Genomic DNA, 144,179 nt, shown 5'->3' with positions numbered 1-144,179 from the left:
ATTTTAGCTGGAAATCCTAATCACATGAAACCAATTGACTGTAATACCTGATCTTCAGACAAGAAAGAGATAAAATAGATTCCAGAAGCACCTTCTGCCATTTAATGATTTTTTTTCCTTTTTGACAATTTAATTGGAATTATTATCTTGTCTTTCCACATCCTGTTTAAATACAAAATGACACATATAGTTCCCCTATGTGATAAGTCATCCTCTGATATGTAAACAAAAGGGAAAATGTGTTCTGCATAATCATGGGAACACCTTTTACTTCTTTATAATTATCAGACTACCATATATAAATTTTGTGATGACACAAAAAAGTTTCAGATTAGTTCTAGCCTTACAACCTAAGCACACAGCCCCACTAGACTTGCTAGAATCTGAGTCTAGCTAAATGTGTAGGTATTGTATAGAAAGATCATCAATAGGGGCACCTGAGTGGCTCAGTCAGTTAACCCTACAACTCTTGGTTTCGGCTCAGGTGATGATTTCAGAGTTCATGGTCTGCGCTGACGGAGTGGAGCCTGCCTGGGATTCTCTCTCTGTGCACCTGCCCTGCTCATGCACACATGCACACTCTCTCTCTCAAAATGAGTAAATAAATCAAAACAAAATGAAAGATCATCAATAACAAAGGGCAGCATATGCTAAGTGGAGAAGTATGAGAGTCCAGAGGAGTTAAATAGTAGTTGGTATAATAATGAAATGTTTCAAGGAAGAAGTGGGACTTGAATTGCTTCTTAAAAGATTGATACAGCTTATTCAAAGAGGAGAGAAGCAAAAAAGAGAAAGAGAGGACTAGCAAAAAATATGGAGACCAGAATGTACATGGGATAATAAAAAAGATAATAAATTTACCAGACTGGACATCAGAATTATAAAATAAAAATAAAAATATATTTTTAATTTATCTAGTTTTTATATACCACATTATTCTAAAAAGGATTTTAGAAGCCAGCAACAAATACATATACACATATATATGTATATACATATATATAGAAAATTATATATATATATATATATATATATATATATATATATATGACTATTGAAGTGAGGAAACTATAGGAAATATATATTATATATGTGTGTGTGTGTGTGTGTGTGTGTGTGTGTACACATACTGTCAATAGTCATACACACACACACACACATATATATACAACTATGAAGTGAGGAAAGAAAACAAATGGATAAAAAATAAGATATATCAATATAAGGCAAATTTTGCTTGAGAATGGGTTAGAAATTAGCATCTGAGTTTCTTAGTAGCTGTGTAAATGTCTCTTAATAGATTAAGATGGGTTTGAACATTTCCTTTCTTTTTTCCAAGTCATCTCAAATTAATTTTTCGATTAAGCACCTTCCCTTTTGTTTCCCTTTGATCTTCCCTTTAAATCAGAAAGAGGCAGAAATTTCCTTTAGAAACAAATGTAAATCATTTGCAAACCAAAATGTTTCACTTTCCAGAGGCATAAGTTCTGCAAGGGCTTTGATAGCCAATGTTACCATGCTAACATTTTGTCTTGTTAAAACATCATCTCCAGGTGTATTAAATTAATCCGAAGCTACTGAGGTTAGAGCTCTCCTGAGCTCTCGGAACTATTGAGTGGGCCACATTGTCATGCCACCTCTCCCACCGTAACCCACCTCCTACTACCCCAGATGAGCCACACATATTCCAGCCATAGGCTGCTGATGACAAGGATGATCTTAATTATTACATGGGACAATCTGGTTATAAAATCAGGCAGACAAAGAATAAAAGGTCAGCATTATGATTAATAGAGCAGTTGGAAAACATGGCATGCATGAGTGGCAACAATGGGCACCCTAAGAGAGCGCTTGCCCATCAGGATTGCCCTGTGGGGGTAGGAGCCTTTTAGAATGTGGGCAAACACAGAGCAGAATCCTGAGTAATAGGCTCAGGAAAAGAAAAGTTGAGAACAAAGGAAACTGAGCATGATTTTATCCTTGTATTTCCTATGGATGAAAAATTCCTTGCATAGAGGAATTGCCCAACAAATATTCATGGGGTGGACACATGAGTGAATAAGTAAGTGACTACAAGTAACCACAGACCGTTGGAAAGTCAAGGATACATCCTTTGTTCCTTGAACCCTTTACCTCCTTTCTCTCTCTCTGACTAGATTATGTCCACATCAACCCACATCTAAAACATAAACATTTAATAATTCCCAGGACTAAGTTGTGAAATGAGGAAGAGAAAATTATAGTGGTTTGGTTTCAGAATGCCATGATGTAGAACAGCTAATGTTCTGGCACCCAGAAAGCAGAGAAAAAGGTAAGATACTTCAAAGGCTAATACTAAATACTGTGTTTTAATTAGGTCTTGCCAAAGAATATTGCTGTTCCTTACTGTGAACTGTCTAAGAAGCTGGATCTGCCTCCTATTCTGGTTTATGCAGATTGTGTCTTGGCAAACTGGAAGAAAAAGGATCCCAATGGGTATGTAAATTGTGATTATAGCAGAAATTAAAGAAGTACATGCTTGGGGCACTTGGGTGGCTCAGTCAGTTGAGTGTCGTGGTTGAGCAGTTCGAGCCCTACATCGGGCTCTGTGCTGACAGCTTAGAGCCTGGAGCCTGCTTCAGATTCTGTGTCTCTCTCTCTCTCTCTGCCCCACTCCTGCTTATGCTCTGTCTCTCTCTGTCTCAAAAATAAAATAAACATTATTATTATTTTTTAAAGAAGTGCATGCTATTTATGTCAATAGGGAGTTAGTCATTGGTTCAGTTTTCAGCAGCACAGCTTTCTTCTCTGTCTTGGGGGTATGTTTTCCTCTGCTGGTATATACAAGAGAGAAAGGTGTATAATTAACATACAATGAAATGTGCCATCCTGACTGTTCGGTTGGGGGATTTTGACTGTTCTACACACATGGATAGCCTGTGACGAGATACAGAATATCACCTCTATGGTTCTTTCTATTCAATTCTCTTCTCTACCTCCAGGTACACACATTCTGATTGGTCATTTTAAAAATTAATTTTTTCTGCTATTGGATTTCATATTAGTGCAATTATAGAGCAGGTATTCTTGTGTCTGGCTTTTTTTTTTACGGGTAACGTGTTTCGGAGATTCTACAACTTTAATGTTTATCTCTCCAGTTAAGAGTAAACACATTTTCGGCAGTGGAAAGGAAAATGCCCAGGCCCTCAGTGCAGCCTGTTGAGGGACTAGGCCCCTGCTATCATTTTAGCAGTGGGATTTGATACCCTAAGGGGACAAGAGACATAGGGTGTCCCAGGGCTCTGGGTGTGTTTCTGCAGAGGAGTACTGTAGACCCAGGAACCATAAAATGAAAGGATTTGATCTAGAAAAGTTTATTAGGAATGACTAGTTTTGACTAACCTTCTGTGTTCCTTGAATATTTATTTATTTTTTTTTTACTTAAAAAGTCCTAAGTATTTGCAATGCCTAGTTGATAAATATTTTTTTAAAAACATATATATTTTTCTTTTTTTTACTTATATCTTACCTTTGATAGATCAGTAGTATTACGTTGAATAATAATAACTCAAAACCACTGTTTGAGTTTTTAACTGATTTTCTTTTTCTTTTCCAACTGGCCCACTGTTTGATGGCTGCTTTCATAAGGCCCATGACTTATGAGTAAGTATTTGATCATTTTATTCTAAGGATTATTTTTTATTCAAAGTAAATATAGGTTTATCAGTATCATCCAAATGTACTTTTTAAGAGACCAGTTGAATTCAGGCAAAAAATAACTCAAGTAATTTTTTAAAGAGCAAATAATCCCAATCCTTAATTAGATCTCAGACTATCATAGGACCATGTCTGCTTGATATCATAGCTATATTTACATGCAAAAATAACACCTGCATATATAAAATGTAATTAAAAATGCACAAATACAAAATGCACATCCATCTGTGTGTCTTTGATTTAATAATCTCAGTGGCCAGAAACATAAACTTGTTCTTTTTGGCCCAATCCTTACTATTTTTGATCTATGTACTGAGCGGAGGCTGAAAGCTAGGGAAACAAAGGTAAATATCATAGGAATAAGCCTACTTTGGTGCGGAAAGTGGATACAGGCAAATTATGTAAATTGCTCCTTGATTAGGAAGAGGGCAAGAGGAGCTCTAACCAAATAAAAGGGATGAAGAAGGAATTCCTGTAGCAGGTTACTTAAGCTGAGTTCCAAAGAGTGAGTAGGAAGGAATTAGCTACAAGAAAAAATTGAGTGTTCATAGTGGAGGATACAGCAAGAGTAAGGGCCTCAAAGCGATGAAAATCTTGATGTATTACCAAACTGAAGGAAGGCTAGTGTCGTTGATGAGTAGTGACTGATGCAAGTAGTAGTGTGGTAAAGGGAGGAAGAAATAAATTTAGCCAAAAGATTATGTAGGACTTTTGGCTATGATAAGGGGTTTAAATAGTATCTTCAGATCAGTGGACAGCTATGGAAGGCTTTTACATGGGAAGATGGTATCATCAGTCCCATTTTACAGATGAGAACACTGAGGCAGAAACATAAAATATCTAGGTCAAGGTCACACAGCAAGTAAACTTGCAGAAATGGTCTGGCTTTGGAGACTATGAATTTAACCACCATGAACTTCATAGATATACAGATACTGAATCCTTGGTAGCACTAGTGTGAAACTTCACTAAAAAAGAAAATACGGTATAATCAATTATTTGAATTTCCCAATTTCTTTGTAAAGCAAGTAAACCACTGAGAAATTGAATCAGGTGCACAGATAAAAATATAGATATGAATATATTTATTTAGAGCAAAACCTGCTTAAAATTATACCTCACAGATGTCTCTATAAGCATCAAATATGTATAAATCTATAAATATGGTAATATATATGCATGTGAAAAATTAATGAGACAAAAGAAACAGAAATGGTCTTGGAATTTCTGGTTCCAAAATTCTAAAATAGAATTTAAAGTCCCAGCTTAATTTACCATTAGATCTTAGACGATGGACCTAACACTCATATTCCCAACAATGTAATATAGTAAAACCTAGCATACTTATCCCACAAGATTATTTTGAAACTAAAATAGAATAAAAATACTTGAAAACTACAAAGCACTCAAACAAATACGCCAGTATTTTTGCTAAATTCTTGACTCCCTTGACTTATTTTCTTAGGAACATGGACATTCTGTTTTCGTTTCCTGGTGGAGACTGCGGTAAAGGATTTTTCCTGGTTTCTCTGTTGGTGGAAATAGCAGCAGCTTCTGCAATCAAAGTAAGTCTATCCATACTGGCAAATTTGTATCTTGAGTTCCATAAGCAGAGCAATCATTCTATATTATGCATGAAATAACTTTATCTTGATTGAATAGAGCATTCAATTATTTAATTGGATATAAGGGATCATCTGGTAGAAAAAAGTATTTTATTTATTTTTGTGTCTCATCTAAAATACAAAGCATAGGACCCACGCATTTAGAATAAAGTTTGAAGCCTCAAAAAAAGAGATACATTTTTAATGCAAGTTGTCATTGGAACTAGATCACAGAGTGATATAAATCTAATGGTTTTGACTATTAGAATTAGAAATAACACTATATAAAACTATATAAACTTATCTCTAAATGTTAAATAAATAAAAATAAACCCAAGCTTAATTAAATACAAGGAAATTAAGTCAAACAATAAGAGGGTACTCACCAAAACAAAAGAAGTGGAAATCCCACGTTTAATTTGAGGATTAAGAATTAGAAGAAGTTTATTCTATGCCAATATTTAGTGCTAAGAAATCTTAAATGTTTACCTTTTTTTTTTTTTAAAGGTAATTCCTGATTTATTGAATGCAGTAAAATGTGAGGACCACAATACTCTGCAAAGGGCACTGCGTTACATAGCTTCTTGTCTGCAACAAGCCCAGGAAGAGTTTAAACAAATTCATGGCAAGTGTTGTATGCCAGGCAACATTCAAGGCTGGCAGTCACAAGTTTCTGATTACCTGAAACGTAGAGTTGTTAAACAAATAGAAAAAAAACTCTCACTTAAGTGGGTGTGTTTTCACTTTATCTCACTAAATTATTATAGTTTCCTGTGATAGGTTTCGTTATATTAATTTTATAGATAAAGTAATCTACTGGAGAGATAAGATAAATGGCCCAAGGTTACATATATAGTAAATTGTGAAGCTAGAATTGCAAGCCAGGTAATTATTTAACTGTCAGGAATGTCCTAGCCTCCCACTGAAAACCATGGAGACAGTTGCTTAAGGTTCAGGCTGTTTTAATTTCTGAAATACTTAGCTTCTGCTTGATAAGAACTCCCTAAGAATTCTGCTTTTTCACAAGTTAAGTAAGAAACAACAGAGAAAAGCTACTGAGCTCAAAAGTTATTACAAAATTAACAGTTAAAAAAAAGCAGCAATAACCAAAAAAAGTATATAAACAAAGGTCTACCAAAAAAAAAAAAAAATGCGCTCTGCCGGACAGCTTCAACAAATATGTCACAGTGTATCCCGAGGCTTTGAGTTACTGATGATTGGTCATTGGAAAGAAATAGACCTTCAGATAAAAAATGTTAGTAAGCTTTGGGAAGAGAGACATGGGGATGATCCACAGGGAAACAAACCCACAGGGTTCCTGGGGTTGTTGTTTCTGCTTTTCATTTTATTTAGATTTGTTTCTTTCTTTATGTAAGTAGTTTATCTCATGGCAGTAAGCATGTGAAATAGCTTTAAAGAAACATTGGCAGTTTAATTGGTCTCCCTAGGAGGAGTCTGATGTGGGCTTAAGCTCTTTGATATAAGCTGTGTGCTAGCCCTATGGTAGACCCTGTTCAGTGGACATGAGGCTCACTTGGGAGAGCTTCTCCTCAGGGACTTTTTCTGCACGGATGGACCTAATGCCTTTCCTGCAGCCTAAGCTGAAACCCGCTATCAGTTATTTACAATATCTTGATCTCCTGTGATGGTTCTGATAACTGCTTAATTTAACATACCTTATCTTTTTACAGAATATGTGGATCCAAACACATTTTTCAATGTTCTTCGCATATACTTGTCTGGGTATGTAGTCTTACACCTGAGTTTGTTTTCTCTTAAACATTTATCATAACACATCAAATTCCCACTGATGATCCCCACTATCCATCGGGTTTAGGAAATAATTCATATCTTAAAAAACATGTTGTAGAGAAAGAATAGACTATTCTCTCTGTTATTAGTTGGCCAGGCATGGACTCGACTATGCACAGGAAAGGTAGTCATTTAAAAAAGAGGAATGGAGGTGCCTGGGTGGCTTAGTCAATTGAGCTCCTGACTCTTGCTTTTTGGCTCAAGTCATGATCTCCCAGTTCATGGGATCGAGCCCCATATCAGACTCAGCACTGATAGCACGGAGCCTGCTTGGGGTTCTCTCTCTCCCTCTCTCCCTGCCCTTCCCCCACCTCTCTCTCTCTCTCAAGATAAATAAATAAACATTAAAAAGAGAGAACAGAATGATATTTTCTCCAATGCAAAGGTAAGCTTCCATTTATAGAATCCTTATGCCAAATTTTCTCAGAAACATTTTATTTAGCATTCTCAAAAATGAACATGAGTGGAGGGAAGTGTGGAAGAAGAATAATGAAATCTATGTCATGTCACTCTCCATTCACCCTCTATTATAAAATTTTATATCTGAAAATTTGGCAATTAATCTAAATAATGATATTTTTTCCTTCCTCATCTAGCTGGAAAGGCAACCCCCTGCTGCCAGAGGGTCTGAAGTATGAAGGTGTCTGGGAAACCCCAAAGAAGTTTGCAGGGGGTAGTGCAGCCCAAAGCAGCATCTTCCAGTGCTTTGATGTTCTGCTGGGCATCCAGCAGAGTTCTGGTGAAGGTGAGTGGATAATGACAAATAATAATAATCTCCTATGTTAATACAATAGTGTTTTAACATCTAAGAAGTAACTTTCCATCAGCATCTCATCTGAGCCTATCTGATACTTTTCAAAGAATCAGTAAGGCAAGATCTTGTTGTCATCACCCCCTTTCACAAACAACCAAGCAGGAACTTTTAAATTTCTTTACAGGTTAAGTGACAAACCCCTTATTAACCAGCTAGAAAGCAGTGAAGCCAGAACCAAAACCCAAGTTCATCACCCTCTCAATCTTGACATTTGAACATGTATATAAGGCCTAATTGGCTGTGATGAAGCCCATAGCACATGTCCTGAAAATGTATGATCAGATTCAGAAAGAGAAAGTCACCAGCAAATGAGATGGGACTGTGAGTTGAAGTTGGGGAAGTGGAGATGTCAGTGACAGGGGAGGCTTGACATTGCTCTTGGTCAGATTTTCCAGCAGGTCTTATTTTCCAGCAGCTCAAATTTTAAAGATGCCCCAAAGTTGAAATATGAACCACATCCATTATATTCTTTGTAGGGGTAGGAGAAGCTCCAGTAAGAACTTCTTGGTTAATAGTTCATTCATTTATTTAAAAGTTCTCCCTTAAACTCTCCTGGACTCTGTGTCATGATCTGTCAAGTATAGATTATATTCACCCTGTCTGTATCATCAGCTTTTTAGAAGGATCAAATACAGTAGGAAGTGAGAAAGGACAATGAGCAAAAAACTCTATTATGAAAGAATGAGTTCAGCTCATGGGGCTTTCAGAATTAAGGCTGTATTACAATAATTACCATTACTAGATCAAGACGAGTAGTCTTCTAACAGGGTGGTTGTGAACTCAGTGCCTCATGTTTTAGTGGTGGCTTGTGATCTCCCACCCACAATGACCTCACTCTGACCTTCTCCCCTAGATTGGGGAATGTTTTGGTTTCCCTACTAACTAATCTTTCTCTTGTTCCTTCAGAATCTTCTTTCAAATTCCTTCAGGAAATGAGAGAATATATGCCATTAGCTCACCGGAAATTTCTCCAGTCATTAGAGTCAGCCCCCTCAGTCCGTGAGTTTGTTATTTCAAAAGGTGATGCTAAACTGAAGGCAGATTATAATGAATGCGTGAAAGCTATGGCTGACCTGAGAAAATACCATTTGAAAATAGTAGCCAAGTACATCGTGATTCCTTCAAGGAACAAGCACAAGACAAACTCAACATCTGAAGAAACATCAGAACCAGAAAATAAAGGAACTGGAGGCACTAGTGTCATGACTTTCCTGAAGAGTGTTAGAAATACAACTGAGAAATTCCTGCTGAACGTTGACTAATGTAACTTGGCATTTCGTAAAGACCAAGATGTCTATATATGTCTATATTGCTCATTGTATCAGACCCACGAATTAATAATACACAAATTTTTAATAGTACTTATAAAAGATTTCAAAGTGTTTTTCCAATATCTGTTCCTTCCTTGTAAGAATAGAATTATAATAAAATTAGAATATTTTATTGTAATTAAAATGATGACATTCAATAAATATTGATATGATATAATAAAATGTCTAAAAGTTGCTTTATTCATAACTATAATTAAATACTCATCCAGATGAAACCCAGTCTACACTGCTACCCTCAACCATGGGTAATAGATTCCTTTACTCTCCCTACAGTAATATCACACTTGTTTATAATTACCTGTGCCCTTGTCTGCATTGTTACTACATGATAAGCTTCCCAATGCCAGGGACACCCTATTTTTTACTGACCCATGCATCCCCCAACCTTAGTACATACCTAGCAAATACCTGTTGAATGAATATATAAATGAATCAATTCATGAATAAATTACTGTGGGCTAACAAGGTCACCTTTGAAATATAATTTCTCTCAGGAGGCTGGGGTTATCCGACACGCACAATCTGGCATGAATTTATTTAATAACATAATCTAAGAGTGTTGGAGAGGAGCTTAAAAATTATATTAGCCAAACTCATTTTTTAAAAATGTTTATTTTTATTTTTGAGAGACAGCATGTGCACGCAAGTAAGGGATATGAAGAGGAAGGGGGACAGAAGATCTGAGGTGGGCTCTGACACTGGCAGCAGAGAGCCCAAAGAGGGGCTCAAACTCACAAACTATGAGATCATGATCTGAGCCAAGGTCAGATGCTTAACCAGCTGAGTCTCCCAGGCACCCAGACCCAAACTAATTTTAAAGATGACAAAATTGAGGCTCAGAAGGATGAAGGTGCTTACTGAGGGTCATACAGTTGGTTATAAAGGGGAGGAGAACTTTAGTTTATTGATCTTTCTCATCTTTTTCACCGGTCTCGATGTAGACCAGGTTAGAGAGAAAGGGAATTTGGGAAGAAGAGGGAGAAGAAATGAGGTGACTTGATAGAATTTCATGAGATATAGTAGTAGATGATTAGCTAGATATTGGCTATGCTATTAAAGATGAGAAGAAAAACAAGACACAATGGCTGCCTGCGTGCAGAATTTGCAAACACTTTCAATTTGTGGAAAGCCCAGGTCTGAGGAAGTGGGTTGAGTGCACACACCCAAACAGATTCAAGGAAGGAAATGTAGTCACATATTTCTAAGGTCACACCTCTAAAAACTATTTCAACATATTTAACATATTTTGAATACACCCTAACCCAGTGAAATCTCCCTGTTCATAAGCAAAATTTCATTTGATTCCAGAGAAAATACACCAAATGTCAATGGTAATAGTTTTTAGGTGCATGGGACATATTTTCTTCTTTATTTTCCTGTCAGTGTTTCTGCAATGAACATATATAAGTTTAAAATGAGAAAAGTTTGCATGCATGAATGTATGCATGCAGACCAAGTACATACCTGTGTGTGTATACGTGTATAATTTTTAAGGGTTGGAAGAAAGGTCATCATGTCTCAGGGCTTGATGTAGTTAAGAACGCACTAAATTGAGAGGTTTCAAAGGTGGGTTATTTTTGTGGGCTCCGTTTTGGACATCTATTACCTTTGTGACCTTAGGCAAGTCATTTTGTATTTGTGTACAATGAGCATAATAATGCCTGTCCTGCCTTGTTCACAAGGTTACTGTTGAATGAAATATAGTGCTCAAATCTTAGGAAACTATAAAGTACTACTAGAATATAAGTAAATACTAAGAATCATTTATTGACTCCAAGTTAAGATGTTTTTCTGTCCTGTCTGCTACATGGATCAATCTGGCTCCACAGCTACATGCCACAAGGCTACATATCAAGAGTTTCTTCTCCATAATTGGTTTTATCTAATTAGTAATCAATCATCTTGACATGCAAAACATCTTTGATGCTTTCAGCCACACTCTGTATGCACATTTTCTCTTTAAGAACATCATGTATGGCGCACCTGGGTGGCTGAGTTGATTGAGTGTCCGACTTTCGTTCAGGTCATGATCTTGCAGTTTGTAGGTTTGAGCCCCACATTGGGCTCTCTGCTGTCAACCTATTAGCTCAGAGCCTGCTTCAGATCCTCTGCCCCTGTCTCTCTGACCCTCCCTGCTTGTGCTCTCCCTCCAAAATAAGTAAATACTTAAAACAAAAACAAAAACAAAAACAAAACACAACAAAACAACAACAAAAACGGCATTGTTCCTGACATGGCGCTGTTGTTAGGTAGGTGATAGACTGAAACTGGGCTTCAAGTTCTCCACAAAGAGTGCGGACACTTGTTCGTCTGAGTGTATTCTCTTATATCTGTTCAAATAATGGAAACCATGATTCCTGGTTTTCTTCGAACTCACTCATCTCTGGACTGGAGGATGTACAGCAAAATACTGGATATGTTTTTAAAGAAGTCATGTTATTCTTGCATGCATGCCATGTGGCCTTGGCTCCACCATGGAGGAAGGGTCATTGAGTCACTGGAGGATGAAGGTGGTCTACCACCATGAGAGAAGGTTTTAACTAGATGCAGTGAATTCTTAGTAACATGGGTTTTCTTTGAATAGAATGACTGATACTTCCATCCCAGCCTATGTCATAGTAAAATCAGAAGTGTATAGTGGTATATTCCCTACATGTTGCTTTCCATAAGTGAGGAAAATATAGCTTAAAATTATGTATATTTTTCATTTCAAGTGTTCAGAAAAGTAAGTATATCTTACACCCTTCCTTCTGTACTTAACTTTTGTATGGTAAATGGTTGAGGTTCCTAACATATAATTCATATCTTATTTTTCTCACTCCAATATATTAAATGTAATATTACACATTATAGAGAATGCTACTCAATTCACAGCACTCTGGAATCCTCATACCCTTCTGTGAGACATGGTACACTGAGATATACAGTTCTTGTGGTGAGTCATGAGCTAAAGATAGGAATTTGCTTATTTCCAAAGAATTGTTTTATATACAATAAACAATTTAAAAATTAGAAGTTCAGACAGGCTAAAAATTTGACACATAAACACGAACTTGGTTGTCCTTAAGGTTCTTGCCAACTCTGAGATACAATGGCCCATACAATGCATGAATCCCTCTCCAATGCCTTTGACAATATAGAAAACTCTTATTTGGAGCTTACCTATATCAATTCACTTAATCATTTCAATAGGCTGATGAGATAAGTACTAGCTACTTTTAAGGAAACTGAGACCCAATGGAGTTCAGTAGCTTTCAAAAGCCACACAGCTAGCATATGGCACAGTAAAAAATTAAACCCAGGCAAACCACCTCCAGAATATGTCAACCCGCTACTGGGAGTACAAATTCCACTAAAGGAAAAAATGTGCGTACACGGGAATTCTTCTTCTTTTGACCTTTGCAATAGAAGAATTGGATACTTGACTGCACAGGGCTCTCCCTAAAATTTCCAACTCATGCATGATGTTTTATTGTGTTGCAGTAACAAGAAAAAAGTGGAGGTAGGGTGGTATTTCTGTTCCCATTACTGTTATTGGGTCAACCAGCCCAGGCTTTCCAAAATGGGAGCTCAGAGGCATATTTCTGATGCAGTATCCTGGAGACCTTATGGTGGCTGTGCTTTTGCCATAAGAACTGTAGCCATGGAAACTTAACCTAATGGGAACTGAGCCAAAAGGGAGCAGAGCCAGTGCCTGAAAATATGGTGTCCTACATGGGAGAGAAGAAGGGAAATATGAAAGTTAGAAATCTCTGCTTGGTAAAGGATCATTTGCTTATGTCTACAGAGCTGAGTCCATTTACACTGACTTGGAAGTTGCAGTCAACATAATAGACAAGAAAGTTGGAATGCTGTAGATAGTCCAACATAGGGTAAAATGCATTGCCAATTGGATCAGCCTTCTACTTCAGACCTTTATAACTATTTTGAAGATAGAAAGGATATGTACCTAGTATTAGAAATGTCTATAATTTTAAAAAAAGAAACAGTTGTGTAAAACAAAAACAGAATGAAAGCCTCTTCTAAAAACAAAGGTTAAAATGTCATGCACCAGATTGTTACAAGAAAGTTGTATATTCATTTTCATTATATACTACCCTAGGAACTCACCTCTTACGCAAAATGTGAACATTAAGATGCCATTATAAAAAGCACTATACATTATATGGTATTCCTAATTACATTTATCCCAGAATTGAAACTCAAAGTACACATGGGCTTGGATAATGTTTGGTCCATGAGCTGTGTGCTTTAGACATTACCTATTGGGAGGAAAGCTTTGACACTGAGATAGTCAAAAATGTATGAAATAAAGTAGGGTTGGTGGATTATAAAATGCTAACTTTTTTTTCTGAAGAAAGCAGAACTTGAGGCAGGAAACCACAGTTGGTTATCAGAAATGTACATTGTGAACCATTACAACCTTTTTAACTATTTATAGGTTAAAATCAGACTGAAAAGCAAAAATGTGGTGGTGAATGTGCTCTATTCAGAGAAGGTGTGAGCCAATTTTCTAAAGGAGTTGTTTGTATATCTAGTATTTGAAATGTGATTATTATTTACTATTCAAATGATGGAAACTATTTTCTCTTGTTGATAGAATGTACTCACCTGCTGGCAACATCAGTAGGTATGGACTGGACAATTTACCAGAAGTATTTGGAGGAAATAGGAATATACATCCAGATTTATACAGCTTATAAGATCTAAGTCTCTAAAAAGTCAATAAATAAATAAATAAATAAATACCTATTATACAAGGTAGCGTAAATGCATTTTGATAGAAAATTAGCCTTGTGTTAGTTTTGAGGTTTGGTTTTATGATGGACCAAAAATACCCCAAAGAGAAAATTTAAGTCAGATGGCTGATAAAACTGGTAAATCTTACACCTTCATCACAGAAAGTAAACAGCTTGAAAGAGGACACAAAAGATATATATGGTCCATGCCATCAAGAGTCATTACATTTGTTTAGCACTGGGATCTATAATTTGAGGGAAGGAAAATCAAACTTATGTCTACACAAAAACCTGCACATGGATGTTTAAACACCTTTATTCCTAATTGTCAAAATTTGGAAGCAACCGTGACATCCTTCAGTAGGTGAATGGATAAAGAAGCTGAGGTACACTGTAGCAATGGAATATTGTTCAGCACTTTAAAGAAACCAAGCACGGGTGCCCGGGTGGCTCAGTCAGTTAAGTGTACAACTTCAGCTCAGGTCACGATCTCACGGTGTGTGAGTTCAAGCCCCACATCGGGCTCTTTGCTGTCAGTGCAGAGCCCACCTCAGATCCTCTGTCTCCCTCTCTCTGCCCCTTCCCTACTCACCCTCTCAAAAATAAACATTAAAAAAAAGAAAGTATTTTTAAATAAATAAAGAAAGAATCAAGCACAAAAGGAGGAACCTACCATGCATATTGCTAACTAAATAAGTCAATCTGGAAAGGCTACATACTGTATGATTCTAGTTAAATGACATTCTGGAAAAGGCAAAGGCGTGGACAGTAAAAGAATCACTGATTTTCAGGGGTTAGGGAAGAGGGATAGATGAGCAAGCAAAACACAGAAGGTTTTTAATGCAGTGAAATTATTCTGTGTGATACTACAATAGTGGATACATATCATTACACATTTGCTAAAACCCATAGAATGTACACATCATGAGTGAACCTAATAAAAATTATGGACTTTGGATGATAATGATGTGTCAGTGTAGATTCATTGATTTTAACATGTGTACCACTGTGGTGTAGAAAGCTATGCTTATGGGGGCAGGAGATAAATGTAAACTCTCTGTACTCCCATTTTGCTGTGACAAACTGCTTTAAAAAAATAAACTCTATGAAAAAGAAAATTGCCATGTAGCCTTAGATATTTCAGTTAATCTCTCTGGACTATTCATACACATCTAAAAGATGAGAGATAAGTAGATCCTTCTTAAGGTGTCTTCCAACTCTTTGATTAAACCATATATGTGACCTGCAAATTCATCCATGAAAAAAAGTAAATGATAGTCTAGGTTAATCTAAAGAAATTGTATACAACATAAAGTCAACATGTGTTCAATAGTAGAAATAGCAACTATATTTCTTCTAAATCACAAAGACAATGATTTTGATGTAATAAATATTTTTATATATTTATATATACAAGTTTACAAAATGAATGCCATTGTTTTCTATCTATAACCCTGCCAACGAATCAGAATAGGAACTCTTTTTCTTATTTTGTGCTGATTTTCAAAAATGTTGGAGGCAAGATGGGTGAGGAAAGGACAATCGCAGAATAACCTGTCTTTTGAAGAGAATGTCTTTTGAAGAATGTACATACCAGACCCTCTAATTTTCCAAAGATGATCAAAACCTTGTGAACTCTGGGAAGAGAGCCAGTGATCATGCTGATACAACCACCTCCCACATATTCATTTCTGTTTGAGAACCACTATTATAGGCCATTGCCCAAACCCAGACTGAAGGATTAACTTGTAGGGGAGTTTCTTTCAACTCTATTCCCATAGATTTTAAAAACTCTCTTTTAGAACATGACACTTTTGCTCTTATATAGTTATTCTCTCCCTCTCTCCCTCCCTCCCTCCCTCTCTCTCTCTCTCTCTCTGTCTTATTTCAGCTGCTAGTTTATCAGTTGTCTATAGATAGGATCCATGACTTTTTCATTCTTACATCATAGCACTTAGCAACACATTTAAAATATTGGCTACTAAGAGAAGAAATACATAAATGCTATATTGACTCAAGCATTATTTTATTAATGGTGTTAGACCTAACCCTAAAAGCATCAAAATTTCTACCCTAATTACTCATCTATTAGATAACAATTTAATAGGCAAACGTGGTATGCTAGTCCCTAAACTAGATAGTAGAGATGGAAAGGTTAAGGAAACCAACTTTACTTGAAGCTCACTAGTGAGGAAATAGACAAATGAATTAATTCAACACAATGGGATGGAAGCTATATAAAAATAAATGGAGAGTATAAGAGCAGACAGCTATAGTCCATAACCCAGACTAGTGGACAGCAGAAGGAGAATGGGCTAAATAGGGAAAGGAGATAATTCTAAAAGGAGTTGTGGTAAGAATAAACTTTTTAAGATAAGGTAATATGTGAGATGAGTTTTATTTTTTAATTTTTTAAATTCATGTTTCATTTAAATCTAAGTTAGTTAACATATAGTGTAGTAATGATTTCAGGAATAGAATACGGTGATTGATAACCTACATGCAATGCCCAGTGCTCATCCCAACAAGTGCCCTCCCCAATGCCCATTGCCCACCTAGCCCATCCCCCTACCCAACACTCTGTCAGCAACCCTCAGTTTGTTCTCTGTATTTAAGATTCTCTTATGGTTTCTCTCCCTCTCTGTTTTTATCTTATTTTTGCTTCCCTTATTCCATGTTCATCTGTTTTGTTTCTTAAATTCCACATATGAGTGAAATCATATGATATTTGTCTTTCTTTAACTTATTTTGCTCAGCATAATACACTAGGTCCATCCACGTTGTTGCTAATGGCAAAATTCATTCTCTTTGATTGCTGAATAATATTCCATTGTATATATATACCACATCTTCTTTATCCATCCATCAGTCAATGGACATTTGGATTCTTTCCATACTTTGGCTATTGTCAATAGTTCTGCTATAAACATTGGGGTGAGATGAGTTTTAAAGGGTAACTAATATTTATGCAAATGAAAGAAAGTTTGGAAATTTCAGAAAAAGAGTACAAAGAAGAGTGTACAAAGAACGGTGACATAAGCATGGTCTATTTGAGGCAGTACATATAGTTCAATATGGCTGAAGCATAAAAAAATAAGGGTGATAGGTTGGTGAAGCTAAACTATCATCATTTTCAAAGACCATGCAATGAAGTAGTTTCGATTAATCTTGAAAACCAAGGGAAATATTTTTAGCAGAAAAATGACTTTATCATATTTGCATATTTGAATAATATTTAAGTGAAGTGATTCCCATAACAAATAAATATTTAAATGATTTAGGTAGTAGTTGGAAATAAATATTGTATCTGTAGAATATTATGGTGGGGTCATGATAAAAACAACGCAATGAATTTAGAGGTTATAAAAGTAATTCAAGTCTCAAATGATAGGAAAGTCTTATGGGATTAGATTTGAGGCAGAGAGACCATTAGAGATTATGCTATAATATTCTAATACTAAATAGTAAGGAATCAAAAACGATGGCAGCAGGATTGGTGATAAAGGGAAACATGAGAAATATTAAGGCAGTAGGACTGGCAAGACTGATGTTCTTTTGGATGTAATAGATGACTTCCAGGTCTCCAGCTGGTCAACTGCGGCCACAGAAGTACCAGGGCCAGCTTCATGTGCATTCAACCTGTGCAGTCACATAAGGTCTTGCATATAAAAAGGCTTAATGATTGGCTTAACATCTACTGTCAGCATCTTGAAATTCTGAATAATTTTGAACAATGGTCCTTACCTTTTCATCCTTCACTTGCCCCTAACATTATATGGCTGGTTCTGAGGGATACCATTCACCTAGATATGGAATAGATGAACAAGATGAGCTTTGTTCTTATTACAAGAGAATAAATTGACAAGTACAGCTTGGATCTGTCATTAGGTAGTGGGCTCTCTGCTCAAGACCTTGAGCTAGTTGCTGGAGGATTTAAAAGTCTTTTCCCCCACCTTAATGAAAGGTATCTAGGATATATTTGATGTGTTAAGATATTTCATATGAAGCTTCTATAGAACATTAAAGTGAAGACATCTAGTAGATGACAGAAGAGATCCAACTGGAAACAAAATGTTGAAAATCATCAATGTAGAGATGATACTCAAAGTCTTTGAATGGATGAAATTACCCAGAGTGGTGAGTTTATTTTATTTTATTTTATTTTATTTTATTTTATCTTACCTTATTTTATTATTTTAAAGGTTTATCTTTGAAATTTATTTTTGGAAAGAGAGCACACCAGCATGGGGAGAGGCAGAGATAGAGGAAAGAGAGAGAATTCCAAGCAGGCTCTGCACTGTTAGAGCAGAGCCTGATGCAGCACTTGATCCCACAAACCATGAGATTGTGACCTGAGCCAAAATCAAGAGTTAAATGCTTAACCAACTGAGCCAACCACACCTCCCCTATCATTTATTTATTTTTAATTTTTTTCCCTCCACCTCCCCTAGCATCAGTAACTTTAAAGTCAGGCTGTCTGTGCTCCAGCCTTGACTCTACCGTTTACAAAAAGTATGACCTTAGGCTTTTACTTAAGTTTTATAAGCTTCAGTTTGTTGAATTGAATTATGGGAATAATAGTACCAACTCACAGCGCTATTGTGAGGATTAAATGAGATAACCCATGGAAGATGCTTACCATAAGACTTGGCACACAAGAAAAATCAGTGAGTATTAACTTCTTTTCTTTCTTATTATTTTTAGGTACAATCGAACAAGAAGGAATGGACGCCATAGCAAATATCAAGGAGAGAAGAGAGTTTAAAAAAAAAAAAAAAGAAAGAGAAAAGAAGAAGAAGGAGGAGGAGGAGAAAAAGGAAGAGGAGGCAAGGAGGAGGAGGAGGAAGGGGGGGAGAGGAAGAAGGGAAAGGGGAAGAGAAAGAGGAAGAGGAAGAGGAAGAAAAGGGTGGCAAAATGTCAGATTGCTCCATTGTTCATCAGAAAGGAATGAGGGGTGCCTGGGTGGCTCAGTCAGTTAAGCAACCTACTCTTGTTTCAGCTTAGGTCACGATCTCGAACCCCACCTCAGGCTCCATACTGATGGTGCAGAGCCTGCTTAAAATTTTGTCTCCCTTCCTTTCTTCCACTCTCCTGCTAGCTCTCTCTCTCTCAAAATAAATAAATAAACATTAGAAAGGAAGAAAAAGTCCCATTGAATTTACAAAGAAGGGATTAATGAGCTTTACAGGAATAGTCTCAGTGTACCAGCACTATTTGGGTTGATTGTTTTTGACAATTCAGATTTTGGACTTTATTATTTTGAAATTGAGACTCATTATATCTGAAATTGCCACCATTAAACATATAAATTATATCTTAAAATTTTAAATTGTGAATGTTTTTCTTTCTTTTCTGAATACCCCTTGTTCCATTTCCAAAAAGCTCTAATACCCAGTCTAAGAGCAGAATCCTTGTTGCACACGACCATAATTCACAGGAAAGCTAATTACAGAACCCAGGATGTTGAAACTACAAATCTTTGTCTTAGGAGAGGAAATTCCGGGGCACAATGATGTTTCACAGACTTCCTCTTAGTAAATAAGAAAGATGCAAGGCAGATCTTACTGGGGTGTGTGGCCACTATGTTCCTTAGGGCAAAGGAAAACAGGGGTGAGGCCTGCAGTGTTGCAACAGAGACCAGTATGAACACCTACCAGGCATCGAGACCCTGGTTATAAACATGTGGGGTCTACCATGACACTCTGAGAGACCACTTGTTTAACAAACACTTCTTGAGCACCAGATACTGGACACATTCTGATAAGGGAAAATGCAGAGTTGGGTATGAATTCTTCAAGAAGCTTATAATCTAACAGAAAAGATCAGATAAATGTGTTAGTAACTATCAAACCAGGAAGAACATGAAATGGGACGTGAAAGAAATCCAAGGTGATTGTAGAACATTGCACAGCTAGAAAGGTGAGGAGCTAAGGGGTCAGGCAATGGGTATCGTTGGATGCCAGGTCAAGAAAATTTGAACTTTAATTTAAAGTAAGGAGCTCTAATAAGGTTTTATGGTAGAGCCTGAAAGGTTCACTGACCCACAAGTACCATAGGTCTAAACCCTTGGATCCAGAAAATTCAAGACTGAATATGTGTCGCGACCAGCGCTACAAACACCGAAGTCAGAGTCCTGAGGGTAGGGGAGTGCAAGAAAAAAGAGAGAAGAGAAAGTTTGGGAACAGGAGGGTCCCCTGGGCTGATGGCCCAAGTGACGGCTTTATTGTTGCTGTACACAATCTTTTATAATATAAGACTCTTATGGATCAGGTCATTCTAAGAATAATCAGGTTTCATATAATCACTGCCAACTAAAACATTTAGTTCTGTGTTTCTTGTGAATTTTCTAGATAGGTCACAACAAGACCTTGTTGATAAGATTGCTAGCAAAACACAATTCCCATGTTTGTTTCTATCTGACTCGGGGTAGAAAAAGGGAGGTAGCATTACTGCCAACACCTGCAGACCACAGGCTTCAGGAATTAACTTTCTCAGCCTTGACAGGCTTTTGTATGCCCTTGAAAGTGGGGGAATGGGAGAGGGAACCACCAGGTTGGCTAAGTCAACAGGGAACGTTGCTCGACCCGGTCTCAGCCTGGCACCAGGGCCCAGCCCCCCACATTTCCTCCTATTGTTTGTAATTGCAACATGTGCATCCTGGCTTGGTATGTGGTAAAGCCAGTAAGACCCCATCTCCAGAAACAACACAGCAAGACAAATATAACAGATATTACGGAAACAATTCCAATAAAGATCCAAAAGGAATGCTGAAGAATATTAAATGGATTAAACCCATTAAGTTGGTGCAGTATGGTTTCAGTGAGATCTCCAGGGTCAGGGAAACTGAGTGAGCTTCTTGCAACAGCATTTATCTCTTCTTGTAGCTGTAAGAGGTCTAAGCTAGTGTTAGCATCATGCCAAACCCCTTGTAAATGATGACGCACTTGTATTGGTATACTCTAAAGGGGTAACACAGATATGCTTATATGCATCATGACAAATTAAAGTCTGGTACGCAAAACAGCAAACTGATCACCAAGATACATCAATGCTTCTTGTAGTGCCTCTAATTGGGCTTCCAATTTATGGTCTATTCGTTCTTGAGTGGCAAACACCTTGGATACATTATGAGCCAATTCATTTACATGGGATGCCGTTTGGGCACTTTCATGTAAGGATATTACAGATACAGTTGCAGAGGCAATTACAGTCACTGTTGCTATGAGTCCAGCAATTAAGAGTCCAAGAAATCGTCTTGCGTAGCCGTTTACTGATTTCTAAGGCCAATTGCATCCCATAATTAGGATACCAAGGTCCTGTAACATTTACTGGCAACATCCAATAGGGAGGTTGTAAGACCAGATAAACCTTCATTTCACTTCTAGAGGGTCCATCTACTGGTAGACAATTGGTCAAAACACAAGCAGGACACATCAGCCAGTATAACTGATGACCATCTTCTTTCACTGGAGTAATGGTCCCATTTCCAACAATCAGATAGTAGGGTGGAGGAACACAGGCACGCAATTGCAGAACTGGAGAAACATAATATTCTGGAAAACTAAAGCTGTCATTAGTATATATTTTACCAAAGGTAGCATATAACTTCCAAAGATCAGAATGAATTCTTCCTTCAGGGGATTGCAAAATGGTTTGTGGGAATAATCTTGTGGTGTACCTGTACCTCGCTAGGAGGTGGACCCATGACCCTGGGATTAGGAGTCCCATGCTCTACCAACTGAGCTAGCCGGGCCTTTCGGGAATAATCTGTAATGGTATAGTTTATGTCTTTAGGAGTCATCCTCAATGAAGAGGATTGGGCACATATACCCCAAGGTGAGTCCCCAGTAAGGCCTTGACCAGCTGAGGGACATATAGGAAGATTCTGAGGGGGATCACATGGTCCAAAAAACATCCATTCTCCTAATAATTCTCTCTTTTGCCAATAAGTAACAACGGAGCGGGGTACCCATTCAGAAGGATGCTTGCCATTTTGCCACATAGTATAAGTAATAGACCGCCCTACTGGTTTTGTACCCAAACACCCATTAGCAAGTTTGTACGGCGTAGACTCCCTTTGCAGGCAGATGGGTACTCCTGCAGAGAGTGCCATCCAATTTATAGAGGCAGACACAGTGGGCAAAACCCTGCATCTTCCCCTCCCATAAAGGTGAGATTGGTGTATGCTTTGGGTGTGAGGTCTCTCCATGTTACAGGTTGTACTGTAGGAGGACCTACCATGTATGCCCAATAGAGGGCAGACTCCCCAGTTGTAGTGAAAATGCACAGGCATGCCAAGAAGACATGTGTGGCCGTTACCTCTCTACCTGAGGCCATCACTACATCAGTGGCCTGGGTCAGCAGGTTCTTTATCTGTCCCCAGGTGGGTGTACCCGCCTTATGACTCCGCCGTTGTCGCTTCTGGGGGGGCTCCGTCACTGTCAATTTGGCCATTTTTCGGCGCAACCGTAATGTCTCTGAGGAGCCGAAGCGGGACCCAGCGTGGCGCTTCTTCATCCTGTGGAAAAACACAAGCATACCCTTGCCCTTTTCGAAGGACTGGGTCTGGGCCTCGCCAAATGCCTTCCGGCATATCTTTCCATCTTGCCATCAAGAGAGGTTCTTGATTCCTTCCCCAGCGACGCTCTGCAGCACTCATCCCTGCTTCATTGACATTTAAAAAATTTAAAACATACAACACAAGAGTGAGATGTACATGTGGGGAATACTTTATCTTTCCCTTTAATATCTCCCCCTCTTTAAGTTTTTGCAGATACTGTTTTAGAGTCAGATGAGCTCGCTCAACAATAGCCTGTCCTGTGGAATTATAAGCAATGCCATTTGTATGCTCAATTCGGAGTCGGCGGCAAAATTCTGTAAAAGATTTAGAAGTATAAGCACTACCATAGTCAGTTTTTATTTTATGGGGTTTGCCCATTGCTGCAAAGGCAGAAAATAGGTGATTTTGAACATCAACAAATGCTTCCCCTGAGTGGGCTGAAGCATGTGTATAGCCTGAGCAAGTATCTACACACACATGTATATATTGCAATTTCCCAAAAGGTACATATTGGGTGACGTCCATTTGCCACAAATCATTGGGCCGAAGACCTCGGGGATTAATGGCATAGACCGGGTGTGGGAAGAATTGCGGACAGATGCCGCATTGTTTAACAATTTGTCTGGCCGCTTCACGAGATATTTTGAATTCTCACCAAAGGGCTGCCGCATTCTGACGAAAATTATCATGACTCCTTTTGGCTGTTTCCAAAGGAGTGGTAATGGGCAGAACTTGCAATAAATGGGTTGCTGCATTGGCTATCCGATTCCCAGCAACTAGGGGACCAGGCAGGTCGGTGTGAGCTCGAATGTGGGAAATATAAATTGGACTGTGCCGTAAATTAAGAAGTTTTTGTATAGCATGAAATAGATGATAAAGTTCCTCATCTGCTGTCAGTATAAAGGCAGTGGGAAGCTGCAACACGGCTTTGACAACGTATTGACTGTCAGAATAGACATTTATAGATTCCGGGTAAGTTTTTCTGGCTACCTGTACAGCATAAAGCTCGGCCCTTTGGACAGATTTAGTCGTATAATTTAAAGTGATCAAATTTTTATGTTGGGAAGTGACATAATACACTGCAATTTTACCCTCTTTACTAGCATCCACAAAAATGGAAGCAGCATCTTCAATCGGCTGACAAACAACAGGATTATAGGGCAAAATATCTATAAGACTGAAACCTTGTATTAAAGAATCAGAAGGTAAATGAAATTTAATTTGACCTGTAAAATTAGCCAAGGCAAGTTGCCATTCGATGGACTAGGCAAAAGCAGCATCCACCAGCTTCTGTGTCAGAAAGGCACATGCAATAAATTCTGGATCGTGTCCAAAGAGCTGAACAGCTCGGGATCTTCCTCTAATGATGAGAAGACAAACCATAGATAGCAAAGGATTAATGACATGCAGAGAGTGTAAGGCTAAATGTAGCCATTCAAGTGGGCCATGAGATTGCCACAGAATTGCAAAGGGGATGACCTGAGGTTTTAATATTATTAGATACAAAGGCTGAGAAGGGTCAATTCTAGTGACTTGGGCCTGCTGAATGGTCTGTTCTATATGTCTTATAGCTTCTTTAGCTTCTTGAGTGAGACTTCGCAGGGATGCTGGAGAACTATCTCCTTTTAGAATATTAAACAAAGGCAGTAATTGTTCTGTGGTGACCCCTAGTGTATTTCTAATCCAGTTTATATCTCCTAATAATTTCTGAAAATCATTTAAAGCAGTCAAATGTCCGGTTCTAATTGATACTTTCTGAGGTCGGACAGTTGATTTGGAGATGAGATACCCTAGGTATTCAAAAGGTGCTTCCCTTTGAACTTTCTCAGGGGCAACAATCAAATTATATGCTTTAAGGCATCTTTGAAGAGAAATAAAAGCCTCCTGTAATAATTCCTCAGTTTCAGCAGCCAAAAGTAAGTCATCCATATCATGGATACAATATACATGGGGAAAACTCTGTCTAAAAGGGGCAATTGCTCTGGCCACAAACTCTTGACATAAAGTCGGACTGTTAGCCATGCCTTGCGGTAAGACCTTCCACTGATACCGCTTAGCAGGTTCCTGTAAGTTAGTGGAAGGCAGGGAGAATGCAAAATGTTCTCCGTCGCCAGGGGCCAATGGAATGGTAAAAAAAAAAAAGCAATCTTTTAAGTCCAAAACTAGTAATTGATATTGTAAAGGAATGAGCGATGGGGAAGGGAGGCCGGGTTGCAAAGCCCCCATGGGCTTCATGACAGCATTAATTGCTCTCAAATCTTGCAGCAACCTCCATTTATTTGACTTTTTTCTAATCACAAAGATTGGGGTGTTCCAGGGACTGGTGGAGGGAACTAAATGACCTAATTGCAGTTGTTCCTCTATGAGGTGAGCAGCAGCCTCCCTCTTAACAGTAGGTAAGGGCCATTGGTCAACCCACACTGGAGTGGAAGTCATCCACTGGAGAGGCATGGTGTGGGAGTTTCCAATGGCCCTAGGAAAAACCCAATCCGAAATGGTCTCTTTTAGGCTCGGGGACATATGGCTCAGGATTCCCCTGCAACTCCTTCCCTAAGCCTTTCCCCTAGATATAGCCCATTTCCTTCATAAGGTGCATAGCAAGATTAGTCTGTTTTTGAATCGGGACTGCCTTAGTCTCCAGAGTCAAATTCATTGCAGTTAATATGTCCCTGCCCCAGAGATTAAGATCTATATTCAAAACAAAAGGCTGAAAAGTTCCAGTCATACCATCAGGCAGTCTCCAATGTAAATAATCAGAGCTTTGCAACGGAGCAGAGGCATAACCAACACGTTTACTTGGAATATTAGTCACTTGAGTAGGCCATGTGACAGGCCAATTTTTTTGAGCAATAACTGAGACATCTGCACCTGTATCCACTAGTCCCTCAAAAGGGACTCCTTGGATATGCAATGTAAGCATGGGCTTTTCTACAGAGATCACTTTAGCGCAATAAAGATCTGTGGAGCCGAACCCTTGATTTCCCCAATAAGGTTTAACAGCCTTATTATTGGAGGATATCCGGGGTATCAAGATCAATTGTGCTATGGGAGTCTTGGGCTCAAGCACCAAAGTTCCCATAGTTAAGCTGGCCAAAATTTTTATTTCTCCAGTGTAATCTTCATCAATAACTCCAGGATAGATCATCAATCCCTTAAGAGTCCAGCTGGATCTTCCCAATAATAACCCCCAAGTATTCCTGGGTAGAGGCCCCCATATCCCTGTGGGGATGGCTTTGGGGGGCTGACCTCCTTCTAGGTAAACGGACTGAGCTGGGGTAAGATCTAGTCCTGCACTTGTGGGGGTACAGCGGTGTAGTTGGCTAATACCTGGGAGGTCTCCAGTGTTGAATACAGTGGGTGAGAAGGTGCCTGTGGGAACATTGGCGCAATTGTTTGAGGGGCCTGCGGCTGGCCCCACTTCCAGTTTCCCTGAAGAGGTTTGCCATTACAATCAGTTTTAGAGTGGCATTCATTGACCCAGTGATACCCCCGTCTACGTCTGGGACAAATAATTGCCAGCTTATTACTAATGTTAGGGCCACTTGGCAAACCGGGGGTAGTTGGAATTATTTCTTTACTACGACATTGGGCCTTCATATGGCCCTCTTAGCCACATTTGAAACACACTATTCCACCCAACTTCCTTGGATTAGTTCTTACGTTTTTACCCTGAAGCTGGGCATGCACCTGTAAGGGGTCTATTCCCTTTAAGGCGGCTGCCAAGGTAATGCCCTGAATATAAGATGGTCCAATCTCAGCAGATAGCCTGATATATCCTCCAAGGTACCCTGATTTTTCCAAGGATGAATGGCTGCCTGACATGCAGAATTAGCATTTTCATAAGCCAGTTGTTTTACAATAATGGTACCTGCCTCCCCATCAGTAACCATACGACTGACTGCAGTCAAAAGGTGCCCAACGAAATCCTGGTACTTCTCATCTGGCCCTTGGCTAATTTTAGACAATTCCTCAGTTCTGCCCCCTGTGGAGGGGAGTTTTTTCCAAGCTGTAATGGCACAGGTATTAATTTGATTATACGCAATTTCAGGATAATTCAGCTGGAGGCCCACATCATAATATTGTCCTGTACCTGTGAGCATGTTGAAATCCACTGGTATGTTAGTTCTTTTATTATACATAGTCTGTTTTTCAGAATTCTCTGCAAATTCTGCTTTCCACAAGAGGTTATCTCCCACACTCAAACAAGCCTGAGCAATGACCTTCCAATCTCCTGGGCACAACACCTCCCTGCTCAAATTATCAAGCATAGACAGGGTAAAGGGAGCTGTTGGACCATACTGGGCTGTAGAGGATTTCAAATCTTTCAGCAATTTAAAACTTAGGGCAGAGTACACTCTCTGTCCCCCTGCTGAATAACAGGGTAAGCGTGAAAAGCAGAGGTATCTTCCCCATACTGTGTTGCTTGATTCAGAGTCCACTGCAAAGGAGTAGCTCCCTTTGCAGTAAGGTAAGGTAACCTTACCTTTGGGGTAAGGTTCAGTGGACTGTTGATTCTGAGTAATAGGGAAAGCCAGCTGAGGTAAGCCTCTATCTTGTGCCTGAAAAGAAGGTTGTTTTAAAGGTATCTTCTGGACCAGAGGGGCCAAGAAGGCAGGCGTCCTCCGGTCTTCCAAATACGGCCCATCATCCCCCTGATTCCTAAAAGGAGAGTCATCATTATTTTCTGGATCTTGCATAGATAACTGTTCTAGGAGGGGGAGAGGAGGTAAAGGTGAAGGCACCCGTGACTGTCCTGAAAGGGCATTGAAAGTAGTTTCTGGAGGGAGAGGAGCATCTGAAGTCACTAAGGGTTGGGCTGCTTCCAAGCTAAGAGAAACTATTTCAATAGAATCCTGTGGATCAAGGACCTCCTTAATACAGGTTCAAGTAGACCACAAAGTCTCTGGAACTGCAGCTCCACGAATCTTCATTTGATTTTTAAGTTCCTGACCAACTCGCTGCCAATCCTTTAAATCAACTGTATCCCAGTCTGGAAACCATGGGCAATAATCATGCACTATGTCAAAAAATTCCCTAAGGGCTGACTGAGAAACCTTAATTTCTTTCTCCTTCATAAGAGCCTGCAAGGCAGTTATAAAATATCCCTGTTCCATAGACTGTTTCTGTCCCATAGTTTTACTCCCGTCGTCTGTGCTGCTGGCACAGTTCCCCTTCCTGAATTAGACGCCGCGCGGTCCGCTTTCGCTTTCCTCCTTGTTGTCTCAGGTCCCTGTTCGGGCGCCACTTGTCACGATCAGCGTGACAAACACCGAGGTCAGGGTCCTGAGGGTAGGGGAATTCAAGAAAAAAGAGAGAAGAGAAAGTTTGGGAACAGGAGGGTCCCCTGGGCTGATGGCCCAAGTGACGGCTTTATTGTTGCTGTACACAATCTTTTATAAGACTCTTAAGGATCAGGTCATTCTAAGAATAATCAGGTTTCACATAATCGCTGCCAACCAAAACATTTAGTTCTGTGTTTCTTGTGAATTTTCTAGACAGGTCACAACAAGACCTTGTTGATAAGATTGCTAGCAAAACACAATTCCCATGTTTGTTTCTATCTGACTCGGGGTAGAAAAAGGGAGGTAGCATTACTGCCAACACCTGCAGACCACAGGCTTCAGGAATTAACTTTCTCAGCCTTGACAGGCTTTTGTATGCCCTTGAAAGTGGGGGAATGGGAGAGGGAACCACCAGGTTGGCTAAGTCAACAGGGAACGTTGCTCGACCTGGTCTCAGCCTGGCGCCGGGGCCCGGCCTCCCACAATATGCAGATTTGGGAACCTGGGCATATAGAATTGATGGTTAAGATCCGATGGAAATACATAAGCACACTGAAGTAGAGAATATGTACAAATTGTATATCAGGGCTGATATAAAAAAAAGGAGTCAGTGATTGGAACAGAAAAGGATATAATCAGAATGATAGCAAAGAAAACCAGGAAAAGGTTTTTAAAAAGGATTTCCAGAATGAGGTGAAAAAAACATGAGAAAAATAGCATTTACTGTTGTCTGATAAATGTTTCATTTCTAGTTTCTCATTTATTTATTCCAAAATGTCTCTTGGATAAATGTTACTATTTTCTGCAGATGTGGAAACAGAGCCTCAGAATTTTAAGCCACCTGTTAAAAAGCCACATAATGGGTAGGTGATAGAGATTCATATTCAGGTAGGCCTAGCTGATTTCACAGTGGGACATTCTGGGCTGAGAGGCAGCTAGTCAGAATTCCAGTCCAATCCTCCCATGCACTCCCAAGGATGACAGTTGATAAGTCATTTCACTCCCATAAATGTCAAGCTTTTCACATATTTAATGAGGGTGTTGAACTAGATCTTTTATCCTATAATGTTCCTTTCAGTTCTGATATTTTATTATTCTATGCTTTTATAATGTTATAGTAAATTCTTGAGACGGTATAGAGGGAATGGATGAAAAATAACATGACTAGCATCAACAAAAATAACTGGGCCATCTGTTCATCTGAAACTGTAAGAGAAAACAAGATGATCAAACATATAAAGTTTGAGAAATTGCATTTAGAAGGTGTAGGGAACTGAATGTCAAGACTGGTTGAATATTGGGTTGAGGGAAAGTAGATAACTGAAAATGGCTCTCAGGTGTCAGATGGAGCATAAATCAATAAGGATACTTAAAAAAATTTTTTTCTAAATAAAATTTATCGTCAAGTTAGCTAGCATACAGTGTACGTAGTGTGCTCTTGGTTTCGGGAGTAGATTCCTATGATTCATCCCTTACATACAAGACCCAGTGCTCATCCCAACAAGTGCCCTCCTCATCACCCATCACCCATTTTCCCCTCCCCCACCCCCTTCAACCCTCTGTTTGTTCTCTGTATTTAAGAATCTCTTATGGTTTGCCTCCCTCTCTGTTTGAAACTATTTTATTCCCCTTCCTTTTTCCCATGGTCTTCTGTTAAGTTTCTCAAGTTCCACATATAAGTGAAAACATATGATATCTTTCTCTGACTGACTTATTTCACTTAGCATAATACCCTCCAGTTCCATCCACATTGTTGCAAATAGCAAGATTTCATTCTTTCTCATTGCCAAGTAATATTCCATTGTATATATAAACCATATCTTCTTTATCCATTCATCAGTTGATGAACATTTGGGCTCTTTCCATAATTTGGCTATTGTTGATAGAACTGCTATAAACATTGGGATGCATGTGCCCCTATGAATCAACACTCCTGTATCCGTTGGGTAAATTCTTAGTAGGGCTATTGCTGGGTCATAGGGTAATTCTGTTTTTAATTTTTTGAGGAACCTCCACACTGTTTTCCAGAGTAGCTGTACCAGTGTTCATGCCCCCCAACAGTGCAAGAGGATTTCTCGCCAACATGTGTTGTTTCCTGAGTTGTTAATTTTAGCCACTCTGACTGGTGTGAGGTAGCATCTCAGTTTGGTTTTGATTTGTATTTCCCTGATGATGAGTGATGTTGAGCATCTTTTCATGTGTCTGTTGGCCATTTGGATGTCTTCTTAGGAAGTGTCTATTCATGTCTTATGCCCATTTATTCACCAGATTATTTGTTTTTCGGGTGTTGAGTTTGGTAAGTTCTTTATAGATTTTGGATACTAACCCTTTTTCTGAGACATCATTTGCAAATATCTTCTCCCATTCCGTCAGTTGCCTTTTAGTTTTGCTTGTTGTTTTCTTCACTGTGCAGAAGCTTTTTATCTTGATGAGGTCCCAATACTTCATTTTTGCTTTTGTTTCCCTTGCCTTTGGAGGTATGTTGAGTAAGAAGTTGCTGCGGTTGAGATGAAAGAGGGTGTTGTCTGCTTTCTCCTAGGGTTTTGATGGTTTCCTGTTTCACATTAGGTCTTTCACCCATTTTGAGTTTACTTTTGTATATTGTGTAAGAAAGTGGTCCAGTTTCATTATTCTGCATGTTGCTGTACAGTTCTCACAGCACCATTTGCTAAAGATACTGCCCTAATTCCACTGGATACTCTTTCCTGTTTTGTCAAAGATTAGCCGGCCATACATTTGTGGGTCCATTTCTGGGTTCTCTATTTGATCCCATTTACAATTGCACCAAAACCCATAAAATACCTAGAATTAAACCTTACCAAAGATGTAAAAGACTTGTATGCTTAAAACTATAGAAAACTTATGAAAGAAATTGAAAAAGACACAAAGAAATGGAAAAACCTTCCATGCTCATGGATTGGAAGAATAAATATGGATAAAATGTTGATACTACTCAAAGCAATCTACACATTCAGTGCAATCCCAATCAAAATTGCCTCCAGCATTCTTCTCAGAGCTAGAACAATCAACCCTAAAATTTGTATAGAACCACAAAAGACCCTGAATAGGCAAAGTAATGTTGAAAAAGAAAACCAAATCTGGAGGCATCATAATCCCAGACTTTAGCCTGTACTTCAAAGCTGTAATCATCAAGACAGTATGGTATTGGCACAAAAACAGATACATAGACCAATTAGGCTACTTTTGAAAGACAACTTTTAAAGTTGAACCTTCCATAGGAACTGTTCAATGAATGATCAGAGAACTTCCTGCTCTTAGCTTTTCTATTTATCATAGAGAAAGGGAAGAAGAAGATGTGTTCAGATAAATTAGCTTCCAAATCAATTTGTCTACAACTTTTGACCTAAGTTTAGGGTCCATTTGGCAAAAGGTAGAGTCTTCAGAATTTCCATACTTCAGATCTATGGACTGGAACTTATAACCTGGCTCCATAGTAAAGAAAATTCAAACTATAGGAGCACCTGGTGGTTCACTTGGTTAAGCATCCAACTCTTGATTTCAGTTCAGGTCATGATCTCATGATCGTGAGATTGAGCCCTCAGTCAGGCTCTATCCTGAGTGCAGGGCGTGCTTGGGATTCTCTCTCCCTCTCTTTCTGCACTTCTCTCTCTCTCTCACACAGTAAATAAATAAACACCTTTTTAAAAAAAGGTTATCTTCTTCTCTCTCTCTGTCCCTCCCCTGTTAGAGAGCACACATGTGTGCACATGCTGTCTGTCTCTCTCTCTCCTTCTCTCCCTCTCTCTCTCTTTCTCAAAAAACAAACAAACTGTAAGAGCACTTTTGACAGACAGCCTGGCAGCCTGATCTAGGGAACACAGCAATGGCTTGGAAATCAAGATACCTCAGCTCTAGGGGTGCCTGGGTGGCTCAGTCGGTTAAGCGTCCGACTTCAGCTCAGGTCACAATCTTGCGGTACGTGAGTACGAGCACCGCGTCGGGCTCTGGGCTGATGGCTCAGAGCCTGGAGCCTGCTTCTGATTCTGTGTCTCCCTCTCTCTCTGCCCCTCCCCCGTTCATGCTCTGTCTCTTTCTCTGCCTCAAAAATAAATAAAAAACGTTAAAAAAAATTTTAAGATACCTCAGCTCTAGTCCTCACTCTGCCAATAATTAGTGGAGTGACAATAGACAGGATTATCTATATGGTGTTCCTCAGTTTACTACTCTGTAAAATCAGTAAAAGTAGTAGTTCCTTCATAGGTAAAGTCACCCATTTTAGTAGAAGTTTCTCAAAAGATGGTTGATAAAGGTAGAGGGTTCAATCATATAATCTGTTCAGACTCCTAAGTTTATTAATATCCACTACTTCATTTGTTAAAAATATATATGTCTTCCTTATTGTGGCTAAAGATTTCAAAAAATGATTAAATGTTATTTCTTAAAGTAAATCAAAGCAGTTGTTTAGAATATGTTGTTCAGACCCCCTCTGAGGTTCTGATATGTATTTAGAGTCTTCCTCTGATCTCCAGTCACCACCAACCACTGAAATATCTGTCTAAAGGTGACTCACTTCCAGTTTTAATCATTCACTCCTTTGGGATAAAGACCCTGTTGTCAAAATTCATTTTGGACAAGATTACTGTCAGGATATTTGGAATCAGCCATAACCAAAGTACTAGCTCATTTCCCCTTTTCCAAAGGAGAACAAATTGTCTTTGGACTTAAAACCAATCTTTAAAACCAATTTTCTCTTACTACATGTGTGTAAAAAGAAAGGAGATATTTTTTTTCTTTTGTGATTCTGTTTGCCTGTTTGTTTTAGTCAGCAGTCTCTAATTGTTTACTCAACCTGTGTCAGAGAAAGGTTATGGCATTCTGGAATTCAACCTCAGACCAAGGTTCTCCTCTGTTGCTGAGACACTGCAGAATTGCAGCAAGAAGATGCCATCCTGAAGCTCCCTCAACCTGGGTCTTTGGTATATTTGGAATCGTTGTCACTCAGGACTGGCTTTAGTGCAGATACTTCAGACAAAATTATGGAACCTCAAAGTCAGAATTTGAAGACAATACCATTATTATCTTTAGGAAGATTTCATATTTCTGAAGAGTATGGCTTTCTTCTGCCAAATCCTTTGGTAAGTATAGAACCTTGGACCAGGACAGAATAGGTTTCTCATGATGCTGATTTGTTCTCTCTTTTATCTGCTTAATTTATGTGGTCATTAGGGGAGATGCAATATAAATACCTGAGAAAGATGTTACAAATAAATCAACATGGAATTATGAAAAGAGAAAAGTGACAGCTACATACAGCACAGGATAGTTCAAATGGAATGTTTTAATGCCGGTTATTTTTAATAGATTGTCAATCAGTCCAGTAAACTTATTAGCAAATCTGGGTTACCAAGGAAAAGACAGAACTTAGAGATCAAGTAAGGGAGCAAATCAGTTTATCTTCACTTGCTAGTAGGAGTGCAGAAAGAACACAAAAGACCATGGGTACTTTCGGTGTTGGTAGGAAGAGTTAGATATTCACAGACATTGCTGAGAATAGAAAGAAACCCGTGAGAACTAACAATACCTATTTTTGAATTCTATTGAAGGCACAGCTTATAATCCAATTCTGTTTCATCAGTTAACTCATTTTTTTTTAATGTTTATTTTTGAGAGAGCGAGATAGAATGTGGTGGGGGAGGGACAGAGAGAGAAAGAGGGAGACACAGAATCTGAAGCAGGCTCCAGGCTCCGAGCTGTCAGCACAGATACGGAGCTTGAACCCACAAACTGTGAGATCATGACCTGAGCTGGAGTCAGACACTTAGCCAACTGAACCACCCAGGGGCCCCATCAGTGAACCCTTAACATTGTTTACTCTTTGTGGCTCAAAGCCTATTACGCTTAAACTGTAAGAGTTCTTAGAAGTCACCTGGTCCCACCTTCCTGCTTTTATATTTCAGCTGGCTGAAGTGCACAGGAAGTGGCTTGCCAAAGTCATTTTAGTGTCAAAAGCTGAACTAATACTCAGCACTGCTAACATCTTTTTTCTACTACATCATTGATAAGGGCCCAAACTACTCGGGTGAGAATCTAGGGGTCCAATACTGCAGCTTTTGTGATGACTTAATAGATCCAATTCTACACCTTCCCTGTAGGCCTAATTCATCTTTAACTACAATTAAAGAATACTCTGGAATTCAATGAACTTTTATTGAATACCTATTCTAATGCTTATTTATTTTTGATTGTTATTAGAAGAATATAGATGAAGATATCATCTATTCACTCTTCCCAAAAGCTCTCTGTAGAGCTGTTAGTTGAGAGAACAAGTCACAGATCTGCAAGTAACTTGAGCATTAGAAGTAATGACTTCAGGATGTTATGGAGAATAGGGTTGTAGCCCAGTGTATAGATTGCAATCTCTGACTGCAACTAGGGTGACTGTGGATCTGTATTTGCCAGGGACTGAAAGGGTTGTCAAGACGTGAGGCTTTCAGGGCTAAAGCAAGAAAGTCCTGGGCAAACCAGAACATGTCAGTCACTCTGACTTGCACTTACTAAATCTTGTACCCCTGTATAAATCACAAGCATTGCCTGACCCCAGTTTTCACATGTAGTAGGTGAAGATCTGATGCCACTCCCCTTGGATTGTTGTGGAGCATGAGACACTTTAATAAATCCAGCGTAAGGAATAGAAGCAGTTCTTCGAACCCTCATTCTAGTGCTCACTCTGTGTGTAAACTTGATTTGGGAATATTCCCATTGTCCCTGGTTCACAAGGAAAGAAAAGCCAATAGGCTAACACATTCTTATTGAGGTTAAATATTTACACTGAGCAGAGGAAAAATAATAATATAAAGTATGTAACTTTATAGAGCCATAATGATTGAGCTCCCCTCTTTGTTTCCTTTTTTATATATAAATAAGAACTCTAGATGAGAAACAATAAAAGTTTCAAATGCTTGTGATTGGTTCTGAGCCAGATCATGTCTGTCTTGTGATTTGGTTAATGGCTATCCCTTAGGAGAAATTTCCATTGCTGAGCTCATTATAAAAAATTCCCTGACAAACTGGGCCAACTTTATAATAGTCCTATGCTAGATTTATGAAAAGTGATTCTGTATTTCAGTTTTATTTTCATTTGCTCTCATTGGTGTGAAATTTTAAACCACTCTACTTCTGGGAAGAGGCGAGAGAGGAAGTTTTCATCAGAATCTGCCCTGTAGTTGCTTCATTAGGAGGGGTTCTGTCGCAGGTTGCATCAGTCAGCTAGCAGTGTTGATACTGATCACAAATTAGGAAATGTCTGTCACTGACATTGTCAAGGGCTCAAATAAGTTTTTCTTTCCTTTAGTATAAAGGCAAGTGATGGGAGAACTGTTCCTTCATGCCCTCTGGCCCAAAGATGCTCTTTCAGCAAGCTTAGTTGCTTCTATAAATATTTACTTCAAAGTCTTTCTCCAGAAAACAGTCAAGCTAATGAATAAGCAAGCAAATATTGTGGCTTTAGGGGAGCGGCCTAGGTTAGTTTTCAGTGCTTTACCCCACTGTTTGTATCCACTCTCAAACATTTCCAGGGTCTAACGTTTCAGTGTAGAAAATGTATACCTGTCAGACCCGTGTCCATAAATATGCCACAAAAATCCTTTGCCAGATCATGGGTCCCGTGCATGTGTATGTGTGTTTGGGTGGGGAGAGGTGGGAAGTAATTTTTCCTTAGATATAAACAATACAAGGAAATCAGTTTGGCAGAAAAACAGGAGTCTATGTACACGATAGATGGAGATCAGATTGGTGTGGAACTAAGATCTCCAATGTCAGGCTTGAGTTTAGATTTCGCACATCTGGAAAATAATATAATGCAACAGGCATTTCAATGTTTTTCCCAAAAGACTGTTAAGTGCAGGGTGGGTTCGAACAGCTGTTGCTGAACTGCACACCTAAATCACTCAGGGAACTTTAAAAAATACTGATGCCAGAACCCCAACCCAACGGTTAATTCTGAATCTCTAACCTAAATAATTCAGTGCTTGAAAATCATAAAATGCTTCGAGGACAGTGCAGGTTCAGGTTAGAGACAGGGGCCTACACTTGAGAGGTTGGCTATAGGTGTCATGGCTACAAGAAGCTCTGAGTAGAGCTTGGAAGTCATTTTTATGCAAAAACAAAGAAAGAGGGAAATTTTAAGTGTGCCATGGAGCAGCAGACAAGGAATGATGCCATGGGGACACTGGGAACTGTATTCTTTATAGCAATCAAGTGGCTACTTAGGAAAAAGAGATAGATATATCCTCTCCTGTAGAAATCCAAAGTCCTTGATAGAAGCAGTAGACTCCATGGGCACCTGGGTGGCTCAGTCGGTTAAGCATCCAACTGTTGGTTTCAGCTCAGGCCATGATCTCATGGGTTGTGAGTTTGAGCCTCACATTGGGCTCCACACTGACAATATGGGGCCTACTTGGGATTCTCCATCTCTCTGTCTCTCTTTCTCTGCCCCTCCCTTTCTTGTTCTATCTCTCTAAATAAATAAATAAATAAACTTAAAAAAAAAGGAGGATTTGAGGCAGTGATGGTGATATAGTAGTGATAGAGACAAAGTGATCAGATTTCATAATAGTTAATGTAGATCAATAAAGAAAAACGTGTTTGGGGATAGGGAGGTTGGATGGGGTGTGGATTTCTGTGCCAAAATTAAGGAACTAAGAAAGTGAGTAAAGCCAAAGGAGAAATGTGCAGACAGAGATAAGGAAATAGGAGGAGGAGGAATAACCAAGACAGTCATCTGGAAACTGGAATTTAAACAATGAAACCACTTAGAGTTTTCTCACGCAGGACATCTCTGCTGTAGAGAAACATGACACAACTTGAGATGAGCTGACGGATCCTAAGAAAGAATGAAAAGATTGGCCATGGGAAAATACAAATCTGCTAATTTCATTCAAATTGAGGCTCAGGGCATTTATTTGTTTCCCAGGTCTGCTGTAACAAAATTACCACAGTTTCGGTGTCTTAAAACAATAGAAATGTATTCTTGCAGAGAGCTAAAGAGTAGAAGTCTGAATTCAGGGTGTTGGCAGGCTCAGTTTCCCTCCAATCATTCTACAGGAGGATCCCCACTGTCCTCTCCCTTCTTCCTGGGGCTCCAGCCATTCCATTTTCATGGCAGAATAACTCCAATCTTTGGGTCCATCTTTAGGTGGCCTTCTTTGTGGCTGTGTCTTCTTCCTCTTGTCTATGTCTTCTCTTATAAGGACACTTGTTATTGGAACCACCCTAATCTAAGATGATTTCATCTTGCAATCAGTCATTAACCAAAAAAGACCCTTTTTTCCAAATGGGGTCACATTCAGTTTCCAAGGAGATCTCCCTTCCTTTCTCTCTCTCTGTCTCTGTCTCCCTCTCTGTCTCTTTTTTCTTTCTTGCCTTTTGGAGGAGGCATACATTAAATACACCATGGGGGGTGAGATGAAAAGATAGAATGTTAGAAGGAGGGAGGGGCCTGAGCAACCAGAACTACAATTGCCCTAAGATTCCCAAATCTGACCACACAAGCATGGGAAGGTGAAGACAATGAAAAGCAGAGTCCAAGATATCACAATATCAATGGGTCATAGGGACAGTTAAATATCACTGACCAGTTTTGTCAGCATAACGTTAGCTCATATTCACCAGTATGACCTTGATATTCTGAAGAAAAGGCAATCCTCTGCTGTAAAATTGTAGGTATGAGGTCAGAGGGAAGTTAGAATATGAAAAATCATTGTATGGGCAGTAATTATATGACCAGAGCTACATGGGAAAGGAGCCTCTTCTACATGAATTTAAAAGGATATGCTACAGGGGCGCCTGGGTGTCTCAGTCGGTTGAGCGTGTGACTTCGGCTCAGGTCATGATCTCACAGTCTGTGAGTTCCAGCCCTGCATCTGTGCTGATAGCTCAGAGCCTGGAGCCTGCTTCAGATTCTGTGTCTCTCTCTCTCTCTCTCTCTGCCCCTTCCCTGCTCATGCTCTGTCTCTGTCTGTCTCAAAAACAAATAAAAAAACATTAAAATAAATAAATAAATAAATGGTTATGCTACCATCATGTTTTGAAACTGTGGCCTTTGCAGTAGGAAATAGGGAGGAGGAGCAAGGACATACTTTTCAAAAACTCAATTTTGTGTTTTTATTCTCTGACTAGAAATAAAAAACAAAAATTTTATGTTGTGATGATAATTTACAATTGAAAGATATTCCATAAAATCAGATTTCAGTTTCTTTCTTCATTTTTTCCAATGAAGTCTTTGTATCCTCAGGAAGTTATTCTTTGGGGTTCATGATATTTCTTAATATTCTTCTTCTTCTTTTTTTTTTTTTAAGAAAAAGAAAGAGAGTGTGTGCACGTGCATGAGTGGGGGAGGGACAGGAGAGAGAGAGAGAATCCTTTGCAGGGTCCACACTAAGCAGGCTCAATCAAGAGTCAGATGCTCAACTGACTGAGCCACCCAGGTGCCCTGTGATGTCTCTTCTCTTAAGACAATTCTAGTTAAGAAATAGTGCATAGTAAATAAGACAAATTCTGATTAATGGCATAGACAGATTTGACAGTAGTCGTACTGATTTGAGTTTGAATTCCAGCTGAAATTCTTATCAGTTTTAAACCTAACAAGTTATATTTAATCTCTTTGAACCTTATTTTCCCTTTATGGGTATGCTACAAGGATCAAAGTAAGAAATCCATACAAGTTAGATATGACTGCCCCTTATAATTTTGACACTCTGGTTTAAGTCTAGAACTCAATTCTAGACCAGCCTAGGCCATGGTCTTACTGACAACAGGATAAGTTATGACCATATAGCCCAGAATTTCTATTTTTTTTCCATATATGAAATTCATTGTCAAATTGGTTTCCATACAATACCCAGTGATCATCCCAAAAGGTACCCTCCTCAATACACATCACCCACCCTCTCTTCCCTCTCACCCCCAATCAATCCTCAGTTTGTTCTTAGTTTTTAAGAATCTCTTATGCTTTGGCTCTCTCCCACTCTAACCTCTTTTTTTTTTCCCCGTCCCTCCCCCCTGGGTTTCTGTTAAGTTTGTCAGGATCCACATAAGAGGGAAAACATATGGTATCTGTCTTTCTCTGTATGGCTTATTTCACTTAGCATAACATTCTCCAGTTCCACCCATGTTGCTACAAAGGGCCATATTTCATTCTTTCTCATTGCCACGTAGTACTCCATTGTGTATATAAGCCACAATTTCTTTATCCATTCATCAGTTGATGGACATTTCGGCTCTTTCCATAATTTGGCTATTGTTGAGAGTGCTGCTATAAACATTGGGGTACAAGTGCCCTTATGCATCAGTACTCCTGTATCCCTTGGGTAAATTCCTAGCAGTGCTCCTTCTGGGTCATAGGGTAGGTCTATTTTTAATTTTCTGAGGAACCTCCACACTGCTTTCCAGAGCGGCTGCACCAATTTGCATTCCCACCAACAGTGCAAGAGGGTTCCTGTTTCTCCACATCCTCTCCAGCATCTATAGTCTCCTGATTTCTTCATTTTGGCCACTCTGACTGGCGTGAGGTGGTATCTGAGTGTGGTTTTGATTTGTATTTCCCTGATAAGGAGCGACGTTGAACATCTTTTCATGTGCCTGTTGGCCATCCGGATGTCTTCTTTAGAGAAGTGTCTATTCATGTTTTCTGCCCATTTCTTCACTGGGTTATTTGTTTTTCGGGTGTGGAGTTTGATGAGCTCTTTATAGATTTTGGATACTAGCCCTTTGTCCGATGTGTCATTTGCAAATATCTTTTCCCATTCCGTTGGTTGCCTTTTAGTTTTGTTGGTTGTTTCCTTTGCTGTGCAGAAGCTTTTTATCTTCATAAGGTCCCAGTAATTCACTTTTGCTTTTAATTCCCTTGCCTTTGGGGATGTGCCGAGTAAGAGATTGCTACGGCTGAGGTCAGAGAGGTCTTTTCCTGCTTTCTCCTCTAAGGTTTTGATGGTTTCCTGTCTCACATTCAGGTCCTTTATCCATTTTGAGTTTATTTTTGTGAATGGTGTGAGAAAGTGGTCTAGTTTCAACCTTCTGCATGTTGCTGTCCAGTTCTCCCAGCACCATTTGTTAAAGAGACTGTCTTTTTTCCATTGGATGTTCTTTCCTGCTTTGTCAAAGATGAGTTGGCCATACGTTTGTGGGTCTAGTTCTGGGGTTTCTATTCTATTCCATTGGTCTATGTGTCTGTTTTTATGCCAATACCATGCTGTCTTGATGATGACAGCTTTGTAGTAGAGGCTAAAGTCTGGGATTATGATGCCTCCTGCTTCGGTCTTCTTCAAAATTACTTTGGCTATTCGGGGCCTTTTGTGGTTCCATATGAATTTTAGGATGGCTTGTTCTAGTTTTGAGAAGAATGCTGGTGCAATTTTGATTGGGATTGCATTGAATGTGTAGATAGCTTTGGGTAGTATTGACATTTTGACAATATTTATTCTTCCAATCCATGAGCAGGGAATGTTTTTCCATTTCTTTATGTCTTCTTCAATTTCCTTCATAAGCTTTCTATAGTTTTCAGCATACAGATCTTGTACATCTTTGGTTACATTTATCCCTAGGTATTTTATGCTTCTAGGTGCGATTGTGAATGGGATCAGTTTCTTTATTTGTTTTTCTGTTGCTTCATTATTAGTGTATAAGAATGCAACTGATTTGTGTACATTGATTTTGAATCCTGCGGCTTTGCTGAATTCATGTATCAGTTCTAACAGACTTTTGGTGGAGTCCATCTGATTTTCCATGTATAATATCATGTCATCTGCAAAAAGTGAAAGCTTAACTTCATCTTTACCAATTTTGATGCCTTTGATTTCCTTTTGTTGTCTGATTGCTGATGCTAGAACTTCCAACACTATGTTAAACAACAGCGGTGAGAGTGGACATCCCTGTCATGTTCCAGATCTCAGGTAAAAAGCTCTGTTTTTCCCATTGAGGATGATGATAGCTGTGGGCTTTTCATAAATGGCTCTTATGATGTTTAAGTATGTTCCTTCTATCCTGATTTTCTCGAGGGTTTTTATTAAGAAAGGATGCTGAATTTTGTCAAATGCTTTTTCTGCATAGATTGAAGGATCATATGGTTCTTATCTTTTCTTTTATTAATGTGATGTATCACGTTGATTGATTTGTGAATGTTGAACCAGCCCTGCATCCCAGGAATGAATCCCACTTGATCATGGTGAGTAATTCTTTTTATATGCTGTTGAATTCGATTTGCTAGTGTCTTATTGAGAATTTTTGCATCCATATTCATCAGGGATATTGGCCTGTAGTTCTCTTTTTTTACTGAGTCTCTGTCTAGTTTAGGAATCAAAGTAATACTGGATTCATAGAATGAGTCTGGAAGTTTTCCTTCCCTTTCTATTTTTTGGAATAGCTTGAGAAGGATAGGTATTATCTCTGCTTTAAACGTCTAGTAGAACTCCCCTGGGAAGCCATCTGGTCCAGGACTCTTATTTGTTGGGAGATTTTTGATAACTGATTCAATTTCCTCACTGGTTATGGGTCTGTTCAAGCTTTCTATTTCCTCCTGATTGAGTTTTGGAAGTGTGTGGGTGTTCAGGAATTTGTCCATTTCTTCCAGGTTGTCCAGTTTGATGACATATAATTTTTCATAGTATTCCCTGATAATTGCTTGTATTTCTAAGGGATTGGTTGTAATAATTCCATTTTCATTCATGATTTTACCTATTTGGGTAATCTCCCTTTTCTTTTTGAGAAGCCTGGCTAGAGGTTTATCAATTTAGTTTATTTTTTCAAAACACCAACTCTTGGTTTCATTGATCTGCTCTACAGTTTTTTTTTTAGATTCTATATTGTTTATTTCTGCTCTGATCTTTATTATTTCTCTTCTTCTGCTGGGTTTAGGCTGCCTTTGCTGTTCTGCTTCTATTTCCTTTAGGTGTGCTGTTAGATTTTGAATTTGGGATTTTTCTTGTTTCTTGAGATAGGCCTGGATTGCTATGTATTTTCCTCTCGGGACTGCCTTCGCTGCATCCCAAAGCATTTGGATTGTTGTATTTTCATTTCCGTTTGTTTCCATATATTTTTTAATTTCTTCTCTAATTGCCTGGTTGACCCACTCATTCGTTAGTGGGGTGTTCTTTAACCTCCATGCTTTTGGAGGTTTTCCAGACTTTTTCCTGTGGTTGATTTCAAGCTTCATAGCATTGTGGTCTGAAAGTATGCATGGTATGATTTCAATTCTTGTATACTTAGGAAGGGCTGTTTTGTGACCCAGTATGTGATCTATCTTGGAGAATGTTCCATGTGCACTCGAGAAGAAAGTATATTCTGTTGCTCTGGGATGCAGAGTTCTAAATATATCTGTCAAGTCCATCTGATCCAATGTATCATTCAGGGCCCTTGTTTCTTTATTCACCGTGTGTCTAGATGATCTATCCATTGTTGTAAGTGGGGTGTTAAAGTCCCCTGCAATTATCACATTCTTATCAATAAGGTTGCTTATGTTTGTGAGGAAGTGTTTTATATATTTGGGGGTTCCTGTATTTGGCGCATAGACATTCATAATTGTTAGCTCTTCCTGATGGATAGACCCTGTAATTATTATATAATGCCCTTCTTCATCTCTTGTTACAGCCTTTAATTTAAAGTCTAGTTTGTCTGATATAAGTATGGCTACTCCAGCTTTCTTTTGACTTCCAGTAGCATGATAGATAGTTCTCCATCCCCTCACTTTCAATCTGAAGGTGTCCTCAGGTCTAAAATGAGTCTCTTGTAGACAGCAAATAGATGGGTCTTGTTTTTTTATCCATTCTGATACCCTATGTCTTTTGGTTGGTGCATTTAGTCCATTTACGTTTAGTGTTATTATAGAAAGATATGGGTTTACAGTCATTGTGATGTCTGTAGGTTTCATGTTTGTAGCGATGTCTCTGGTACTTTGTCTCACAGGATCCCCCTTAGGATCTCTTGTAGGGCTGGTTTAGTGGTGACGAATTCCTTCAGTTTTTGTTTGTTTGGGAAGACCTTTATCTCTCCTTCTATTCTAAATGACAGATTTGCTGGATAAAGGATTCTCGGCTGCATATTTTTTCTGTTTATCATGTTGAAGATTTCCTGCCATTCCTTTCTGGCCTGCTAAGTTTCAGTAGAGAGATCCGTCATGAGTCTTATTGGTCTCCCTTTATATGTTAGGGCACGTTTATCCCTAACTGCTTTCAGAATTTTCTCTTTATCCTTGTATTTTGCCAGTTTCACTCTGATATGTCGTGCAGAAGATCAATTCAAGTTACGTCTGAACGGAGTTCTCTGTGCCTCTTGGGTTTCAATGCCTTTTTCCTTCCCCAGATCAGGGAAGTTCTCAGTTATGAATTCTTCAAGTACACCTTCAGCACCTTTCCCTCTCTCTTCCTCATCTGGAATACCAATTATGTGTATATTATTTCTTTTTAGTGCATCACTTAATTCTCTAATTTTCCCCTCCATACTCCTGGATTTTTTTATCTCTCTTTTTCTCAGCTTCCTCTTTTTCCATAATTTTATCTTCTAGTTCCCCTATTCTCTCCTCTGCCTCTTCAATCCCAGCCGTGGTCATTTCCATTTTATTTTGGAGCTCATTTATAGCATTTTTTAGCTCCTCCTGGCTGTTCCTTAGTCCCTTGATCTCTGTAGCAATAGATTCTCTGCTGTCCTCTATTCTGTTTTCAAGCCCAGTGATTAATTTTATGACTATTATTCTAAATTCACTTTCTGTTATATTTTTTAAATCCTTTTTGATCAGTTCGTTAGCTGTCGTTATTTCCTGGAGATTCTTTTGAGGGGAATTCTTCTGTTTTGTCATGTTGGATAGTCCCTGGAGTGGTGTGGAACTGCGGGGCACTTCCCCTGTGCAGTCTTGAATAACTTGAGTTGGTGGGCCAGGCCACAGTCAGACCTGATGTCTGCCTCAGCCCACCACTGGGGCCACCGTCAGACTGGTGTGTACCTTCTCTTCCCCTCTCCTAGGGGCGGGATTCACTGTGGGGTGGCGTGGCCTGTCTGGGCTACTTGCACACTGCCAGGCTTGTGGTGCTGGGGATCTGGTGTATTATCTGGGGTGGATAGGCAAGGTGCATGGGGGCAGGATGGGCAGGCTCAGCTTGCTTATCCTTTGGTGATCTGCTTTGGGAGGGGCCCTGCATCACCGGGAGGGAGTCAGACCCACCACTGCCAGAGGGATGGATCCGCAGAAGCACAGTGTTGGGTGTTTGTGCGGTGCAAGTAAGTTCTCTGACATAAACTGTTTCCCTTTGGGATTTTGGCTGGTGGATGGGCGAGGGAGATGGCACTGGTGAGCGCCTTTGTTCCCTGCCAAGCTGTGCTGTCATCCGGGAGTCAACAACTCTCTCTCCCGTTGTCCTCCAGCCTTCCCGCTCTCCGAGCAGAGCTGTTAACTTATAACTTCCCAGATGTTAAGTCCCGCTTGCTGTCCGAACACACTCCCTCCGACCCCTTCACTTTTGCAAGCCAGACTCGGAGGCTCTGCTTTGCCGTAGGGCTGCCCCTCTGCCCCGGCTCCCTCCTGCCAGTCTGTGTAGTGCGCACAGCCTCTCCGCCCTTCCTACCCTCTTCTGTGGGCCTCTTGTCTGTGCTTGGCTCCGGAGAATCTGTTCTGCTAGTCTTTTGGTGGTTTTCTGGGTTATTTAGGCAGGTGTAGATGGAATCTAAGTGATCAGCAGGACGTGGTGAGCCTAGCGTCCTCCTATGCCGCCATCTTTTTCGTAGGTAGCCCAGAATTTCTAAATCATGGCCAATTTGAAATAGAATATTTAATCCCATTTCATACAATAATTATGCCAATATTTAGCAAACTATGTGTCTTAATTTGATTTTGAAACATGATTACCCTGAATATCTTCCAACTACTTTTACTAATATCTTATGGCTTTATTATTGATCAAATCTTTCAATTATATACTCAGGTTAATAAGTCCCATAAATTGACAATCCAATGTTTGATATTTTACTTTACATTTATTTTTACTGTTTATATATTATTAATCTTTAGGAATTGGGGAACTACTGAAGTATGGTGGTTTATCATTAGCCCAAATAAATGATTTTATGAAAAATATATTCTAAGTGTTGTTATTTTATTACTAAATTAATAGAAGCATATTAAATAAATATCAAAAATTTTAAAAATTAGTTATGCTTAATAATATAATTTTAATGGTTGCATCAGATTCCATTTGCATGATATAACACTGAAATTTAAACAACATTGGACATATTGGTCAATTTCAATTTCCTCTCACTATTAATAAAACTGATATGTAAAACTTTTGTGTCTATTCCACGCTTGATATTTTAATTCAAACCAAACCATTTGCCAAAAATTCACTATCTTGTTCCTGAAAATAACTTGTCAGCATTAGCTAAGTTAGAACCCTTTCTCATCATTCTTTCTAACCTCCAACCATTTGTGCTCTCTAGTGTCAAATTAATGACTCTCTGGATTTACTATTCTCTCATTTTTTTTTGCTAGTATTTTATTCCTTGTTTCAATTTAGTGAGTATTTTGTCACTACTTTTTACATTTAAGGGCACTTAGGTAGATGCTTAGAATACAATAGGAGACCAAAACAAAAGATTTAAGGACTCTAGAGGACTAATTAGCTTAGTGCCAATTAAAAGCTATAGTCTGTATTATTTAGCTAGTGTTGATTATGGGAAATGAATATGCTCCCTTTCTAGGTGGAGAGAGGGGCCAGAGAAGGTAAACTGCTTTCTATGGTAGCTGCTATCCATAGCTACTCAGCTTTAGTCTCAAATCTATTTATCTGTCCTCAAGGTGGGGGGAAAAAGAAAGAAAAAGAAAAGAAAAGAAAATAGTTATTGTTAAGTACCATTTCCTTAGAAGACATTTTAGCCATCATTTACTTATACTTTGATTTATCTTCCAGCAGCTTATGAAAATATTCTCTCCAAACATCTTCTATATTATTTTTCTAGGTTTTCCTAATTCCATGCATAATAATTTTCTTTTATTTTATTAAAAAAAATTTTTAATGTTTATTTATTTTGAGAGAGAGACACAACGTGAGCAGGGGAGTGGAGGAGAGAGAGGGAGACACAGAATCTGAAGCAGGCTCCAGGCTCAGAGCCTTATGTGAGGCTTGAACTCACAAACGGTGAGATCATGACCTGAGCTGAAGTAGGATGCTTAACCGACTGAGATACTCAGGCGCCCCTTGCATAATAATTTTCTAATGTTAAAATATACTTACAGCAGTGCTCAAAATTGATTGGTCTTGTAACATACTATTGAATCAATTTGATAATATTTTTTTTAAGGATTATCCTTTTTGTATTCATAAATAACAGTAGTGTTATTCTTTCAAGGACTACTCCTGAGGTTATATTATCTTCATAAGAGGCACTACATGTGGGGCACCTGGGTGGCTCAGTCGGTTGAGCATCTGACTTCAGCTCAGGTCAGGATCTCATGGTCAGTGAGTTCGAGCCCCATGTCAGGCTCTGTGCTGACAGCTCAGAGCCTGGAGCCTGCTTCAGATTCTGTGTCTCCCTGTGTCTCTGTCCCTCCCCCACTCATGCTCTGTCTTTCTCTCAAAAATAAGTAAACATTTAAAAGATTAAGAAAAAAAAAGATGCATTTGATGCTGTCTCATTTAAAAAAAATTTTTTTAAATGTTTATTTATTTCTGAGACAGAGAGAGGCAGAGCATGAATGGGGGAGGGGCAGAGAGAGAGGGAGACACATAGAATCTGAAGCAGGCTCCAGGATCTGAGCTGTCAGCACAGAGTCTGACACGGGGCTTGAACTCACAAACTGTGAGATCATGACCCCAACCAAAGTCAGTCGCTCTACAAACTGAACAACACAGGCACCTCAATGCTGTCTCATTTTTAATATGCTCTGGAACAGAAAATATATTACAATTCTCAAGACTGAAGAAATTTTAAGTAGTAAGTTTTTAATTACATTTTCCATTTTTTCTACACTTCTAGATTTAGAAAATTATCTTTTACAGTTTTCCAAATGGTGATTGAATTCAGATTTTCAAATGTGTTAACAAAATACATTTATACCATTCTCCTATATTCATTAAGAGTTGAGTTTTTCTTATTTCCTATTATAACCCCTTTATAATATATAATAATAATATAATAGTAGTAATTACTATTTAGTAAGTATTTGCTTGGTACTTGGCCTGTATTGATCTTAACTACATTTTTCTCACCTGAGCCTCACAATAATATTCACTATTCACAAATAATTCATTTGAGAATGAGTGGATTCAGCTTTATCTCTGAAACGTATCTCCTAGCTATCCACCCTACTATAATCCACCATTATTTCCCCCTGTTTCCCTCTGGGTTCTCCCTGCCTCCCACCCCCTCCCCCCCCAACACCTTCTACCTTGTCTCATTTCCATTTTTGCCCAGCCGTATAACACTCTGCACAGCAGTCAGAATGACTTTTTGAAACAAAAATCCAACCACATCATTCTTCTCTTTAAAACTCTCACTGCTCTTTAGAACAAAACCAAATATTTTAATGTAGCCTATGAGGCCACTCACACTGCCCACCTATCTCTTCAAAGCCATCTGGTCTTTCTTTCACCTCACTTCACTTTACTGAAGTGAGTTTACTCATGTGAGTTTCTTTCCATTGAAACTTAAATCTTTTATTTCACTTAAGACCATCTGCTTTAAATTCTAATCTGTCTGATAGTTTACATTCTAATTTTTACAGTAATATTGTCACCTAACTTTGTTGATATTTTCCTGGTTTATTTCTACTCAGACTTTTATTTTTAAACTTTCTGTGTTATTTTCTTAACCAGAAATTTTAGTTAACCAAAGTGCTAGTCTAACAAAGATTTTATCATTTCTATAAAAGGGTTTATTTTAAAAGCCCATTCTATTTCACATTATAAATGTGTTAAGAAAAATTATTCATAATGAAGCAAAAGGATGGCTGTGTATTCATTTAATACCATCCTGGAGCTCTAACAGTCTCACCTAAGTATTATGTAATCATCCAAGGAATGTCCTTTTGTTTGATATGCTACATACTACTGATTATGGCCCAGTCTGTAAAGTTACATATCAATTTGAAAATGTTTGTACAAAAGAAGCTTCTATTGAATTCTGGTGAGTATAAGATATATCCTTAAAGTAATGATTGTACTGCCTTATAGGACATTAACTGGATTATGGTTATTATTAAACATAGTGATTTGATTTCATGTCCTTTTAAAAAAAAAACTCTGTAAATACCTAGTTTAACAAGTGTTTTTGAAGCAACTTTACCATCTTGCTGATTTCTTTATTGATGAACCAAATATATTTTGGACATACATTCTATATTTATATGAGTAAATTTTTAACTTTTTGAAAATTATACTGTGACAGATGTGAAAGTCTAGCAAAAGAATAACATAAAATAGGAAATGGGGCTTCATAAAGGAAGGAAGGCCAAAGATTTAATCATTTTTGGCCTTCCCACTTCTGGATCATCTAATTATTGGGAAAAGGGGAAGAAACACAAGCAAAGTTTCTTTCAAATTTCTACCCAGTCGCACCCATCCCCCTGCCTGCTATTCTCTATGTGTTTACACTGAGGAGGTATTAAGTACACTGAACTCTGAATCAGAAGAGGTTTGACCCAGCCACTGACTGGATGTGTGACCTCAGGAAAGTAGAAATTCATCCAACATCTTTGGGCTCTATTTCGAGATGGAAATGAGATACTATGTTCTAACCCATAACACATAATACACAAATGTAGATAGAGTCAAGATGTAAGCATCAACGATAACTAGAAAGAGCCTAAAGGAAATATTGTTAGATGGGAAGAACTTTCTAAACATAATGTAAAACCCAATGACATAAATGAAAATATTGGTTCATTTGACTACTCTTTTGTGAATGGCTATTTCACATGCATGCCCAAAATGCAATGATCAAACATATGGAAAGATACTCAAACTTGTTAATAATCATGAAATTGTAAATGTATACAATATTATGATAGGATATACAATTTCTGGAAAACCACACAAGAAATTTGCAGGGTTTGTCATTACTAGATGGGAGGATGAGAATTAGGGTACTTTTACTTTCTATCTTATAAATTTTTCTTTTTTGGCTCTTTTGACATAAACATTGATTATATTATTTTTAATCATCATTTCTAAAAGAGGTATATTTCCTGGAAAGTTATTTTAATAAGTTCATTAAATATTAAAACAATTATAGAATTTTAATGCAGTAATATAATACATTTCTTATGTTAAAAGCATAACAAAACAAAAAAAAAGTTTGGTAATGCTCAGTGTTCCTAGAATCATAAATAAGCTGGCACTCCCATTATATATCACATACTATAATTGCAATTATGAATTCATGTTATTTTTCTGTGAGAAAATCAAAAAGTAGTTTTCAACTTTTCCACATGCAGAATCTTTAATCAAGCCAATCCACTTTTATAAATTTGTCCTAATAAGAAGAAAACATCCAAAAATACATGTATATGGGTGACTGTTTCAGATTTGTTAATACTGAAAAATTAAAAACAATTAGTAATATCTATTAATAGAATACTGGAATACCATACAAGATAGATTTATTTATTTATTTATTTATTTATTTATTTATTTATTTAATTTTATTTATTCCAGTTTGAAACCATAGTTTATTTTTAATGTAGCTCAAAATCTAATAACTGTATATTTTAAAACAGAAAAAAACCTCCTTTAGTTGTCCTTCTTATAGCATTGTTAGCACAAGAAAAAATAAAACACTTCTGGTTTACAAATGATACTGAGTCTTTATGAAAATGAAGGTACTTTATATTTATGGAACTTAAAAGCACAGGACATATTTTTAGAAGACCAAATTTACTTTGACCCATTTATAGTAATATTTGCAGTGTTAGAATGTACTTAAGTAATATATAATTAGGTCAATAAAATAAGGAATCCAAAAGAAACTGGTCTTCTTGAATTATTCACAGCACACATTAGAAACCTTGAGAGAGAACACACATTAGCAACAACGAGAAAACACCAGCAAGCTCAAACGCAAGTTTGTATGCTGAGTATTTGTAAAAGGTTTAATAAGTATACATCTTTTCTTGCTTATATAACAGAGGCATTTCTATCTGCTTGTGTACAGCGAAGGATGAGAACCTGAATCAACTTACTTATAATTTCAGAAATGTGCTACTTCAGAAATGTATTCCATGAAATTTTCTTCACTGCTCCTACCACTGATTCTTCAAAAAATCAAAGTACATAAGTTCTCATCCTTTGAAACTGTTTTTAAAAACCAGTGCTTTAAATTGAAAGATAGGTAGAAACCTAGCATTCCTGGTACAGCACCTAGACTTAATCTTAATTAAAGTAAGAGTTAAATATACAACAGAAAATCTATCATTTCTTTATCCTTGGAGGAGAGGGATGGAGAAAAAGGAGGGGGGGCAGAGTAGGAGTAACAATAACTCATGATACCATCAACTCCATGATGAAGAACGATGGATCTCATCAATTTTATAATTCATGTTGGATCAAGAACTTTAGTTAACCTCTATGTATATTAATGAATTCAAACCTCATGCTCTCCAAAATATGAAGATGAATACTGTAAGATAAACTCGAACTGCAACAGGTATTTCCTAAGTAGAGGACCAAACACCAAAGGGAATCCCTCCTTCCAACATTTTTTGATATGGTAAGATTTCACTGAAGTGGAAATGCTAACACTTAAATGTGAAATCTCTTGGCCAAGTAAGAAATTACAGCTCTTGTGGGTATTACCTTATGTAATCACTATGTGTGTTACATATTAAATTAAACCCAGAATTATATGCTTACACAGTTATGCTGGAAATGATAATAATAGATGGTACCAGTAAAAAAAAGGACTATCTTCAACCCCCAAAGAGTAAGGGGGTGAGGAAGTTAAAACAAGTAGAAAGCCCACAGAGAGATGGACATTTTCTGACCAGAAAAGGTCATTCTAAACACAGAAATATAAAAAGAAAAGTATTTCCTTATTTCCCCAGAGTGGAAATAATGTGAAACATTTATTTTATGTATCAGACAAGAACACAGCTTACAGTTCTATACCTCTCCAAACTTACAGTTTCCAAACTGGGCTGGGTCTTATAAATTATTTTAATATAGGGTAATATACATAAAATAATACATAGTAACATGTTGTATCGTTTGTGTTTGTATTTTTATGTTTAATTTCCTGTTCCTTCTCCCCCCCATAATTAATTTAACACCAACCCCTTTTTTCAAGTCATAGAACCTGATTTTTCACTACCATTTGGTGAGAAATTAAATTAATAAAAAGCAAATTCCCTCAAATTCCAGAGTTTCTCCTTCTATCACTCCAAAACCAGATGCTCCATTTGGGCTCCTACTCCCCTTCTCCCTTTCCTTTGTGACATTTTGCCTGCAATTACTCCTGTCTGTCATTTATCTTCAATCTCTTTCTTTTGCAATATGAGACTAAAGTGCTCAACATTCTCATTTGAAAATTGAGATAGCTGTCAGACCCAAAATGCCTGCGTGCTAATGCCCTTGACTCTCCTAACAACAGTAATTTACACTTTTGGTCTCTATGTTCTCATTTCCTCAACGCACTAAAATTTGAACCCTGCTTCCATGACCCTGACCTAATTCTCTATGCCATATATATAGGAGACTGATATACATGAGTGACTTCTTAATTTTTTTCAATGGGGACAATATTCCTTTAACTTTCTTATTTATGTATTTGTTTATTAATCTACCTATGTACTGTATCTATCTATCTATCTATTTAAATCTAAGTTAGTTAGCATATAGTAAAATAATGATTTCAGAAGTAGATTCCAGTGATTTATCCCCTATGTGTAACACCCAATGCTCATCTCAACAAGTGTCTCTTGATGCTCCTTCCATTTATCCCATCTGTCCACCCACAACCCCTCCAGCAACCCTCAATTTGTTCCCTGTATTTAAGAGTGTCTTATGTTTTGTCCCCTTCCTTGTTTTTATATTATTTTTGCTTCCCTTCCCTTATGTTCATCTGTTTTGTGTCTTAAATTCCTCATATGACTGAAGTCATATAATATTTGTCTTTCTCTGACTAATTTGGCTTAGCATAATACCCTCTAGTTCCATCCACGTAGTTGCAAATGGCAAGATTTCATTCTTTTTGATTGCCTAGTCAATCCATTATATATATATAATGGATATATATATATATATATATATATATATATATATATACACACACACACACATTATATATACCAATATATATACCATTTTACCGTATATACCATGGTATATACGGTATAATGGTATATATATATATATATATATATATATATATATATATACACACACACCAATTCTTCTTTATCTGTTTATCCATTGATTGACATTTGGGCTCTTTCCATACTTTGGCTATTGTTGATAATGCTTCTACAAACATCAGGGTGCATGTGCCCCTTTGAAACAGCGCACTTCTATACTTTGGATAAAAAATACCTGGTAGTACAATTTCTGGGTCATAGGGTAGTTCTATTTTTAATTTTTTGAGGAACCTCTGTACTGTTTTCCAGAGTAACTGCACCAGTTTGCATTCCTACCAACAGTGCAGAAGAGTTCCTCCTTCTCCACATCTTGCCAACACCTGTTGTTGCCTGAGTTGTTAATTTTAGCCAGTCTGACTGGTATGAGGTGGTATCTCATTGGGGCTTTAATTTTGTATTTCCCTGATGATGAGTGATGTTGAGCACTTTTTCATGCGTCGGTTTGCCATCTAGATGTCTTCTTTGGAGAAGTGTCTTTTCATGTCTTTTGCCCATTTCTTCACAGGTTTGTTTGTTTGTTTGTTTTGGACCTGGACTCTTGTTTTTTGGGAGCTTTTTTATTATTAAAGTTTTTATTTTGCTTTTGTTTCCTTTGCTTCCAGTGACGTGATGAGTAAGAAGTTTCTGTGGCCAAGGTGAAAGAGGTTTTTGCCTGCTTTCTCCTAGAGGATTTTGATGGCTTCCTGTCTTACATTTAGGTCTTCCATCCATTTTGAACTTATTTTTGTGTATGGTGTAAGAAAGTGGTCCAGGTTCATTTTTCTGCATGTCACAGTGCAGTTTTCCCAGCACCATTTTCTAAAGAGACTGTCTTTATTCCATTGGATATTCTTTCGTGCTTTGTTAAAGATTCATTGGTCATACATTTGTGGGTCCATTTCTGGGTTCTCTATTCTGTTCCAAGGACCTGAATGTCTGTTTTTGTGCCAGTACCATACTGTCTTGATGATTACAGCTTTATAATACATCTTGAAGTCCAGGATTGTGATGCCTCCAGCTTTGGTTTTCTTTGTCAGGATTGTTTTGGCTATTTGGGGTCTTTTGTGGTTCCATACAAATTTTAAGATTGTTTATTCTAACTCTGTGAAGAATGCTGGGGTTATTTTGATAAGGATTGCACTGAATATGTAGATTGCTTTGAGTAGTATTGACATTTGAACAATATTTGTTCTTCCAATCCAGGAGCATGGAATATTTTTCCATTTTTTTGTCTTTTTCAATTTCTTTCATAAGCTTTCTATAGTTTTCAGTGTATAGATTTTTCACCTCTTTGGTTAGATTTATTCCTAGGTATTATATGGTTTTTGGTGCAGTTGTAAATGGGATCGATTCCTTGATTTCTCTTTCTGTTGCTTCATTATTGATGTATAGGAATGCAACTGATTTCTGTGCATTGATCTTATATCCTGCGACTTTGCTGAATTTATAAATCACTTCTAGCAGTTTTTTGGTGGAATCTTTTGAGTTTTCCATATAAAGTATCGTGTCATCTGCAAAGAGTGAAAGTTTGACCTCCTCCTGGCTGATTTGGATGCCTTTTATTCCTTTTGTTGTCTGATTGCTGAGGCTAAGATTTCCAATACTATATTGAATAACAGTGGCAAGAGTGGACATCCCTGTCTTGTTCCTGACCTTAGGGGAAAAGCTGTCAGTTTTTCCCCATTGAGGATGATATTATTGTTGGGTCTTTTGTATATGGCTTTTATGATCTTGAAGTATGATCCTTCTATTCCAACTTTCTTGAGGATTTTTATCAAGAAAGGATGCTGTATTATGTCAAATGCTTTCTGTGCATCTATTGAGAGGATCAAGTGGTTCTCATCCTTTCTTTTATTGATGTGATGTATCACACTGATTGTTTTGCGGATATTAAACCAGCCCTGCATGCCAGGTATAAATCCCACTTGGTTGTGCTGAACAATTCTTTTAATGTATTGTTGGATCCAGTTGGCTAATATCTTGTTGAGGTTTTTTGCATCCATGTTCATCAGGGAAATTGATATGTAGTTCTCTTTTTTTTTTTTTTAATTTTTTTTTTCAACGTTTTTTATTTATTTTTGGGACAGAGAGAGACAGAGCATGAATGGGGGAGGGGCAGAGAGAGAGGGAGACACACAGAATTGGAAACAGGCTCCAGGCTCCGAGCCATCAGCCCAGAGCCTGACGCGGGGCTCGAACTCACAGACCGCGAGATTGTGACCTGGCTGAAGTCGGACACTTAACCGACTGCGCCACCCAGGCGCCCCTGTAGTTCTCTTTTTTAATGGGGTCTTTGTCTAGTTTTGGAATCCAGGTAATGCTGGCTTCATAGAATGAGTTTGGAAATTTTCCTTCCATTTCTATTTTTTGGAAAAGCTTCAAAAGAATGGATGTTAACTCTTCTTTAAATGTTTGGTAGAATTCCCCTGGGAAGCCCTCGACCCTGGACTCATGTTTTTTGGGAAGTTTTTTATTGTTAATTAGATTTTTTACTGGTTATGGGTCTATTCAAATTTTCTATTTCTTCTTGTTTCAGTTTTGGTAGTTTACATGTTTTTAGGGATTTGTCCATTTCTTCCAGATTGCCCAATTTATTGGCATATAATTGCTCATAATATTTTCTTATTATTGTTCGTATTTCTGCTGTGTTGGTTGTGATCTCTCCTCTTTCATTCTTGATTTTATTTATTTGGGTCCTTTCCTTTTTTTCTTTTTGATCAAACTGGCTAGGGGTTTATCAATTTTGTTAATTCTTTCAAAGAACCAGCTACTGGTTTTTTTGTGTTTTTTGTGTTTTTTTGTTTTTTTTGTTTGTTTGTTTTGGTTTCAATAGCATTGATTTTTTGCTCTAATCTTCATTATTTCCCGTCTTCTGCTGGTTTAGGGTTTTATTTGCTGTTCTTTTTCCAGATCTTTAAGTGTAAGGTTAGTTGTGTATTTGAGACCTTTCTTTTTTCTGTAGGAAGGCCTGGATTGCTATATACTTCCCTCTTATGACTGTCTTGGCTGCATCCCAGAGATTTTGGGCTGTGGTGTTATCATTTTCATTGGCTTCCATGCACTTTTTAATTTCCTCTTTAACGTTTTGGTTAGCCCATTCATTCTTCAGTAAGATGTTCTTTAGTTTCCAAGTACTTGTTATCTTTCCAAATTTTTTCTTGTGGTTGATTTCAAGTTTCATAGCATTGTGGTCTGAAAATATGCATGGTATTATCTCTATCTTTTTGTACTTGTTGAGGAACGATTTGTGTCCGTGTGTGTGATCTATTCTGGAGAATGTTCCATGTGCACTCAAGAAGAATGTGTATTCTGCTGCTTTAGGATGAAATATTATGAATATATCCATTAAGTCCATCTGGTCCAGGGTGTCATTAAAAGGAATTGTTTCCTTGTTGATTTTCTGTTTAGATGGCCTGTCCATTGCTGTAAGTGGGGTGTTGAAGTCTCCTACTATTAAGGTATTATTATCAATGAGTTTCTGTGTTCATGATTAATTGATTTATTTATTTGGGTACCTCCACGTTTGGAGCATAAGTGGAGCATAAGCATAAGATTTACAATTGTTAAATCTTCTTGGTGGATAGACACATTATGATATAATGCCCTTCTTCATCTTGTTACAGTCTTTATTTTAAAGTCTAGATTGTTTTGGGGTGCCTGGGTGGCTCAGTTGGTGAGGCATCCGACTTTGGCTCAGGTCATGATCTCGTGATTTGTGAGTTTGAGCCCTGCCTTGGCCTCTGTGTTGACAGCTCAGAGCCTGGAACCTGCTTCTGATTCTGTGTCTCCCTCTCTTGCTCTGCCCCTCCCCTGTTCATGCGCGCTCTCTCTCTCTCTCAAGAATAAATAAAACATTAAAAAAAAAAAGTAAAGCCTAGATTGTCTGATATAAGTATGACTGCTTTGGCTTCCTTTTAGTGACTATTAGCGTGGTAGATGGTTCTCCATCCCCTTTCTTTCAATCTGAAGGTGTTTTAAGGTGTAAAATGGGTCTCTTGTAAACAGCATATAAATGGATCCTCTTTTCTTATCCATTCTGTTACTCTATGTCTTTTGATTAGAATGTTTAGTCCATTGATATTTGGAGTGAGTACTGAAAGATATGAATTTGTTGCCATCATTTTGTCTGTAGAGTTGGAGTTTCTGGTGGTATTCTCTGGTCCTTTCTAGTCTTCATTGTTTTTGGTCTTTTTTGATTTTTTTTTCATCTTTTTTTTTCCCTTAGAGAGTGCCCCTTAAAATTTCTAGCAGGGTGGGTTTAGTGATCATGAACTCCTTTAATTTTTGTTTGCCTGGAAATCCTTTTATCTCTTCTTATATTTTGAATGACAGCCTTGCTGGATAAAGAATTCTTGGATGCATATTTTTCTGATTCAGCACATTGAAATATCCTGCCACTCCTTTCTGGCCTGCCAAGTTTCTGTGGACAGGTCTGGTGCAAACCTGATCTGTCTTCCTTTGTAGGTTAAGGACTTTTTTCCCTTGCTGCTTTCATGATTCTTTCTTTGCCTGAGTATTTTGTGAATTTAACCATGATATGCCTTGTCGATGGTCGGTCTTGTTTAATTTAATGGGAGTTATCTGTGCTTCCTGGATTTTGATGTCTGTGTCTTTCCCCAGGTTAGGAAAGTTTTCTGCTAGGATTTGCTCACATAAACCTTCTACCCCCTTTTCTCTCTCTTCATCTTCTGGGACCCCTATGATTCTCATGTTATTCCTTTTTAATGAGTCACTGAGTTCTCTAATTCTTATATAGTTCTCTTTTGCCTTAGTCTCCCTCCTTTTTTCTGCTTCATTATTCTACATAAGTTTGTCCTCTATATCACTGGTTCACTGCTCTGCTTCATCCATCCTTGCCACCGTGGCATCCATTCAAGATTACACCTCAGTTATAACATTTTTAATTTCATCCTTACTAGATTTTATGTTTATTATCTCCACAGAAAGGGATTCTATGCATTTTTCAGCCCCAGCTAGTATTATTATTATCATGATCCTAAATTCTGGTTCAGACATCTTGCTTGTATCTGTGTTGATTAAGTCCCTGGCTGCCATTTCTTCCTGTTCTTTCTTTTGGGGTGAATTCCTTCATTTCATCATTTTGAAGGAAGAAAAGGAATTAATAAAATAAAAAAAAAAATTAAAATTAAAAAATGAAAACAACACAAAAAATCAAATAAAGGATGCTATATCCTGTGTTTTGATCTGGTTGTTGAAAGAAACTTCGTACAATAGAGAAAAAAAGGGAAAATAGAGAAAAGAAAAAAAGAAAACATATGAAAATTAAAAAAATGAACACAATAAAATAGAATAAAATGAAATGATGAAAGTAAAATAGAATTTAAAAATTTACAAAAAATATAGTAGAAAAAAATTAAAGAAAATCTTTTTTATAAAACTGGAAAATAAAAATTTTTTTTCTCTTTCTGTATTCATGAATAAAAGAAAAAGAAAAAAAAATTAAATAAATGGGTCAGTGAACAGAATGAAATACGATGGAAATTACCTCTAGTTTCCCCTGGAAGTCAAACTATGAAGCACTTTACAGTCTGCAAGCTAAGCTGGCAGAGAGACCTGTGGTGTTCCTCAAGAGTGTGGTTGGCCCAATTGGGCAGGTTCTGCTGTAACAGCTCCATTCTCCACTAGATAGTGCTGCTTAGTTTACTGGGGTTGATGGTTGTGGTGTGTGTAGGCATGTAAGAGTGTGTGCAGCAGGGGAGAAAATGGTGTCACCCAGCTACCCAGTCCCTAGTTTCAGACTCTGTCCTCTCTCCATAGGACAATCAAACACCCCTACTTTTCTCTGTCTTCAGTCCACTCCTTGCTTCTACACTGTCCACAACCAAACCATCAGCCTTCCAGGCAGCACCTCCTTCCCAAATTTTATCTCAGATGGCGCTGTGTTTCCAAATCCCTCACTTCTGAAGGCCCTGTAGCTTGGACCCTCTCAGACCCTCTGGGGGAGGGTCTTGCAGAGCAATGGAACATTCATGTGACCATGATGCTGTATATGCCCAGAGACTGCGGCTGGGTGCCAGCCTGCCCCACAAAATGTTGGCACACTTGTGTAGCAGTAGCATTTCAGGGATTATGGTAAATCACAACACACATCTGGCATCAGGCTTCACCCTTAACATCCTTATTCCAACACCAGTGAATGTGGTTGTTCTCTGGGTCCACTAGGACCTTTGCCTGTGGTGAAGCTGTACAGTCTCTACCAAATATCCTCCCAAAATGAGAACCATCTCTTCCCATGTGACCCGAGGACCCCTCAGACCTCACTTTCTGCTCCTGGGGATTAGTCCTCCCCAGCAGAGCTCCTCCAGGTATTGAGCTGCAGAGTTTCAGACTCTGTTCTCTCCCTGTTTATAGAGTCTTAATGGAATTTAAACCCTCTCATTTCTCCTTTCTCCCTTTTCTGTTCAGTCCTTTGTGGCTATTTCCTCTTTCTCTCCAGTTGCTTTGGGGAAGGGTGCTTTTACTGTACTCTCCCCCCATGTCCATCCTCTCTCTGCAAGCAAAAACAGCTCCCTACCATGTGAGACTTGTCTCTCCCTAAGTTCATCTCTCCATGCTGCATACCTGTCAGGGTCTTTGGTTTAAGTTGTGCAGATTGTTGTGTTAATCCTCAAATCAAGTTTTCTAGGTGTGTAAGATGTTTTGGTGTTAATCTAGCTGCATTTCAGGGACTAGAGAGGCAAAATAAACTTTCATGCTGCTCCGCCATCTTGGCCCCTCTCAGAAAGTGTCTTTCTTTTACTTTCTAATGATACATTTGACCTTCTGATGATTCCTTTTTTATCTGAAATCTGACGTCTTGAATCCTGTAGGGTGATTCCCTTCTGACTCATTGAACTTCTTGTTGATCTGTATTACTGGATTCAGTTCCTCTGCCTGCCTTGTCAAAATTCGCGTGTGCTGATCTCAGTCTTTTCATTTCACTTTGCAACTTCTCTCAAATAACTTTACACACTTTTGTGGTTTGAAGTAATGTGAAGTTTTTACTGCAATTATGCTTCCCAACTATGTATTTCTAATAATTTTTTCCTGAACTTCAAGCTGTAAATGCGCCTGCCCAATATGTGGCCATATCTTGACATTCCACAAACATTTTAGGCTGTATATATCAAAAAATAAATTCACTATTTTTGGGCCCTCTCCTTGACATTCCCTTGCATTTTTGTTTCAGTTTGTGTTCCCTTCAATTCATTCAGTACCTATTTCATAAACATGTCAATCATCCTTATGACCTCTTCCTTCTTAACCCAGAAACACAACATTCAGTTGTACAGTTTATACACTGAAAATGTAGGCCCAGACCTGACCATAGGGATGGATTCAGGAGTTGGCAAATATTTTTCTGTAAAAAATATTCAGGAGTTGGCCAAATAGTAAATACTTTGAGTTTTGCATAGCATATGGTTTTTCTGTTGCAACTACCCGATTCTGCTGCTGTAATGTGAAAGCGCCATAGACAACATGTAAACACATGAATGTGGCTGTATTCCAATGAAAATTTACTTACAGTAACAGGTACAGTGTGCCATTTCCTGGGATGGAGCTAGGATTGCTGAAATTTAGCCTATGTTCTACTTGGCTAAACCATGGGTCCAACACAGGCAATGTTATTGAACTAGAAGTCATCATACCTTTAGCCTCTATCTCTAAATTTGATCATCTCATCATTTTAATTTTACTTTCCAAATATTTCTTGAATACATGCCTTTTCTTTTCTAAATCCGTTGCCATTAACTAAATTTAGTCCTCAAGTAGTATTTCAAAGCCTTCCTAGTCTGACTTTCAAATCTTATAAACAAATCTTATAAACAAAATTCAAATCAAACCATGCCACCCACAACATGAAAAGAAAGTTCTTATGTACTTTATTGAAAGCACATTTGATATGATTTTCTAGTCTCATCTGCTATCACCTTTTCTGTTGAGCTTTATATTCCAGTAACACTGAATCATCTGTAGTCCCAAGAAGGAGTTATCTCTATTTATCCACTATCTCTTCTTGTTTACTGCCTTCCCATTTTCAAATTGTCACATATCAAAGTCACTTTCAGACTCTAATACTGGCCCCAATTCTCATATTTCTACAAATACTTCCCTTTAGTATCCCACAACCACTGACAGAATTAACAACTCCCTCTTCTTTGCAATTTATTAAGCTTATACACATATCAGTAACCGAACATATTACACTGCATATACAAAGATATATCTGACTACACTTTTTTTCTGCCTTAGTAGACCATATGCTCCTTAAGCCCAAGGATTGTATTTCAGTCATCTGTGAGTGTACAGTGCTTAGCATAAGTCTCAGCATGGTGTGAATTCTCAATATTTGTTCAACTGAACTGACCTGAATTCTACTTTAAGACTGAAATTTGAAAGAAGCTACTGCCCTGATGCTGCTTCCCAAAGAGGTCAGAAATACTGAGACGTTTATATTTTGAATGCAGAAAGAACTTCCAGATCATTATAGACCTTGGATGGAAATTGCTAACAAACTCCCTCACTTGATTGAGAGTCACCAGCTTCAAGCTCAAGTGGACAAGGTATATCTTTTTTTCATTATTCTCCTTAAGTTCTTCCAACCTTCCTATTTTCATCCCCGTACCACTTTTTTTCCTTAGCACTGTGAAAGTGGGTCAAGGACCCAGGGACACCAAATGTTGCCACTGAGATTACCAAGAAGGGTATCTCACATTTCCTAAAGAGTGGAATGACTACTTCTTCATATGACACATGTATTTCTGTAAAATTTCCAGAGTCTGCACAAAACAATTTCTGGAACATATTAAGCCCTCAACAAATATTTGCCTAAAAATGGAAGGCAGTCTGGTTGGGAATTGTAGGCAAGTTGATGGATAAGGTCTACCTTGAGAAGGATGAGCATAGAAATTCTCATTTAAAGAATGAGAATTCTTAAATTCTCATTTAAGAAACATTGACAAATAATGAAATTAATGAAATGTATGGTCAACTTTTGTTTTGTATGGTTAATCTTAATAAGCACTGCTATGTGGCTGTGAAATAAGAAGGAATTTCTAAAATAATGTGTGCCTGCATGTGTGTGTATGAATGTAGTCTTGTGGCCAAAGTGCATTAACATGATGATGGAGCTAAAATTCCATATTTATTTTTAACAAGAAGTTTAAAACATTTGGAAGTTGTAAATATAAAATAATGTTTAGTTTGTTATGCCATGTTAGAAAGTAAATGAATAAATATATGTATATTTAACAGCAAGGTGAGAAAATTTGCCTTGTCAGTCATCATGACATATTATAAAACTACAAAATTTGAGACCAGATGATATAGGGCAGCAGTAACAACGAGGACTCAAAACTTTAATACAGAACTTACATACAGACCCACACATATGTGAAATGTTAATATATCACAGAGGAAATGATAGATTAGAAGGGAACATAATGGTGCTAGAATGACCGATTATCCATACATATGGCAGCACAGAGCAAAAGAATACATTGATTGGATTGGCTCCTTGTGTCATAAACAAAAATATATTCATTCCAGATGGATTAAGAATTTAAATGTAAAAGACAAAAATTAAATGTTTTAGAAGAGAATTTAAGAGAATATGTACTTGGACTAAGGAAGATTTCCTAATGACTAAGATTGGGATGTTTTTATGATAGACTTCATTTCACTAAAATAGAGCCTCTTTTCCTCAAAATAGACTATAAAGAAAATGAAAAGCCAAGCCACAAACTGAAAAATGCTATCATGTATATAACTGAGAAAAAGATTTGTATCCTGTATATATAAAGTCCTGGAAATCAAACAGAAAGAGAAACAACCACATTTAAAAAAAAAAAAATGTGGTATAAACAGGAACAGACATTTTACAAACTAGCAAACATACATGACCAAGTGACATTGGAAGATGGTAACCTGTATTAATAACCAGGAAAAGAAAATTAAAAGTGTAATGGGATTGGATTTTACAACTTTCGTATTTACTTTCCATCTCACAATAAAACACAAATATGAAATGAAGTTGATTTCTTTAAACTGAAGAAAACATTAAGTTTATGACTCACTCTCTCCCTAACTATTTTATCCGGGTTTTTTTTTTTTTTTTTTTTTTTTTTTTTTGTAGAAAAAAATTTCCATTACAAAGGGTATTTGTTGTTGCTGTTTATTTTTTCCAAATCATTTTGATGTTTAAAAAAATGTGTGGGTTTGCTTGGAAAGAGGAACCCAGGGACTCTGGGATGTGCAGGAAATTTCCAAAAAAAACCCTCTAACCAAAAGCCACATTCTCAACTTGGACCCTGTTCCTTTACCTTGGCTGCACTCTAGGTAACCAATAGGGGCTTATGGCTATAGAGCATTTGAAATGTGGTTAAGACAAATTGCGATGTAAGCTACTCACTGGATTCTGAAGACTTACCCTAAAAAAGAGACTGCAAATCATCTCAATATTTTTATACTGATGATGTGTTAATAATATTATGCATATATTGACCTAGAAAAAAATATGTTACTAAAACAAATTTCATGTTTCTTTTACTAATTTTTTTAAATGTCTCTTGTTAGGGTGGCTGGTGGCACCAGCGACCAAGAATTGCACAAAGAGTAGAACAACTAGCAGGACAGAGTTTATTCATTCTCCAAGAGAGGAGAGGGGCCAGATATCAAGAGAAACAGTGGCCCGAGTTTGTATTAGGCTGGGCCTCTTAAAGGATTTTAAGGTTGTGAGAGGTTTGCAGCCACACCCATGGTGGGGCGGGACTGGGAGGTGACAAGTTTCTCAGGATGCTCTGTCCCAGGCTCTGCTGGGATGTGGGTTATGGTCCCAGGCTAGAGAAGGTTAAGTTTTATAGTTGTGGTCTATTTTCTGAGAATGAAGGGCACCACGACCTGAAAGAGAAAGAGGCTCAAACACGGACATCTGCGGGGTTTCTCGATAAGCTTGCCTAGGAAGGGCCCTTTAAGTAGAACCTTTTTTGCCCTTCTTGCTGGAAATTTTTTAATTACATGTGTGGTTTCCATGTTTCTAGCAGGCAGTGCTGACTTGGGAGAACAGGGCAATTGTCGGCAGAACTGAAGTAGCATCCGGGCTCAGTCCCTGCCGGCTCTGTGACCCTGACCCTACCCTCTTTGACTTAGTTGTGTCCTGTGGATTTGGGGGCAAGACAGAACATCCGGCATGGGAAGTTTTTAGCATCGTGCCTTGGAAACGCTTTCCTAAGCACCTTACAACAAGTGCTTAATAACTATGGTCATAATTCTCAAGCCGGTTCCTGTTGAAATGCAACATCTCAGCAGTCACTCCCCCACCTCATACACGCACACGCAAACGCACGCGAGCCTAGAGCACATTGCATTTGCGATTCAGAGCCAACTTTTAGGAGGAAGGAACACGCAGCTGCGCGGGGCGAACAGACACGGGAAGGCTGCCCCTTGGCGGAGAGCGGAGGAAGGATTCCGTCGTCGCCGCCGAGGCTCTAGAGCAAGCTGCGGAGAGCCTGGGCGGGAGGGGCAGCGGGTCTGAGGCCGCAGAGGCGGTGCCTGGCGCTTAAAGGGATACCCAAGAGGTCCACCGCCGCCTCTTGGGGCACTTAAAGACCCAGAGAAGGACCCCTGGGAAGATCTGGATCAGGCTGTGTCTACAGCTGGGGAAGAGATAGGGGGACCAAGGAAAAAGGCCGAGGTGAGGAGGGGGTGTGCCAGGAAGGTGGAACTCACTGTTTCAGTCAACCAAGACAGGCAAGGGTGTTCCAGACAAAAGTGACAAAATGTTTTGTTGGGGCAGCGCTGTCAACAATTGACTTCTGTACGGGTGTGGTTTTCATGAAGACAACATCTGTAAATCCCCTGGTGATACTGGTGATACGTATCAGAGAAAAAGGGCATGGAGAGGTGAAAACACCCAGCCAGGGTCACTGGAAGGTTTCAAACAGGACTGAACAAACTCTTTGGCCCAGCTCAGCTAACACCCCCTAGGGATTTGGTCAAACTCCTAATTGCACTGTTTCTCTTTTTACTTCGGAATTAAACAGAGAAAGTAACACTCACAGTGCAGGCTTGTTACCAGGGTTAAATGATACCAAGGAAGCAGAGGTGCCTTGATACGTAGGACTGTAAAAGTTGCCACGATAGACTCCATGAAATAAGTGATCTCAGTCTTGTAAATTAATTATTCTAGAACACTACACACTCTGTCAGTTCAGTGAAGGTGACTAGCGTCTGACACAACCATGGGTGCAATTTAGGAGTTTGGATGGAGTGGTTAGGTAGTTCCTGAGCAAGGTCCCCTGAAATGCCTCAGATACTGCAGTGTCCTAAGATTGGGAGAAATGGGGTGTGCATGGTGGCTCTAATTTCCTTCACTAAAATATAACCTGCTCCTTATACACATAGAACCCTTCACGTCAAAGAACCCCTGTGCTCATCCTCACCGTGCAACTGATAATCTCTGGATATTCTCTTGAACAGATGCCCCTCCTGACCTGCCAGTTCCTCCAGAATTACCGGGAACAGCGCCTGGCCCACTTGGTTCTGAGCTTTATTACCATGGGCTATGTCTGGCAGAAAGGAGAGACGCAGCCCAAAGAGGTAAGGGGACAAAACACATGCCTGTCTTGTCACCTGGCAAGCCTGCTGCTCCTGAAGTACACTCACTGCTTGGCCCCACACTGTTTTCCTGGAAAATAGGTCCTTTCTTGTTCTTTTCTTTGGCTGTCAGTTGAAGGAAGGACAAATGGCCCACTTACATGAGAGAAATTTTTTCCCTAAGAAGCTAATTTTCTTTAGAAGTTGTAGCCATTCATTTGCTTTCACATCTTTTTTTTTTTTTTTTCTGGCAAGAATGTTTAACAAGTTGTATATGAAGGCAAGAACTGAGATCTCATTAAAAAAAGAAACTTAATAATAGCTTACACTTGCAGCATTCTGTATTCCTATGCACATATATTATCTCCTGATTTTCTCAATCCCATAAAGTAAACAGAACTCCACTGTGCCCATTTTACAGACAGCTGGGGACTACAGAAGACAAAAATCCTTCTCCAGAGTCAGATAGCAAGTTAGTGTAAAATGCAAGGCCATGCTTAGATCTTCTGATTCACTAATGTAACCTTCTTTCCCTAAAAGGCACCCATTGACATTAACAAGATTAATTTTAATTTTTTAATACTCTGCTCTTTCTACTGATTATTGATCTCTTAATAATTCATTTAAATCTCTTCTAAATCTTTACTTAACCTTTTATAGTTTCAGCCTGAACCTGGAGGGTGCCCAGGTGGCTCAGTCAGTCGAGCATCTGACTCTTGGTTTCAGCTCAGGTCATGATCTCGTAGTTCATGAGTTCGAGCCCTGCATCAGGCTCTCTGCTGTCCACACAGAGCCTGCTTCAGATTCTCTTTCTCTCTCTGCCCCCTCCCCTGCATCTCTCTCTCTCTCTCTCTCTATCTTCCTCTCTCAAAAATAAATAAATAAACATTTAAAAAAAACCCAAAAAACAAAAAACCTAAACCTGGAGACATGAAATCTCTGAGTTCCATTAACAGCAGTAAAAAAGCACCACTCCCTTTCATTTTGTTTAAGTGTCCCTTTTCCAGGAATCAGAGTTACTTGTTCCAGTACTCCGTGGTTCACTGAGCAGCCCAGGCCTATTTTGTTTGCTTGGTGAAGGCTGCCTGTTTTCTTTCAAGTAAACAGAGGAAACCCCCCTGTGGCAAAAGGAAGGGAAAATGAGAAAGGAGAGAAGAAGAAGATATAGACGTGCTTCAGAGTTCTTAAATGTCAGTACATCTCATTAAAAAAAAAAAAAATGTACATCTGATATAAAAACTTTGAAATCTAGGCACACTACAAAATGTCCCGCTGGGCCTCCCTCCCTTTTGTGTCTCTAAACCGTAATCCCAGATATGGGGAAGGGGTAGAGAAAGGGTGACAGGGGAGGAAGCCTTCAGTTTCGTGGAGTGTCCATCTACTTCCAGGTTACCAGGGATTCCCCTGTCCATGGCCTGGGATCATCTCCAACTTTCTCTACATCTCCTCTTCTAACTCTTTATCTAAATAGACACCTCACTTTTGCATTGCCCTTCTCAACCCCTGACTCAGGGAAACTAAACTTAAGTTTGAATTTTAAAACTCTATAGTTCTTTTTGTTTCTTACCTGAAAAACAGTTCTGTCCCAAGTCTAAAAATCCAAGGAAAGCAAAAGCAGAAGCAAGACTTCTTTAATAGATACTTTTATCCTAGGGGGAAATAAAAATGCAAGTGGGAGATAGGGAGCATAAGAATGTTATTTTATATCAAAACCAATTTAACTTTGTCTACAGATAAAGAACCCCCGCCCCCCTCCGCCCCCCCATCTCCCACAGATCTGAGTAGTTTTTCTGGACTTGTGGGCAGATATGTCTCTCTGGAGTGTTCCTTGGATAACTTAGGAGTTAAATAGGGACCGTCTTGAAGTTGTTATTGGGTTTGACTTATGAAGTGATGAACAGAGTTGGCTGCCACACAGGATGAAGTGTTCTGTCTTCCCCATTCCTGTTCCTGATTGAAATATAAACACACACGTATATGTGTGTATACATACACATGTATGTATGTATGTAGTTTTATACAAATACACACATACATATTTATGTAGACATCTCTGTCAATAGATAAGTAGATATATAAAGAGTTAGAGATATTTTTCCCACTGCTCATCAACTCAGCCCCCAGTTTATGTTTAAACATTGGTGATGCCCTTCTTTGCAGAGTCAGTTTTCAGAGATTATTTTATACGCTATGTATACGTATGTGTTCCAGTTTTGTAATTTTCATATATATTTCAGATTGTACTCATACACATTATATCCACTAGAATGTTAAGGGAAAAAAATATGAGAGTGAGGTGTGTGTATATGGGTCACTCAGATAATTCCAGTTTTATGCCCAGGTCATTTCTCTACCACAGGATTACTGGAGTAAAGGGCAATCAGATTACTTCCCTTGCTGCATTCTTTCTGGTGTATGCTAATTTCCTGTATTTATATCCAAAAGGTTCTGCCAAGAAATCTTGCCCTTCCCTTTGTTGAAGTCTCCAGGAACTTGGGCATCCCTCCTATCCTGGTCCATGCAGACTTGGTGCTGACAAACTGGACCATTAGGGATCCTGAAAGGTAAGACAGGGAGTGAGTGCTTTGGATGTGAATTGATGGAAACTTCCTGTCCTTACAGTAAAGGCCTGGCGTTTTCAGCTATGTGTGATTCTAGATGTTCATATTTAGTGTCTGCTTTATGGTTCCAAAGAACTTGTGTTCAAGTTCAAAATTTACACGTCCCAGAAGTTTCTTCTCAATCCACTCTGAATACATTGGAGCAGGCTACTTTTTCTTGTTTTCTTCCACATCCAATCTGAATTTCTTAACTTGACCTTCAAGCTCCTGCATAATTAGGCTTCATTCATTCTCTCATCAAATTTCCATTCCACAACATGCCTTCCATTCATGTCAAATTAGGGCCAGTGACTTCAATAAGTCATCCTGATATAATGATCATAAATGATTGTGATTATGATTATGATTATAGGTGAATTAAGAGTAGGGCTCTAGAAAGTTAGATTGAGAATTTGATTAATAATGCTATCTCTTCTACCTAGCTGGCATCAATCCTTGGAAAGTTGGGCTGGGAATGTAGATAAGTATTGGTCTAAAGAAAAAATAGTGTGAGTTTTAAACAAACAATAATTAATCAGAATGGGTGGAAAACGTGAATTGTTAAATTTCCCTTTGAACTTTATTATCACAACCAAATTTATTTCAGGCTGTAGGTACAAGAAATAGTACTTTTGTAACTTAATAAAATAACTAAAGGGACATTTAGGTTAGATGTGAGGAAGAACTTCCTCAGCTTGAGGGTTGTAGGTACCACAAGAATGCCAGAGGAGATGATGGGAATCTGTTCTAGATGATTAAACACTTAATATAACATTATAGATTTGGGGGCTAATTTATGTGCTTCTTGGAAGAAGGGAGGCCATCTCATCTCTCTAAGGAAGCCTGAGGCCTGGGAGGATACATTTTCCATAATTATTAATTGTGATCTTTGACCAGTTCTTTCATAACAAAATTAGTGACCAGCTGCTGAATCTGACTCAGAGTTTTGACAGAAAGAAATAATATATATATGTGCAGAAATAATTCTGGTCAAGGCATTGGGTGTTGAGTCAGGTGGATTTCTGGTTTGAAGAGAAAGAGAGAAACAGGAAAGGTTGAAGGGAAAAAAAAATGTCTGGACTGGAATGGTTAAATCAACAATACAACAACAAGGGGCTAGTTGCCCAGTGAGTGAGTGAGCAGGGCTGCATCCCAGAGAGGCAGACACAGTCTGGGGCTCAGTAGTTAGCTTTCTTGGTGATTAAGTTTGGAGTCTTTTAATATGCCTTCCATAGAGCTAAGTGCTGTAGAGAAATGGAAGACATGGAAGCAAAGGGCACCAACATGGTTAAAGAACAAGACAAATGTCAAAGAGGGACATAAGCAATAGCCCTTAAGCATTTCAAAGCAATTATATCAATGCAGGCTTTAAAAATCAGGAAACAGCTTGGTGAGGAAGTGAAACTTGATCTGATGCTAAAGGTAAGTAAGAGTATAATAATTATAACAGAAATATGGGTTTGTGGCAATGACAAATATATAAAAGGAATAAGATAATTTATCATGGTGGCCACAGGCTAAATATTCTTGGGCTCCTGTGTGAGTGGAGATTTAGCTTACTCCTTGTCACACAGTGACTTTCAGGGAAGGAAAATTTTTCCTTTCTTCCCTTCTAGGTTCTTTGCCTGGTCTGATAATTACATTGACATAAGACAGATCAATAGAAGAAAAATGAAATTAATTATTTTACCTATGAGAGCCCATAAAATATGAGACTCAGACAAGTGACCAAAACAGGAAGACTTTGTACCTTTAGACAAGAAAACAATACATTTGGGAAGAATTGACAAGACATAGGGGTTTGGGCTTAGGGTTAGCAAATTAGTGAAGGTGTATTTACACAGGCTTCTTGGCCCTAAATTCCCTCTCGGGTTAATTTTCCTGGTACAGGTTGGGTACCTGTCACATACCAGATTTATTTCCTGCTTTCAGGGGAACAAAGGAAGTCAGAATGTCCTTCTTGTGCCAGCTCTTTCTTACATAACATTAGTTCAAATAATCAGTGTGCCAAAGCAGTGCATTTGGGGTGGAGCATTGTGCTCTCCTTCAGACCCACAGTGTAGTCACGACCTGTGACATCCAAAGTGTGCATGGATGTGTGTGGGTGCATGTGCATTTGGACACAAATGTATGTGCCTGTGTCTATGTCCTCTCAAAACGCATACCAGTTTAGAAACTGATTTGTTCTTTTATTTCCTTTTTCTCTTTGTGGTTATCGATACTGAAATTTGACTAGACCCCTGGAAATCAGGTAAGTTCTCAGAAATCGTTCACTAACTTTATAATCCATACTAACTAAAAGCTTACAAATAAACGAAAAGGAAAGCACATCAAATTTTGTATATAGTATATAAACTATCTAAAAATGCCTGAAAAAGAACAAGACAGGAATATTTCACTCTCACCACTGAACATAGTACTAGAAGTCTTAGCCTCAGCAATCAGACAACAAAAAGAAATAAAAGGCATCCAAATTGGCAATGAAGAAATCAAACTTTCACTATTCATAGATGATATGATATTCTTTTTAGAAAACCCAAAGACTCCACCAAAAATTTGCTAGAATGAATACATGAATTCAGCAAAGTTGCAGGACATAAAGTCAGCATACAGAAATCACTGCAGTTCTTTTCTTTTTTTTTTTTTTAAATGTCTATTTATTGTGAGACAGAGCATGTGGGGGAGGGGAGAAGAGAGAGAGAAAATCCCAAGCAAGCTCCACATTCAATGCAGAGCCCAATGTGGGGCTGGATCTCACAGCTGTGAGATTATGACCTGAGCTGATATCAAGAATCAGAGGCTCAACCAACTATGCCACACAGGTGCCCCAGAAATATGTTGCATTTCTATACACCAGTAATGAAGCAGCAGAAAAAGAAATAAAGGAATTGATCCCATTTGCAATTGCACCCAAAACAATAAGATACATATGAATAAACCTAACCAAAGAGGTGAATGAACTGTACTCTGAAAACTATAGAACACTTATGAAAGAAACTGAAAAAGACACAAGAAATGGAAAAAACATTCCATACTCATGAATTGGAAGAACAAACATTGTTAAAATGCCTATACTACCCAAAGCAATGTATACATTCAATGCAATCCCTATCAAAATACCACCAGCATTTTTCACAGAGCTAGAACAAACGATTCTAAAATTTGTATGGAACCACAAAAGACCCCAAATAGCCAAAGCAATCCTGAGAAAGAACAGCAAAACTGGGGGTATCACGACTCCAGACTTCAAGCTTTAATGCAAAGCTTGTCCTCAAGACATTTGTCCTCAAGACAATATGGTACTGGCACAAAAACAGACACATAGATCAGTGGAACAGAATAGGAAACCCAGAAATGGACCCCCAACTATGTGGTCAATTCATCTTTGACAAAGCAGGAAAGAATATCCAATGGAAAAAAAGACAGCCTCTTCAACAAATGGCTTTGGGAAAACTGGATGACAACATGCAGAAGAAAGAAACTGGACCACTTTCTTACCCAAAACACAAAAATAAATTCGCCATGGATGAAAGGCCTAAATGTGAGACAGGAAACCATCAAAATTCTACAGGAGAACATAGGCAGAAACCTTTCTGACCTAGGCCATAGCAACTTCTTATGAGACATGTTGCTAGAGGCAAGGGAAACAAGCAAAGATGAACTATTTCAGCCAACACAACTGAAAGGCAGTCTACAGAATGGGAGAATATATTTGCAAGTGACATATCAGATAAAGGGTTAGTATGTATAAAGTACTTACCAAATTCAACACCCCGAAAAATAAATAATCCAGTTAAGAAATAGGGAGAAAGCATGAATAGACATTTTTCCAAAGAAGACATCCAGATGGCTAACAGGCACATGAAAAGATACTCAAAACCACTCATCATCAGGGAAATACAAATCACAACCACAGTGAGATACCACCTCACTCCTGTCAGAATAGCTAAAATTAACAACACAGGAAACAACAGATGTTGGCGAGGATGTGGAGTAACAGCAACCCTCTTACAGTATTAGTGGGAATGCAAATTGATGCAGTCACTGTGGAAAATAGTATGGAGGTTCCTCAAAAAGTCAAAAATAGAACTGCCCTATGATTCAGCAATTGCACTACTAGGTATTTACCCAAAGGATAAAAAAAAAAATATAGATTCATAGTGCTCCAATGTTTATAGCAGCATTATCAACAATAGTCAAAATGTGGAGAGAGCCCAAATGTCCACAGACCGATGAATGGATAAAGGAGATATGATATATACACACATACACACATACATACATATATACACACACACACACACACACACACACACACACACACACAGACATACACACACAATGGGATATTACTCTGCCATCAAAAAGAATGAAATCATGGGGCACCTGAGTGGCTCAACTGGTTGAACCTCCAACTCTTGATTTCTGCTCAGGTTGTGATATCATAGTTGTGATCTCACCTTCATGAAATGGAGCCCCACATGTAGCTCTGCACTGAGCACGGAGCCTGCTTGGGATTCTCTCTCTCTCTGTGTCCTTCTCATGCTTGCACTGTTTCTCTCAAAATAAATAAACATTAAAAAAAAAAAGAATGAAATCTTGCAATTTCCAAAGATGTGGGGTGAGCTAGACAGTATTATGCTAACAAAAATAAATCAGTCACAGAAAGACAAATACTATATGATTTCATTCATATGTGGAATTAAAGAAGAAAAACAGATGAACATATGGAAAGGAAAAAAAAGAGAGAGTGGGAAGCAAAACATAAGAAACTCTTGTAATTTTTTTTATAAATGCTTTTTAATGTTTATTTTTGATAGAGAGAGGGAGGGCATGAGTGGGGGAGGGGCAGAGAGAGAGAGGGAGGCGCAGAATCTGAAGTAGACTCCAGCTTGAGCTGTCGGCACAGAGCCTGATGCAGGGCTCAAACTCAGCAACTGTGAAATCATGACCTGAGCCAAAGTTGGACGCTTAACCAACTGAGCCACCCAGGCACCTTTTCGTAAGAGACTCTTAATGATAGAAAACAAACTGAGGGTTAATGGAGGGAGGTGGGTGGTGGATGGTATAAATGGGTTATGGGTATTAGAGGGAACTTGTTATGATGAGCACTGGGTGCTATATGTAACTGATGAGTCACTAAATTAAAAAAAAATTTTAATTAAAAAAATTAAAAAATTAAAATAAAAATAAAAATGCCTGAAAAAAAGACTAGAGGGAAATGTGCCAAAAATTAAAAGTCCAAAAATTAACAATGGTCCCTGTGCTTTGTAAGGATTAGGGGATTAATTTTCTTTACTACATTTTCAAGTCTGTTCATAATGAAGCAAATAAAGTTCAATGCAAGAAAAGAAAAAAGACTTTAAAAATTCTCTAAATCCTCTGTGATTCTTTGAAGTCTAAGACCTGAAAAAGATCTATGGTCTCACCATAGCTTGTATGAAAAGACCAAAATTGTAGAGTGGTTTCTATAGCTACAGAAGAATCCCTTTGAAATATCTTGTTTTACATGGACTGGAGCTCATGGGCCAGGTTTGGTCCAGACATCCTCAGGCTTCTCTTTCCCCAGAGAGCAAAATTAGCCTCTAAATTGACATTGCCTCTCCTCAGCTCGATGAAGGCATTCTGTATAAAAACTGTAGCTCAGCAGATGGAGATTGGAAGGATGAAGAAGCCACTTTCCACACAAGTGTAACTTCGCTGGCACAATGGAGTTCCTGACTTATTTTTCTTTTGTGTTTTTTTTTTTTTCATCTCTGGTCATGCTTAAAATGTTAGAGACAGAAGTGATTTATGGAGTGAAATTTTAGGTTTTGCAGATTGGACTGACATCTGGGATATTTGAATCTAGATAGCTGGTCTTTTAAAGATGATTCTATGACGGTCTTGCAGCTGTCATTCTTACGTAATACAGCACTTGGGGAAAAAGGTCACTGATGAGAGAAAGCACTCACATGAGTTATGAGATATTCCTGCCCTGGTCCTGTGACTAATCAGCTGCATGACTTTGGGGAAACCATTTTGCTTCCTTGGGCCATAGTTTCAAGTCTAAAAAAGGAGCATGAAATTAGCTGTTGTCTGTGGTCACTATACCTCTAAGACTGCCCCTGCTCCTGACGGGGATGGTGTGATGGGCCACAGACTGGCCCTGTGGAGAATCAGCAGTGCCTGCCCACTTATATGTCAGCTGTTCCACTGGGAGGCCATGCTAGACTTTGAGAGTCCTCTGGTCCTTGACCATGGTCTTGAATAAGTCTGCTCTCTTTCCTTTCTGGAGCAGAGCTGGAGGCAGATTCTCCTCCTCAGAGCTATTCTACAGAGATGAGAGGGGTTTTTTTCAAGTCTACTTGCTCTTGCATTTGTCTGGCTCTGAGGTGGTCTTTGGGCCCTGCTCACACCACAGTGTACAAACCTCTCTAAACATGTGGTCATTTCCTTCCCAAGGAACTTGGACGTCATTTTCTCATTTCCTGGGGAAGAAAGCCTGCGTGGCTTTATACTGGTGACTGTTTTGGTGGAGAAAGCAGCAGTACCTGGGATTAAGGTATTTTCTTTATGGCATTTTTTTTTTTTTTTTGTCCTAAATGAGAAATTAGTCTGAGCTTTACTTCCCACCAAGTCCCTTTCCCTGTAGAGAACTAATAATTATAGATGAGTATCGGCCTTGTCCTACTTGGTGTATGTCTGGGAAAAGAGGTCTGATCTCTAGCCCACAGCTCTCCCTTTCTTCAACTACTGCATCACTTGGAATGACCATTCAACCATTCAACTGACATGTCTTGTTCTGAGTAATGTATGTCTGGGAGAACAAGACAGATACTGTTCTGGATGCCATAGAAGCTCACCATCCAGTAGAGAAAGATGGACTGATGTATGGGGTAACAAGAAAAAAAACAAAAACAAAAACAAAAACCCAGTGTTTTTCATGAAAAAACATCTAAGACCTAATCCAGACTTGCAGGATCAGGCAAAGGGAAATGACAGCTGAAGTTAAAATCTGAGTGATGTATGGGAATTAAGCAGGAAGTAAGAATGGAAGTGGGTATTCATTCCTGGCAGAGAAAACTGTTATGCAAAAGCGTCAGAAAACAGTGAACCCTCTTCAGAGGACAGTGAACCCTCATTGAGAATACCTAGCCCTGAGCTTGCATATTTGAACTCCTTCAGGGGTCAGGTAGATAACAGAAAGTTCAGGTATAAAACAAATGAAGGTGGAGTGACAGGTGATCATCTAGGGAATGCTTGCCTTGCACAAAGATATTTAGATTAGATTTAAGTCTTTCCTCACTACCTTCCCTGGTGAACATTCTTTGAGTGCTTACTGTGTCCTCAGTAGAGTGACCAGATCATGGGATGATTACCTTAGCACCCTCTTTCAGTCTCAAAAGTGAAACTATATGCTTACTTTACTTCTCCTTCGTGTGTTTAGTTCACTGAAAGATACAGAGTAAAGCATTGGTCTTCAAAATATAGCTCAAATAAGGTAGAAACTGCCCGAGAACAAGGAAGTCTTCCTGGTGAATGGAGCTCTGATGCTATGGGATCTACAGACTCTGTCTGATTTTATGTACAACAGAGCTCAGGAGTGAGGCTGCCCTAGTTCAAGGTCCTAGAAGTAGAAATGATCATAATGATGAAGGACCATAAGGCAAGCTGAGGGCCAAACACAAGCTAGCACAACCCATCCCCTCCCCAAGTGGGATATGTGTGATATTTCTCAGGCACTCCTGGCTGCCCAAGAACAAAGGAAAGAGGAAACAGATGGTTAACTGATAGAAATTACTGTCATACAGGACATGAGTCTCCATCAGTTTACAAAGGTCTTACAAAGGTCTTTACAAGAAAAAGGCAATCTTATCAATAGCCTAATCTCCAGAAACCTGTGGACTCAGTTTTCTGGAGCCCTAATATCACCTTCCCCTCCACAGTGATGTGGGGAACAAAGGCAAGAAGGAAATGGCAGGTAAAATTACATTTCTTTATAACGTGCAGCCCATTGACAAATACTTAAGGCAAATACAAAGCAGACCATTTCTCCAGGAACCCCCTATTGTCATAATGTTAATGCCTTACTAGAGGGAAAACAACCTTAGCTTGACAGCAGCAAGGCCTCAGGCATCTTAGACGTTCTCTTTAGCATATCAAAGTCCTTCTGGAGGCCTCCCCCCAACTCCATAGTATATAACCAGTCACTCTGTACAACCCCAGTGCCCAAGGGTCCTGTCCCTGTGCTTTCATAGGATCACCTTTTTGCACCAAAGACATCTCAAAAATTGTTTCTTGGCCATTGACTCCAGACCCCCACCACTCCAAAACCCCATTAATAATATGAGATAAATCCAGAAGAAAGAACAAAATTGATTAGAGTTATGCCCTTGAGAGGTACAAGAAGTAGCAGTCAATGGAAAAGCTCCAGAAAGTCTTAACTAGGGATCTATCTGAAGGGTGCCCAGAAAGATTCTGGCTCTCAGGAAAACCTCACAGGATATTTAGTTTAGGAATGCCCCTGGGGAGCCCTGCCTAACAATCCAGCAGTCAGATGGGTCCCCTTTTTCTAGATTCCCACAGCTTTGCTGCTCTACCTCAGTGGACTGAATGTTAATGAATTGAGTGAATGAATCTCCTCTTCAGGCACTTGTTCAGGCAGTGAATGCCATCTTGCAGCCCAGCCAGAACTTGTTGCTTCAAGCCCTGCAGCGACTGAGACTCTGCATTCAGGATATCACCAGAACTTTAGGACAAATGCATGGTATGAGGCTTCTGAAGGCTGAGGGCTTTGCTCGGGAAGACATAAAATGTCAAAATGTCAATGTCTTTGTTTTAAGGCAACCAAATGTTGTTCATGCTACTGAAAAATGAACTCTCAGTTTGCAGTGACTTTCTCATGGTTTTATCGTTCTTTATATCTCTTGTGATTCAGTTGTTTCCTCTTCTGGCTAGCCAAAATGTTCTTTGCATGTAGAGGTCTTACAGTAACGAAGCTGGGGCTGAAAGGGTGGAGCACACGACATTGGTTGTATAAGCTCTATCCAGCAATGTTAGGTTACTGAAGGACAGAATTGTGATATGAGAGAGTTTGTCCTTACACTCTCTAAAGCCTCTCTCATTCTTTGTTCTCTAGTGGAAGCTGAGATGACTGACCTTGACTTTGGGCCTTATCTGAGGGGCCTTCCATCGCTCCTCCTCTGAGGCTAGTTTAAAGAGGAGTTGTTATAGGTGTGGCCGGTTAATCTTATCCTAAGGACTGCAGCTCTTAACTCCTTAATCAGAAGAATCTAGAAAATGTAATTGTTTTGTGTTTGAAGAAGGTGTGGGAGAGGGGTGTGATCTGTTTAACAAGAGGGTAAGGATCTAAGTATCAGTTTCCATGGATCCTGCTTCCCTGACAAATAGAGGGAGTCCAGGAAAGGAGAGGTTTATGGGAAACAGGACAGGAGGAAGCAAGGGAGGGAGGGAGAAAGGGAGGACACCAGCTTTATTACTTTTTATTAAGGGAGTAAATTTATTTGTCATCTCAGACTCTCTGCACTAGTGGAAGTCCATCAGAAGTCACAGGACTATGTATTATTTCCATTCAACATCCTATTTTATATTTCAGATCCACACTTCCTCCACTTCCCTGAATTTTAATTTTAAAGCCCTCCTGATCACATCAAACAAGCTCTCTAAACTGAGTGACATAGATTTGAGCCTTAACAAGGTACCCTGAGTTTATTAGTCGGGACATCAAGACCAGGGGAAGTGACATTGCAGGTGCATTCAGATCATATTGATAAGGGAGCACAAGGCAAGCTGACACCCTGCATCCCCCCTCCCCCACCCCACCTCAGGTGGGGTATGTGTGATATTTGTCAGGCACTTCTGGCTGCCCAAGAACAAAGGAAAGGGGAAACAGATGGTTAACGGATATAAATTATAGTCGTGCAGGACAGGAGTTTACAAATGTCTTAGTAAGTTTACAAATGTCTTAGTAAATTGTAATAAAAAGGCAATCTTATCAGTAGCCTAATCTCCAGAAACCTGTGGACTCAGTTTCCTGGAGCCCTAATATTACCCTTCCCTCCTTCGTGATGTGGGGAACAAAGGCAAGAAGGAAATGGCACGTAAAATTACATTTCTTTATAATCTGCAGCCCCTTAACAAGTACTTGAGGCAAATACAGTGTACCATTTCTCCAGGAACCCCCTTCTGTCAAAATGTTAATGCCTTACTAGAGGGAAAACAACCTTAGGTTGACAATAGCAAGGCCTCAGGTATCTTAGGCATCCCCTTTAGCATGTCAAAGTCCCTCTGGAGGCTCCCCCCAACTCCATAGTATATAACCAGTCACTCTGCACAACCCCAGTGCAGCATTTACTGCCCAAGGGTTCTGTCCCTGTGCTTTCATAGGATCACCTTTTTGCTCCAAAGACACCTCAAGAATTCCTTCTTGGCAGTCAGCTCCAGACCCCCATGACCCCCAAACCCCATTAGTATGAAAGAACAGAAGTGAGTAGTCTGGAAACTCATGAGAGACCCCTCACCCTGTCACACTGCCTGCTGCAGTAAGAGGGCACAGTCCTGTCTGTCACAAGCTTTCCTAGTGCTCATTGTCAGAGTCACTTTCTCAGCCCAGGCCAGCCCAGTGCTCTCTCTCCATTATCCCCTGCAGGAGTCTGGTGGCCTGGGAGATTGCAGGGCTACTTTCCTTGTTTTGTTAAAAAGTTAATTTTCCCACACAGGCATGATTTATTCTAAAAGTTGTATCTGTAGTCACCGCAGTGAAACAGGAGTGCATCAGACTGCATTTTCCAAACAAGGCACAAAATCTTCCATCTCATAGGCTCCTTTCCAATGTGGCTCTGACGTGCCTGTCCTCAAGGAGTGCAGGCTGTGTCCTCACTTGTGGTATTGGTGGGCCTGTGACATGCCCGTAATCAATAGCACACAGCAGAAGTGATGCTGCGTGAGCTTTGAGGGAAGGCTAGAGGGGGTGATGCAACTGTTACCTTGTATACTGAATCACCACGTAAAAATGCCACCTGCTCTGAGGCCACCATGCTGTGAGTGAGAACACCAGGCCTCACGGAGAGGCCATATGTAGGTGCTCTAGTTGGAAGCTGCCATGGAAGCGAATGAACCCTTGGATGACTCTAGATTTCCACCTTCAAACCGTCCTCAGTCTTCTAGTCATCCACCTGGGGGCCCAAATACTGTGAAGCGCAGTGTGTCCTGTGTCCCGTCCTGTGTCCTGTCCCCTGTGTCCTGTCCAAATTTCTAGCCCGCAGATTCCAAGAGCATCATATACTGGTTGTTTCATGCCCCTCACTTGGGAGTGGTTTGTTATGCAGCCACAGTAAACAGAAAAATGAAATGATAAAAATAACAAATACTAGAAACTTCAAGGGTTTTTTTTTTTTTTTTTTTTTAAGTTTTAAATTTTACTTACTAGAGAGAGAGAGAGAGCGAGCACACAGGTTGGAGAGGGGCAGAGAAAGGGAGAGACAGAATCCCAAGCAGGCTCCATGCTGTCAGCACAGAGCCTGATCTGGAACTTGAACTCACGAGCTGTGAGATCTGAGATCGGGACCTGAGCCGAGATCAAGAGTCGGACGCTTCACCAACTGCACCACTCAGGTGCCCCTGGAAACTGCCAGGTGTAAGGAATCACATAAATTGTGTCATTGTGTCTGGTTTGTAGTTGATGACTTTTTTCTGATGATCTTTAGAGCTCAGCAGCACTTTCCCCTCTGCTGCGTCTCCCCCCACACCAAATGGAGCTCATGAATTTTTTTTTTCTTTCTGAGCTCAGCTTTAGCAAGAGTTGTGTGCTCTACTCCCTTCTTCCATAATTACCTCATTTCCAGGCAGGATAGCTTGAAAACATGCCCAACGCAGAGGAGAAGGTACTCTTTATTTTAAGGCTTCAATTTATATTTCTGAGAACCCCCATGTTATCACTGGGCCTTTGCCCAGCCCACAGGTGATTCCACCTCACAACCTTAACCTAGTCCTCAGCACAGACGGACTCCTCTTCAGGTGGAAGTCCGTCACAGCACTAGACTTCTAGACCACACCCACACTGTGCATTGCTCGCTGAGTGTCAGCGCTGTGCACCTGTAAGATCCGTGTCTAGCTCCCCTTTTCTGGGTGATTTGCAGAGAGCTCAACCAGGCCTGGACATTGTGCTCTGTTGGAAGGCTAAAATATGTTTGGATTTCCAAGCATCCCGATTACACAAGCATGTCTTTTGGCAGGTTTCTGAATACCTCCTGTTTCTAAGAGTTAATTTCCTCCTTAGAAACGCTGAGAGATAAATTTCTCTCCAAAATGCCACGGAAAGTTTTGCCTTGTATTTCCTTCTGAATCAACACAGTTTCCATCTTCTCCTTGACAGATTGCTGCCTGTAAGAATTTTTCCTTTAATGATAGCAAGGAGTCAAAATGTTTCCTTCTAAGAGTTTGGCATGTGTTTAAGTCAGGTTTCTTACTCGGTGAGTTGGTACTAAATGATAGTGTGAATTCCTGCTGCTACCCTCTTCTGGCTGGCTCACTTAATTTTGCCTAAGGAAGTTTTCTTCCTAATTTGTAAACTTCCTTTGTCTACAACTGATTGGAAACAAAATTATTGTTTCCATTTTTGTTTATCTTAAATTAAAGCTTAAAAGTGGCATGCAGTTAAGATATTTTTAGATTTGTTGAAAGCATTGTTGACATTGTATAAAACAATATTTGGTAAATGTTTTGTTTTGTTTTGTTTTGTTTTGTTTTTTTTGTTTTTTGTTTTTGGTAACTGATAAGTTTTTACTAATTTATAATTAGTAAGAGATACTGTCTAGATGTTGGGAAGCTCTATGATTTGGGCTTATAAACGGCAATAATTAAATTCAGTACCCTTGGTTTATGTTAAGGCATTACGATTTTCTTGGTGAAAGTCATTCCCCCTACCTTCCCAGCCTACTGATTTCTGGATCTTCAGCTCCCTGTGCAGTCTGAAGAAGGTATTGCAGTCAGAACTGTGTACTGATGAGAGAAACCTCTGGTAGTAATAAAAGTTATCCAAAGTTATCAAAGGTTAACTTTGAAAATAATAATAATAGAAAGTAAATAAAGCAAAGTGGAAAATAATCAACACTGGGATTCTTCTCTGCTAAATACTGTGGGATAATAACGACTCCATTCATATTTCTAAAGTTGTCTTCACTCGTGGATTACTTACACATAGTAATCTCAGTATACCCTAGTCACCTGACCCACCATATTTTACCTTGAATCTTATTTTCTCATGTCAATGCATAAAATCAAGAAACATGCCCACACAAAACCAGTTCTCAAAATATTGAAGAGTCCCATGAGTCTTCACAAAAGATGTTTTTAGGCTTACAAGGAAGAATATACATTGCATATCACACATCAAAAATATCCAGAAATCTACAGTGATTATTATTGTTGCATATGGTTAAGATTCACTCAGATTTGCTTACCTACTATAACCTTCTTTTTGCCCTTCACTCCTTTGCACACATCTCTTTTGCTACTAGGATTTCCTCTAGTGAGGACCTGCTGCTGGCTAACTCTCTGGTCTGAAAATTGCCCTGTTTCACTCCAATGCCTAAAGAATATATTTGCTAGCAACAATATTCCTTTAGATGTTGAGTAAATCCGTACAATATCTTTTAGCTTCCATTGTCACTACTAAGAAGTTAGATGTCAGGGAAACCTATCTTTTTCTGATCTGCTTGTGAGTTTCTCTTTATGGGTCTGTGTTGTTCCGTTTATTATGGGTTGGTTTCATTATGCTTCTTTAACTGATACGACTTATCATTCTGGTAAGTCCTTAGCCATCACATCCTCACAAATTGTGCCCCACTCTCTTTCTGTTTTCCTTCTTCAACTTTAATTGAGGATGTTAGACCTTGATCCACTATCTTCCATTCTCTTCTAGCCTTGCTGTTTTTTCCCCATCTCTTTATTTCTTTGTGCTGCATTAATTCTTCTAATCTAATTAACTCATTGTCAACTGCTTCTAGTCTGTTGCTGAATACATATATTGAAAAGGTTATTTTATTGTCTCATTTCCAGAAGTTATATTTTATTACTATCTAATCTGTTTATTTTTCATACTTTTCTGTTCCCCAGAGACATTTTCAAGCTCACTTTTAGTTTTTTTCAACATACTACTTGTGGCTGTGTCATAATTTGTGTGTGATTCTAATATTGGACACTTGATTGTTTCCTTCTTGTTATTTCTTTTTTCCTATTGTTGGTTGTCAGGTTGTCATGTTTTTTGTGTGTGTGTTTAGGCTTGATTTGTTTTGCTCTTTTTTTTTTTTGTTTTTTCCATTCTATATAATGCTCATTGTCCTTGGAACATTGTTTGTAGACAGTCTTTTGGAACTAGGGCAGAGAAATATTTGTACTTGGTTCTCCCTGGTTCTTGGGGACATTAAAATTCTGGACCATCTTGAAGCAAGTTCAGCAAGTGAGGGCCCATGTACCAATTAGACAATTTAAAGTTGGGCTAAGAATGTAAAAAAAAAACAAAACAAAAATTGGTCACAACTTTTCAGGGACAGATTTTTTAAAATCCTGTTTTGCTCAGTGCCAAGGTGACTTCGATTTTGTCTCTTGGGGGCAAGGAGTGGTGGGTTGGGAGCTCTGATGCACACTGATGTTGAGATATAGGTAGTTGGGACTCCCAGTTTAATATGAACAGGGTCTCCTGTAAAATTCCTCCCCATGGATGGGGCTGGGGTCTTACTTATGACACCTACCATCCAGAGAAGCCACTAAAAGCAAGGCCAGGCATACCTGGATTGGGAAATGACTTCAGGAAAAAGAGGTTTTGCCACCCTAGTTTTCTGCCTCCCATTCTGGGTTCCTGCTTTCCCTTAAAATTTTGCTTGGCAGTTCCTTCCTGTCTTTTCAGCTACTTGATGTCTTTAGGATATTTGCAACCTTTATCCCTCTTTTTGGATTGTTTTTAGTGGAAGGACAGATCTGAATGAAACAACACTCCACTACTGCAAATGAAAGTTTCTTTTTGGAATATCGATTGCATCTCTTCCTTTTTCTCTGTTTTTACCATCGCTTGCTCTGAACTTGGCTCCCATCATCACTTGCCAGGACTCTGCAGTGGTCTTGTAGCAGGTTTCTTGCACAGACAGTTATGACACTGAGGCTTTCTTTCCAGGAAGCAACTTTATTTGTGCCAGCACTGGCTCAGTTGGGTTTGTACCCGAAAAACTGAGCCCCGAATGCCACATGGTGTAGTCTTTTATGCATTTTCTACTTCTTTGTCTCCTATATATGGGTAATGTATAGACATACGGTCTGATTGGGTGGTCTCATGTTACAGGGTCGTGAGGGATGTCACTTACACACATAGCGAGGTTGTCTTCCCTTATCCTGAGGTCTTTTCTCACCAGATTCCTTAGGGAGGGGACCCTACAACAGATTCTCTTCTGCCCTTTATCTTATCTATTTCCTTCTGTACACAGAAGCCTGAATCAGCTTTTAAAAGTGCACGCTGAAGCACTTTTACTCCCCCAACTCTTCAGTTTCTCTTCTGGCACAGTACAGTAAGGTAGCCTCCAGACACATGTGGCTACTGAACACTTGAAAAGTGGCCAGGGTAGCTGGGGAACTAAATTTTTAATTGTATTTAATAGTAGTGAATTGATATTGAAACATAAAAACTGAATCAATGTAAAATAGTTGTTTGTTAAACACAGCTTTAGTACTGAATAGGTCATATGTCAGTTAATTGTTGAAAATTAAACATCCAAGTTGAAATGCATTATAAGCGTAAAGTAGATTTTAAGTCTGTAAGGATATAGACAAAATTTCAAAAACTTATCACAAGAAAACATATAATAATTTTTATATTGGTTATCTTTTGAGATTATAATATTTTGGATATGGTGGGTTAGCTAAAATATAGTATTGATATTAATTTTGCCAAATTTTTTTTTTACCTTTTAAAATATGACTACTAGAAAATTTTAAATTATACATGCCCATCACATTACATTCCTATTGCCCGCACTCGTTTTTCCATTATTTTAAGGATAAGCCAAAATCCCAATCTTTCTGCAAGACCTAGCATGATCTGACACCAGAATATTTTAATTTCAATTTATCTTTATTTGACACCATGCTTTCCTTCACCTATTCTTTCTGACACTAGCTTGTAGTTCCTGCAAAGAACTTCGGTCACAAGCATGGTGTGAAGGTGCACACATGAGTTTTGTCCTTCCACAGTGTCAACTTTAGTCAATCATAAAGCAAAGTTAACCACAGTTATAAAACATGTTCAGGATTCCAAACTCAATGACGTTTCACCATATGATTAAAGTTGGCTTCTTATATGGCACACAGAGCAGGATAGAAGACAACAAGCAAACAAGATAGCAGAAGATAACAAGATAACAGAAGGGTGTAGGAAGTGAACAAACTAAATGCAAAGTTGGTCTGTGGGCACACAGTTGAGATAAAGCCTCAGTCTGGTCCAGGTCAGCTCTTGGCACTTAGTGCTTATTACGTTCAAGCGGGGAAGGATCTCGGTTTTGTTCGGAGATCAATCTGGCAGAGCCTTCAGTGGCAGCTGCCTTTTCTTCGTGGTCAGGCATAGAGGTCATGTTGGAAGAGTCTGATAATTTGCTGCAAAAGTCCTCCCCCCCCCTTACTTTTTTCTTTTCGTTTTAAGTTTCTTTACTTATTTTGAGAGGGAGTGAGAGAGAGCACAAGTGGAGGAGGGGCAGAGAGAGAGAGAGAGAGAGAGAGAGAGAGAGAGAATCCCACTCGGGCTCCATGCTGACAGTCCAGATGTGGGTCTCGGTCTCTCAAACTGTGAGATCATGATCTCAGCTGAAATCAAGAGTTGGATGCTTAACCCACTGAGCTACCCAGGTGCCCCTGAACCCTCTCCTTTTTAAATGGATTTAATGGTTCTTGGGCCCCTGCAGACCTCCTCTGGTCCTGCTTGTTTTCAGTTCTGGGCTGTCAGGGCTGATGCTGGTCGGGACAATGTCTCGTAGCTGTGGTACCTTCGACTACTTGCGTCATTGTTTGATGCAGTCTCCTGCTTGACATGAGAGAATCCATTTTGCTCTCTACAACTTCCTCTACTTCAAGGCTTGTTTATGCACTATTTCTTCTGTTTCAGACATTCTTTCCCATTCACCCTCTGCCTGGTTCACACCTACTTATGCTTCAGATTTAAGTAAGCCCTGGTTTCATCCAGACACATAGAGCTGCTTACACCTTACCAACAATGCTACTAAATCTGGAGAAAGAAGAAGGTGCTAGAGCAGTCACAGCAACAGAAGAGACCAACAAGAGACATCAAGGAAAAGGACTAAGAAATGGCAGGGTATAGGTATGATCAGAGACAGAAGGAGGTGTCCAGGATGTATATAAGATTTCAAAGCTGGTTAAAAAAAAATCATGATACCCCTGGCAAAGATTTGTCACTTGAAAGGTTGAATCAAGTTCTGCTTGATGGGTTGATTGATTTTCAAAGTAAATGGGCACACGGAGGAAGGATGATGAGCTTGCTTTGAGATATGTCATGCTTAAGGTGATGGTAAGACATTTAGTGGAAATTCGTGGCTTTGACAGTTGGAATTACACGAAAAATTTACTGCCCGGTGGTCGTGGCCATCAGATGTATGGTTTGATTATGCATCGACAATGCTTTGTTGTAGGTGTCAGTAATTGAGCACCTGTTGTGTTACTTTCCTGAGTGGGACCATATGAATATTACTAAAGTAATGTGAAAATATTACAGTAATTCAGGGGCTGTGGTTTTATAGCGCTTGATCCAAAGCAAGGATTTGCTGAGTTTTCATTTGTGTAGAGGCTACTTCTCAGTATAAAATCTAAATCTCTACCCCTGCAAACTTTAAAAAGCAAGTTTCCTTAGGTTTTCCAAACTAATGCTTATGACACAGAATTATGATGAGTGTAAATGAGTCAAAGGCAGATGTTCTATTTCTCTAGAGACTCACTTAGATTTAAAAGAAAAAGGTGCTTGACCAAAATGTTTTGTGTTTTGCTGAACAACAACCTTAGAAACACTGGATGATGGCTAGCCAGGCAGTAAATGAACCTGCACTTGGCCATCTGGGCAGAAGCTGCAGTCCTTGGTGTCATTTTCCTGCTCTTCTAGGAAGCCACATGGAGGGAAAAAGAGGAGATGTAACTCAGGTGTGTTCTTAGATCCTCTGTGTCATTGGCTTTTAGGAACTGCCCTTTTCTTAGCCAAAATATGCACACATTAGACCTAGAAGTAAGAGTGCATACGTGGTTCTCTTACCTTACCAGATCACTGTTAATTGAGGAGGAGGTTCTCTACTTGGTATTTTCTGAACACCGTTCAGAGTCAGTTGCCAAAATATATTTCCAAGTAATTTGTTCTTTTTTATGATTTTTTTCCTCTGTTAAAATTCTCATTGTGTTCATGTGTTGTTGTCTTAATTTCATTGAATTGTCTTATTATGTTTTCTTGTAGTTTACTTAGCTTCCTTAAAACAGATATTTTGGGGGCATCTAGGTGGCCCAGTTGGTTGAGTGTCTGACTCTTGATTTCACGTCATGATTCCAGGGTCGTGGGATGGAGGCCTGTGTGGGGGCTCAGTGATAAGCATGGAGCCTGCTTAATATTCTCTCTCTCTTTCCTTCTGTCCCTCTTCCCTGCTCACACTCTCTAAATAAATAATAAATTAATTTAAAAAAAATATTCTGAATTGTTTTTATCAGGCAAATCACAGGTCTGCATTTCTTTAGGGTCAGTTACTGGGAAATTATTTTTTCTTTTGGTAATGTCATGTTTCCTTGATATTTTGTGCTCCTTGAAGCTTGGCATTGCTGCAGGAATTATGTGAAGAAGTTATTTATTCACTTTCTCCAGTATTTACTGACTGGTTTCAGGAGAGAAACACCTTCCATCAGCCCTGGCAGGGATTCTGAGGCCTCTCTTGGCAAAAGTTTTAATTGCGTATGCCTTCTCTAGGTCTGCAAAGTCAGGCCAGGTGCTGACCACCTAACATTGGCTTTCCCTGGGGCAGTGTTTAAGGCTCAGGTCGTGTGCTTTCTCCCAGTCCCATAGAATCAGCCACCTTGCTGGAGGAGCTCACAAATCAACAGCAGAGGCTCACCCTTTCTGCTTTCAGCAGTGCACGCAAGGAGCTGGCCAGAGTGGGTGAAGGTGTAGCTGTGAGACACCCTGAGCACTAGGGGCACCCGTGGCTAGTTGGGGTGATCTGCGGGTGAAGCATTCCCAGCATCTCATGGGAGGGGTTCTTAATGGAATCTGTGAGGCGATCAGTATAATCTGCCTCCCTTTAATCCCCCACCCCCCAGCCAAAAGCCCTATGTGGCATTCTCCTAGTCCCTCCCTACCCCCAGGCTCCTCTGCTCCCTAGTTGTGCAGGACACCTCAGTGTTCTGGATGGGATGGGAAAGAAGTGGGTCTGCGTGGCGGCATTCCTTGCAGCTGGGGAAGCCAGGCACGCAATCTTATGCTCTCATTTTCCCTTACTGGAAAAATCACAGCCCTAGGAGATCTCTTAGCACTGAGCTGTGCTGCCTTGTGGAAGGGGTGATGTGAGCACAGTGAAATGTTCTTACCCTCTTCAATTCATCCAGTTCTGGATCTCTTTGCTCAGTGGTGTGCTGGAAATTCCCCACTGAATTCCTGGACTTTCACAAAGGCCCTCTTGTCTGTGTGTGATTGTCTAAGCCAGTGTTCTTTGTGGGAAAGACAGTAGAAAACGTTTATTTTACCATGATGTTGATGTCACTCCTGCATTCCCTGATTTAACTGTCTTCTGTGTGTGTGTTTGTGTGTGTGCGTGCGTCCTTGTGGGTGCTCACCACGCATGTTCCTCTTTTGTGAATGCATGTGTTTCCTTATATTTCTAATGGTCTTTTATCTTTTCCTTCCTGATTTTTTAAAAGTTTTTTGTAAACCTCAGAAGCCTGATCTTCATTAGTTATATGTGTTGCAAATATTGTGGTTTGCCTTATGACTTTTGAAAGCAGAAGTTCTTAATTTTCGTATAGTCAAAGTATCTGCCATTTCTTTTGCAAAAGTCTGTGTTTGGGGAAGTCTTACATAAGATATTATTTCATAATCATAGTTGATAAGTATATTTTCCTGCATTTTCTTCTGAAATTGTTGTTTTGTCTTTCACATGTTAGTCCTTAATTCACATATAATTGTTATCTATATGTAATATGACAAAGGATATAAATTCAGTGTCCCTTCTTTGAAGAATCACTAATCTGCAATATTAGCACTGTTTTATAACAGATTTTCTTAAATGACTGGCTCTGTTTCCAGGTTTCCTACTCTTTGTCATTGTTTACCTTTCCCAACAGAGATATCATTTGTCTTCAGAACTATAGCTTCATAGTATCTCTTTCAGGTGAAGAAAACCCGTCTCTTGCCCTTCTTTCCCAGAGGTGCCTGTACTATTTCCAACATTTTGTCTTTCATGTAAACAATCAGCTTTTCAAACTGCTCTGAAAAAAATCTCTATTAAAGTTTTTGCTAGGGCGTCTGGGTGGCTCAGTCAATTGAGTGTGCCATTTCGGCTCAGGTCATGATCTCATGGTTCATAAGTTCAAGTCCTGCATCAGCTCACTGCTGTCAGCTCAGACCCCGCTTCGGATCCTCTGTCCCCCTTACTCTCTCTGACCCTCTCCCACTCATTCTCTCTGTCTCTCTCTCTCTCAAAAATAAACATTAAAAAAAATTGCTGCTGTTGCATTAAATCTGTATATTAATTTGGAGAAAATTTACATGATTTTGATATTATATCCAGTCTTTCTGCCTTATGATCAAGGCAGATGGACAATCAGAGAATACCACAGAAACACTAAGTAAGGTAGTCGGACAAGGTACTGGAAATCATGCCTTCATGTTATTGGATGTGAACTAAAACTTATCCAGATAGATAACTCTTTTTTAGATACACTTCTTCTCTTTGATACTGATACTGAGTTTTTTGTCCATCAGTAGAGACAAATTTTTTCTTGAATTTCTTAAATTTTCTTTAATTTCGTTCAAAATAAGAGACTTTGATATCTTTTTTTTCATAGTTACTTTATTTTTTGTTTCTAGTGAACATGGTATCTTTGATTTTAACTAACTCCTGTTTGTTACTGGTTTATAGAAAAAATTCTTATTAATTAATTCTAATTATTAATTCTAATAGTTCTAATGATTATCTGCAGATTATCTGGGTCTTCTATGTGAAAATCATATTATTTGAGAATTATTTTGTTCCTTCATGTATAATAATTATAACTTTTATTTCTTTAAATATATATATTTTCCTTATTCTTCTGGCTAAAATTTCTAACACCGTATTGTTGAATGGATGTGTTGATCCTTGTTTTGTTCCACATTTTTAAATACTTATTTTTAATCTTTCAAGTATAAAATGTATACTTGAAATGGCTTTCTGTGGATTCTTTTTATCATTTCAAAATTGTTCCTCTTATTCCTAATTGGCTAATTTTTTTATTTGTTTCAATCATAAATGAATATTTTTACATCTATTGACTTTTTTTACACTAAAATTATTTTATATCTATTGGCTAATGATTTTACTTTAGAAGATAAAATACTAAATTATTGCTAGTCATTACTGTTTCAGAGAAAATTTGTACATAATGCTTAGCATTTTTGTGTGAATAGGGCACCAGATGGGAGAGACATGGAAATAGGGCCCAATAAAAGGCCAGCACATGGAACATTGTCACAGAATTCTCTCTACTCAGAGAGAATGTGACACCACTCAGGAGCATTGGGAAATGCTGGGACCAAAGGAATATCTGAATTACCTGAGCCCAAGGGCCTTCAGAGAACATAGAGATAAAGGAACAGAGACTAGGTATGATGGTAGAAAAGATAACTGATGGTATAGAGATGACATTATTTGGGTCTCATAAAAAAGATGTGGATTTTTTTGTTTTTCTTTTGCTGTGTTGTTTTGTTTTTTCTCAAAGAGAAACAAAGAAACATAGACAGGATCCAGGTAAAAGAAACATACCAGCTCACAGAGGGGCCCCATTATGTGAAGAAGAGAAAACAATCTTCATAAGTTAATGAAAAGAAATTTAGTACAAATGTGAGGACACCCTTCTTTATATACAAGTTAATAAACTAGTGGAATAAGTTATCCCCAAGCAGTGGCTTAGAGCCAAAAATAGCTGCACAGATTAATGAATGCAGCTTAACGTGGAGCTAAATGAGCCTATATCTGACCTGGTGTGGCGGTCCCTGGGCAAGAGCCTCTCCACTCCTCCATCCTTGGTTGCCTATATAGAACTTCGCTTGAGCATTGACAACTTGAGTTTTCCTCTCTTGTGAAAGCCTGGACAGAGGTGATTCTTTTTCTCTGCTTTTTTCCTTTCTATTTCCTACATTCTCTCAAATATCATGTCTGTTTAAAATATTAATTTTTCAAAGATGGCCTTGATCTCTTCTTTTGTAGTTATTAAGTCCAGAAAAGGGAAGCACCACAAATAGAAAAGGGCAGCATTTGGAATAGTTTAAAAGTTTGGCCAGTGCCAGTGAGGGGGCTACAGAAGAGAACATTCCATCCCCCTCTTGCTGCTGCCTTCCTTCCAGGTTTCCGTGCAGATCAGATAGAGGGGGTGGCCCCAAGAGAGCAGCAGGACCCGTGCACATGTAACCAATTGCTTTTTTTGCCTGTAGTAAAGTTCACATTTTGATTGCTTCTCCAGATTATGTTGATCCAGACATATTTTATGCAGTCATCCGGATCTTTCTCTCTGGGTAAGTACAGTTCAACTGCTTTCCTGCATGAGACCTCTGTAGCATATTCCAAACTTATGAGGCAGAAGCTTCCTATAGTAATAAACACACTAAGAAACCTTGCTAACAAAGTGATCATTTGGATCCATTCTTGGATAAAAGAGGTGGGGTACCATCTGCAGGACAAATGAATATTTAAGGTCAGAATAATTGTCCTTAGGCCACCATATTACATTCATTTGTATTCACTTAGAATCCCATATTGATGGCAGAAAAAAAAAAAGCCCACTATGTAACCACAATGCTCTCTCATTTATATCCATTCTCTTCCCCTGTTACTAAGGCTAATGGGAACATAGAAAGTAACTTGCCAGCCTTCTTCTAATGTTCTTGGAAGAGTTACCCCAAGTCATTTGTTCATATTTGTGGGTCTCTTCTTTTGTCACATGGACTGTAATTTTTCCAGATAAAGAACTCTACCCTTAGATAAATTTCTTCCTTTAGATACACTAATTATACCTTGACATGTTTTAATCAAATTGCTTTCCCATTCACATTAACCGAGAGAAATTAAGTTTGTTTGTTTATTTTTTTAATAGTGAAAAGTAGAGGTAGTGAATGGATGAGGTGAAAAATTTGACATAGGGCTCACCTAGTGTTCCATCTTGATACCCAGGAGGTGCCGAATTGCTATAGACAGAAAGAATATGAAGTTGCACCTGGAAGGGACATGGGTGCAAGAAAGGAGTGACAACATGAACCCAGTGTTTTTTCTAGATTGAGTGGATCTGGACAGTCCAAGGGGACGCCAGCCTGGGTGGGCATTCCTCACTCTAGGGAGTAGAGAGGGGAAGCAGGAGGGTCTCTAGAGAATAACTTGAGGTTAATGGGTTCCTGGTTTATGAGGAAACAAGAAAAATGGTGAAGAGTGTGGAATGGAATTGGGAGTGTTTCTCAGAATTCAGACTTTTGCTGTATACCCATTCGATCCCAAAATCCTCCCCAGAGAGGTTATCTGTGCTCAGAACTCTTCTTGTTGTGTGCACATTTTACATGTAATCAGGGTTAAGACAAAGATATGATTGTGCAATAGTGATTCTAGCAACAAATGTAAAACAAAATATGCAGATATGTTTTGGTAAAATTAGAGGAAAAAAAGTCTTTTAAACATTTTAAATACATTGGGGTTTAAGAAGTACCTAATTCTGGAAAATCTCTTTGTGTTTCACTTTGCTCTCTAAATGTGTATTAGTCTTCCATTGTTACATAACAAATCACAAACATAACAGAAAACCATAACAAAAAACTGCTGTTTTAACAAATTAAAACAGCAGTTTTAAACAACATACATTTATTATCTTACATTTCTGTAGACCAGAAGGCCAGGCAAACTCAGCTTGGTTCTCTGCTTAGGGTCTCAAAATGCTGAGGTCAAGCTATCTGCTGGGCTGAGCTATTATCAGGAGAACCTGGGGAATCATTCACTTCCAAACTCGTTCAGGTTTTTGGTAGAATCCAAGTCTTCATGGTTTTGGAACTGAGGCCTCTGTTTTCTTGCTGGCTGTCACATAGGATCTGCTCTCAGCTTAGACTTCCTGCAATCCTTATCACACGGTATCCTCCAATGCAGCAATGACACTTCCAATCCTTCTAGTACTTAAATCTCTCTGATTTCTCCTTCTGCGACTAGCCAGAGAAAACCTCTGCCAAGGTCTTATGTTACTAGATTCAGCTCGCCTAGACAATGTAGAGTAACTCCCTATGTTAAAGTCAACTGATTAGTAACCTTAATTATATCTGCAACGCCTCTTTTGCCTTGCTGTATATCATATTGACAGGTATTGATAGCTTATAATATGAACAGTTCTAGGAATGAGAATGGAAATCTTGGGGCTATCTTTTTCAATTTCTGCCTATCATGATTAAATGTTCACTAGAGGGTGATTATGTTTTCATTAAAATAAGTTCTGGGTCAGTGATGCATTTTATCTGTGATCTACATAAACGCCTCCCGTCAGTCTGAGCCTCAAAAATATTTCTCATGTAGTGCAACTAAGTGACCAGCACCAAATCTTAAATGTATTGAAGGTGTTGATGGCCAAAATCATCCGGATTTTTGAGAGTTCCCAATGGGATTGTCTTAGAAAATTGAAATCTCCTCCTATGTTCTTGATGTGTCCCATGTTTGATTTATTGTTTTCATTTACTTTTTAAAAACATTTTTATTTAGGCGTTTCATCATTTGTAGATTAAACTTATTCTTTCCATTTCCCACTCACATTAAATTTCACATGGAAGTTAGCCCCTGTGGAAAAATGTCATTTCTTTCTTTTTTTTCTTCTGTTTATATTTCTTGGATTTCCTAAAAATAGGCTATGAGAAAGACTAAAAATAACCTTGCCTACAGAGATTTGAAAGGAAAGTAATTGCTTTCCTTTATAATCATTAGTTTGGGCCTGAGAGTGTATGGGACTGCTCAGAGAAACCCTATTTCCCTCCCTCAGACCAATTGTATCACAGGTGGAGAATATAGCTTTTGAAAGTAGATCCCCTTGTTTTATCTTTTTTGACTTACATTCTGGTGTCTTCTCTGTCACATTCAATGTGGCTTTAACACATCTGCTTCATGTTGGGGCACCAAAAAAATATTGATGTCTCCTGGCCATTTGAGCATCTGATGGTTCTTTAAAGCTGGCGGGTCCTTTCCAGAAAAACATTTGGGTTTATATATTCTAGATATATAACACAGAATTATAGAATAATAGTTTTTTCATTCATTCATTCATTCATTCATTCATTCATTAATCAACTATTTAGTGAGTGCTTACCATATGCCAGGCACAGTTCCTGGTGCAGGGAATGTTGCAATAAAACAAAACAGCAACTCCATTCTTGTGGAGCTTACATTTTAATGGTGGGAATCAGATCATGCAAAAATAAATATAATTTAAAAAGTATTATACAATATATGTTACAACAATAAGTGATACGGGAAAATGTAAAGTAGGATACAGGGCATCATGGAGTATTAGGGAGAGGTGGTGTAAGTTTCTTACTTATTTATTATGGTCTGGGAATGCCATACTTCATTTGTGCAGATAACTGAAGGCAGTGAGGACTAAGCTACCTGGATACTTGTTACAAGCAAAAGGAATAAAAATTGCAATGGTCCTGACATTGGAGCATGCTTGTCATGGAGGAATTGTTGCAAGGAAGATAGCAGCACTGGAATGCAGTGTGTATGGGGGAGAATGAGAAAGATACAAGTGACAGCAGAAGACCAGATCATGTCAGGGCTTGTTGGCTACTTTCTGAGAGACAAGGGCAGCAGAGGCAAGTCTGGAGACAAATGAAATGATCTGTCTTAATTCAACTCATTGCTCTATTTTCTAACGTGGAAAATAGATAATTTAAGAGCAAGAATGGAAGACAGGAAAACGTTCAAGAAGCTATGCCCACAATCAGGGTGATGGCTTGGACTAGGGTGGTGGCCGAAGAGGCATTGAGTAATGTTCAGTTCTGGAAATGACTGAAGGTAGAGTTGATGGGATCTGCTATTGGTTTGCAGGAGGAAGGAAGAAAATGGTATCAGTCGAAGATGACTCTAGGGTTTTGGCCCAATCCACTGAAAGAATAGAGCTGCCATTTTCTCTGATGGGGAAGACTGTAGGAGGAAGAAATTTGGCAAAAGGGAGGGGATATCTGGAGCTCAGTTTGGGACATGTCCATTTCTGTGGAGATATCTGTAAGCTGGCAGTTTAATATATGAGTCTGGAATGTAGGGGAATGGTCCAGGTAGAAGTGTACATTTTTAAAGACTCCTAATATAGTTGGTTTTTAGATCAGTGAAGTAGATAAGAGCACTTGGGAAGTGAGAGTAGCAAGAATCCCATAAACTGAGCTCTGAGAAAGTCCAACACCTAGAAGTGGTCATGATGAGGAGGGACTGTTGAAAGAGACCAAAGTGACCATCTGAGATCATCCACAACATGGCAGAGACAACCCTGAACCAGTGTGACCACTGCCTCTCTTCCACTTACTCACGTTTTCAATATGTCTTACCTATTTCCAAATATTTCTAAAATGCTGTTTAGAAATTTCATTGGAGCAGTGTCCTGAACTCTGACAAGTCACGAAAATTCTCTGGAACCCATTTAATTATGCAGCAGCTTTAGGAAGTAGGTGCAAATTAGGACTAAGTCTCAGGAAGGTGTGTACAAATGTACAAAATAATGAATGGAGGGAGCGGGATTCCAGCTCACTCTAAATAATGTAAAATGGCTAATATTTAGCAAATGCTTAATATGTTCCAGGCACTGAGCAGGTATTATTTTAATTAGCTCCCACGATAACTCAATAAGGTAGATCCTAATATCACTTGGATGAGGAACTAGAGGCTCAGAGAGGTTAATTAACCAAGGCTCACAGTTAATAAATATCAAAGTTGAGATTAAATTTTCTATCTGCCTGAAATAGAGTCCTCTCACCCAACAGCTACCTCATATTCTCCTCTTATGATCAGACTCCTTCCTTTGCTCTCCCCCTGCTCTGCTGTCTATGCCTCATCTGTTTCCAGAGTGATGTCACCCCACCTAAAAAGGCCACTTTGACGTTCATCCAGTGGAAACTGTAGAACGGCTGACCAAACCATTCTCCAATGCAAACAACCCAGCTCCTTATAGCATTTCCTACCATAAGGAAGTATTTGACAAAGGTCATGAACAGCCAGCTGAGCATTCTGGCTACAGTTTTTTTATGTGTGTGATGCATTTTCCTTCTCTTGAGCAAAATGACTTTTAGAATTATAGGAAGAAGATGAGACATCACTGTAAGCCTGTTATTTAAACTGTTCACAGCAGGGACAGTGGCTCATTCCTGGCAATAAGAGAAAAAAGATTCTATTCCTTAGTAAAAGTGGAAATCCATATGTGGGGGTCTTGAGAAAATGAACATAGAAAAGTATAAGTTTGGGATTTAAGTTCTGGTTTTCCCATTTTTGAACAGTGTGGCCCTGGAGAATTAACTGCTCAGAGCCTTTGTTTGCTTATCTGTAAAATGGGTTTTTAGACACCTGCCTTGATCTACTAAAAAGAGGTCAAGTTAGAAAATGAAGGTGAGGGGCACCTGGGTGGCTCAGTCGGTTGTCCAACTTTGGCTCAGGTCTTGATCTCACAATTTGTGAGTTCGAGGCCCGCTATGCTGACAGCTCAGAGCCTGGAGCCTGCTTCAGGTTCTGTGTCTTCCTCTCTTTCTCTATTCCCTTCCCCTGCCTGTGCTCTCTCTCTTTCTCCCAAAAATAAATAAATAAACATTAAAAAAAGAAAATGAATGTGAAGAGAGTTTATAGACTAACACATTGGAAGTACAATAACGTGTTCTTGGTGCTATTGTTTATCTTATGGAGTCACCACATACATTCTGTAATTGTTTAAGACTCTATAAAAAATGTGACAGAGAAATGAGTAAAATAGTTGGAGGTAGAACTAGGGGTTTTCAGACACAAAAAGGCAAAGAAATGGAATCAGGGAGACAGAAGGGGAGAAGAAAGGAGATAAGAGAGGAGAGGAAGCAGGGAAAACCCACTTCATCTGAGCAAGACCAGAGTCTCAATTCCAGTCCATCTACCTGTCCCTCTGGTAACCTGCAAGATTGTATTGTGTTCTCTTTGTTGCTGCCCTCATTATCAACACGTGCTGTCAAGAATGTATTTGACAAAGGTATTCCCACAAAGTCATGCATTATTTAACACTGGTAGTTCAACATGACAACTGTTAAAACTGTTACAGGGAAAAGCAAAGGGGCGTGTGTGTGTGTGTGTGTGTGTGTGCTTACTTACAAAGCTCTACTTGTGGAGTTAAAGGTATCAGGTGATTAAGGTTGAGATGAGCAGAAGGAGTGAAGATTATTCCAGAACCCCTAAATTATTCCTATTGAGCAGCACTGATGTCATCTTTATGACTGAATTTTTCTAATAAATATGTCATAGGATCAATGTCAAGGATTCCTTTACTCTTCTGGGATAATCCTCCAACTGGGGAAAGGAAGGGCTGTATTCAATCTTTATGACTGAATTTTTCTAATAAATATGTCATAGGATCAATGTCAAGGATTCCTTTACTCTTCTGGGATAATCCTCCAACTGGGGAAAGGAAGGGCTGTATTCAATGGCCTGTTATGAAGTTGAAGTATGCTTAAGTATATATTCTACAAAGATACCCAGTCTTTTGCTCTAAAAACACCGTTGAAATTGTGTTTGCTTTCTTACTCACTGTTGCTGTATCAGAAAATATGCTCTTAACTCCTAGCACCCACTTCTTCTCTTTGACTTTTACTCTTGCTTAGATGGAAGGATAACCCAGCAATGCCGGTGGGGTTGATCTATGAAGGAGTCTCCCCAGAGCCCCTGAAATACTCTGGGGGGAGTGCAGCTCAGAGCACAGTGCTTCATGCCTTTGATGAGTTCTTAGGCATTTGTCACAGCAAGGAAAGTGGTAAGTCAGACATTTTCTTTTTCTTTCTGTTCCTTAACAGGGAGGAAGAACAGAAATGTATTTACCAATTGATAAGACCAAGTGTAAATTAAAATGTCATGAAATCTATACTTCTCTAAGTCAACCAGGAGGCTGTATGCCTGCCAGATGTTATTGTGTCAAGTCAGTTAATATTTGATCTCAGCAGGATATTGGGTTTCCATTTCCATATCTTAAAACATTGCCATATATCCAACTGTTCCCCACAGTTTTGTTTGGATCCTAGGCAGTAGCCTGCTTTGTCTAAAATGGGGGAGAGATCCAGAGTTTGAAGACTGTGGAATTAAGTTACAAAGTCTGGATATGGCTGATGATGGGTCTGAGCTCCTCACCAAAGCCCTTCCCCATAAAAATGCTGCAACTTCAAGTCAAGTCTATTTAGACCAGAAGATAGGCCTACCAGTTTAGAAGCTTGAAATTGTTCATTTCCTTACCTGCCAGCATCAAGCTGATGTTTAACAGCTGCAAAAAGGCACTTCAGAGTATGGCATTTTCAAGTCGGATTTAGGGGTAAAAATGACTAGAATTTGGTGTGCAGTCAAATAGCATCCAGTCTCATCCACAAAAGTCACTTATCAACTATGATGATATTAAACACATAATGAATTTTTTATAAATGATCAATCTATCTGTATTTCCTATAAATATCTATTGATTTGATTTTTAAACAACTTGACTTCAAGAGGCTATTATTACAAAAACAGTTGCTCATTCTTTTTTTTTATTAAAAAATTTTTTTTTACATTTATTTATTTTTGAGAGACAGAGAAAGAGCACAAGTGGGAGAGGGGCAAAGAGAGAATGAGACACAGAATCCGAAGCAGGCTCCAGGCTCTGAGCTGTCAGCACAAAACCCGAAACAGGGCTCCAACCACAAACCGTGAGATCATGACCTGAGCCGAAGTCGGACGCTTAACTGACTGAGCCATCCAGGCGCCCCAACAGTTGCTCACTCTTTATTTTCTTGCCCTTATAAATTCTATTACTTTCCCCTTCCTTAGCACTCTCCAAACAAAGCAAAATTCAGGAGAGTATTTAGCAAATCGGTTTAAGGGTTTATGCCTTACATTTGTAGATATCCCTCATGACGATAGTCTCATCAGGATACTTTGCCTACCTTGGGTATATGATACATATTTACACATTGACTGGTAGATATGGTTCCAACTCAGTTATCTGAGATGTACTTGCTTCTTTTTTCCTTCCCCATCAATATTCAGGAATGTAGTATTTGTAGTCTACCAGCAAAAGAGCCAGCAGAGTGGATTGGAAAGTTAGATGACAGCAAGTTTTCATTGCACTGATGTCTGGAAAACCAGACAGGCTCTTGCATCTTTCCATGTGGAGCTATGACATAGTTCTGGTTTGTTTCTTTCAGCTGATTTTCTGCTCAGGATGAGGGAGTACATGCCTCCTTCCCATAAGGCCTTTATAGAAGAAATTCACTCAACTCCTTCACTGAGAGACCACATTCGGTCCTCTGGAAATGGCCAACTTCTGACAGCCTATAACCAGTGTGTGGAGGCCCTGGCGGAGCTACGCAGCTATCACATCACTGTGGTGACCAAATACCTCATCACAGCAGCCACCAAAGCAAAGGGCAGGAGGCCGAACTATGTCCCTGGGCCACCACTAGCCCTAGAAGAGAGGGGCACAGGTGGGACTGTAGTTCTGAGCTTCCTGAAGAGTGTCAGGGATAAGACCTTAGAGGCAATTCTCCACCAAAGTGATTAAGAGACTGCCCTCTTCCCAAGAATGCAAAACCAGAAACTCGGGTTTCCCCTGGCCCTTTCTCCCACTGGAGGGCACGTAGGCCTGGAAAATGAGAATGTCTGGAATTATCTGACAGGAACCTCAGCCCTGTTTATGTTCCTGCTTTACAGAACACCATCTTCTCCCTTGTTGAGAGCTGTTAGTCTTCACAGAGGAGAATTTCCATGGCTAGTCAGAAATTTTCCTTTCCCTCTCTAATTACTGGTTAATAGCAAACAGCTTTGGACACTTCCTCATTCAGAACCCCACAGAGGAGCCCGTGTACCCCTGTTCTATTTTTAAATAATAGAAAATCAATCTAAATTTCAAAAAACAAATCAAATTGCCTGTGGACAGATCCCCTTTTTGATTTCTTTAAAAAGCAAATTAAATACTCATGCATGCATTCATTCATTCAGTCAGTCAACGACATTACGTTCCTACTGAGCACTGGTTTAGGGATTAGAGCAGAGAATTTTTGTGGTCCCCATCCAGCTCTCCTCTCCCTGAGTGTGCTGAGTTTGTGGCAGGAGGTTGGAAATGCTCCAGTGGCGATGTGGAGGAAAGAGGAGGCTCACATAAGACTTGGAAGTCACCAGTGTAACAATGAATAGTTAACGATGTGGGAACGAACGGATGAGGCTCTTTGGCATAGCTCATCAATTTGCAAATTCTGTTTTAGTTTCATTCTTTATTTTTGGAAGAATGATTCTTTCTTCTTACACCGAAAGTTTATAGTTGTAAAATGAATTAATTGACCCATTGGAAGTAAATGATCGAAACAGGAATAAATAGTAAACTCACATGTTTAGTTTACAAATAAATGTAACTTTTTATTGATTTATTTTCTATCTCAAGATCTCATTTCATCTGATAGCAAAAGCTAGAAAACTTTAATCTTGCCAATTTAAGATAAACTCCATTAATTTAGGCCTGCCCCCCTTCCCCCACCCCACACTGTGCGCACACACATATATCTGGGACAGTATCTACATTCCACAGGGCCAATCTAGTATCATGGCCTCAAGGAGAAGGACCTGATCATCAGGAACAGCCTCTGCCCAAGTTAGCATCTGCTGAGCAGTTCCCCTCCCCATATGAGTACTGGTCAAATGGAGCTTGCAGCTTGTTTAATCCTTTCAAACAAGCCTTTCAGATTACTCAGCCTTCAAAGTCTTGTCATATCACTTGGAAAAACATCTGACCACTTCCAACATTGCCCAGGCCCTTAAACCCCACTTTTACTGTATATATAGTGAGGGGGGGGAGAGAAATTTTAAGAAATTGGCTTATGTGATTATAGAGGTTGGAAATTCCAAAATCTGCAGGGTAGACCAGCAGCCTGGAGACTCAGGGAATCACCATCTAAAGACTGACTGCTGGTAGAATTCCTTTCTGCTCAGTGAAGGTCAGTCTTTGTTCTATTCAGGCCCTCAACTGATTGGGTGAGGCCCACTCACATTATGGACAGCAATCTGCTTTACTCAAAGTCCATTAATTTAAATGTTCGCCTCATCCAAACAAAATACCCTCACAAAACCGTACAAAATAATGTGTCACCAAATATCTGGGTATCATGGCCCAGCCAAGATGACATAGAATTAGCTATCACAAGCCTCCTTTACAAGAAAGTGAATTAGGGTAAAGTTATGGTATCTGATACACACCCTCCCCACATTTCTATTAGAGAAGAATCCTCTTTTGTAATGATGGACAGGAGGTACAAAAATGATGTATAGTTTCTCCCTAAGAGATGCTGGGAAGGGATACAGGCAGTACACTGGATGGAAACCCCTAGAGAGAAGGATGGAATACTGCCCACAAAAATCTGACTATATTGACAGCTAAAGGCTCTTTATACCAGGTGATCTGTGTAGAATGAAACCATTGTCTCTTTTAATAAAAATAACAACCCGCTGTTTCGAGGTTGACCTTATAGGGCTAATCTTCACCTGGGAAGGGGGCAAAGCCTTAAAGTCTTAAAGCTTGTACATAAGAGTCACCTTCACCTAACCCCCCCCCCCCCCCCCCACACACACAAGCCTTCTGGGGACAAGGGGCCACTGATTCTTTTTTATCCTGTGCCCAAGTGCAGTTAGGATTAGTTTAGTAATGTTTAGAAGACATTAGAAAAGACTCAGGGATGATTTTAAAAGCAAGCCAACAAAAATCATAAAGGAACACCAGTTAGATGGCATGAGCAACATTCAGTCTTCATGCTGTGGGGCACAGAGACCCTATACTTTCCTTAGACTGCATGCAGGTGAACAGGATCCCCAAACTCTCAATTTACAGAATGCCCAGGAAAGACAGTCTCAGAGACTGAGTTTTTCTTCCCTTGTTGTTAGTCTGAAATTTGTTTTTTGTTGTTTCAATACAATCTATATAGGGTTAAAATAAAAATAAAACGAAACACCAACCATAAAGAAATGCTTGAAACCTGTGAGATCCTATCCAATTTAAGATCTGGGATATAAAACTTGCAGTACCTGAAAGCAATTATTTCTTCCACAACAGTGAATTTCACCCGCCAAATTCTGTCTTGCATTTCCTTATGCACAGATGTCCTATTTGCTTTGCTAATGGAAGAAACACTCTTCTCTTTCTTTGTTCACTTAACAGTAAACTTAATAAAGAAGTCGGATATCATTGCTTTCTGAAATGCAATTGCTAGTTAATTTTTGCAGTTTAGCAGCTGCTTCTCAGCAACATTAAAAACTGAGTTTTTGGATGTAAGCATCATCAAAAATAAATGATTTTTTCTTGCAAAGTAATTTCCTTTGTAAACTCACAAATCTATTGGCCCACATGGTTCTATGGCAGCTGCATAGGTTTCAAACCAAACTCAATTATGGTATTTGCCTTTAATTATCCACATTCTTTTTAAGGTATCAGTCAGAATTTGACCTGCACTGTACACTGGGAGCCATTTACCTTAGACCGACTCTGACCCCTCACAGGCCATGTCCTTCTTCACAAGGCAAGGAGTCCTGGGGCCAGTAGAACTTGCCTTTAGGACAATCAACTTTTTAAAGAACCCATCAGAGGTTCTCATAGAGATACCCATACTCAGAGGTACCCATAGTAGACAAAATACCAATAATGATGATAATAACAATAATAATAAAAATTAATTATAGGCACACAGAAGTGTTATTCATTTGTCATTAAAATATGAAAAATAAACATCCATTTGAAAATATATTACAATATTCAGCACTACTTACTCTTCTGTTGCATAAATGTTATTATTTAAACAAAACAATTGGCTAGTTCACAGTGGCAGTAAGTGGCAATTAGTAAGACTATTTAAACAAATACTATGTAATTGTTCTCATTTTTATTATGTATGCTTTTCAGAAGAGTTAAGGAAACATGCTCACAATACTCACAATGTGAAAAATCACACTTTTACTATCTTGGTCATCCATGGGCACAAGCCCCGACAGCTGTTCCTATTTAAGATTAGGACCCGCTTCAGACGCTTGCTTGGGTCACGTCACGGGTCACGTCACTCAGAGTGAGCCGCAGTGGGCCATCCGTCACTGTGAACCAGGAACTACGGTTGCGAACATCAGGGGTCAAGGGAAAACCCAGTAACAAAGACCACAGGAGAGGGATGATCAGCACCATACCCATTCCATACTAAAACAGTGTTACAGTCATATGGATTTTTCACTCTTCTTTTAATTTTTGACACAAGGTTGAAAAATGGAGCTTTTAATACCCCAGTGAAGGGGTTTACAGAACATGAGACTTCCAGTGCTAAAAGTAAGTCAGATTCAGGCAATGCAATTTGGTCACTAGACCTGCCCTCTATTACCACTTCTATTACCGCCATTTTCCATATCATGCTCTGGATGCCTGGAAGATGCCCAAATACCTGCACACATGGCCTCAAGGGTGTGTGTACAGAGTCTTCTCTCCTGGGTTTGCTTCTGACGGTGCCATTGGTATTCAAGTCCCTATGCCCCCAGGGAGGACAAGGCTTTTTGCAGGCATGTGCGTGGAGCTCAGCCAGGAGGCTGGGGTGTCTACAGGCATTATGGAGCGGTCCCTGGAAGTTGCAAAATAGCAGTGCTGGAAAGAGTGAGGCTGGACCTGAGACCGACTATCCCCATGTCTCCATGTTTGATATGGAATTCTAAGGAGTGAGAGAATTAACTTCAAGGTGGGCTTCCGGGTTATTTTGAAAGTATCTTTTTCTAGGGTATAATAGAACACCTTTTATTTATTTGCTAGACTGATCTATAATCTAATTTATGTATGTGTAGAAAAGAAACGGTATGTGGATGTCCATTTGTACTTTTACCCCAGGCCCAGGCAAACAAAAGGCCTGTTAAAGTCTCAAGCTTGTCATTTAAACTTTGCCTGTAAGTCTTGTCTACAACCACCAGAGGGCAATCGCGACCTGCAACACTCAGCCCCAAAGCTTCAAGCAAAGTACAGATTCCAGGCTAATCCCATAGGAGGAAGGTTTTTCCCTTTTCAAAATATCTCTTTCTCCACAGTAGGACTCGGAGGAATCTGGAGAGGTTATCACCCAGAACCATGCCTCCAGACAGAGCCACACTAAATCAATCCAGATAAATACTGGTGTCCAAAAGCAAATCATATTCTATTCCTTTGTACATTTTAAAAGAGATATTCTGGGTGCTAGAACTGTGGATAATTTGCATTCCCATTTTTGTATTTTTCTTTATTAAAAAGGAAAACATTAAAGCATGTTTTTGTAAAAGTCAGAGAGAGAAATTCTTCATCCTACCTCAGTGACTAGTGTTATCTGAGAATCTTTACTCTCAGGGAAACCTAAATGCTTCCAAATTGCGAAGAGAAGATTAGTAGTGAAAGACTAGCACTGAAAAAAAAGAGCATATAAATACAGGAAACAAGAAAAGCCAAGTAACTGTCTTGGGCTTAGAAAGAGGTTAGTCGGGGTTTTCTCTATAAGAAAATACAAATGTCATCACTCATTAAATAATTTCTCTTCTCATTGCCCCCCTCACATCCATCCCAGCTCTGTGGCACTTAGCCATGTATGACTTGTGTGGGATACCTCCTTTTATAATAGCTCCGTGATGCAATCTGCACCTGAAAACAGACAGTTCATTTAAAAATGTCCTATTATGGCAAGCATTGGAATTATATGCAAACTCTGGAGAGGGAAATGTGGATGGACTGAGGCACATCTCTAGCTGATCTGCTCATAGTTGCCAAGCTCAACCTGTGTTGAAAATATAAAAGAAGCATAAAAGAAAGGAAACTTATAGTGTTCTTGTTTATCATCTCCCTTGTCCATTAATTTCCAAAAACTAATAAAGATACTGACCAGAGAATTAAAAATTCTAATATGAAACTAATGGAAACAACAAATCTAGACTATATACCACTCAATCCGCTATAGCCATATGGCAAACATAAATTTGAGATTAGTGAGCTCGATACAAAGTACGAAGGCCACACAAATCTACTCATAACATCCTTCCTTTCTATGTCACTTGCCTGGTTACAAATTCCAGTTCAATTTGTTACAATTTGTAACAGCTTCATGTGTCAATTTTAGGGTAATAACAACACTTATATAGGGTATGATAATTATATAAGTTACTATATGTAGTAGTAGTAGACCAGTGTCTATGCAGAGCAAACATTATTTAACTACTTGCTGCTATTATTATTGCTATTATTAATTGTCAAGGACTGTTAGACACACTGTTGAACAGTGTGGAAGGAAAGCTTGCTTTCAAAAACCTAGGACATAGAGTCACAGAAGAGTGACCTCTCTTCACCTGAAAGGGGAAATTTATGAGCTAAGAATGCAAGAGGAAGGCCTTTGGAAAAACTGAGAAATTTCTAGAGTGTTGCTTTTTCATCTTTTTTAGGGAAATATTTTCTGACGCTGTTTGATTGCTCTCATGTTCACTATACAAAGACTTCGCCAACATTCCTTCTAAATTCTGAATAAAATAAAATTTCTAGTTTAAAATCAAACTAAAATCATGTCAGTGTTGTTATGAGACCTTACAACATGATTTGAGAGAAGTGGAAATACTGTAGATTTTGAAAAAAAACAAACAAAAAAAACCACACAAAAACCAACAACCTACAACTAGGATTGACAGAGCGAAGGACTCATAAGCATATTGGCAAGAAGTTAATTGTCTGGGGGAAGGAATGTAATATCCTAGCACCTGACAGGATTGGCTAAGCTGTAAAGTATGGGAAGTTTAGCTCCCACACTTGAACCTCCCCTTTCTGTGCTGTCAATCTCCATATTGGTGACATCTCTTCTATCAGAGCAATGTTGTATTTTATATAATCAAAAATGTCCCAAGGAGAGAAGTGTTTTTCTCTCTCATGTTTCAAAATATCCAGGGATAGAACGGCGGCTCCATTGGGTCATTAATGACTCAAGTTGTTCTCTCTGTACCCTGACATCTTCAGGAGGTTTCTTCCACCTCTTGGCTTAAGATGGCTGCTGGAATGCCAGCCATTCTATCTGCCCTGTAGGTCATGAGAAGAAAAGGGAAAAGAAGGAAAATTTTCTGGGTTTTTTTGAGGAAACTTCTAAGAATACCCCTACAGACACACACACACACGTACACGTGTATATATATACATATTCATATGTATATATGTATATTTTTTCTATTGACTATGTCTCAGTCTCATAGCCTTCCTAGCTACCATAGACTGGCAAACGTAGTCTTTAAACAGAACAACCACACACCTAGCAAAAAATAGTGTTGTTAAGAAAAGGGGGGCACCTGGGTGGCTCAGTTGTTAAGCATCTGACTTCGGCTCAGGTCGTGAGTCCGAGCCTCATGTCGGGCTCTGTGCTGACAGCTCAGAGCCTGGACCCTGCTTCAAATTCTGTGTCTCCCTCTCTCTCTCTCTGCTCATGCCCTCCCTCTCTCTCTCTCTCTCTCTCTCTCTCTCTCTCTCTCAAAAATAAGTAAACATTAAAAAAAGAATATATTAAAAAAGGAAGGGAATGAATGCATGTTGAGGTAAGCAACAAAAAGCCATTTGTATTATATCTTCCTTTCATAGTCAAATTTTCTTAGGGCCTTTCATGTTTCTCAAAACTTTTCCTCAGAAAAGAATCTAAAATTCACTCTATTGTATAAGAGATTGATAAGCCATGAAAGCATTAACCTTGCCTAAGAAATGTGAATTACCATAGGATGAAATACCTAAGTACAGTTATTAAACACTGCTAGTAAATTTTCAAGGGAAGGAGTAGGGGATACAAGGAGAGTATAGGCGGTGTTGACAGGAAGAGAGGGTGAAATCTCTGCACACGGAAAACCCACACTTCACCTGAGGCCAGGCAGCTGGCACTAAAAATTGCAATATTATCTTCAACTTGCAGCTACACTGATATGGAAAAAGTCCTGCTAGTGTAAAGAGTTGCTTTCAGGTTGGAAGAAATTCTACCTATTCTCAAGGTCAGGAGTCAACTCTTTAATTCTGAAGGTCAGGAGTCAACTCTTTAAATGAGTTGCATTCCATGAGCGTATAGCAGTCTACAACCAAAATGTTAGCCCTACATTAGAATTGCCCAGAACGTGATAAAAAGCAGATCTATATGACCACTCCCAGAGTTTCTGACTCAGTAGGTTTCAGGTTCAGCCTGATAATTTACTTGTGATGATATCATAAGCTAAAGTTTGAGAATCACTGGTTTATGATGTTTTCCTCTTTTCCTTGTTATCAAGGGCACCATGAACTATTACCTCCATGTAATGAAAGCAAGTTTTACTTTCTGAAGGAGGAAACCTTAAGCTTTTTATAATCATCTTAATGTGAAAGCACAAAATACCTAAGCTGTGTTGGTGGCCTACATAAGCATCTCTCTCCAAAAAAAAAACATGTAGAAAGTGTTTGCTTACATTATAAAGGGAAATATATCTTTCTGATCATTCTCTCGCACCATTAAGTTTTAACAAAATTGAAAAAAAAATAAGTTTCAGGAAAAAAGCAATCCTATTGTTAAATGAAGGACACAGTAAAAATAAATAAATAAATAAATAAAATAAAAAAAATAAGACAGCTTGGGCCAAAAGACACAGGAAAGGAGATGGATGGTTTCCCCATAATGGCACAATCCCAAATCAACTGCTGACTAACCATGATTTTATCAGAGGGAAATCTGGCTCTGGGTCTTGAACTGAATCTAGTTTTGTGTGTTTCTTAAATGATGCTACCATTAATGAATAAAATACCCCTTTAAAAGTTAGTGAGAAGAGACAGAGCTGGAAAATATTTAATACAAATCAGGATACTTCTGCAAATAAATACACACTGAGTAGCTAAATGATTGGATTACTCCTCCCTGCTGCCTATCTTAGGTACATGGCCTTGCCTCACTGAGCCTCAGGGTCTTGGATTGTCTAGTGAGTTTGCTGTGATGCATGATCTCTGGGTCTCTTCTAATATTCAGCGATGCTCTTCTGAGTGTGCAAGAGTCGGTCCTGGGTTACGTGCACAGGGAATTAGTTCTATCTGTGATATTGATCAGAGTTATTCTAAGTCCTAGGAGGTTCATTGTCATTTAGGCTGGACTCTGCTTGTTTGCATTGAACATAAGCAACATTTATGACAAATAAAGTGGTAAATAATAGACTAACTAATCATAGTTTAATAATGGCATTCACCAGAGAAACCCATCTTCTCCCTTACCTGAAATGCCCAACCCACAACCACCAGCTTCTCTTGAACAAGCCCTCCCGATGCATGGCCATCTGTTCCTCCCAAACAGTATCATGGAACATTTGGGTGACTATTGCTATTTAAAATTATGTTATTCTAACTTCTCATCATTTATGATACCTAACTAAGTCAATCTATTCTATGTAGAGAGAGCCTGGAATTCCTCAGCACCTTCCCATTTTGTCCCTTCCTGACTAGCTCCTGGGTGTATCCTTGAAGACTCAACTCAGGCATCAGCTCTATGGGGCCCTTCCTGCTAACACTCCACCTGCCATCTGCAGCCTAGATGCTGCCTAAAGCTTGGACTTGCCCCTCTTTCTGGATTTGTCTAACAGGGTCACTGTAATTACCTTCTATAACTGCTTCCTCCACTCAACTATAAATTCCATGAAGTCACCTCTGTGTCCCTTATGCCAGTATAGAGGTATTTAGTAAATATTCTTTCAATGAGTGAAGGAATTTGAATAAACTCAGAGAGTGTGTGGAGAAAACCCATTTGTGGTAGGGCCATCAATGCAAACACAGTTAGAACTTCTGGTAAAAGGGGAAAGAAACTGCCTTACCAGGGAATAAGAGTCTACTTATCCCTATAAATCTGCAGCCTGGGGTGAATGACTTCATGAGTATTTCCCTCACCACATTTTGATGCTAGTAAAATCTTACTTAAATCTACATCAAGTGAAGCTTTAGATGTTGACAGACTTACAGCATAAGCATCAGGAATACCTCAGACAGAAGCATTCAGTTATTACTATCATTACAATTACTACAATAGTAGTAAAACAGTAATAATTATAATATGTATATAGTTTGTGAAGTGCTTTCACAGATGTTATTTCATTTGATTTTTACCACAGCTTGGTCAAGTGGGTACTATTGTTATCCCACTTCTGCTAGTAAAGAAAATGTAACTCAAAGGAGTTAGGTGACCTCCCCAAAGTTCAAAAGCATGGTAAATGGTGGAACTGGAACCCAACCCAGATTTTTTAGCTCCAAAAGCAAAGGCATCTGTATTGTTCCTTCATGACATTGTTGTCAAAACAAAAGTAATTTCAAACACTGGGATGCATGTTTCTTTGGGAGGGGGGCAGGCAGCAGGAGGAGAATGTTGTCAGGCAGCCTATCTCAGTCTCTGCCAAATGGCTCAACAGAGGACTTGGTTCTTTTGCCTCAGCATTTGGTCACTTGGTCTCCTGTCCCAACAGTTGCTCCTGTCACTCTGGCAGCAACATCTCAGATGTACAGGATCCCAACGAGATGGCCCTAATTGGTCAGACTATACTTAATGGCCTTGGGCAGAGATTTCCCCTATAGTGAATTACCCTTCAATCACCAGTGAGTCAGGCCATTTAATTCTAATCTTAAATTCATACTTCATAAACAGCTCCATTTACTCGAGACATCTTTCATTTAATAGTTAGGGGCAATGGCAACAGCTATGGCATTATGTCTCCTCACAGAGACCAAAGAGAGCAGAAAATGAAAGCAGATGTCCCTTTTCATTCTCAATAGAAATACCCATTAATATAGCATCTTCCCCTCAATCCTCACCCTTGTGGTCACCGCCAAGACTCCTCAATGGTGAAACAGGGAGTAATCTAAAGTGCATTTGCAATCTGGCTTCCTTGTTCTGGGATTAATCCAGAGACAGGGATCACCGATTATTACAGCAGTAATGGAGGAGCTCCGTAGGTGAGACTTTGAAATATCCTCCCCAGCCCTCCACAGGGCCTCCCTGGGTGGAGGCAGGGGAACAAGTTTGATTTGGTGCTTCATTACTCCCCATCTCCAAAACTCTAACGACATCACAAAGCTATATACTGGGACTCTTCTGTCTAAAGAGCAAAGTAAGGTTTGGTTTACTAATCCAGGCATAAAAAAGTATAACCTAAACTGAAATCCACAGCAATACTGTCAAAGAGCTGCCTCATGCGGGTGCTATTTACAGCTAAGGGGCTGAATCATGGTCATACAAGCTTTTATATAGAGCATAGTAAAATAATTTAGTGACTTTAGAAATAGATGAAAATATTAGGGAGTATATTGTGTGTTTTCAAGCCAATGACATATTTAAATTTTTTAAAAGTTTATTTATTTATTTTTGAGAGAGAGAGAGAAAGAGAGATACAGAATCCCAAGCAGGCTCTGCACTGTCAGCGTAGAGCCCGATGTGGGTCTCAAACTCACGAATGGTGAGATCCCGAACTGAGCTGAAACCAAGAGTTGGATACTTAATCAACTGAGCCACCCAGGTGCCCCAAAGGACATATTTCAAATGGCCATTGAGTTCTAGACCATCAAATAAATGATCATTTTTGGAGCACATTTTACATTATACATGCTAGGGTCTTGATATATAAATAAAATACACAGAGAATGGTCTCAAGACATGTTCTCAAAGAGCTGTTAGTCTATCTAAGATGGTAGATAAAGGGTAAGGTTCACACTATTAGTGTTATGTGGCACCTTGCAAAACACCAGAATGGCTCTGTTCCTTGTTTGGTACCTAGAAACCATGAGCCTCAGACATAAAATGATGCATTAAATGCATAATGCATAAAATGATGCCTGGTGTTCATACCAGGCAAAACGTCCATCACTCCGTGAGTATTGAGTATTAAGCTCTATGAGTTCTATTCCTAGCCTACCCACATGCTGTCTTACTCATGGTTTTAAGGGTAGGTGTAGGCTATTTCAGAGTCCAGGCTTTCAGGAAGATACATAGACTGGACAATCACAATCTGTCTTTTGTTTCTTTCTGAGACAGGAGACTTCTTACTCCACATAAGCAAATCCTGGGGGTAACTTTTATGTCCAGAGACAGCCCAGTGTAGTCAGAGGGAAATTATTTTTTCTCCTTCGGCCTCTCATGTGACTATCCTAATGTGATATCTCTATGTCAAAACTTCTCCATGTGTGGCTTCCTTCCACATGTACCTTTTCTGAAAACATGCTTAAGTAAATGTTTTTTTTTTTTTTTGTCTGCAGTGCCGTCCTCCATCTCTGTTTCTTTTTATGTAATCTCAAAAGTTCTAATGTGTTTATACCTGACTCCTAATTCCCCCATGCTGGCTCTGTCTTACATGCAAGAGCATCCCCCAACTCAAGGTGAGATCAAGGTGAGAATGCTTGTCTTGCATTTCATCTACTATCAGAAGGGCCAATTCCAGCTCTCCTGCCCACAGATGTGGGGGGACTGGATCACGTGTGAACAACCCTATTCACATTCACAATGACCCAGGCCAGGAGGGGGTTCACGTGTGACTCAAATAGAGTCAATCAGACTCTTCTCTGACTTTGGACATCTGGGTTGCTGAGAGAAGTTCATGAAAATGTAGGTAAAAGCCTGTCTGAGAATAAAACCAATAGAAACAGGGAGGTGGAGTCAAGAAGGGGAGGGCAGTGAGAAAGGTGCGGGGGAGAAAGAGACAGAGACAGAAGAGAGCTTAGAAGACATGTCCCAAGCCACTGCACTGTAACTGAAGCTGGCACTGCCCTTGGACTTTCCAGTTTCTTAAGTCAATACATTATATTAAAAAAAAAAGAAAAAGCTAAACACAATGAACTACTGTCTACAACTACTTGTCCTCACTATGTACCTGTCCTGGAATCTGCACCTGGCTTCCTTGTTTAATTCTGTCAGATGTGATCTCAAGAGTTATTAACAGAATTTCATGCTTACAGATTCCTGGATGAGGTTTTACATTCTCCCTGGTGCTGAGTTTCTCTTGCTGGCCAGGCCTCTGCCTCTGTTTTTCTTTGTAGGTAAGTTTCGGTCTTGCTCGCAATCTTGCAGCTACGCCAGTGCATTTAAGCACACCACACTCCACCCACCTTTCTCATTCCACCCTTGGTTTTCTCTGCTCTTCCCTCTTGGCCTGAAAGTACACTGCAACTCTACCAACCTACGCAGCTGAGATTTAATACCCATTCAGGATATCAGGTAGCACTCGAAACTCCTTAACTGAAGGAGTATGTCCACATTAGTACTGCCACTTGTTTTTCTGTATTTTGAAAGCAGAGATGTTTTAAGTAAAAAGGAATACAGGTGTGATTTCAAGCAGTTCAACAGGTCGGCGGGCTTTGAGCTCTCCCAGCATTCTTCAAGCAGAGCCACACTCATGATACTGCTTTTTTCCTGCTCTGCTCACATTCCCTTCTAAGGAAATCCACTCCATCCATAGTCCCCACTACCTAGTGGGCCATGTTTTATACTGTGTTACCCTGTCCTCTGGGGCTTCAGGGTCAAGCTGGTGACAGTAGAATCGACAGAGAGAAACATTTTGAATATTTGACTCACATTAAAGGAGAAACATTCTAAAATTTTAAAGAAGATCCATGAATAACCATGGATTCTTGACAAAAAAAAAAAAAAAAAGATTTTGAATATCCGTGGAATGCCCATTTCCCAAACCATTATACATAAAAGAAATTAATATTCTCTCTCTGAGATCCTGGTACTTATTTAGCTAGGTGTCTCTCTGTCCCTTGCAACAAATCAGTTCAATAAATGCTGTAAAAACATAATGTCTCCTTTACCAAACATAAGGACTGCTATGATCATCTCAACAGATTAAACCAAGGCAGAGTAGTTGGGGGAGGGACTTTGGGGTGAGGGTGTGTGTGAAATACATGATTGTGTTCAGCAGAAAGGAGAGCACAAGTCAAATTTAATATAACCTGATTTTGACATAAGAGAAGAAAGAGACAGGCAGTTCTAATCTCTGATCCCTTTTTCCAATACATACCTTCTACAAGTCTTTTTATTATTCATTCTCCCAAGGATGAGATGAATTATTCATATAAATGTCACATATTTAGTTAGGATAATTTGGATGGAAGCAAGAGTTATTATATTAAGCAAAATATGGATTTATTAAAAGACATTGGGAATTTGTGAAATTGAAGAAAGGCTATATAACCATTTTTTTTTCAAAATTTTATTTAATGTAATTACAGATTTGCAAAAAATTGCAAAGATAGTATGGAACCATTCTGTATACTCCTCATCCAGTTTCCCTCAATGATTACATCTTACATAATTAATAGTACTGTACATTGAAACAGAAAATTGACCTTGGCATATTGGTATGTGTGTGTGTATACATTTGTCTTTCTATGTTGTTTTAACAACTGTGTAGATTCATGTAACCACCAGTGTAATTATGGTGCAGAACTATTCAGTCATCAAAAAAGGGATCCCTTTTATTCCTTTTAATGGTTACATAAAATCCTCTCTTCCCCCCTTGGCATTGATCAAAGTTGTTGTTGTACCAATAGTTTATTTATTTTGATTTCTGTGTAGTCTTCCATGATATTGTAGGAGCACAGATTTTTAATCATCCATCTTTTGTGGGAATCTTACCTGCTCCCAGTTCCTGACTATTACAAATAAGCCTGCTACAAACAGTCATTGTACAGACTTTTGTGTGGACATCAGTTTCCAATTCCCTGGGAAAAATGTCCAGGAGTGTGATTACTAAATCATAAGGTAAATGAATGTTTATTTTTTTAAGAAGTTGCCAAACTCTTTTCCAAAGTGACTGTATCATTTTACGTTTCCACCAGCAATGTCTGAGAGATCCAGCGATTCTGCATCCTTGCCAGAATTTGGTTTTGTCACTATTTTTAATTTTAGCCATTCTGAAAAGTTGAAACTGTATCTCATAGTGGTCTTAATTTGCAAATTAATAAAAGATGCTGAACATCTTTTAGTGTACTTATTTGCCTGCCTTGGGTAAAATGTTTTTTTGTGTCAGTGCCCATTTCTAATTGAGTTGTTTTTTTATTGTTGTGTTTTAAGAGTTCTTTATATATTTTAGATATGAGTCCTTTGCCAGACATGTGGCTTGAGAATATTTTCTCCCTGTCTTTATTTTGTCTCTTTGCACCATTGCCATGGTCTTTCATAGAGTAAAAGATTTTAATTTTGATGAAGTCCACTTTATTGACTTTTTTCTTGTATAGATTCTGTTTTTGGTGTCACACATTCCAAAACTCAGTATCAAGACTTAGGTTGCAGAGGTTCTCTTATGATTTCTTCAAATAGATTTGTTTCTGAATTTTACATTTTAGTTTATGATCCATTTGGAGTTAATTTTTTCATGAGGTGTGAAGTTTAGGTCGAAAGTCATTTATTAAAAGGACTATCTCTCTTCCAGCTTTTATACGTTTGTAAAAAAAAAAATGAGTTGGCTATGCTGATGTAGGGTTACTTCTGGGTTTTCTGTTATTTTCCACTGATGTATGTGCCTATCCCTCCTCAAATACTACACATTCTAGATTGCTCTAGCTATATAACTCTGAAAGTGAGGTAGTTTTTCCTCCCACTTTATACTTTCTTCACAAAACAATTTTTAAGCAATTCTAGTACTTTTCTACTTCCATATAAATTTTAGAATAATCTTGTCAATATCTACAAAATAGTCTTGTGAGAATATTGATAAGAGTTGCATTAAACCTATATATCAGTTTGGGACAACCAACGTCTTTACTAAGTTGGGTCTTCAAATCAATGAAAACAGTATGTCTTTCCATTTACTTAGATTTTCTTTGAGTTCTTTCATCAGTGTTTTGTAGTGTTCAGTATATAAATCTTGTACATGCTTTGTTAGATTTATACCTAAATATTTCATATTATCAGGTGATTGTAAATAATACTGTATTTTTCATTTCAGTTTCAATGATGTTAATGCTAGTGTAGTCAAATATATGTCGATCTTGTATCCCTAAATTGCTAAATTCACTTATTTGTTCTAAAGTTCCTTTGTAGATTACTTGGGATTTCTACAAAGACAATTATTTCATCTAGATGATGCTGAATGGTAGTGGACATCTTTACTTTGTTCTCATTCTTAGGAGAAAAGCATTCCATCTTCTGCCATTAAGTATGTTTGTTGTAAGTCTTTTTGCAGATGTTCTTTATCAAATTGAGGAAGTTCTTTATTCCTAGCTTCCTGAGAATTTTAATCATGAATAAATGTTGAATTTTATCAAATATATTTTTGTTGTTGTGGCAAATTATATAATTATGAGAATTTTTTTCTTATCTATTAATATAGTGAATCATATCATTTGATTTTCAAATATTGAAACAGCCTTGCATCCCTAGAATAAAACCAACTTAATCACAGTGCATAATTTTTCCATAAAATGCTGAATTCTATTTGCAAATATTTTGTTAAGGATATTTACATCTATGTTCATGAAACTATGGGTCTATAGTTTGGGGGGGGTTGTTTCTTTTTTCAGTACAGGCTTTGTCTGGTTATGGTTTCAAGTTAATACTGGCTTTATAAAATAATTCAGTAGTGTCCCATCCTGTTCCATTTTCTGGAACACATTGTGTTGAATTTAGGTTAAATCTTCTTCAAATATTTGGTAGAATTCTCTGGTAAAACCATCTGGTCCAAGAGATTTCTATTTGAGTAGTTTTATTTTGGTTTTGGTAACAATTTAATGTGCTTAATAGTTATAGGGATATTCAATTATCTCTTGCATATTGAATGAATCATGGAGGTTTATGCTTTTCAAGAAATTGGCCACTTTAAGTTGTCAAGTTATGTATATAGAGTTTTTGTAGTATTCCCTTAGTATCTTGATATTTGCAAGGTCTGTAGTGGTAGTCTTTATTTCTATTGTTGGTGAATTATGTCTTTTCTCTTTTTCCATTTGCCAATCTTGCAAGAGTTTTTTTTTTTTTTTAATTTTATTGATCTTTTCAAAGAACCAACATTTATTTCATTAGCTTTCTCTATTATTACCTACTTTCAATTTCATTGAATTCTGGTCTTCATTATTTCCTTCCTTCTGTTTGTTTTGGGTAAATATTGATCTTCTCTTTTCATATCACGAAGTGGGAGCTTAGATTATTGATCTCAGACTTTTCTTCTTTTCAAATGTAAGCATTTAAGTTGTATAAATTTCTCTGTAATCACCATTTAGCTCTGTCCCACACATTTTGATATGCTGGATTTTCATTTTCAGTAAGTTCAATCTATATATAAATTTTTTTCCCTTAAAACTTCCTTGTTGACTCATGGGTTATTTAGAAATGTGTTTCCAAATATTTAGAGATTTTCCCCTCTTATTGATTTCTATTTTGATTCTATTGTAGTTAGTAAACATAGTCTGTATGATTCCAGTTATTTTAGTTTACTGAGACTTGTTGACTAAGGTATAGTTTACTTTGAGATGTGTTCTGTGAGTACCTGAAAGAATATGTATCTGCCATTGCTGGATGAAGTGTTCTATAAATGTCAATTAGATCATGTCAGTTATGTTGTTGAATTTTTTCTATATACCTGCTGATTTTCAGTCTAGTTGTTCTATCAATTGTTGAGAGAGGAGTATTGAAGTCTGCAACTCTAATTATGAATTAATATTTATATTTAATATCAGTTGTATCAATGTTTTCTTCATACATTTTGCAGTTCTTTTGTTTGGTGTATACCATTAGAATTGTTATATCTTCTAGGTGGATTGATCCTTTTATCATGTAATGTCCCTCTCTGTCCCTGATAGCTTTTTTGGCTCTAAAGTCTATTTTACCTGATTTTAAATAACCACTCCTACTTTTATTGATTAATGTTTCCAAGGTATATTTTTCGTTCTTTTACTTTGAGTCATTTATACTGTCGCTTTTGAGGTGAATTTCTTGTGGAAAGCACATGGCTAGGTGATAAGTTTTTGTTGTTGTTGTTGTTGTTTAAATGCCTATTTATTTTGAGAGACAGAGACAGAGAGAGTGAACACATAGAGAGACAGAGAGACATGAGCAGGGGAGGGGCAGAGAGAGAAGGGGAGAGAAAGAACCCCAGACAGGCTCCATGCTGTCTTAACCTCACGAACCATGAGATCATGACCTGAGCTGAAATCCAGAGTCTAGAGTCTAATGTTTAACCCACTGAGCCACCCAAGCTCCCCTTTATTTTTTTTAATGTTTATTTATTTTGAGAGAGAGAGAGAGAGAGAACAAGTGGGCAAGGAACAGAGAGAAAAGGAGACACAGAATCCAAAGTAGGCTAAAGGCTTTGAGCTGTCAGCACAGTGCTACTCATGTGGGGCTTGAACCCACAAACTGGGAGATCATGACCTGAGCCGAAGTTAGATGCTTAACTGACTGAGCCACCCAGGCGTTCCTCGTTTTTGTTTTTTTAATCCACTGTATTAATTTCTGATTTTTAGTGTATTTAGAGTATTTGGATTTAATGTAATTATTGATATGGTAGGGCTTATGTCTGTCATTTTTGTTGTTGTTGTTTGTTTTGTCTTATCTTCCTGTGACTTATTTGAACATTTTTACAATTTAGTGTTATTTGTATACAGTATTTTTACTGTATCTCTTTGTATAGCAGTTTTAGTGTTTGCTTTATTATGTAACATATACACAGTATTACAGCTCTGTAAGGTCTACTGGTATGAACATTATATCAGTTCAAGTGAAGTGTAGAAACCTCACCTCACTTTACACACCTTAACCATCTTCCATGTACAATGTAATTGTTTTAAGTATTTCTTCACATACTTTGAGAACTGCATCAAGCATTGTTATAAATTTTGTGAAAAATATCAAATATAACTTAGAAAACTTAAAATTATAGCATGAAATACTCTATTATATTTACATGTATTTTTACTCGGCTTATTGTTTTTCCTTCCTCCCTAATGTTCCAAGATTTTTCTTTTTTATATCCTTTCCCTTCTTCTTAAGGAAACTCCTTTTAGTGTAGTTTGACTACAGATAAATTTTCTTAGTTTTCTCTCATTTCAGAGTGCCTTCATTTCTCTTGTATTCCTGAAGAAAATTTTCACTGGGACTAGAATTCTGGCTTGACATTTCCTTTTCTCAACACTTGAAAATGGTGTGCTACTTCCCCCTGGCATTTCTAGATTCCAAAGGTAAATCTACTATCTTTCAAGTTGTTTTTCTCCTATAGGTAAGTGTCAATTCTTACTGCTTTCATGAATTTTCCTTGTCTTTAGTTTTCAGAAGTTTGGCTTTTGAGAGATCTATCCTCGGTGTTGGCTCAAGTTATTGAATCTGTGTTTGTATCTTTTGACACATTTGGAAAATTGTTTCTTAAAGTGATTTTTCAGTGTCAACTCTTTCTTATCTTCCTCTAGGATACTCCAATGGCACAAATATTGGATTTTTATTTTTTTTATTTTTTGTCCCAAGAGTCCATTTATTTATTTATTTATTTGTTCATTTCAGTCTGTTTTTTTCTGTTTTTTTTAGATTGCATAATTTCTAATGTTCTAACTCCTAAATAATTTATAAGAATAAGGAAACTTATTAAGCTTCCTTCTTCTTTCTTCTTTCCTCTCCATTACACTGTTGAGCTCATCCATTAAGTTTTTTTTAATGTTGTTATTCTTTTTCTCACCTCAAAAATTTCCAGTTGGTTCTTCTTTATGCATTCTATTTCTTTTGTGACATTTTATATTTTTTATTTGTTTCAGCTGTGTTCTTAATTGCTTGTTGAAGCATTTATTTATGATTCCTGCTTTACAACCTTTGTCAGATAATTCTAATTACCTGCCATCTCCTTTTTTGTCCTTTGATTATCTTTCTTCATTCAAGTTGAAGTTTTCCTGGTCCTTGTATGACAAGTGATTGGTGAATAAACTTGGATACTTTATGTATTATATTTATATCCTTTTATACTTTCTGGTGTAGCAAGCCTTCTCTGACACCATTTCATCAGGAGAAGAGAAACACCTTCTCATTACTGCCAGATGGTGTGGCAGTTTGAGCTCCCCACTATGCCTCCATCAACACTCATGGAATGGGGGTGTTCTTCTTTATTACTGGGAGTTCAGTATCTGAACTATACCTCTGCTAATACTCTCCTGGTTGAGAAGTGTAGTGGGTATCTTCTTACTGCTCCCCACTGAGGTCACTGGGTGGTGATTCTCATTAGCCCCTTCTGCTACCACTACAACAGAAGAAATGGAGGGCACCTTATGACTGTTAGGTTGTGGTGGTAATCCAGCTGACATCATGTAGGGTAGGAAAGCTAATTACTGTCTAGTGGGGATGAATGTCCTGGGTCTGCACTCTCACTTACACAAGATCTCACTTACACATAATATCCATCAAATGTGACGTCTATATCCAATATCCATAAAAATTTTCCCTTGGTTAAACTTTCTGGAAGACCTCCCCCAACTAATATAATTGCAACTATTTCACATACAATGAAAACTATGTAACTTAAGTCTTGTAAGTTATATTTCCATCTCCAAATCAAAGAACTGTGTTTGATGACGATTATTCCTCCAGTAGTTCTGCAGTGATATGCACAATAAATCTGTAAAGATAGGGATCATAGATCTCATTTCTGTAACTGGTCACAAGACAATAGCTAAAATTTCCTTCTCCCTTTCTCCCATACATATATTATTTTCCTCCTTGCCACCTGCGAACAACCAGTTCATCAGAAGATTGTTTAATATGGTGACCAACACCTTTGCCTTGCCAACAACTGAGACCTTGGCAGTCCTTATATTAAAGACTTCAGTTAACCATTTACTACTAGGCATTGTTGTATAAGGAAATCCCCAAGGGAATAACTTGGATTTCACTCATGTTCTTTCCTGACCAAATGTATTTGAGTAATTCAGTTTCCCCATGTAACTTCCTTTTTGACTTCTTCACCTAGGGACATGGGGAATTCCAACTTCCCAAGTGTATTCCCAAGTGAATTCATTTTTAAAAGTTTCAGATTTCCAAGTCCTGAGAACAGGAAGCAATGATGTTGTAGATGGCAAGTACATATGTAGTCTTGTGAAGCACCAAATCCATTTCCATCTTTTAGTCCTAAGAACCATATATTTTGGCTGTGGGTGAAGCACCATCATATTTCAGGTCATTGCCTCATAGCACTAATTACATTCCCTAAGACAGCAGTACAACTTAGCAAGGTTTGTTTCTTAGCTGTGGTACACCTCTTTCTTCAGGGTGACACGACAGAGAATAGGATCAATGAATACCATTAGCATAGAATTATTGCCTTATTACTTTGATAATGAGGCAATATATTTGATATCATGTAATTGTGAGATACCATAATGTTATATGAAGACTTCTACAAGCTCGGGGATTATAGTGCTGGCAAAGCCATGAAAGACATGGAAAGAAAATCCAAATGTAGGGGAAAAAAATGTTTGTGCCAGTAAAATAAAACCTTTGCTTCCTTCATGAAGGAAGTGGCCTAATATGAACAATCGCTTATCACCATGCTGGATTCTCTTATCAGCAAATGGTGCTAAACTGGGTGCTCAGCAATGTAGGCCCACTGGATATTCAGCAGTGGTTGAGTGCATATCAACGCTGGTCAGGGAATGTCCTGTGGTTGAGCCAGTGCACATTTTCCATGCCTGCCAACATGGCTACTTTGTTGGTGAGTGTATTGAGCTAATTCTGCGGTGACTAGGAAAGGAACTTAGTAAAATGCATGTCTGTCCACCTAATTATTAAGATCCTCTTTTGCAGTGACAGACTGTTGGTAATAATTTATATAAAATAGAAAGTTGATTTTATTTAGAGTGTCCAACCATCTCGCTAAAAAAATCCTATACTTCCTAACCACCATTTTATCTAAGTGCTCCCATGTAACTAAATTCTGGTTGATGAGATGTATGTGGAAGTATTGCATGGGATTTTCAGGGAGATTGCCAAAAAGAAGCTAATTCACCTGGGAGGTGCTCCTCTTTTGATTTTTTTCTTCTTCCTTCTTTCCAATGCCTAGAACATTATTGGCTGGAGTTCCAGCATGCATGTTGGGCCATAAAGTAACCATGATGACCTTGGAGCAGGTATATCAGTCCTCCTGTATGTGAGGACAAATAAACAAATGGAACAAAAAAAAATGACCTTCCACCTTGTTTGGTTACTATTCGTAGGGTTTTCTGTTGTAGTAAGCTGAAACTAATCCTAAATAATATAGGATCCATTCTTCAAGATCCATCCACATACTTCTCAAAACTTCTTTCTTAATAATTTCCTAATCAGGCTCCTTCCAAATTCCTCATCATCTGATCAGACTGTTATCCACTGCCCATGATTAAGTGAGGATCTTATCTCATACCATCTCTCCTAAACAAAGTTGATGAAATATGCTGTTTAGAATTCAGCTCGTGGAAGGATTTTCTTTCTTCATTATGCGTCAGGGTTATGCCTGAATGAGGTTATAGTGATGTGGGAATCACAAGAATACTCTCATAGCAGGGAAATTTGATGGAAGAGAAATGAGATCAATACATTTCAGTTGTTTCTTTACTATCTACATCAGGACATCATGATTCAAGTCCCTGAAAACAACAACAACAACAGCAACAAAAGTATTTCAATTGTCAAATTTAGGTCTTCTGTCCACATCTTGCTCACATGAAATGATAGGAGGTGAAAAGTGGTCCTTTTAGCTTCTTTAGTGAAAGGTATGAACATGGATCCACTATCTCAGTAACTCTACATACATGAGAAGAGATATCTGCCCCTTCCCCAACAACTTAAAAATTACAAAATCAAGGAGTCAATAGGAAGGGGAAATGAATGCTATACAGACAAAAAATGACAAATGTTCATTATAGATACTTCGGCAATCTTTAGCTTATTAGACACAATATTGTTATGGGGATGCTGGCAAAATTTCAAGGTCTGGCGGAGCTGGTTTAGGTCATAGCTCTACTACCCACTTGCAGGTTGCTTATAGCGTATCACATGACTTTTAGAAGCTCATCTATAAATGTTCTCATCTATATAAAGGACCTAAAACAATTTATTGGATGCACAGTCTAAATATTAAATGAGACAACTTATATAATATGCTTAGCACAGCATCTGATGGTAGTTGTTTCTATTCTAAGTCCCATTTTCTTAAAATGATGGTCCTAATTCCACCTTCTGTGAAGTGTTCCTGCATTCATGCTAGTAAAATGATTAAGAGCAAAGGATTCTGAATCAAATAGGCTATGATTTACCAGCTATATAATATTGATCAAATTACTTACTTCTCGAAATATACATTTCCTCACACATAAACTGAAAAAAATACTTCAAATTTATCTAATCAAATATAAAAAATTCAAAGAATAAATCAGATGATGCATATAAAGCATTTAGTAGAGTCTAACACACAGTAAATGCTCAAAAACAGCAACTGCTACCACTTTTACTACTATCATTATTATTAAATATAAGAAATGTTGACTCAGGTGTACTATTTATACAACTTTCTGGAAATATTTACTGCTCTATGAGGGTAGAAAAACAAGTTATCTCAATTCTACAGTATCATTAGAAAGTGAAAAAAAGAAGCTGTATTTGATAGAGCATTCTGAATCACATTTAAGTGGATAAAGATAACAATGAATGATTTAACTATTACTTTATTATGGCTTTATAAAATGTATTGCATGTCACAGTGTTCTATAGATAACATAGCTAGTACTTCCCCTTGAGGACTAATTGCCTACACTTAACACTACAGACAAACTCTTATTCAAGTAAAGGATTTGTTTGGACCCCAATTATAGCCCTGGTCCTCCCCCACTATCTAACCCTGCCTAGATTCCTCAAAAGACTAATACAAATTGGGATATGGGAAAAGGGTATATGACGAAATAGAAAGCCCAACTAAAATGATGTCTTATTAATCTCAGTAGTGCAAACTAATACAAGAATCACTTACAATGACTATAATCACCCAATGGGTACTACATACAATCCACCAACAGCCAGGTGGGGGCATATTCACAGGCCTCCACAGTGATTTATTATCTGCAAAGCCCTTTCAGGTACATTGTTGATCCATAAATTCACATTTATTGAGCACCCACTATGCACGGAGCTAATTATTCAGAAAATATATTCATGGCATAAGCCTCACTCCTTCAAGCTAAAATAATTATGCATATATTCATTAATCCATTCATGCATGTATCCAAAGATTCAACAAATATTTAATGAGCATCTGCTAAGTGCCAGACACTCTACTTAGGAATGGCATATGAAGATAAATAAGGCAAAAGTTTACGTAGGTGCCCAAACTTTGATCAAGTGTCAGCCACTACCTATGGAACACATTTGCCTCCTTGCACTTGTGATTTCTTCCTGCTACGGTAGAGTGTGTGGTCAAGCAGTCATCAGGTTAAGGTGGTCAGGGTAAGGAAAATAGTAAGTTGGCGCCCAGGTGGTGCGATGCAGGTGGCCACCATGGACCCCAGGGAGAGGTGAAAGGAGGGCGCAAGTCAGAAGTGCACATTTTGTGGTGGAGGTGGTGCTGACTTGAGTCAGCTAAATTGACCTTTGGAATTTAGAGAAATGTCCCTGCAACAAACAAACATTTCAGCAACTCTGGGAAAACTGGTTTTGGAAATCTGTTGTGCAACAGTTGACCAAGGGCATTTGGTGCTCTGCTCATTTGCACTTCAGTACGTGGGTACATTTTCTTCTATACACTATCCACCCTTCTTCATGGACTGTCTAGAACTAAATTCGTACGTCTGGAAGTTAATACTCTCTTGTGCTGCTGGCTCTGTCTGCTTTAGCTAATGGAGTGTAGACAGCCATGGCTGTTTGCAACTTCTGCACTCCCCTTAGGGATTTTAGTCAGTAATTCCAGCCAGTTCTGATAAACAGAGGACAGAGAGAACTGGCACAGAGGTTGAAAACTGCTTGCTCTGTGCCAATTGCCAGCCTGTCATAGGTCAGTGTCCTCAGGGCGTCTGCACAACTATAGGAACACCAAACTGGGAAGAACAGCCACGTCCAGACCTGGCATTTGATAAACAGTCATACCCTAGAGTAGAATGAGTGCCCTCCCGAAGATGAAAGAGCCCCTGAAAGATCATCTGGTGAGGAGGCAGGTGAGGAACATGGGAGAGGAGTGTCTTCCAAGGACGCTTAATTAGTAGTGGAGATAAAGCTGTGTTTTTTCCCTGTCCTTATTTGCTATGTATTTATCAATATCTTGGGTTGGCTTTCTCCAAGAGAGGTCCCTGAGACAAAGACTTGGGTGCCACTAATTTATTTGTGTAGCGACCTCTAGAAGCATAAATGAGAAAGTGATGACAACAATTCAGGGAGGGAGAAAATTACCATTAAAGGCCATGTTATTGTGTGGGCTAAGCTCTGTAGGCAATTGGGGCTCAACCCCAAAGGAGACTCCATAAAAATCAATGAGGAGAAAGCCCTTAGAACTGGTTCACCAGAGAGTATAGAGGCTGCATGACTTATCCAGCTCCCACCCACATTCACTGGGGAATGCTCCCAAGGGCATTAGCCCCCTGCACACATTTTTAGGCTGCACTGAAATACAGAGAGCAAGGGCAGGTGGTATTGAAGAAAACCCTTAGGCAGAGGGGAAGTAAATGTAGCTTCTTGAGGTGGAGAGTTCTCCACATTCTAGAAACCGTTTACCACCACCACAGTGTACTCAGAGGTAGGCTGTGGATTTGGAGAGAGCACATCAGTGGCGTTTGCTACAGTCAGTAGACACATTCAAAATTTGCATCTAGAGGGAAACAAATGAAGAGATACTGAGAGAGGAGGAATCTTCTTTATATGAAGTAAGAAACCAAGACATGAGGTATTGTGATGTAAGCAAAGGCTTTAACAAGAGGTAGCTCCACCACCAGGTTTCTATTTGTGGCCTACATTGTTGTCTGAATGTATTTTTAGGCCTCCATTTCCACATCTGTGAAATTGAAAGCTATAGGATCTATACATTCTTGATGGCAAAATTTTTAAGAGGACAAAATGAGAAAGTGCTTGCATAGATATTTGCATAAAACTAAACATTATTATACACTGAATTTATTTACTCAACCAATATTATTGAATAACTGCCTATTACATGTCAGACACTACACTAAGCATTAAAGATAGGGCAGTAAGTAAGACAAATAATGTGCTTGTTCTCACTGAGCCTGTAGTGTTTGGGGGAATGTAGACCAAAAACAGGGAAGTTTTAATGAAGTGTAGTAAGTGCTATGAGGAAGTACAAGGTACTATAGGAATGCAAATAGGACCACATTATTCATGCTTGGGTTGGGGAGAGCCCTTGGGAAAAGCTTCCTGAAGAAGGTAATGCCTACATCTATTCTAGAGGATGAAAAAGAGTTAGTCAGGGAAACCAGGAGAGAAGAATGTTTCAAGAAGGGCTCATGGAGAGGTTTGGGGAGAGAGAGAACTTGAAATATGTAAAGGTCCAAAGCTCTAAAATAATCTAGTACATCTAAGGGTCTGAAAACAGCTCAGTGGGGCCAGACCTCAGGGGGTAAGCAGTGGAAAAGGCAAGAGGGGTCAGAGACTTAGAGTTCGCCAGGGTTCAGATCACAAAGGGCCTTGGAGCTATATTAGGGGTCTTAGATTCTATGTGGAAGGCAATAGGGAGACAATGACATTTTTTAGAAAGAGGAGAGAGGTGACCATGTTTGCACCACAGAAAAATTACCCTGCTGCTGCAAAAGGAAAGGGTGACTTAATTTGGCTGTTCTGGTCCTGTGGCTTTGCATCAAGACCATCACAGGAAAGGGAGAAGCACGATCTAACCCACTCCTTCAAAGTATCTCTTATGGTAGAGCCCCGATGGCTCTCACAGACCACTCCCCAACCAAGATCTTTGTCTTTGCTGGGTGATCTCACATACTTCCTTTAAATTGTGATAAAATACACACGACATCAAATTTACCATCGTAATCATTTTTAAGTGCACAGTTCAATGACATTAAGTACATTCACATTGCTATGCTGCCACAACCACCATCCCTCCACAAGAACTTATAAAACTGAAACTCTGTACCCATTAAACAATCACACCCTATCTCCCTTCCCCTAGACCTGCCAACCACCATTCTACTTTCTGTTTTTACAAACTGTACTACTCTAAATACCTCATGTAAGTGGAATCATACAATGTTTGTTCTTTTTTAAATGACTTATTTCACCTAGCACAGTGTCAAGGTTCATCCACGTAACATGAGTCAAAATGCCCTTCCTTTTTAAGGCTGAATACTATTCCATTGTATTGCAAGTATATACCACATTTTGCTTACTCATTCATCCATTCATGGACCCTTGGGTTGCTTTCACCTTTTGGCTCTTGAGAATAATGCCACTTGGAAGATAAGTGTACAAATATCTCTTCAAGTCCCTGCTTTCAATTCTGAAACTTTTTATCTATTGCCATTTGTTATTTTTGGTCAGTTTCATATATGTACCTCTTCTCTATTAGAGAATATGGAGAATACTACAATAGATACACTTCTCTTCCTTTTGGAGGTATTCATCAAAGCTCCTGTCACTACTGTTATCCTGGCAGGCAGTATAGAATGATGGAGTGTAGATCCAAACACTAAAACTGGTTTCTAATTCTAATACTTTCACTTGTTAGCTGTGTAAAGTGAAGCAAATAATTTTATCTCTTTAAGCCCAGTTCACTCTCTCTCTCTCTCTCCTCTCTCTCTCTCTCTCCTTTTAAGGTAATCTCCACACCCAACATGGGGCTCAGTCTCACAATCCTGTGATCAAGAGTCACACACTATACCAACTGAGCCAGTCAGCTGCTCCTAGGCCAGTTCACTCTTCTCTCAAAGGAGGAGAATATAATGAATCTTACAGATGGTTATACACAGTAGTAATCATATCCTGTGTTACATGACCAACGTTGTTTAGGAGCTCAGCACATATAAAATGATGTTTAGAAAATAGTGATTATTAATTTTGTAAGCAGCTACTAAGCTGTTTTGAATTTACAAGTGTTTGAGTCAGCAAGGGTGAGTGGAATTGCTGGGATGTGAGGCCTGAACTAATTGGGGGCAACGGACCAGAGGCAGAGAAAACACTGTTGGTATGGAATCTCCCACCCCTCCATGCTGCAGCCCCAGAAATGGGTGGCTCAGGAGCCACAGGGTGCCTTTCCACACAGACTATCAAAGTCAACTCATTAGCTTTGGACACAGAACTAGGGCGGAGAGGAAATGATACAAAGGTGAAATCTTTCCATTGTCCTGCCACAAGCCAATGGAGCCAGCCAATGGACTCAGGTCTTCTGCTTTGTTTCTGCTCAGGCTTTTTTAAACCAAGACACATTCCCCACCGCCATGACTCAGGGGACTATTTTCTAGCTCTCCACACAAGCGCAATCTTATATTCCAATCAAAATTTTCCCTTGCAATTTTGCAAGCTGACTCAATCAAGTCTTTCACACAATGAGGTATAATACAAACACTAGTAATTACCTAGTACTTGGATGCCAGAATATAAAATGTATTATGTTAATTGGAGATGGACATCCAGCAGAGCCAATACCCTAGTAGTCAAAAAATACTTCCAGGCTTTACAAAATCTTTTTCTAATTTCTATCAATGTTTGAGGAAATCAGAAATCATCACCATACAACCCAAATGCATGGATGATGAAGTTTTTTGTAAGGTTAGCAAATCTCAGTCTGTAAAGTTAAGAAGCAAGTTGTGGGGGGCATTGTACCTACCAGTCATGAGAAATAACTGTAAGACAGAAACACTTGGTCACTTCATCACTCAGGTTTCAACATTAAAAAAAAAAAAAAATCAAAACCACAGTCCCCATGTCTAGCATTCAGTCTACCAGGAACTGAAACAGCTTATTATAGAGTTCTTGGTCCAAGGTGTATTTTTTTCAATGTTTGTGGGGCAAATGGTCTCCAAAACAAACACCAAAGGATTCTGCATCTAAAGGCACTGTCTACAGGCACTTCCTTTTAGAAAGTGCTAATCAGCAGGTGACTCAGTCTGGTGACTCTTCATAATGGAGTGCCTTTCACTTCAGGATGGGTCATGTAACTCAGTGACACTTGTATGGAGAGGACTTGTGCTTTTTATTCCTAGACATCAGTGGAGACACTTAGAAAGGGAAAATGAATGTTATCGGGGATCTTCCTCAGTAATGTCAAATAGGCGAAGACCCCTTCTGTCAAGGTTTCTTTTTTTGAGCACAGAATGGTAATGTTTTGCTTCAAGAGGTGCAGCTACAGTAAGATAATATAGTTTCAGACTCTGAGAAAGGGAAACGTGGTGAAGAATAAAGAGTGTTAACATTTAGAAATTATCTTTCCCACCCTGTCCTCCCCCCAGGTGCCATAATTCTGGATGGGGCTTATTTTGGCAACAGATGTGGCAAATCATATGATGAAGGGCTTCTTATTTCTCCTTCTGTTTTTGCCTTCTTTGGATGCTTACTGTTAGGATATTTTGAGTCAGATTACTCAGGGTTCGAATCTCACCTCGGAACCTACTGCTCTGATGCTCAGTTTTCTCATCTGGAGGTAAACAGGATCCTATTCTTTTACTCATTTTTCAGAAATGGAGTTTGAAAACAGTACCATACATCCCAGTAGTTAACTTGCAGCTGAAATAAATGAATGGAATTATATAGAAAATGACACACAGGAAGTGCTAAATGCATGGAAATGTTATCATCGGTAGTAGTAGTAGTACTAGGAGTAGTGGCATATGGCTTACCTGAGCTTGCTGATCTAAAGTTTAGTTCATTGTGATCTTTCTCTAAAGAAATCTTTTCCATTTGGTAATGTGATGCACACTGTGTCAACAGTAGAGTCTCAGAATTAGGAAATAATCCAAAAGGCACCTCTGGGGGTTGTCTCTAAGGTAAGATATGGTGGGAAAGCTCAAGAAGAATTATTTCTGGTGTATGCATCCCAGGCTACCATTAAAGATCAAAGTGGAAGGTTTAAAAGTAACCATGCTAAGAGAGAAAGCATGATTTCTAGGAAAGAAGTGGTAGACAATCAGTAGCATAATGGCTCACCTGGTTTGGAAGTCAGCTGTCTTTATTAATTTATCTTGACATTCATCTGGCCACATTTATTTATAAAGTACCTTATGTATGTGAGACACTGTATACATAATGATGTTCAAAGTAGACTTTATCCCTGCTGAATGAGAATGACATTTAAAAAATAAATGCACGTAATTACCCATTGTGTTACGTGCAAGGACGGGGTGGGTACAGGGTTCGGTGAGAGAAAACACCAGGGAAGGTGTTTCATAGCTTGGCAGGTTGGAGACAGCATCTCTGAGGAAGTTCTGGTAAAGCTGAGATTAGAGGGATGTTTGGGAGTTTGCTGGACAAAGGACAGGAAGCAAAGCATACCAGACACAAGGAGACATACACTGAGGATCTGAAGGAAGGAAAAAAGTCCAACAGCATAAGAACGTGAAACAAGGTCTGAGCAACTTGAGCACAGCAGCATCACAGTACAACAGGGGGACAGTAGAAGAGATGGTGATGGAGAAGTCAACAGAAGAGAATTCAGGGCCTTTTAGATCATATTACAGTTTGAACAACCAACATACTCCCATGATTTCATGTAGATTTTGCAAATGGCACTCAGCTGCTCTATGGGTAATGGCTGGGAAAGGGACATGAGTGAACATGGAAAGACTAAGAAATTATTTTAGCTCCTCCTCTTTTTGTGCTTCCTTTTTCCTTTCCTCTCATGCCTTTTTGTTTCTTTTCCTTCCTTCCCTTCTTTTTCTTCCCCTTCTTTCTCCACCCCTTCCTTTCCCTTTAGTTTCTTTCTCCTTAATTCTCTTTCTTATGCTTTATATCCTTTCCTTTCTTTTATCTATATTTCCCTTCCACCTTCTTCCTTTCAGGAACAATTCTGTGCACAAATCATTAAGTGGAGTCAAGGTGCCTGAGCCAGGGTGGTAAGAGCCATGGTAGCTCACAGCAGTGTGTCAAAGTCCAGGCAGAGTAAGGGGGGATCTGTGGCAGGGGACTCGGGGGAGGGATGCAAAAACAAATGGTGTCATATCCCAAGAAGGGGTAAGGAGGCATCCATGCAAGAGGGAGACTGGCATGAAGTATCAAAGTCAAGCAGGATAAAGAGGCTGTGCATACCAAAAGGACCTGGATGCCAGTTTGAACAGGGTCCCATTGGTCAAATAAGAAAGAATTTGGGCATCAAAATAAATCATTATAGTAACAGATTATAACTAATTGAATAAAATAGGAAGCCATGAGTCTTATTCTGATATAAATAAATGAATACATTGAATGTTTTAGTTTAAATTCAATATTTACATAATATCAAAGAAAACACCCATAACTTATTTACTTCAAATAGGAAAAGAGTATATTTACAGGGGAAATCCTGGCAGATACCCTGTCAGGAGTGTGTTTATACTCAGTCTGAAGTTTCTCTCTTCCTTTCTGTCTCAAATCCACTCAATACATACCTTTGAAACCAACATGACCTCCACAATATCAAATCTAGTGGCCAATTCTCATTCTCATTCTTATCTGACCTCTCAGAACATTTTTACACAAATGGCCACTCATTCTTAAAACCCTTTTTACATGTGGCATCCATGTCACCATACTGTTCTGGCTCCCCTACCACCACACTGACTGCTCTTTCTGATTCTTTTGGCTGGATCCTCTTCTCTTCCCAAATCTTCAACTTTGTAGTGTCCTAAGGCTCTTTCCTTGAACCTCTTGTCTTTTAAATATACACTCACTTCTTAGGTATTCTCAACCAGTGCACTGTTGGTTCCCCAATTTATATAAATTGTTTTTCTCACAAGACTCATTTATCCAGCTGCTTGCTCAACATCCAATCTCCATTTAAGCTTCGAACAGAAATTGCAAATCCAGTAAGTCTAAAGCTGAATTCTTGATTCCATTCTCTTTACCCAAATCAACTCATCTCCCGGTGTTTCTTAGCTCAGTAAATGCTGCCACCATTCATCTTGTTACTTGAACCAAAAACATTAAAACTGCCCTCAATATCACTCTTTTTTCCCATTCCACATTTGGTAATAATAATAGTTAATATTCATATGGCATTTACTCATTTCTAGGCATGGTTGCAAGTGCTTTGCATAACTCAATCTTTACAAAAAAAATGAATAAATTATCTTATTTTTACCTCCATTTTACTGATAAGGAAGTGAAAAGATGGGCATTGTCATTTTCACGATGTCCCAGAGATAGCTTGTGCCCAAGAACAGATTTCAAACATGAGAAGTCTGCCTCCAGAGACTATAGTCTTAACCATCATTCCACACAGCTTAGATGACTATAAGAATCTTCTAGTTTAGCTTTGCATTTATTCTTATATCCTACAGTAAATTTTCCATATAACATGAAAACTATTACTTTAAACTCAAAGTTAGCTAACATCACTCTTCTGCTTTAAAATGCTATTACCTAAAGAATAAAATCAACTTGTCTTACTATATGACCTATGAGGCCTTCGTGATCTAGCCCATTCTGATGTTTATAAGGCCTAGGCCAGAAGTATAAATGGAGGCCTACAGACCATATGTCTAAACATTAAAATTTATAAAGAAATGCAAATAACTTGAGGAAAGGTGAAAATTTAATGTTTTCTTTCAAATATAAGTAAGCCTCATTAAATAGTTTTGCAAAAGTAAGTTTTAAGTTTTAACATTTAGTATCCCTTTCATTGCAAGGGTAAATAATGGCTGCCATTCTTCATGCATTTTACATCTGGTCTCACATATACACAAATTTAAGGGAAATGTAAATTGTTTAATATGATGAAATGTTCCTCAGACACTATGTACAGCTTGTACCAGTACCATATGCCATGTTTGTTTGTAAATATCTCCTGAATCAAACTGGAACCCAAAAGAAACCAAAACTGAGCACTGCACACTTGTGAGGAATATAAAAATCTATGGCATTCATGTTATCTAAGAGGTAGGGTCTGACAGGTGAAATAATGTGTGTAAGCGCTTCTCCTTCTCAAACCAACTGGGCAATTCAAAGCTGTGTCCTCGGATGTCAGCAGTGGTATAATTCTCAAATCTTTAAAGAAGTGTTAGAAAATTGCCTTTTCTTTAAAGTTTGTAAGACAAAAGTTATGAAAGATACTTCCTTGAGTCTTCTTATTCAAGGAGCAGATGTCACCAATTATGAGCAGGGTTGGGCCAACACTGAGTGTGGGATCCCAAATGACAGAGGTGTCCAAGCAGAGTTCATAGTTGTAACATGGTTGTTGTTGGATCTGTGTCATGAGGGAGGATCTGAAGCATAGGGTTCAGGGTAGGAAGCCTACTTATCTAGGTCTGGGGACAGTACTGAGCCAATGGATAAATCTCAGACAGCATTTTTTGCCCTTGATTGCTATACTCAAAATAGTCTCAGAGAAAATTGGTTTGGTTACCCTCATTTTTGGTTTAATTTCTCTGGGCTCCAGATTTCCTGCCAAATTCTTCCAGGAAGCTTACATGTATGGTGAACTTTTTCATGCCTTTAAAGAGACTGAAAATATTTTAGTCTAAATTTGAAGCTGCTTTTATTGAGAACATTGATCTCAAAAACCTTTTTTTTTTTTTTAAATCAGAGTCCAATTTGGATTCTTTCCAATTTGGCTTCTCTATGTCTACTCTACAACTCTTCACCACCCTGTAAAGATGTTGACTGCAAAAGTTACTTCAAGACTTCCATGTTGTCAACCAACAGATATTTTACTAGACTGTTCAACACTGGTATTTCTTCTACTTCACCAAATATTTCTTCTCAATATTACTTTCCAGCTGCTTATACTTTAAAGAACCCGAATTACCAAAGACTTGGTAAATTACCTTGACTTTTTCCCTGCATCTCTACACTCTTCCATGTATAAGCTTATGCATCCTCTGACTTCCAGAATAACTTAATCTACAAATGATTTCTAAATTTTTATCTTCACATTTTTTTTACCTCATTAACAATATAAGTGGGTTAAAAGAGAAAATTCCTAAGACTCTCTTAAGACATTTATCAAAAATTTTGATAAAATCTAATATTCATTCATGATACAATGCCCACAATAGGAGTAGAAGAAAAACTTAGCCTCAGAGAAATCTACATAAAATGTGTAGCTCAATCATAGTGAAATAGTAAGAGCTTTCCCTCTGCAAGCTGAACAAGTCAAATGTGTGTACTATCACGGCCCCTAGCCAACATTACACTGAGAGAATAAGACAGGATAAAGAATTAAGCACAAGGATTGTCATGAACGAAAGTAAAGAGCAATTATATAGATAATACGCTTTCATATATATATATATATATATATATATATATATATATATATATTATAAAAAACTGTAGATAAAGTATTAAATTGATAGGAGTGTTTCTAAATACTAGTTGAATATTATTAAAGAAATGTAAAACAATGAATTTTTCTTCTATATTAAGGCAAAAAATGATCATTTAGTAATTGGAAGTTATAAAATTTAGAAAAAGCATTTTACTATTTCTAGAACATCAAATAATATGAAACACTTAAGAAAAATCTATTAAAATGTGTGACAGACTTCTGTGAAGAAATTATGAGATGTTAAATATTTTTGAAAGACATTAAAGAAGGAAAATATAAATAGAAAAAGGAATAGATCCCACTGATGGCTTGGAAGGCCCAAGGTTAAAGAATTCAATACAATCACAATCAGTAACTCAGCAGTTGTTTTATATTAGAATATGATGGGCTTATTGGAAAAGTTACGTGGAAATGCAATTGTCAAGGACAGCAAAGGCACCCTTCAAAAAGAAGCTCTTCAGAAGAATTTGCTCTACCAGATTTCAAGTCTTATTATAAAACTATAACAATTAAAAAGCTGTCTATTTGCACGGAGGAGTGCAATGAAACACAATAGAGGGCATTTGTATTGGGCCCAAATGAGTATTTAATATATGACAGAATTAGCACTTTTTTGATATGTGGTTTTAGAATAATTAGGTTTCCTTGTGGACAAAATAAATTTGAACTTTACCACATACCATACACAAAACATCAGCTCCATGTGGGTTAACAATCCAAATATAAAAGGCAAAATACAAACATTTCATATATATGAAAGGATATATTTATCATCTATCAATGGGAAAATATTTATTAAAGAGGACTTAAAGAAAATGATTGACAAATTGAGCTACGTGGGAATTAAGTAGGTACTTCTGTTAACCAAAAGATGGCATTTATAGAGAGAAAAGGCAAGACACAGAGTATAACAAAATATTTTCAATCTATATAACTGGTCAAAAACTACTGTCCAAAATATATAAAGAATTCCTATAAAAAAAAAAAGAAACTGGAGAAAAAACAGATATCCCAATTTGAAAAATGCCTCCCCAAAAAAGGTGAACAGATACTTTACAAAAATATAAATCAAGATATTCAATAAATATTTACAAATGAATTCACCCTCACTAATAATCAAGAAAACATTGATTAGAACCATAATGAGATACTATTGTGTGTCAACAAGATTGACTAAAATCTAACATTCCATTACTACTAATGTTAGCAAGGATATATAACAGTAAAAAATATTATACTATTTGGTGGGAATATAAATTCATATAACCACTAGAAAATGTTTGGCAATGTTTTCAAAAGTCATATATATGCAAACTAAGCATTTCCGCCCTTAACATACACTCATGTAGTACACACACACACACACACACACACACACACACACACACGCGAGCACCAGGAAATAGGTACAGGTATGTTCCTAGCAGAGTAATAACAATAATAACAAAAAACTTGAAAAAACTCAAATGCACATCAACATTAGAATGAATAAATGTAGCCTGCTGTAGAGGGATATAAACAAATAACTATGGTTTCCTGCAATAACATAGATCTAAAATCAGCAAACTACAGCCCATGGACCAAACAAATCCAGGGTGACCTACTATTGCATGACCCACAGCTAAGCATGTTTTCTTTTTACATTTCTATGACTTGTAAAACAAACAGACAAGCAAAAAAGAATATGTGTCAGATAATGTATTTAGCCTGAAAAGACTAAAATATTTACTATTTGGTCCTTTACTGAAACAGTTCGTCAACTCCTGACATGGATGTTAAAAACGTATTCTATATCAAAAGCAGCACGACCTAAGAATGGAGAATCATTCCAGTCCTATTAAGTTCAAAATCAAACAAAAGTAAACTCTTTTGTTTCATGATTAATATAAATATTAAAACTATAATGAAAAGCAAGAAAATGCCTGTAACAAAAGTTACTCTGAAGTTACCGTGAAGGAAGGAGAAAAATATCATCATGGGGAGAGAGACACGAGGACTTCAGATGCTGGTAATAAAGTTCACAGACACACAGACACACACAGACACACACACACACACACACACACACACACACACGGCATTTTTCAGTACATAGATTTATTTCACAATAATAGTTTTTTAAAGAGTAATTGGACTTTTGTTTCTTACAACATGACACACTGAGGTATTTGCCTACCTTTTTGCAACAAATACATAGAAGTGTTTGGTAATATGTAAACAAAAATATTTTAATATATATTTGACCTAAAAAGAAAGAATGTAAAATTCTTAGATGCCAGAAACAAAGAATATCTTAAAGTCATAGAGAAAACTCATGAGTGATGCCATGGCAGCCCAGGCAGGAATTGAATTTCCAGGGAGAAAGAAGTGGGGTTCATGACATCAGGCACACTTAAAAAAGCAATATGTAATCAAGACTTTGGCATACAGTCCAGAACTGAGTAAAAGAAAAACTAAATCCAGCCACTAACTCAAGGAAATGTAAATTGGGAAAAAATATTCATCAGAATATTAGCCAAATGGAGAGAAAAACCTGGCATAAATATTGGTCCCAGAGTGAAGATATGCTAGGATCCTGACTTTAAGCAAAAAGAAAGAAAAAATTTGCTAGGATTTTTTTTTTTGCCCAGTGTTCACACACATGCAAATACACACATACACACAAACATATCTCACCTAAATAAAAAGGTACACACACAAATTACAAACCACACAGGAAAAAAAATCTATCCTCAGGGAGAATCTGGTTAATAATAAACATGAAGAATAAGTCTCAAGAATTAGAAATGGGGCGTCTAGGTGGCTCAGTTGGTTAAATGTCTGACTCTTGGTTTTGGCTCAGGTCATGATCTCATGTTTTGTGAGTTCAAACCCCATGACAGGCTCTGTGCTGACAGCATGGAGTCTGTTTGGGATTTTCTCTCTTCGTGTCTCTCTGCCCTTCTCCATTCTCTCTCTCTCTTTCAAAATAAATAAACATTTTTAAAAAATAGAAGTAATAGAAAGATCATAAAATGTGTTTAAAATTGTTAAAGAAGACATAATAAAATTATAATAAAAGGTAACATTTTAGAAATATTTTTGAAAGCAAAGAATTTTAAAAAATGAAAACTGAAATTAAATACTCAAAGATTTAGTTTAACATCATGTTAAACACAATTGAATAAAGAATTTTGAACACAACTGAATAAAGAATTAGTGAACTGAAAGATAGTGTGTGGCAAATAATACAGGAAATAATAACATGGAAATGTAGAATGAGTGTCTTGGCAAATAGAATAAAGATGACTGGCATGTGTCTAATAAGAGCTCCAGAAGAAGAGAATTAGGGGAAGATGGACAAAAAGATGTACAAACTGATAAATGGCTAAGAATTTTCAGTCTTCATAGAAAACTATGAATCTTCATTGTAAAGAATCATATGAATTTCTGAGCTGGATAAATAAAAACAAACATTTGATGAGATGCATCATAATGGAACCACAAAGGAAAGGAGAAACAGGATAACTCCAAAGCAATCAGACATAAAAGACATTTTACCTGTAAAATATGAGCAATTAGATGCTCCATCAACAAAAATAGGAATTTTGTAAAGATAATGGAATAATATCTTAAAGTTGCTGAGGAATGTAATGTGCACTTAGACTTCTGTGCCCAGTTAAACTTCTCCTTCAAGGGCAAATGTAAAATAGAAATATTTTCACACAGATACTAACTTTACCATTCAGATACACTGCTGAAAGAACTAGTAAAAGATGGGAATCCATCTTTTAAAAATGGGAATTGAGACAAAGAAAGTAATAGGAAGCAAAATTGAGTGGTTAGGAAATAGATCAGAACAGTGTGAATAACTCAAAATGATTATTGTAATAGTTAATGATTATAATTAAAATAATATCCAGTTGGGGAGGAAGGGTAATGCAGAATGTCTTAAAATACTGCACAACAATAATGTGGAAGATATAGCCATTTGATCTTTCCTTATTACTCATGAAAAAAACCTGTTAGTTCAGGTATGCATTTTAACATTACATCATTCTATCGGACAAAATATTTTGAATATCTTTTAATTTGATAGAAAGGAGAAAAGCAGAAAAAATTCTAAAACATCCAAATAAGGATGATTAAGAAAAGGAGTAAAAAATAATCAAGAAATAGCATGAAAACCCAGAAAAATGATACAAATAATTCCAAACATATCCACAATACCAACAAATATAGAGCATGCTCATCAGTTAAAAGGAGAAAGACAAAACTAAAAAATAAAATAAAATAAAATAAAATAAAATAAAATAAAATAAAATAAAATAAAGCAAAAAGGACTAACAAAAATCAAAGCTGGTTCTTTGAAAAAATTAATAACACAGGCAAATATCTGATAGAGACAAAGACAAAAACAGAGAGACAGACAGGCAGACAGAAATTATGTCATTAAAGTTATTCAATTAATGATCAAAAATCTACCTATCCCTCCTTCTCTTTATTAGTTCCCCCCCTAAAAAAAGAAAAAGAATCCTACCTAGAAAGTAAATTAAAGCATTCTTAATATATAATATAATCTAGGAAATAGCCAAAGAGAATAAGCTCTCCAAGTCAGTTTATGAAATTAATATAATATCAGTTCTAAAATTGGACCAAGAAAGTATCAAGAGGAAAAGTTGTAAGCCAATCTTATAGAGGAATTCAGATGCAATAATTCTAAATAACATATTAGTAGGTTCTTGAATCCAGCCACTTTTTCAGTGAGCAAGTAGTATGCATCCTGATAATTCATAGATAATTTAACTTAGAAAACCTACAACTATAATTCACTACTTTAACAAATTAGTGATTAAAGGAGATAAAATTCGTGATTAACAAATGCAAAAAAGCATATGTTAAAATTCAATGTTCATGATTTAAAAGAATCACTTAACAAACTAGGCATAAAAAGTGGCATTAACTTTATAAGGCTTGTCAATCAACATTCAAAATTGAATATTAATTAATGCTAAAACATTAAAGCATTCTCACTAAGGTAAAGACAAATATAAGGATGTCTGCTGTCAGCAATTTCCTTCAGAATTATAGCTTCTGTCTTAGGCAGACAAATAACATAGGAAAATGCCAAAAATGTGAAATTTGAAAGAAACAAAATGGACATTATTCAAAGATAGCATGGTTATCTACACAGAAAAGAAAGAAAATGCACAAGTTATTAGAATTAATAGAAGTGCATCAACATCACTGAATATAGCAATGTTTGTATATTGACAATAAAAATTTAGAAAATATATATTAACAAATCTTATCCATGATGGCAGCAAGAGTACATAGGAATATTTCAGAAAATTTGAGAATAAACTTTATGGGAAAATTATAAAAATTTATTGATATTTTAAAAAGATCAAAATAATTGGTGATAGAAATATGTTCATGAATGGAAACACTAAATATCTGTAGTTCTTTTTCTTTCTTTCTTCTTTCTTTCTTTCTTTCTTTCTTTCTTTCTTTCTTTCTTTCTTTCTTTCTTCCTCCCTCCCTCCCTTCCTCCCTCCCTTCCTTCCTTCCTTCCTTCCTTTCTAGAGGATAAATGGGAGAGGGCAGAGCAAGAGAGGGACAGAGGATCAGAAGTGGGCTCTGCATTGGCAGCAGTGAGCCTGATGTGGGGTTAGAACTCATGAACCGTGGGATCATGACCTGAGCTGAAGTCGGACACTCAATCAACTGAGCCACCAGGCACCCCAGTTCTTTGTTGTTTTTAAAGAAATTAACTAATGGATACTAAAAGTAACATGCAAGAATAAAGGGCCACAAATGCTAAACACAAAAGAGGCAGAAGAGGCGGATGGACTAGCTACCACAGATACAAGGTTTATTATAGGTCACTAATTAGCACAGTGTGGACTAGATGCAGGGATGGGCAATAAGAACACCTGAAGAGCAAAAGAGCCCAGAACAGACATGTGCATGTATAAAAGCTTGTCTATGAAGTGGCTTAGAAATCAGGGGTGAAATAATAATTGACTGTATGATAAATATAGTTGGAGTAATTACCCCTTCATAATAAATCGAATTTCTACTTCACATAATAGTAACAGCAGCACCAACAACAATAATGATAACTAACATTTGTTGAGTGCTCATTAGATTACAGGCACTGGTCTAAATAAATGCTGTATCCGTGTCAGCTCATTTAATCCTTTCTACATGTCAAGGAAGCATTTTACAGATGACTGAATTGAGTCTCAGAAAAAGCCAGAATCTGCTCCCTGTCACACAGCAGCTAGCAGTAGAAGCGGAGTTGTGCTTTCTCTGTATGCCTCTGGTGGTCTGGATCCTGAGCCCTTAACTACCACACACAATTGCAATTGTGATGAAAATGGGTCAAGGTCTTAAAGGTGAAAACAAACCTTAAAACTTTAAGAAGCAATTTTAGGACATAGGATACTAGGCCAGGAAAAAAAAATTCTACACACTTATTTACTAAATTTATAAGCATGAGCATGGAATTTCACTTAACAACTTGAAAATAATGGTTATATATTAAGTGGCAGGAGGTAAGGGGTGGATAGGGAAAGGAATTTTTAAGTGTTTTGTGATATTTTCTTTTTTTAAACGATAATCTATGGCAGATATGGAAAAAGGGATACTTGTTAAAGCTGTTTATTTTTCTATATATTCAGCATCTCCTAAATACCTGCATTTAAATTTTTTTACATTTATTTATTTATTTATTTATTTATGTTTATTTTTTAATGTTTTTTTTAAATTTATTTTTGAGACAGAAACAGAGCATGAACGGGGTGGGTGGAGCGCGGTCTGAGAGAGAGGGAGACAGAATCCGAAGCTGAAGCAGGCTACAGGCTCTGAGCTGTCAGCACAGAGCCCCACGCGGGGCTCAAATTCACGGACCGCGAGATCATGACCTGAGCTGAAGTCAGACTCTTAACCAATTGAAGCACCCAGATGCCCCTAAATACCTACATTTTAAAAACTATATGCAGGGGCGCCTGGGTTGGTCAGTTCGTTGAGCATCCAACTTCAACTCAGCTCATGATCTCTCAGTTTGTGAGTTCAAGCCCTGTGTTGGGCTCTGCGCTGGCAGCTCAGAGCCTGGAGCCGGCTTCAGATTCTGTGTCTCCCTCTCTCTCTGCCCCTCTCCCGCTCATGCTCTGTCTCTCTCCTTGTCAAAAATAAACAAACATTATTATTTTTTTTTAAACTAGATGCAAAGTCCATCCTTTTTGGAAGGATGAGTTGGACATGAGGAAGGGAAGTCAGGGACTACAGACTACTCTTAAGAAATAAGTTCGTGTATTTTTTTAATGAAGCTGCAGGAGGTTGCAAGCTAGATAAAGCCCTTTACAACATTTACTTTCTCATTTTTCTTCTTCCAAATAAATGCTAACACGCCAACCAAGGTGATAAAATTACCCACAACAGTCAGTTCTCAACACACACCTCAAACTCTGGGTATTCCTTGGGGCATGTACTGCCTTGTGCATTGCACTTCCTCAGTAAATACTTGTTGATTGAGGCATTTGCAATCTGGTATTAAACCAAAATAAACCAAATTAAACCGTATTAACGCACAAAATGCCTCACAGGTGTACCTTTGGTATTAAATTGATGCCCTAGGCATCATATTAGGAAAAGAAAGTTTTTTGCCTTGATTTCACTCCTTTCGAGAACAAAACAGATGAGAAAATTAGTGCACGTTGTGCTTTAAAAAAGCTTACTCGGAAAGTCTGGCATGTTTGTTTACTCTGTAAGCACTTCACTGTCTACTCACACACTCAGCTGATATCTCTCCTCCGCCAGCTTTGGCTAACCTCGGATGCCCTTTCCCCCTGTTTAGAATTCCACAAAGCTAAATTTCCATTTCAAGCACAACCTACTGCTTCTGAAATTGTTCCCATCGGTTTTCTCACCCTCCCCGTGTTTCTACTTGCTTGCCTCAGAGCCTTCTACAATCCCTGAAGCAGGACTGCACAAAACAAAGAAGTAGTCTTCTGCTTCTCTTCTTTGACTTTCATATTTATTAGTGTTTCAAATGGAACTGGGTTGAAAACACTTGGATTTTAGATGCTTCCCAATTTGAGCTTCTATCACATTTGGCTAATTTCCTAGAACCAGGCTGTGTGGATGCGCAGGATGATTCAGGCTTTACTGTTGACGTTGCGGTTGTTTTTCTGCAAATTGTGTAAGAGCACTCCTGCCCTAGCTTTCAAAGTCAGGTTTGCCTAGGGACTTATTTGCACTGGTATACTGCCCCTTAATTTCAATTAATATTCTATGCTGCCTAGCTCCAAGATGTTTGAAAGTTTTGTCCGGTAATAAAAATTTTCTTTGGTCAATGTAACTGAAGTATCTGAAAGGCTTCTAATATCATCTTTAAGTTCTTTGAATTGCTCTCTTGATTAATGTTTTGATTCAAATCATCTTTGCTCAGTGTCAGTTTGTTATTACCATTTCCCTTTTCAAGTCTTTGGCACTTTTAATTCTTAATTTTAATTTTATATTCTTCTTTTTGGTTCATTGCATTGGCAATGTCTTCCACCTATCCTTATTTTGAACCTTTTTGCCACCTTGACCACCACTATCCCCTTGCAGTGGCAGCTATGAAGGCAGGCTGTGATATTTGCAGAGATGTGTTTATAAAAATAAACCATATCAAAAAATGCCCAGTTATTTCAGTTTTCATCAACTCTGTGACTTCCTGTCTTCTTGTCATTTTTAATCTCCGTTATGTCCTCTCCCTTTCTTTGGGAATATGGAGTATCTCTAGAAAACATTATCTTTTCCATACAGTGTTACAGTGTTGGTACCATTTTTGTTGTTTAAATTGTGCATATTCCTTCCTCCTCCCCCATCCTTCTCTCTCCCTTTCTCTGTCTCTGTCTCTCAGTGTCTCTGTCTTGGCACTGCGAACAAACTTCTGTTCTCACACTTCCCCCCACTTTTCTTCTCCCAAACTTTATTAGGGTCTCTTCACTAACCACTTGGCTCAACAATGATGTTTGAAAAGAAAATTCGAAGTTCAGTAAGATACGTTACCCAACTTTCAAGAGCTCATAGTTTACTTAAAGAGAGAGATGTGTGGTAAATAGCTATAATATGTTAAGTTCTGTGAGAGAATTTTGGACAAAATGTATGGGTAATTTGCCTCAGGGTGCCAGGAATGACAGCATAGGGGAAAGAGTTAACATTGGAGTTTGGTGTGAGGGAGTATCAGACAGCAGTTAATGGGCTTTGGAGTCAGCCCAGGGTCTATTCAAGCTCCCAAATCTATTAGCTGTGTGAACTTGACTTTATTCTTTTATCTCTAAGCTTCAGGTTTTTTCACCATCTACTTGTCCTAATGATACTTGTCTCAGAAGGTGGTGAGAATTAATAGGATAGCCCAGTGCCTGGAACATAGCAGGCACTTAATAGATAGTAGTAGTTAGCTGATGTTCTGTTCTGCTCTGTGTAAGAGATCTTCAGGCAGACAGACAGGTCTTGGCTAAGGGAATAGCATGCCCAATGAAAGAGTTCAGCCACATTTACAAAATATTGAGGGAAAGACAAAAAGTACAGGAAATTTCGTGCTTGGCCAAGAATGAGTTAAAATTTCACTGGAGAATATAAATAGACCAAGATGAGGGTTCCTTCGACTTTCTAAGGAGTTGAATTTGATTCTGTTATAATTGAAGCCTAAAATTTTCTTTTAGAAAGTAGCATAATCTGCTTTACATTCAGAGGGCTATGTGGAGATGAATTGCAGGGGTGAAGATGGAGAAAATTTGTGATCCAATTAGCAAGCTATGGCCATAGCCTAAGCAAGAGATAATGAGGTTCCAAATTAAGCTACTGAAGTTAGAGAATGGAGGCAGATATGGTATGTTTAAATGATGGAATCAATAGCCTTTGGAAAGAACTAAATGTGTATGTATGCGTGTGCAAAAGGAGACATTTCATTATACCCTTCACTTGGTTGCTAAGAAATGAGTTGAATATACCCAAAATGGTGTGTCTTTTGCCCAAACCATTAATACAGATTTCATTCAATTATCCATTCTTTCATATTTATTTTACCATTGAATAATTATTTATTGACATGTATAGCAGAGGAATGTAAAGGTAAACACGTCTTACTTACCCTTGCCTGTCTCCCAGAAGTTTTTCTGACTGATAGTGAGAAAAGAGAGAATATCCATTTTTCTTTGTTCTAATTTTTAACCACAAAGGGCTATGAAGTCAGAAAAAGTCCAAGAAGTTAACCCTTGTTATTTTAAGACTTGACTGGTGTTTTGCTTTCCCATCTTCCCAGCTCAGTGGGTTATAGGAAGTCCCCTTTGCACATGACCTGCTGTACTGAGGGCTCAATTAGTTATTTTTGGATGACCGTGAAAATTTCACAAAGCAATTTGGGCTAAATCCCATATTGCCAGTTCCCTCCCTAGAAGAGTCTTTCACAAAGACCAATCATCTGCATTTTCTTCTTGTAATTCATTTATCTTAGGCATCTCTCTGATCTTTTCTTACTGTTATAAAAAGCATAACTATTGCTAAAGAAAAAAAAATTCAACCAAGTAAATTTGAAGATCTAATTGGCTTTATCAAGTGATTTATGAGTCAGGCAGCATCCCTTCTAGCAAGCAGAGGGCAGCCCTAAGGAACTGTACAACAGGGAAAAATTTTGTAGGAAAGAGGATGGGGCAAGAAATTATTAGCAAGAGAAAAGAAAGGTCACCTTCCATTAGGTGGAAGGGCAAAGGGTCTTATAAGGTGGGATTACCACTCCATCTTCCTTTGAGGAATGGAGAGAGCCCAAGTGACAGATCACCTCACTGGTGCTTATCAGAAAATTCCTGATTAACAGGTTAAGACTTGCATTTCTGGGATAGGTTAAAACTACAATTAGGTTAGTTAATTAAGCTCTGGTTTGGTAAGTTGGCCTGGCCTGAGTGATGTCATTTTGGGCCTGTGATTTCTTTAGAACACTATATAGGTAATTTTCATTGTATTTTTATTTAAAAAAAAAAAAAAAATATATATATATATATATAACCGCTGAACTAGTTAGCACAATTTAGGACATGATGCATTAGCAAACAATATTAAAATCTCAGTAGTTTAGTAAAACAAGGTTTATTTCTTCCTCCTCATAGGGGCCCTGAGGGCCATCATTCTTCACTCAAGGACACATAATGAAGCAGCCATAGTCTGGAGTGTAGGCAGTGCCATGGCAAAGAGGAAAAGCATATAGTGATATATATACCAACCCTGAAAGCTTACATGTGGCAGGGCACAGACTCCTGCTTTACATTTTACACAGGACACTTGGCCACATTTAACTACAAGAGTGGGAATGAGATGTAGAATTCATTCCTCCTATGTGCCTTAGGAAGGAGAAATTGAATATTTGTGACTAGCCCTAACGACAAATCATAGTTTCCTCTTTTGATTACTAAACATTGTGCCCATCCCCTTTTCCACAGGCAAAATGCCCACATCACTTTTAATCAGGAAATAGGCCAAAACTCTCATTATGGCATTGAGATCAAGGGCCAGGATCTCTGGATGAGGCTGAATAGTCTCAACACCAAGGAAAATGTGCAATATAGTCTCTACCTCTGGTCCAAATATGGGACCTCTTGACACACAGTTTTATGAACTGGAAAGCAGCCTTAACTGACCCCTCTCCACACACATAGTCAATATGCAGGAGTAGAAGAGGAATAGGAAATCCCACTAAACCCTTTTCTGAGAGGAGAAAAATGGAAGACACACAGTTGACAAAGATCTGTAGCAATTCCTCAAGTTCATGGGAGGTATTTAAGGGCTCCCTATCCTGCAAGTGTGGAATGTTCCTTGATTAGGTCCTCAGTTGCTCCAAGGGAGTGCCTTGTGCTCCCATGTGCACTGTTTCCTAGGACCTTCTGGAAGTTCCTTTTTTT

At 38.4% G+C, this 144,179-nt stretch overlaps 2 protein-coding genes across 2 annotated transcripts in view; both read left to right on the top strand.

Annotated features, from left to right (window-relative positions):
* Nucleotides 1–9,419, top strand: part of IDO1 (indoleamine 2,3-dioxygenase 1) — a 13,786-nt gene extending 4,367 nt beyond the window's left edge. The window contains exons 4-10 of the mRNA XM_019440714.2: nt 2,357–2,475; nt 3,628–3,642; nt 5,162–5,261; nt 5,808–5,925; nt 6,992–7,043; nt 7,709–7,857; nt 8,833–9,419. Of these exons, the coding sequence (XP_019296259.2) occupies nt 2,357–2,475; nt 3,628–3,642; nt 5,162–5,261; nt 5,808–5,925; nt 6,992–7,043; nt 7,709–7,857; nt 8,833–9,188 (909 nt within the window). The 3' untranslated portion in view covers nt 9,189–9,419. The remainder of the gene's footprint in view (nt 1–2,356; nt 2,476–3,627; nt 3,643–5,161; nt 5,262–5,807; nt 5,926–6,991; nt 7,044–7,708; nt 7,858–8,832) is intronic.
* Nucleotides 9,420–32,680: 23,261 nt separating this feature from the next.
* IDO2 (indoleamine 2,3-dioxygenase 2) lies at nt 32,681–99,254 on the top strand. Its single transcript, XM_019440713.2, has 10 exons — nt 32,681–32,934; nt 60,632–60,727; nt 64,641–64,760; nt 67,203–67,321; nt 69,594–69,608; nt 73,802–73,901; nt 75,989–76,106; nt 90,098–90,149; nt 96,471–96,619; nt 98,037–99,254. Exons 1-10 carry the CDS (start codon nt 32,836–32,838, stop codon nt 98,390–98,392), a joined length of 1,224 nt encoding a protein of 407 aa, XP_019296258.2. The 5' UTR covers nt 32,681–32,835; the 3' UTR covers nt 98,393–99,254.
* The last annotated feature ends 44,925 nt before the right edge of the window (nt 99,255–144,179 follow it).

The sequence above is a fragment of the Panthera pardus genome, unplaced genomic scaffold (genome assembly GCF_024362965.1).
Source record: "Panthera pardus isolate Hobbes unplaced genomic scaffold, ASM2436296v1 HiC_scaffold_13, whole genome shotgun sequence".
NCBI classification, from domain to species: Eukaryota; Metazoa; Chordata; class Mammalia; order Carnivora; family Felidae; genus Panthera; species Panthera pardus.
The sequence above is the reverse complement of the archived record's forward strand: the minus strand, read 5'-3'. Positions and strand labels throughout refer to the sequence as shown.

Bases quoted from the DNA above. Each gene is read 5' to 3' on its own strand.
- IDO2 (XM_019440713.2), top strand. From the start codon at position 32,836: ATGGAACCTCAAAGTCAGAATTTGAAGACAATACCATTATTATCTTTA. The intron at 32,935-60,631 runs GTAAGTATAGAA...TTTTGAATGCAG, and splicing joins TTCTTCTGCCAAATCCTTTG to AAAGAACTTCCAGATCATTA. The intron at 64,761-67,202 runs GTAAGGGGACAA...TATATCCAAAAG, and splicing joins GAGAGACGCAGCCCAAAGAG to GTTCTGCCAAGAAATCTTGC.